We start from the raw sequence: 103242 nt of genomic DNA, 5'->3' as shown, positions 1-103242 counted from the left end.
ACAGTATCACACATAACAGGATTAGATACACAGGTTCAGCAGCACAGTAACACATGACAGGATTAGATACACAGGCTCAGCAGCACAGTATCACACATGACAGGTTTAGATACACAGGCTCGGCAGCACAGTATCACACATGACAGGTTTAGATACACAGGCTCGGCAGCACAGTATCACACATGACAGGTTTAGATACACAGGCTCGGCAGCACAGTATCACACATGACAGGTTTAGATACACAGGCTCGGCAGCACGGTATCACACATGACAGGTTTAGATACACAGGCTCGGCAGCACGGTATCACACATGACAGGTTTAGATACACAGGCTCGGCAGCACGGTATCACACATGACAGGATTAGATACACAGGCTCAGCAGCACAGTATCACACATGACAGGATTAGATACACAGGTTCGATAGCACACTAAAGCACATTTATTACTGATGCTGTGCCAGATTTCTGGTGCAATTTGCACCTTTTTTGGTGCAATCATTGTAGACAAATTCACTATTGATTTGCCCCAAAAAGAACAGATGTTACGCCTATTCCGTTTTCAGAAGTGTCTCAGGAAGGGGGCGAGGTGTGAGCGGAGTGACGTTTTTAGAGACATTTATCATGTGACTTTTTAAAAAGTTGCAAAATCTGTTGCCATCTCCCCCAGTAGCCGGCGGTGTACAAAGTGTCTCCACATGTAGACATGCCGTGTTTAATCATACAACACATTTATCAGCATTGTGCGACATTTGATACATTTGTTGCATCTTTAACTTGAAGAAGGGAAGAAAAGCTGCCAGAAAGCAGGTGTAAAACATCTCCTGATGATAAATACCCGCAGTATTCCTTCAGATTATCACAGTTCACGGCTCCGTACAGTATCATATTGCAGGATATGGTGTAAAACATCTCCTGATGATAAATACCTGCAGTATTCCTGCAGATTATCACAGTTCACAGCTCTGTACAGTATCATATTGTAGGATATGATGTAAAACATCTGATGATAAATACCCGCAGTATTCCTGCAGATTATCACAGTTCACGGCTCCGTACAGTATCATATAGTAGGATATGGTGTAAAACATCTCCTGATGATAAATACCCGCAGTATTCCTGCAGATTATCACAGTTCACGGCTCTGTACAGTATCATATTGCAGGATATGGTGTAAAACATCTCCTGATGATAAATACCCGCAGTATTCCTGCAGATTATCACAGTTCACGGCTCCATACAGTATCATATTGCAGGATATGGTGTAAAACATCTCCTGATGGTAAATACCCGCAGTATTCCTGCAGATTATCACAGTTCACGGCTCTGTACAGTATCATATAGTAGGATATGGTGTAAAACAACTCCTGATGATAAATACCCGCAGTATTCCTGCAGATTATCACAGTTCACGGCTCCGTACAGTATCATATTGCAGGATATGGTGTAAAACATCTGATGATAAATACCCGCAGTATTCCTGCAGATTATCACAGTTCGCGGCTCCGTACAGTATCATATTGTAGGATATGGTGTAAAACATCTCCTGATGATAAATACCCGCAGTATTCCTGCAGATTATCACAGTTCGCGGCTCCGTACAGTATCATATTGTAGGATATGGTGTAAAACATCTCCTGATGATAAATACCCGCAGTATTCCTGCAGATTATCACAGTTCACGGCTCCGTACAGTATCATATTGCAGGATATGGTGTAAAACATCTCCTGATGATAAATACCCGCAGTATTCCTGGAGATTATCACAGTTCACGGCTCCGTACAGTATCATATTGTAGGATATGGTGTAAAACATCTCCTGATGATAAATACCCGCAGTATTCCTGCAGATTATCACAGTTCACGGCTCCGTACAGTATCATATTGCTGGATATCCCAGTGATTGATGGCCGGCTGATGTGTTCTGTGCCCACAGACTGCAGAGCTGCTGGGAATCTGCCACTGACACTCCCATGATCTATGACACGGCAGCCTCCTCCTATATACAAGCTTACGGGAAGTAACAGAAACAAATCCGGAGCTCATTACACAGGAGAGGCAGACGCACTGAGAAGACTGAGGTAATAGTATATGTATACATTGTACAGCGCAAGTACTAGTATAGAGAATAGTACATAGAAGGGTACCCAGAATAATATACAGAGGGACAGTACACACAGTATACAGCACATGTACATGAACATGTAGTATACAGAATACTATATATAATAGGTACAGTATATGCAGTATACAGTAAACATGCACTGTATGGCCGCTTTATTAGAGCCCCCCGCAATCTCATGATTGGAGCTTCTCTGTATGAAAATTCAAGCCGGGACCCCAAAGTGCAACATAAGATCATGTGACAAGTTTCCTGTGGATCAGTTTCAGCGATCTAAGTGACTTCCAACAAGAACTGGTCATCGCTGCTAGACAACAGTGCTGCACAGAGAATATCGAGAATGGTGTGATCGAGGAGAAACATCCAGTGAAAGAAGAAACAACTCATCCACAAAAGGGGTCAGAGGAGAATGTCAACAATGGTTCTGATGAAGAGCCAAGAAAACTGCAGCCGTTTATAACACTGGAGCTCTTCCTGATGTAGTTGAACACACAGTTTGCTGTTTCTTAGCACTGATGGGCTATAACAGCTGATGACCCCTTCCAGCTTGCCCCAGTACATTTTTCGCGCTTCTGTGATATTGCGATCGTCAGGCGCATGCTCCATGCATGTTCCATCTGATTGGGATATGGATGGAACTCGCCTGTGAAAATGACATTGATTTTAATGTGTTTTTTCACATGAATGTTTTTTCTATCACAGCGTTGCTGGGAGATTGAAAAATCACTACATGTCCCTTTTTTCACAAGGAGCCACTCATTAGTTTCTATGGAATTGTTTAAAATAACTCGCACACCATGTGATTTGCATCCAAGTGCAATTCAATTTTTACTATTAAAGCTATTGGAATCCCTTACAATTTTTTTCATGTACGGGAAAATCACAGTTACATAGATGGATTGCCTTTTTAAGCAAAAAATACATCACAGACACATGAAAATCACGTTTGCAAGTGCAATACGGGTCCATGTTTTTCCCACCAATATCACACTCGCCCATGTGAATCCAGCCAAAGGGAAACAGAAAGACGAGACTCCAGGGGGCAAAAGAAAGCAAAAATTGTATCACTTGAGCAGTGGAAAACCATCGCCGGATCAGGTGAATCTAGATTTCTGTTTTACCGTTTGCTGATGGGAGGTCAGCATTTGGTGCAAGCAGCATGAATTGCTGAACTCTTTCTGCCAGGTGTCAGCAGCTCAGGCTGGCGGAGGTGGATGTTTGTCTGTATTGTTATTTTTGAAGGAAGCATTCTGACTTTGAAATACTTGGGGTGTCAGTAATAGTGTGGTTGACTTGGGAGGTGCAGGGCGGCCTGACGGGCTTTATTGTGGGGTGTCATTTATAGGCAGTAAGCCTTCATGATGCAGCACCTCTATCAGCTGGACTGGAACCCTTTATGTGGCTAATTAATAGGTATAACATTAAGCTGTCCCTCTACCCCCAAAATATAGTAGGTTTGTGGATGGGCGTTCATCAGTATATTGCACCTCCATATAGCAGTCTGCCTGTCTGCACGCTGTTGGGAAGTGGCGCTATACCTGCCCTTGTATCTATCTATCTATCTCAATACCAGTAAGTATGGCTGCTGGCAGTGATTTCTGATGGAGGTGGATTAGTGGTGTGGGGAATGTTTTCAGCACACACTTGGTCCTCTGATACCTGTGGATGGATGTCAGGATGAATTGCTGTGGATCTGAAGGTCCAATGTATTGCTAGATAGATTTCCAGTGTCTACAGGGTAGTATACAGCAGTGTTTATCAACTGCAGTCCTCAGGGACCCCCAACAGGTCATGTTTTCAGGGTTTTCTCAGTATTGCACAGGTGATGTAATTATTGTCACTGCCTCAGACATTGCCACAGGTGTTCTTACCATAGGATATCCTGAAAACATGACCTGTTGGGGTCCCTGAGGACTGGAGTTGAGAAACACTGGCATACACAAAGATGTACAGTACATGAAGTATACAATATAGTACAACCCCAATCCCCCTCTCCTCCCCCCCCCCCCAAAAAAATAATGCAATCATGTGTAAATCTCATATAACTGTATTTTATTCACAACTAGCTTACCCGTCGCGCGTTGCTGCGAAGACAGACAGACATACATACATTCGTTTTTATATATCTAGATAACAACCAATCACAGCGCAGCTTTCATGTTACCTCAGTGGTATAATATATAACAACCAATCGCAGCGCAGCTTACATGTTACCTCAGCTTTATAATATATAACACCCAATCACAGCCAGCTTTCATGTTACCTCAACAGTATAAGAAATAGCAACCAATCACAGCACAGCTTTCATTTTACCTCAGCATTCTCAATATCCAGCAATTGTCTTGCGAAACGTTCGGCGGATGCATCAATTTGTAGTTGAACACGCATCCCGTTGCTCGTAATGCCTTTTGCTTTCATGCTTGAGATGGAAATCAAACGATCTTTGTCTGGGGAGCATAACTGTCGACGATGCTCGCACGCGCGCCACCTATCGTAAGATAGATGTACTACGCCAGTAATCTTCCCAGGAGTGTACTCAACAACTTCCCAAAGTTTCATGGCGATTGGATGAATGGTGTAGTAATGCATAACAGACAGACATACATTCATTTGTATATATATAGATGACATCAGGAAGTGAGAGAATTAGATTACTTGCGTAAAATTTGGACGCTAATTCTTTGGCGCTTAGAATTTAATAATCGAGTTGGGACCCTTTAAGTTTTCCTATTTATGACATAATCAATGCTTGTGCCAAATTTCAACTTTCTATGACATTGGGTAGTGAGAGAATTAGATTCCGTTCGTAAAATGTGGACGCTAATTCTTTTGCGCTTAGAATTGAATAATCGAGTTGGGACATATTAACTTTTCCTCTTTATGACATAATAAATGCTCGTGCCAAATTTCAGCTTTCGATGACATTGGGAAGTGAGAGAATTAGATTCCGTACGTAAAATTTGGACGCTAATTCTTTTGCGCTTAGAATTGAATAATCGAGTTGGGACCCATTAACTTTATCTATTTATGACATAATCAATGCTCATGCCAAATTTCATGTTTTTTACGACATCGGGAAGTGAGAGAATTAGTGGCAATAATGGAAATCGACAATCTATGTGGTGGGGGCGTAACTGTCAACGACGCTCCCACGCGCGCCATTTATCATAGCATAGATGTACTATGCCAGTAATCTTCCCAGGAGTGTACTCAACAACTTCCCAAAGTTTCATGGCAATCGGATGAATGGTGTAGTAGCGCATAAAGGACAGACAGACAGACACACATGCATTCAATTTTATATATATAGATAGAACACATTTCAGAAGGTGAAAGTGAGACATTTTTTCATTTAATTTTAGAACTAGATGGCTGCAACATATGTCAAAAATGTTGGGGCGGGGTTAACAAAAGGCTGGAAAAGTAAGTGGAGGGTCAATTTTCTACTAAGTCACATGACTGTGTATAAAGAGCATGTTAGAGAGGTAGAGTCTCTCTGAAGTAAAGATGGTTGGAGAGTTACCAATCTGTGAAAAACTTAATATTGTATGCATTAAAAACAGGTATGATTCTGTAATGCAAATCACTACATGGGCTCAGGAATACTTTCAGAAATCATTGTCTGTGAACACAGTTCACTGCGCAATCCACAAATGTAAGTTAAAGCTATATCATGCAAAGAAGATGCCATATATCAAGAAGTCCCAGCATCTTCTGTGGGCCAAAGCTAATTTAAAATGGACTGAGGCAAAATGGAAGACTGTTCTATGGTCAGATGAATCACAATTTGAAATTATTTCTGGAAAGCACGCTGTGCCCTGTGGAATCAAGAGGAGAGGGACCATTCAGTTTATTATCAGAGCACAGTTCAAAAGCCTGCATCTCTGATGGTATGGGGCTGCATTAGTGCATTATGGCATGGGCATCTTACACATCTTCAAAGGCCCTATCAATGCTAAACAGCATATAGAGGTTTTACAACATATGTTCCTATCCAGAAAACAGGGAAGCCCTTGCATATATCAGCAAGACAATGCTAAACCCCAGACTGCATCCAACACAAACACGTGGCTTCACAGAAGAGTCCGGGGGCTGAACTGGCCTGTCTGCATTCCAGACCTTTCACCAATAGAAAACTTGTGGCATTCTCTATTTTTATTTTTTTATTTACATTTTCCACAGTATCGCAGCTTTTTGGGAATTGGGGTTGTATATATGCATAGGTAAGGCACAGTACATGCAGCAGTATAGTATATACATGGAAGTAAGGTACATGCAGTATGATATATACACAGGAACCATAAATACAATCTATATTCACATTATATACAATAAGTATAGTATAGACATGGAAGTATGGTCCACACATGATATGGTATCCTACATACAGAGAGGTATAGTATACACAGAATAGTATATACATTGCATTCTGAATCCCTCCTATGTCCCCTTTAAGTTCAGTATTACTTTATTTGCTCACATGGGAGTATGTGTGATTCCTCTGACAATTCTGCTGTTAGAAACTGATGGGCGTAGACAGGAAAAACTGTTTGCCTGCGGGTTAATATTGTCAATGACCCATTAAAGAAATGCAGGTGATTTATAACCAGGAGGTGCCGTAACGCACAAGAAACGCCCTTCAGTTACTATCATAGTGCCGCTCACCACTCCTGTATTTCACTTATTTCATACATATGGAAAACCTTGTGTACATTACCTACATAAATATTTGCAAGCTTACTGCCGTGAATAGTGCGGGCTCCGTGTGTGCAGGTGGAGACATTCATGTATTTGGTCATTTAGCCTCACATGACATCCCCATGATAACAGTACATCTTACGGGATGTGATCAGACTCTATTAGTAGTGCAGCCTCAGATCTCACGGTGAGGGTGCATTCACATGGGCGACGGAGTCATGGCTGACATTCTTGGGCGTGACTTGCAACGCAAATCAGTGTGCTATGCAATGATTGGGGAACCGCACATGTAAAAACACCCATTACAAATAATGAGTTCTGTTTTCTTGCATCCCACAACACACAAACCTCGCACGCTTTTCTCACCTGTGTGAATTCCCTTTAAAGGAAAGAGATAAAAAGAAGAGTTTTCAGGAAAATTCTAAAATCTTTTTATAAAAGAGTCTCCTGGAATCATTGGTGGCTGACTAATAGCAGCAGGGACTAGTAGTAGCGTGTGTGCCGCGTGTGTCCAGATCTCATATATAACAGAAGCTGATAGAATAGGCGGCTTACTTGTTATGCCAGCACAAATGTTTATAGAGCTGCTAACTAAATCGGTTTGGGTGACACCCATTTATTTGATGATGAAATCTCGCTTGGGATAGGGACGGAGAAGGGGATAAGGACATCTGAGAACATTAAATGGGTTTTCTGGGCAAAATCTATTGACAACTTATCCTGTGCATAGGGTAGCAACAGTTAATTGCTGTATTGTGAATACAATACTGTTGTGCTATCAGAGACGGAATACACATTGAGTGACTCACAGGTGAAGTCCTCTGGACTCATCCCTTTTCTTCTCCATCTGCTCTAGACCTTCATGACTTCTCCAACTAGTTCTTTTGATGCGAGGTTTGCATTGAAAACAAAGGGAAACAATTGCTAATCTTACTAAGGGTGCATTCACAAGAACGTATATCGGCTCGGTTTTCACGCTGAGCCGATCTATGTCCTCCTCATCTGCAGGGGGGAGCATGGAAGAGCCAGGAGCAGGAACTGAGCTCCCGCCCCCTCTCTGCCTCCTCTCCGCCCCTCTGGACTATTTGCAATGAGAGGAGGTGGGATGGAGGCGGGGCTAAGTGCCGCAAATTAGCCCCGCCCCCATCCCGCCTCTGCCCCCCTTCCATCCTCCCCCCCCTGCACACAATGACAACGTATATCGGCTCGGCGTGAAAACCGATTCGATATACGTTCTTGTGAATGCACCCTTGAGGATCGCTACTTTACTGAAGAGATGGGAGGTGTTTTTGCCCAAAAAACGCCATGCATCAGCATGAAAATGCACATTGTCGAGCACAATATCAGTCCAAGTGTTAGGTGCACTGTTCAGACACAATCTTCTGTGTCTGGCAAACATGGGTGTCCGCGCATTCTATCTGTTCCCTGAGCTTATATTCACTCTCTTCCAGCACTCTTAGGGTTAATAGCTTCAGGCCTCTTGTTCAGCTGATGCACCTTTTCCAATCACCGCCCTATATAGCTGCCCTGGGCCTTTCAGATCTTGCTGCAGTGTTGATGAGAGTTTGTTCCCTTCACTTCATGTCCAGCTGCTGCTTCTGCAGTTACCTTGCAACCTTGCGTTCTGCTTCTGCTCTGTGTTCTTTGTTTGTGTAGTCTGTTGTTCCTGGTGTCCACTTCTCTGTTTATCCTTGTCCGCTTAATCCTTCTTTGTCTCTTTACTCCCCAGTGTTGTTCTATCTTTGTCTTACAGGTGTTCTGGCCCACCAGGGTAAGTCAGCGCCTGAGGAAGACCGTAGGGTCGTCCTTATCGGAACAAGTGCTCCGCTTGTAGGCAGGGGTTTCTCTCTCCCGGTTATCAGTTCAGGGCAAGATACCTCCCATAGTTTCCACCTATATATGGAGCTGGTTATCTGGTATATTACCTCCCACACTGGGGTTGGCTGTCAGCCGTACTAGATCGGATCTTCACCTACCCAGTAGGTTGACACAGTGGTTCCACATCCACAGTCCTTAAACCAAACTTCTTGGCCCAATTTTGCACTCGCCCATGTATAGGTAGCCTAAGTATAAGGCCGCTTTCTGAGATTTTTTTTTTTTTTTAGATATTTGACTCCGTATGTTCATCATGTCAATAAAACGAGTTTAACCCCTTCTTGCTGCAGCCCTTTTTTGAAGAAAAAAAGAACACAATTGCATCATTTTTCGGGGAGTGGTAGAGTTGGTTTTTACTGCATTCCTGCTTCAGTAAGAATGACAGTTATCTTTATTCTGTAAGTCAGTCTGATTACAGCGATACCAAGATTATGTAGTTTATGCACTATTACTTAAAGGGGTTGTCCCGCTCCGAAACGGGTTTTTTTTTTTTTCAACCCCCCCCCCCCCCCCCCCCGTTCGGCGCGAGACAACCCCGATGCAGGGACGTACAGAAAGCTTACCGGAGCGCTTACCTTAATCCCCGCGCTCCGGTGACTTCTATACTTACCTGTGAAGATGGCCGCCGGAATCCTCTTCCTCCGTGGACCGCAGCTCTTCTGTGCGGTCCATTGCCGATTCCAGCCTCCTGATTGGCTGGAATCGGCACGTGACGGGGCGGAGCTACACGGAGCCTGCATTCTGCACGAGCTGCTCCATTGAAGAGAGCAGAAGACCAGGACTGCGCAAGCGCGGCTAATTTGGCCATCGGAGGGCGAAAATTAGTCGGCACCATGGAGACGAGGACGCCAGCAACGGAGCAGGTAAGTAAAAAACTTTTTATAACTTCTGTATGGCTCATAATTAATGCACAATGTATATTACAAAGTGCATTAATATGGCCATACAGAAGTGTATAGACCCACTTGCTGCCGCGGGACAACCTCTTTAAAAGAAAGCACATTTCTAAAAACTTCTGTCACTTTTTTTGAACCCCATAACTTTTTTTTTTTACATTGATGCTGCTGTGTGAGGGCTCGTTTACACTGAACGATTTATTGGCCCGTGTAAAAGGGTCTTCGAGGAAATTACTATATTTCTTAAAGGTGTTTTCCACCCACTTTAACTTATTCTGAAAAGTGTTGCAAGAAATGTATTGTGCATCAGTGGGGTTAGTATTCATTACACAGAGCAATCAGGGCATTCCTGACTGTGACTCATTAAAACTGTAATCCTGTTAACAAAGACTAAAAAAAACACATATCAAGTTTCAAAAGATTCTACAGAACTGCTGGCAGCTGATGACTTTATTGTTGGACATACTATCAGATGAATACTTCATCTGATCATGAGTCACCAGGCATTTCTCGCTTTCTTCAAGCAGTAAAATATAATGTGGAGTTGTTGCTGTATAATATATTAAGAGGTTGTCCAGTTGTGAACTATTGATGACCTACTCTTAGGATAGACAATCAATAGTGGACTGGCGAGAGTCCACTGCCTAGGACCCCTTCTGTTGAGCTGTAAGGTGGGCCTTTGTACTCATGCTCTTAGCGGATTTCTCCAGGAATCAGACAGCTCCATTCTCACTGCAGTGGCCAGGTTTGGTATTACAGGATTTCTGTGGAGCCTGTTACACCACAACAAGCAGAGCGGAGTGCTTCTGCCCATTCATTTTAGCAATCTTCAGGGGTCTCACCCCCATCAATAAAAACTTCCTACATATCAGAAGGTACACTGTATGTCAAAGTTTTTTTTATAGTTTAGTTGAGGCCCTTTTACATGGAACGTTTATTGTTCAAAAAATTGTCCAAACAAGTACAAATGAACGATAGATTTGTTCAGTCCAAAGGCAGCCAATGATCGCACAACGAACGATAAATCATTCGCTTTTTGTTCATCACTCATTTTCTGCAGGCATAAAAATCATCGTTGGCTCGTTCACTAATCGTTCGGTTTAAATTCCGATAGTCCAGTCATTCTCACTTATACAGCAAATGTGAACAACTGAACGATTTCTCGTTTGAACGAGCCAACAATGTATCTGCCTGTATAAACAGGCTGCAGGGGTGAACTCTGACATCGTTCGCTCATTCAAACGAGAAATTAATGATCTGCCAACAGGTTAGGTTGTTAATAATTGATCAGTAGGGGTCCACCACTCAGGACCCCCACCGATCAGCTGTTCTCCAGAGGGTTGTCAGTGTGTACAGAGCAGGAAGCGGAAAACTCAGTAAACCTTGCAGAATCCCCAGCTGCAATATGCCAAGTTTAAAGGATTATAACCATCTGAGGTCATTACTGTATACTGCGTGGTATTGGTATAGTGGCCCAAAGTTAGGCACTACACAAGCTGTGATCAATTTTATTCAATCATGTATATATGTCTTTAAAAAGGTTTAATTTTTGTTTGTAACTTTCATCATCTGCCTGACAACCACTACTGGATCTCATTGGCTGTCAGGTTCCTAATTTTCCATTGGCTGGGGTGCCACCCAGCAACAGGACAATGATTGGCTGGCAGAACAGTGAGGAGAGAGGGCACTCATGATTAGTGGAGCAACGGGTTGGTTAGTAAAGTCCTATCAGAGCAGTTGAAAGTTGGCAGTTGGAGAGAGGGTGGCAAAGAAGAAGGTCAAGAGCAGAGCAGGAGCGAGATAAGGAGGATTGCAGTGCGGTGGGAAGGAGAAGGTGTAGTAACTATGAGGACAGATTGTATGGAAAAGATATGGAAAGACAGTATACAGAAGAAGGAAATGGAAAGAAGCATTGTATTAAGAGAAGAAAGAGATAAAGACAAGGAATATAAATATATATATATAGATATATAGAAGGTTAGAGGCCTGTATGCAGCCTGGCGTCACGAACAACAAACTAACTGTTTACCGCCATACCCTACCCAACTGGCAGATAGTCCTAAAATGCCACACTAAGACTATATATTCTATATTCCATTGGCTGCTGCCATTTGTGAAGGGAGCGGTGAAGCCACCGCTGCCGCCGCCATCATTACCACCAATGCCTCACAACCTGGTGCGCACCACTTAGGGGTTTTTACTGTGTCCCCCTATACAGAGTGTAGAGAAAAAGACTGATCCAGCACAATATCTCAGTACTGGTATCATGTATTGAAATGACAATAGCGTACTTGAATATGGAGGTATGGCTCTGCTACAAGATGGTATGGCACTCCGGGCTCCTGGGGGCTCCAGAACATGATTTCAATTTTGTATTGTGGCTCTTGATAGAGAGTAAAATCCAATTGCAAAGTTGACAATCACAGAAAATGGCCATATACTTACTGACTAAGGCCGGCTGCACACGAGCGTGACGGGCTCCGCCGCGGAATATTCCGCGGCGAAGCCCGTCACGGCGCCCCCAGAGACCCCATACTTACCAACGGATCCGGCATTTTCGCTCCCGCACGACGCTTCCCCGCGTCACATGACACGCCCACCGCGTCACATATCACATCATCATATGACGCGGCGGCGGTAGGCGGGAAAGCGTTTTCACACTATCTTCCGCTGTGTTACAGCGGGAGATAGCGTGAACGGACGGCTTCCATTGACTGCAATGGAAGCCGTCAGCGCGTACACCCGCGGCAAATAGAGCATGCCGTGGGTGAGAACGGGAGATTTCACGGTGCGGAGTTCCGCGGTGGAATTCCGCACTGTGTGCCCTGAGCTATTAGGTTCAATAGCACCTAATAGCTGCGGGCAACGCAGCGGATTTTTGCAGCGAATTACGCGGCGGAAATCCATTCGTGGGAAGGAGGCCTAAGGAGGGCAGATAACTGCATACTCTCAGCATGCAGGCAGCAGACTACCAAATGAGGGAGCTAATTATACCTGTGAGAGACACCGATGAAACAGCCACTCACACAGCCTCTCAATATAGAGGGGAGTGGCTACTTGGTGTATACTCCCACACAGAGTAGATACAAAGTTTCAGACCTTCTGATACATGTAGTGCACCATGCAGACCAGCAACCTATTAATGACGCCATAATAAATGAACCACATTGGTACTGCTACCCTGGGCTCCCCCTGTAGTATATGGACTCACTACAAGCAAGGAACCTTGACGCGGTTAGTGAGCTGATGTATTTTGGCCAAAGTCCAACTAATGCCTTGCATTTATTATCTATTTTTCACATGCAGTGCGGCTTTATAGTCAGTAAGTATAGGGCCATTTTCTGTGATTGTTTTTATGTTTTTATATTTTCCCTTCTGTGACGTATCAATTGCAAAGTTGAAGAGTAGGACCGCTGCTATGACTGAAGTAAGGGATGGGTACTTGAAGTGGGGGGCAGATCAGAAAGTCATCCACTGGATCAGTCTTTTTGATTACACCCTATATAGGGAAAACAAATGTATATCAGCCCAACACATGCCAAAAAGACACTCATATAGTAGGTGTATGGGGCCTATGGATGTTTGGTGCGCGCGCCTGAAGTGTTTATGTTAATATCTCTGGCTTTGCCACACATACAATGACTCACTGAATACAACACTTAAAGTTTCCTCTGCTCATATCATGGAGCTCAGAGATAGTGAACTGATGAACACAGATAGGCACATCCTGATGACTGTGGTTTCATATCTCCTAACAGAACAAGAACTAAGATGCCGTTCCGTCCTCCATGTTTTCCTCCATGTTGTGGTCTCATCGTGGTTGAGACCAAACAGCCGGGTGAGAAACTTTTTCCTATTGTTACTTGCTAGCAAATTGTATAATATGTGACCCCAGAATCCATAAGCTCACTGAGACTTACTATCTCCACCTTCCTCAGACATTACTTGTGGTCACTCAGGACTCACTATTTGCACTGTATTCTGTGTATTTAGGTGACTTATGGAGAGATCAGCTTTATTTAGTCATTCATGTGCCATTTAAACAGACTCCCACCCAGAATTCTTTGTTCACAAGAATGTTGCAGAGCCTAACAATGCTGAAAGAAACTCTAAGAAGCCTGGGAGGAGGAGATGGAGAGAACCCGTACATGTCTTTGCAGTGTATATGGCCTTAGATAACCTGTATCATTCTTTCATTATACAAATGCGAAATACACAGCAGCACTTAGACGTACCTCACAATGCTGAGGGAGGCCTCCGGTGAATGATGCAGGCTCAATAGCATGGGTCTGGATTCATGACCCACATAGACGTGTAAATGTTCTGAAGGAGAAGCCGCATTCAGGTTACCAATGGTGCAATATCTCTCGTAGCCTTTTTCCAGTCACTGATTCCCAAAGACCCCCACACCATTATAAATACACACCTTGATTAAAATCTCAACCAATCAACAAACAAATAAAAAAGGGCCAACCCACTTGGTATGAACCCCACAGCCCACCGTACCTTAGATACAGGTGTTGACTACATGTAATTGTACTGATAGTGTATCCAAGGGGAAAATTTTCAGATCCTCCAGCTTGTACAGTCGCGCTAGTGTTCATTCTGCATCACTGCGCATGCGCGGGATTCAGAGTTTCCCCCTGCAATATCAGACCTCCGCCCCTAGTTAACATGGAGACCGGAGTTCATAGCGCAGCATAACGCATGCGCGACATCAGTGTCGGCCGTCATCTTCCATCGCACAGCGTCATCGAATAAATCGTGACATGGCGCACGTGCAAAGCCTGAGAGATGGAACTATGCAGTTCTATAACTTTCAAACCCGGTATCTGTGGTGGGCCAGATTTTCAATATGCTGATGCGCATGCGTGGGACCTGACAAGCGGACCTCTAGCTCTCATCTATAAAAAAAATTGGCGACCATTGAGCATATACCTTTTCCAACACAAGGTGACCCGGTCAAGAATTATGTGACTCCTCCATAATGGACTTTCATGTTTTTACAAGACTAAAATACTGGTGTGTATTAGATATGGATCAAATCGCTGTCTGAAATATACTTCTTCTTTGTGTCATAGTAACACACCATAAACTTCTTATGTAGATCTTTCACATAGTTATACATTAGTATCTTAAAGAAATAATAAATAACCAGCTGTCATGCTGAATATCTTTTAATTGTACAACACACATATTGTACCTAGGTCACATATAAGGTACACCAGATGTTAGGCAAGTTGGCACGTGGTCAATAATATGCATCATAATGCCAATGCACTACTTGACAAATGATTCACAGTTGAGGCTACATACAATCAGAGTCCGCAAGTCACTGTCCCCCACACGAAAATATCAGCCCAACATCATGCATCTGAGGATCTAGAGGACATAAGGGGGGCACCGAATCTATCACCCTATAGTTGAATTGACTAACTGAATGTCCGGAGGCCACAAAGTGCTTAGGAACTGACAAGTCAACCTTGCGTGTTCTGATGTTACTTTTGTGGTTAGCTATGCGTTTCCGCTCTTCTGTCATTGTCTCTCTGATGTACAGCAAGCTGCCAGGGCATATGATGATATGTCGATGAACATGTGAAATGACCCCTGATATGTAATGTATCACCCGTGCGGGGGTGCGTAAACACATCCCCTCGAAGAAGGTTACCACAAGAGACGCAACCCAACAAGGGAAGCAACCATCCCTAATAGGTGCCAACGTTCGCTAAGCAGTACCGCAGCTGTTGTCCTTAAAATTATGAACCAATTTGTCCTTTAGGTAGTGTTTTGTAGCTGCCCTCTCTGTTGACCTCCCTCCAGCACGACCTCCTGCTCCGAATCTCTATACAGAGTGACCCATCACTTCTCCTTCACTTCCTGTCTTGTTCCTGCACTTTTTTTCTCCCCCTCATCATACTGGCTCACTCTGGAGTTTCCCGCTCTGAACTCTCACCATCCCTCTCTACCAGTGATGGTATGACATACAGCCAATAAGCAGCCAGCTGTTGCCAAGCTTTAGTTTAGCTTGTAGAAAGAAAGGGGGAAACAGGGGTTTTACAATGTACGGCACTTTCTATGTCTCCTAGATGCACATAGCAAAGTGTGACAGGACTATTGATTGTGTGGCTATTCTGGAGGACCCTCTGGGCCACGACATGAGTATGTGTATAATATATTCGCTATGCATCTAAAGCTCATCGCTGAACGGTGTTTATGAAATCCTGAGATTTAGACTTGTAAGCTAGTCTTCATATATAACGACCAAGTATAAATGCCTTCATAGATCCCACACTACAGACACTGAGCAAGAGCCAATATTAATTTGAAAAAATTCCGATAGATCCTCTTCTGCTCTCGCATTACCATCAAGCAGGTTCAACTAAAATGGATTTAATCTCCAAACTCTATGCAAACCAAATTCCCCACCATTCATAATCAACGACAAATAAACTGGGGGGTGATCAGACACCGTCCATGGTAGATATTCCACTCTATGAACATAAGGAAGCATAAATGGAGTACCTATCAGTAGATCTATTCTAGTAAGTGTATTATGTGAACTGGAATAACAAGAGTATTGTCGAACTTCTGGATTTCTCAACCTCCACAGATCACATAAACCCAATTCCATTAATAAATGTGTGAAAGTTGTTTTCACTGATGTATACATTGAAGAGGCTACAGCGTTTGCTTGAGCACTGCAGCCCCTTCAATCAGCTGATTGGTGGGGGTCACCAGTGGCAGACACTCACCTCTCAGATATTGAAGGGTTGGATAGGCTGACAAGCTTTAGAGGTTACATAACCACTGTAAACCCTCTTTAGTACTTTTCAGTTATATATGTATCTGTACTTTACGAGCATGTATTCATGTTATATGGCCAACTTTATGCATATCTACTCTACGTACTTTTCTGGTTAAACAGTCCAAGATTTCACTCTAGCTAACTAGCTACACTACTACATATACAATAGTTTACCTAGACAACTATTCTAGCTTCTACAGCTCTTCCCTGGTAATTATCAGCATTACTAGCCTCTGGCCTGCTGCACACCACAAATATGGCATTTGGCATCCTATCACTAGCTAACACACTATACAATCTATCCAACTAGACCTCATCAAGCATAGCAATTTTTCCAAATTTAGTGGGTTGCCATTACTGAACTCTCTTATAAGAAAGCATGGTGGCTAAGCCCAGGCCCCCTTGACTCCTACAATAAGCAGGCTCCTCTACCTCCTCACATGGTCACACCGCCAAACTCTGATATTTAATGCTTTTCTATCCCATCCCTAACAGCGTTCTGTCACAACACTCAGGGCCACAACATTCACTACCAGATCAGACTCTGCATAATGCTCGGTACGTCCTCCTCATCTAAATTGGCAGCGAGGAAAGTGTGCTCCCTAGTGCCCAGCGATACTGGCAAAACTGCCTCATGCAGCATCCCGCCAGACCTAAACTACATGAGGGATAACAGATGCACAAACATGGAGAACAAAATAACATGGCACATAACATGTCAACAGCAACATTTACAGTAGAGCACCCTCCCCTCGAAAGTAGATTAGAAAGATGAAGAACTTTATACGAGATTTATACAATAATTAAACTTTATTGACACAAAACCAAACACCCCTCTAAACAGATGAAAGATTATTGTAGTGTTATGGAAACTAAAAGGCTAATTAAATCAAAGTGAGTGTCAGAAAAAAAAAACATGCCTCAGTCTAACTCCCACTCCCCAAAAAGGGGTTCTCCCAACAATAGAGCCCAAGTAGCTATGCAAAGACCTCAGCTGGTAATAGAGCGAACATGTACAAAACCAAAAAATATGCAGTAATTATACAATGCACAATGTGTATGAGGGTGAAGAAAGTAGATTGCACAACATAACACAAAACGCTAAACCATTTGTAAGTCAGAAGGAAACCATCCAATCCGAAGACCCCACACATTTCATCAGTGATACACATGGGGTCTTCACAGGGTCAGCCAGGGCTCTTGGACTACAGAGTCATAGTAAGCCCCATGTCTGCTCCACCCGTGGTTTAACAAATTCGGGGACACTTCTTAACACAAACATGTTTATGGGGAATGCAATACACAATATACATATCAACTTGACATTTTTGTATATGTAAAATGTACTCAATCCCATCAAGAACATCATTGACCAGATGTAAACATACAAGGTTGGTTCAGGTGGATGAAGCTCATCTAATTTTTTCATTTTCTCTGGGTCCTTCAGTTCCTCTCAAGGGGATCTCTGTTGACGTCCAGGTGAAAGGCTTTGTGGCTGATGTGTCTGCGACTCTCAAGTACAAGAATGAGGAGGAGAAGGCGCTGGAGGCCATCTTTGTGTTCCCCATGGATGAAGACTCCGCTGTCTACACCTTTGAGGCCACAGTGGAGGGAAAGACCATTGTAGCCGATCTCCAGGAGAAGAAAGAGGTAAATTCTTGGTTTTTATGAACTTATGAAGATTGTAACAATGGCAACTAAAGCTCATGTTTGAACAAGAGCCCTATGGTTCTGAGAAGGCAGTGTCAGGTAAAGGTTGGTGGAGGCTTAAAGCAAACCATAGAAATTGATTTGCAAATGAAATAAATTGTCAAGGACTCTTATATTATCAGGGATCTAGGCTGCAAATAAATTATGAATGGTGGTCAGCAAAGGCATAACTTGAAGCTCCTGGGCCCCAATGCAAAACCTGTAACAGAGCCCCCAACTATAATGTTTTATTCATAATACTGGGCTCCCTATAGGGAGAGGAGAGGCCTTTTTGCCCCCTTAAGGCTCCTGGGCAAAGGGTGAAACTGCATCCCCTGAAGTTACTCCAGTGGTGGTCAGTATTTTAGTTCTGATCATCATTTGTGACTGCTGCTACTGAGGATGTTCTATCCTCCTGCTTCTCTACGATCTTTCCTTCTTTCCGTGCGTCCTTCCTAGAATTTGGTGCTTGAGGAAGAGTGAGAAGAGAACACTGGATTAAGGCAAGAACACATATAAGAGTAGTAGCAATTCACATAAAGACCCGATGGGACATTTAGCTTGGGAGTGGAAGATCCATAAACACTGTGGTCAGTAAGGACTACTTTAAATGCTGTATTTGCCCTATGCGGGGTTTTCTTTTTAATTGCAGAAAAAAACATCCGTGGCATAAATAAGCCTTAGTGTTTATTCACTATTTTAGGCCGGATTCACATGAGTGTATGCGTTTTTGCCGAATATTTGTTGCATTTTTGCATTCATTCTGGCATATTTTACTCTACTTTTAATGTGTGCAAGTGTTTCACAATTGCAAGAAAACACACACCTGTGCTCTCAGTCATTAAAATGGCCAATTAGTTTAATGAGTTCAATATGTGTTCTTTTCCTGCACATTTGTCTGACAGTAAGACTGTCCTTTTTGCCCATAACAACCAATTGTGCTTTCCTGGCCCCCTCCATAATGTCATACATGTCATGTCTTATGTTGGTGCACTGTGCAAATCTGTCTAGTCATTCCATTCTGTGTATTTCACAGCTGCAGCGTGTGATGGGTTAAGTGTTTGCAAAAGCCAGGAGATTGCCTGTGAATGTATCAATTTATGTCCTGTCATATGGTATGAGTGAGGCTATAAATGTGAGTGTTTGAGAGTGGGAAAAGGTCCATTCTCTTCTGGGTTCCTGATCAAGAGTGCCGATTGCATGGGGGTACCTTCAACCCTCATGCAGTGAAGAATGGAAGAGGATGAGAGGTTCCCTGGATTGACTGTGCTAGCATGAAACAAGAGGAGCCCCAAAGAGAGAGAGAGCTCTAGTGAAACATGAGTGTTACTTCAAAGCCCAGTGCAGAGGTACTCTTATTAATTGTTCACACCCGAGCATCCTAAAGTCTAGGACCGCTGGGTGGAGATACTCTTCTTCAGTTGTTCACACCCAAGCATCCTGAAGTCTGGGACTTCTGGGTGGAGCTACGCGTCTTCAGTTGTTCACACACCGGGATCTTGAAGCCTGGGATTGCCATGTGGAGGTACTTTTAATCAAGTCTGTCTAAATGCCTGCACTTGGAATATTGTCTACTTTGCCTTGTGCTGTTGGAGTTATATTGAAGTAATGTTTTGCCAGGCCCTGACTCTTCCCAGGGACCTGAGGTACGTTATATTTGTCTGCGGTTCCATTATTCTTCACCGAAGGTCATAGCGGTGTGTAACGGAATGGTGGCGTCATGCATGACAACTGCTATCCCTGTTCTACTGCTTTTTGGGCATCCCTCTCCTAGGGGTCTCCAGAAGAGGCCCAGCACTCCCCTGGCCGAGGCTACGTGCATCCCTCCTGGAGAGAGTGTGGTAAGTGCCAGCATCTTACCCTACCCACTCCTCAATATATGCCCTACGGGACACTGCAACAGTCTTACTGTTAGACAGTTTTGCTAAATGAGGCCCAAAAAAGTTTTATCCTGCTGTAGTCATCAATAGGGGAATACAAGACAAAATGGTTGCCAACGAAGACAAAAGAGCATTTTATGTCTTTGATTTTAACATCCAGTAGTCTATAAGTAGACAACTTCATTTTCATACAAAGTTTAATGACCATCCACCCAGGGGTGCAAAATTCGCAAGTGGTACTCCAATATTAAGAAAAAAAGGTTGCATATTTAAGAAAAAAATCATCTGTCCCTCCACCAGTAAGTGTGGAAACAGTGGAGCATGTCCATGCAAGTTCACAAAAAGTCCTCAGAAATCTACCATTGGAGCAAGCAAGAAAATTGTACATCACGCAGCCGACTATGTGGAAGATTCTATGCAAATATTTGCAATCCTATCCCTACCGATTGCAGTTGCTACAGGACCTGAAACCAGATGACAAAGATAGGTTGACGTTTCTGCGAGAGTATGCAAACTGTAATGGAAAGCAATGGTTTCAAAGGATCTTTAGTGTTCAGTGATGAAGACACCTTCCACCTTTCAGGCTCAGTTAACAAACATAATGTCAGAATCTGGGGGAAGGAAACCCACATGTCTACGTGGAGCGTATGCGCCCTGCAATTCTCCCAGTTTCTGTTAACTGTGGAAGTCAGGTGACCCTTGCCTGCCAGTCTGAAGCCACAGCATAACCCCCTATTCGTCTGGAATCAGCGCTCACATCCTGGGCGCCATGATGCCAGGAGTTTCTAACATATAGGCTCTATGTCATCTTGCAGCACATTTGCCCACAGATGTTGCAAATGGGCCTCTAGATTCTGCACACTGGTAGGCTGCCAAAGGTGGCATCTCAGCTTGCCCCATAAGTGCTCGATCGATTGACAAATCTGCTGACTGGGCAGGCCAAGGAAGTGTGGCAATCTGGGAGAGGAATTCTTGTGGAACCTTTGCTTTCTATTATCCTGCTGAAAAATGCCTCTTGGAAGCCCTGCCATGAGAGGCAACACCTGGAGCCACAACATGTCCTGAACATATCACTGAGCTGTTAAGCTGTTATTGTCCTTGGACTAGAATGCCTTTCCCCCTCAGATCATCGCACCAGCAGTGAGGGCAGTTTGTCACTCCACAGCAAAGGCAGGATTAATGTTCTCACCACGAGGCCTCCATACTTGGACATTACCGTTTTCCGCTACCAAACAGAACCTGAATTTGTCACTAAAGACAATCTAGTTCCAGTCCATAGAAGTCCAAGTGTCTCGTACATGACACCACTGCAAAGGAAGGCAATGGTGTTGGAGTGTTAATGGCAGGATTTGTAATGGGCACCATGACATCTAAGTTCCTTCTGCTAAGTGCCTGGAAATGGTCCAGGCAGAGACGAGTTCTGTAATGAAGGTACCACCTGCGCCTGGATGATGAACAACAGAACTGTTGGATTTGCTCATGCATGTTGGCTGATCAAATGATCCTCTCTACTGGTGGTCTGTCTGGGCCAGCCGGAGCCTGTTCGCTGTGTGTGCGTGCGTTCCCTCACATAACAGCTGCTCCTACCTCCTAACAGTTTGTTCAGAACAGCCTAGATGGCAGTCAGTTTGTCAAAACAACCATCCTGCTTCTCTAATGCCAATGATGCGCCCTCCATTGTCAGATGCAGCAGTAGACCCCACACCCTACTGTCCAGGGTCTGGACGAGAGGGGAAAGGGGAGAAGATAGTGGCAGTGAAGGACACCTCCACCGTCCCAGTGCTACAGCCAGAGAGGGTAAGAGAAGAGGTGCCGGAGCGCAATGAAACTCCCTGCTTCTCTAACAGACTAGCGAAGGGATCGGGAGAGAGTGAAAAGGCACAAGTTGCAAGGAGAGGTGTTCTGCACTCTAATGATGTAGCTAAGATGCGAATAGCACCTCACCATTATGCAGATCCGACCTCACTGATAGGAGTAATGTAGGGCTAAGCCTGCCCCTCTCCTCCACCCCTAGAAATGAGCAGGAAAGGTTTGAGCGCCCTGATGGCACAATATATAAAGGAAGAGAAAAGGAGGGCAGAAGCAGATACAGTAGGAGCAAAGAAGCAGATGCAGTGGACAAAAAAATGGCATATTGCAGAATTATGGTGAATATGGTCCAGGCAGCAGCACAGTGTTTGGAGCTGCTGGAAAGAGTAGACCTAACATCTTTGGGGGCCAGCCATATCCTTAGGGTGAAGTGCCCCACAGCTTGGGAAGTCGGGCTACTGCTGTGTCTGCTCTCTGGTTCCCTAGAGCCTCCGTAGTTGTTTCTTTGGTATGAGCCTGTACTTTGATTATAGTTATCTGTGCGGAAAGAACTAAAACCTTGCAGAACAAAAACACCACTTCTGCATTTTGGATTGGCTTATTCAAGGACTCTATGAAATTTCCACTGGGCCACAAAAGATGCGAAATCATGTATGATTCCAAGTGTGTACCTTAAGTCAGTGTAGACAGTAACAGTCCTACCTGCAGACACCTCACATGTTTCAGCGAGTGCCATCAACTCTATTTCCCTGAGTAAGTTTCCTAGGAGAGAGAGGTGTTTTTGTACAATTACCTCATTCTTTTGGTTACCACCGAATACCCTGTTTTGCTTGTCCATTTCCATAATATCTAGAGCCATCTACAAAAAACTGAAAATCTACATTAGCAATGGGAGTTTTGACATCATTTTTAAGATGCCTAGTTTCACTTTCTGTTAATCCCCAGACAATCATACAGTCGTGTATGCCACCCCTCCTTTTCCCCTTTCCTAATTCAGTAGAAGAAATGAAACTGTATTTGGAACTATACACCTCTTGATTGCGATATGTGAGGGTACTAGCCGGGCAGTCTCTCATACTTAGTGAGTCTGGTAGCTGAAAGATGTTTAGCTTGTGCTCTATGCCGTATTTTCATGGCTAATTGAGAAAGCATGATGTTAAGGGACCCATGAATTCATTAGCCGCCAGCCTACCACAAAGGCTGGTGCTGCTACCTTTTTTTGTTTTCGTTCTCATGACTAATAGGGAGGGAATCTCTGGGGTACTATAATTTATCTTAGAGTGATAGTATTGTCTATCTCTCCACTATCTTTCTCTGAAAACATATTCTCAAGTAGTCTAGGAGCTTTGAGTTTATCTAGAAGGTCAGTCTACTACTGAGTATAGGTTCCTGATGATGCTACGCTATCTGTAGCGAAAAAGCGTCGAACTGCGCATCTTTTTTTAAACAAACTCTTTTTGGGTATCTTTACGCTTAAACTACTTTTTGGTGAATATGGATTGATGACCCCACTCATGTTTCACTTTCATCAATGTGGGTCATTCTTTCCTGCTCCATGACCATCCAGTCCTCTTGTACTATGCACGACTAAGCCTTTTATAGAAGGACATATACCAATGGCATTGATTGACCTGAGGACTGTTTGGATGTAGTCTAACATATAAATTGAGGTTTATTATCCTTCGAACGATTCAGTACACTTTTTGGTTGACCCCCCTTACGTATCGAGCTCTCCTTGAATACGTTTCTCAGCTGGCGGTTAGAATAAGAACCGTTCTCTTGAGAGAAAAACTTGTTGTAGAGATTCTCACAAAAAGAGGTCTCATTCTCTCTCCTAAATGCGGTCTCTTTCTCCTCCCCCTCAACACGAATAGTGGGGTGACCACTAGGGGAGTGATTTATATTTGTTGTCTTATGTTTGTGTCTCTTTCAAGAATTGTATATCAAGCCTTTTTTTAAAATATATGATTTATTAAAAGTTATGTTTTAGAGTCCTTCCGAACCCCAACAGTGAAAAATTTGATCAGCCATCTGGTGTTCGTCCTGTATCTGTGAAAACCTTTTTAAAATGTAAAACACTTTAAGTAAAATCGTTGTTAATTTGACTAATGTACTTATTGGGCTTGTCAAGTACACAATTATCTCATTTTAGCATAATAATTCAATAGTATTCAAAATAAGTAGAACTCAATATTTTAAAATACACCATAAACTTGGTTTGTGTATGCATCAAGAAAATTATATATATACATATTGTGGTGGCTTGTGATTAGTATCTCATGCAACAGGTCTTAGAAATTAAATTAAATGTCTGTCATTTATATAGCTGCCTAAGACATAACTGCTTATCGAGTTTTGCAGCAAACTGACATATCTATTTGGTTGCATTATTTTTTTTTCCAATGAGTGTGTACAAGTGTGCGTGTGTACAGTATATGTGTATGTATGTATGTATGTATGTGTGTGTATATATATATATATATATATATATATATATATATTAGAGATGAGCGAGCACCAAAATGCTCAGGTGCTCGTTACTCGGGACGAAATTATCGCGATGCTCGAGGGTTCATTTCGAGTAACGAACCCCATTGAAGTCAATGGGCGACTCGAGCATTTTTGTATATCGCCGATGCTCGCTAAGGTTTCCATTTGTGAAAATCGGGGCAGTTCAAGAAAGTGATGGGAACGACACAGCAACGGATAGGGCAGGCGAGGGGCTACATGTTGGGCTGCATCTCAAGTTCCCAGGTCCCACTATTAAGCCACAATAGCAGCAAGAGTGCCCCCCCCCCCCAACAACTTTTACTTCTGAAAAGCCCTCATTAGCAATGCATACCTTAGCTAAGCACCACACTACCTCCAACAAAGCACAATCACTGCCTGCATGACACTCCGCTGCCACTTCTCCTGGGTTACATGCTGCCCCCCCCCCCCCCCCCGCACGACCCAGTGTCCACAGCGCACACCAAACTGTCCCTGCGCAGCCTTCAGCTGCCCTCATGCCACGCCACACTCATGTCTATTTATAAGTGCGTCTGCCATGAGGAGGAACCGCAGGCACACACTGCAGAGGGTTGGCACGGCTAGGCAGCGACCCTCTTTAAAAGGGGTGGGGCGATAGCCCACAATGCTGTACAGAAGCAATGAGAAATCCAATCCTGTGCCACCTCCATCAGGAGCTGCACACGTGGGCATAGCAAGGGGGAACCTATGTGCCACACACTATTCATTCTGTCAAGGTGTCTGCATGCCCCATCAGACCGCGTTTTTTTATAAATAGTCACAGGCAGGTACAACTCCGCAATGGGAATTCCGTGTGCACCCACAGCATAGGTGGCTCCCTGGAACCCACCGGCTGTACATTAATGTATCCCATTGCAGTGCCCATCACAGCTGAGGTAACGTCCGATTAAATGCAGGTGGGTTTCGGCCCACACTGCATGCCCCAGTCAGACTGGGGTTCTTTAGAAGTGGACACATGCAGTTACAACTCCGTGTGGACCCACAGCATGGGTGGGTGCCAGGAAGCCACCGGCGGTACATAAATATATCCCATTGCATTGCCCATCACAGCTGAGGTAATGTCATGTTTAATGCAAGTGGGCTTCGGCGCACACTGCATGCCCCAGTCAGACTGGGGCTCTTTAGAAGTGGACACATGTAGTTACAACTCCGTGTGGACCCACGGCATGGGTGGCTCCCTGGAAACCACCGGCGGTACATAAATATATCCCATTGCAGTGCCCAACACAGCTGATGTAACATCAGCTTTTATGCAGGTGGGCAAAAAATTAATTGGATTACACTGTAGGCGAGGGCCCCAAAAAATTGGTGTACCAACAGTACTAATGTACGTCCGAAAAATTGCCCATGCCCAACCAAGAGGGCAGGTGAAACCCATTAATCGCTTTGGTTAATGTGGCTTAATTTGTAACTAGGCCTGGAGGCAGCCCAGTTAAAATAAAAATTGGTTCAGGTGAAAGTTTCAACGCTTTAATGAGCATTGAAACGTATAAAAATTGTTTACAAAAATTATATGACTGAGCCTTGTGGGCCTAAGAAAAATTGCCCGTTCGGCGTGATTACGTCAGGTTTCAGGAAGAGGAGCAGGAGGAGGAGGATGAATATTATACACAGATTGATGAAGCTAAAAGGTCCACGTTTTTGATGGTGATAGAGAACAATGCTTCCATCCGCAGGTGCAGCCTACGTATTGTTTAGGTATCGCTGCTGTCCGCTGGTGGAGAAGAGAAGTCTGGGGAAATCCAGGCTTTGTTCATCTTGATGAGTGTAAGCCTGTCGGCACTGTCGGTTGACAGGCGGGTACGCTTATCTGTGATGATTCCCCCAGCCGCACTAAACACCCTCTCTGACAAGACGCTAGCCGCAGGACAAGCAAGCACCTCCAGGGCATAGAGTGCGAGTTCAGGCCACGTGTCCAGCTTCGACACCCAGTAATTGTAGGGGGCAGAGGCGTCACGGAGGACGGTCGTGCGATCGGCTACGTACTCCCTCACCATCCTTTTACAGTGCTCCAGCAGACTCAGCCTTGACTGGGGAGCGGTGACACAGTCTTGCTGGGGAGCCAGAAAGCTGTCAAAGGCCTTAGAGAGTGTTCCCCTGCCTGTGCTGTACATGCTGCCTGATCTCCGCGCCTCCCCTGCTACCTGGCCCTCGGAACTGCGCCTTCTGCCACTAGCGCTGTCGAATGGGAATTTTACCATCAGCTTGTCCGCCAGGGTCCTGTGGTATAGCATCACTCTCGAACCCCTTTCCTCTTCGGGTATGAGAGTGGAAAGGTTCTCCTTATACCGTGGGTCGAGCAGTGTGTACACCCAGTAATCCGTAGTGGCCAGAATGCGTGTAACGCGAGGGTCACGAGAAAGGCATCCTAACATGAAGTCAACCATGTGTACCAGGGTACCTATACGCAACACATGGCTGTCCTCACTAGGAAGATCACTTTCAGGATCCTCCTCCTCCTCAGGCCATACACGCTGAAAGGATGACAGGCAAGCAGCATGGGTACCCTCAGCAGTGGGCCAAGCTGTCTCTTCCCCCTCCTCCTCATGCTCCTCCCCCTCCTCCTCCTCAACGCGCTAAGATATAGACAGGAGGGTGCCCTGACTATCCAGCGACATACTGTCTTACCCCGCCTCCGTTTCCGAGCGCAAAGCGTCTGCCTTTATGCTTTGCAGGGAACTTCTCAAGAGGCATAACAGAGGAATGGTGACGCTAATGATTGCAGCATCGCCGCTCACCATCTGGGTAGACTCCTCAAAGTTTCCAAGGACCTGGCAGATGTCTGATGTTGGAGTTGGTATTCCACTATAGCTCTACGCTGCTCATAGAGCCTGGCCAACATGTGGAGCGTAGAGTTCCACCGTGTGGGCACGTCGCACAACAGTCGGTGCACTGGCAGATTAAACCGATGTTGCAGGGTGCGCAGGGTGGCAGCATCCGTGTGGGACTTGCGGAAATGTGCGCAGAGCCGGCGCACCTTTACGAGCAGGTCTGACAAGCGTGGGTAGCTTTTCAGAAAGCGCTGAACCACCAAATTAAAGACGTGGGCCAGGCATGGCACGTGCGTGAGACTGCCGAGCTGCAGAGCCGCCACCAGGTTACGGCCTTGTCACACACGACCATGCCCGGTTGGAGGCTCAGCGGCGCAAGCCAGCGGTCGGTCTGCTCTGTCAGACCCTGCAGCAGTTCGTGGGCCGTGTGCCCTGCCCGCCTGTGCTTGTCCACGTGTCTGTTGTTAAGTGGACCTTGGCAGTAACCGCGTTGGTGAGGGCGCGTACAATGTTGCGGGAGACGTGGTCGTGCAGGGCTGGGACGGCACATCGGGAAAAGTAGTGGCGACTGGGAACTGAGTAGCGCGGGGCCGCCGCCGCCATCATACTTTTGAAAGCCTCCGTTTCCACAACCCTATATGGCAGCATCTCCAGGCTGATAAATTTGGCTATGTGCACGTTTAACGCTTGAGCGTGCGGGTGCGTGGCGGCGTACTTGCGCTAGCGACGGCTGGACGGTGCGCTGAGAGACATTGGTGGATGGGGCCGAGGACAGCGGAGGTGAGGGTGTGGGTGCAGGCCAGGAGACGGTAGTGCCTGTGTCCTGAGAGGGGGGTTGGATCTCAGTGGCAGGTTGGGGCACAGGGGGAGAGGCAGCGGTGCAAACCAGAGGCGGTGAACGGCCTTCGTCCCACCTTGTGGGGTGCTTGGCCATCATATGTCTGCGCATGCTGGTGGTGGTGAGGCTGGTGGTGGTGGCTCCCCGGCTGATCTTGGCGCGACACAGGTTGCACACCACTGTTCGTCGGTCGTCTGCACTCTCAGTGAAAAACTGCCAGACCTTTGAGCACCTCGGCCTCTGCAGGGTGGCATGGCGCGAGGGGGCGCTTTGGGAAACAGTTGGTGGATTATTCGGTCTGGCCATGCCTCTACCCATGGACACCGCACTGCCTCTTGCAACCTGCCCTGCTGCTGCCCTTGCCTCCCCCTCTGAAGACCTGTCCTCAGTAGGCGTAGCAAACCAGGTGGGGTCAGTCACCTCATCGTCCTGCTGCTCTTCCTCCGAATCCTCTGTGCGCTCCTCCCTCGGACTTACTGCCCTTACTACTACCTCACTAATAGACAACTGTGTCTCATCGTCATCGGCCTCCTCACCCACTGAAAGGTCTTGAGACAGTTGCCGGAAGTCCCCAGCCTCATCCCCCGGACCCCGGGAACTTTCCAAAGGTTGGGCATCGGTCACGACAAACTCCTCCAGTGGGAGAGGATTCGGAACCCTTGCTGCCCATTCTGGGCAGGGGCCCGGGAACAGTTCCTGGGAGTCTGCCTGCTCCTCAGAATATGTCATTGTAATGGAGTGAGGAGGCTGGGAGGAAGGAGGAGCAGCAGCCAGAGGATTCAGAGTTGCAGCAGTGGACGGCGCAGAACTCTGGGTGTTCAATAGATTGCTGGATGCACTTTCTGCCATCCACGACAGGACCTGCTCACACTGCTCATTTTCTAATAAAGGTCTACTGCGTGGACCCATTAATTGTGAGATGAATGTGGGGACGCCAGAAACGTGCCTCTCTCCTAATCCCGCAGCAGTCGGCTGTGATACACCTGGATCAGGAGCTCGGCCTGTTCCCACACCGTGACTTGGGTCTCCGCGTCCTCACCCGCGTCCACGTCCTCTAGGCCTACCCCTACCCCTCAGCATGCTGTATTACCAGTAGTGCAGAAACAGAACGCTGTAATTAAATGTGCCGCTTATTGGCCTGTGGTTGGAGGCTGACTTCGCTTACGGAATGCCAGGAAATAATTTTGCGCAAGCCTGCTGTAACACTTAGCTGGCTGCGTATGAATTAGGAGGACAACTACACCCAGCACAGACCCAGTACACTGAGGACAGTCACAGGCAGCCAAAATAGATCTTTTTTTCCCAAATTTTTTTGGAAAGGCCCACTGCCTATATTCAATAAATATATGTCTTCTGTCCCTGCCTCACCACTACTGGCCCTGGAGTATGTAAAATAACTGCAGACTGTTGCACTGTGGACAGGAATACAGCGGTGATGTAACAGCCAACACAGAGCCAGGAAATAATTTTGCGCAAGCCTGCTGTAACACTTAGCTGGCTGCGTATGAATTAGGAGGACAACTACACCCAGCACAGACCCAGTACACTGAGGACAGTCACAGGCAGCCCAAATAGATTTTTTTTCCCAAATGTTTTTGGAAAGGCCCACTGCCTATATTCAATAAATATATGTCTTCTGTCCCTGCCTCACCACCACTACTGGCCCTGGAGTATGTATAATTACTGCAGGGCGCAATGCTCTGCACGGCCGATATACAAAAAAAAAAAAAAAAAGTACAACACTGCAAAAAGCAGCCTCCACACTACTGCACACGGTCAGATGTGGCCCTAAGAAGGACCATTGGGGTTCTTGAAGCCTAAAATACTCCTAACACTCCCCCTATAGCAGCTCCGGCACCAACAGCACTTTCCCTCCTCTATGTCAGAATAAATCAGAGGCGAGCGGTGGGAGGGGCCGATTTTTATACTCGGGTGACACCTGATCTCGCCAGCCACTCACTGCAGGGGGTGGTATAGGGCTTGGACGTCACAGGGGGAAGTTGTAATGCCTTCCCTGTCTTTCTATTGGCCAGAAAAGCGCGCTAACGTCTCAGAGATGAAAGTGAAAGTAACTCGAACATCGCGTGGTACTCGTCACGAGTAACGAGCATCTCGAACACGCTAATACTCGAACGAGTATCAAGCTCGGACGAGTACGTTCGCTCATCTCTAATATGTATATATATATAATGTCTTACTATATTTAAAAAATATAAACATTTTTAGAAACATCTTTGTCACCACATTCTGATCCCCCATAACTTCTTTTATGATTTCTGTCGATCCCCCATAACTTCTTTGTTATGCTTTCTGTCGATTTGGTTGTATGAGGGCTTGTTTTTTGTGGAGGTAGCTTTTATTGGTACCAATATGGGGTACATATGACTTTTTTTGATCATTTTCTATTCAATTTTTTTAGTGGTAGTGTGACAAAAGAACTGCACTTCTGGCACTGTATATGTATTTTTTTTCTTATAACATTCACCATGCTTGAAAAATAATGCAATTATGTTAATTTTTTGTTGCTTTGATTTTCTTACGTTTCTAACAGATTAATTTTTCTTTATTGAACTTATATTTACTAGTTCCCAAAGGAGACGTGAACTTGTAATCGTCTGATCGTTTGTACAACACACTGCAATGATTCAGCTTTGTAGCAAATTATTTTTTACCAGAAGCCTAATAAGTTGCTGGTAATAAAATATACACATCATAGGATAAAATTCACAGCAGTTCTCAGAGCCTTAACAAAGCCCCAGGCTCCTGATCCCGCTTCATACAACGCAGTGCGACCCATAATGGATATATCATCAAAACTCGTTAAGAGATTAAAACAGAATACAATTAAGTCTTGTAATGTAAAACACCACTGGTCACTGCTAGTTCCAGCTAGGCAAACAGAGAAAGATACTGAAGATTACAAAAGACTATTTGATGGCGTTGCTGCTTTGCTGGCCAAAAGAAGCATTTTGCAAGAAATTATACTATTTACATTACTTAGTGAAGAAAGTGAAACAAGGAGTTAAAGGGTATTTCCAACTCTTAAACACCACTATACAGTTCATATATATGTTTACTCTGCTGTACATAAATAGTTGAGTCACTTTGAAAATATGTTGTGTTACTTACCTTGGACTGATTTGGAGTTAAAGGGGTTGTCTCGCGAAATCAAGTGGGGGTATACACTTCTGTATAGCCATATTAATGCACTTTGTAATATACATCGTGCATTAATTATGAGCCATACAGAAGTTATTCACTTACCTGCTCCGTTGCTAGCGTCCTCGTCTCCATGGTTCCATCTAAATTCGCTGGCAGCTTGCTTTTTTAGACGCGCTTGCGCAGTCCGGTCTTCTCCTTTCAGCACGAGCCGCTTCAGTGTGCTCGCCGCTACAGCTCTTCTGCGCATGCGCAGACGAGCTGTCACTGCTCGGGAGCGCGCTGGAGCGGCCATTCTGTACCATCCTCTGTTAGAGGAAGGTGCAGAGCCGCCCAGCCCAGCCGCCCAGCCGAGAAGCCCAGCCGAGAAGCCGCCCAGGTAAGTGATGTGCCGGGGGGGTCTGTCGCTGGGCCGGGGGGGTCTGTCGCTGGGCCTGGGGAACTGTCGCTGGGCCGGGGGAACTGTCGCTGGGCCGGGGGGGGGCTGTCGCTGGGCCAGGGGAACTGTCGCTGGGCCGGGGGGGGGCTGTCGCTGGGCCGGGGGGGGCTGTCGCTGGGCCGGGGGAACTGTCGCTGGGCCGGGGGGGGGGCTGTCGCTGGGCCGGGGGGGGCTGTCGCTGGGCCGGGGGAACTGTCGCTGGGCCGGGGGAACTGTCGCTGGGCCGGGGGGGGGGGCTGTCGCTGGGCCGGGGAAACTGTCGCTGGGCCGGGGGGGGGGCTGTCGCTGGGCCGGGGGAACTGTCGCTGGGCCGGGGGAACTGTCGCTGGGCCGGGGGGGCTGTCGCTGGGCCGGGGGGGGGGCTGTCGCTGGGCCGGGGGGGGGGCTGTCGCTGGGCCGGGGGAACTGTCGCTGGGCCGGGGGGGGGCTGTCGCTGGGCCGGGGGAACTGTCGCTGGGCCGGGGGGGGGGGGCTGCCGCTGTGCCAGGGGGGCTGCGCCGGTTACCTGCTGCCTGGCGGTGGGTGACTGGTCGGCCGCGTTGAATCCAGGGGTCCGGTCGGCGGCTGCATGGCGTCTGGTTGTCAGGGAGACACAGCTGGTAGCGTCTCAGGAGCGCGCACATCGGGCTACAGCAAGTGAAGGGAAAAGAGCCGGCGGCCATCTTGGGAAAATTTTTATAAGTTGCTGAAACGCTGGAACTGTAAGTAGAAACCAGCTAGAAAAGTCATTTACAGGGGGGCTTAGTAATGTTTGCTTAATTAGGGGGACTGGGCAAAAAAAAAAATTCACTGCTTCCTCGAGACAACCCCTTTAAGGTCTGTATTTTACCTCACAGTGAAAGTTACAATTCTGCTGTTTGCTATTGAAAATAAGAAACCCCAAATGGCTCAACTGAGCTTCAATAATGGGGAGTATTACCTACATTAGGTAGCTGGTATAAAGAAACTACTTCCCATAGTACAAACCTCCAAACTATAACTGTGCAGACACTGAAGCAGCAGGGATTACTGGGAGATTACCACTGTTCAATCAGCAATCATTATCTAACATACCCAGGATAACAGATCCTGATGTTTTATCTCATAGCCCTTCTTTCTCTTTCTCTAGGCTCACAAGACCTATGATGAGGCCATCAAACAAGGCCAACAGGCTTTTCTGCTGGAAGAAGACGAGAGCTCAGCTGATGTTTTCAGCTGCAACGTTGGGAACCTACCGCCTGGTCAGGAGGCTGCAGTGACCTTAAAATATGTGCGGGAGCTTCCAGTCGAGGCAGATGGAGCAGTTCGTTTTGTACTTCCTGCTATCCTCAACCCTAGGTACACCCCAAAAGGTAACTCTACCAAATATCAACTAGGGTTTGCAAAAGCTTCATGTTTTCAAAGCCATTTTGCTATTATAGGCATACATGCCAATACCACTAAAGGGTATCATGTGAACCATATGAGTTTGTCCTAAAAAAAAAAATCAGTAAAGATGTGCCATGGATGACGAAAAATGAGGATTATGAATGATGGCGAGACTCAGTGATGGTGAATAATAACAAGAATAATGAAGAATGAGAGCTGAGTGATGATGATGATCGATAACAATGATAGAGAAGAAGGACGACTGATTTCAGCAAAGATGGATGAGTAGGATGATGGTAGTAAATAATGGTGTAAACATGCGTATTGATGATGATTATAAATGATGATGATAGATTAAAAGGGTGATAGAAAATGACAATTAGGAGAAGCAGATGATGATGCACGAGGAGGGTAATTAATTATGGTAATGATGGATCAATTAGACATAATACAGTAGATGATGGTCTAAGAATGTCCACAGATGATGAGGCTGGATGGTAACGTGATGGTCCTGGGTGAAAAGTATGATAGAAATTAGGATGAAGGGTGGATGATAGTGATGGAGTAGGTGATGAGGATGGATGATATGTGGTCTACTGGATGAAGAGGATAATAAAACATGACAATTCTGAACATGAAAGATGAGGCTATAAGGTAACCATGGTTGATTGCATATACATGTAATAGTGAATGATGGGTGATGATGGTGGATGATGATACATAACAATAATCACATTCTATTCTGATCCATCAGACCGATTTACTTTTCCTGCTTTTCTCCTTTTTCATCATTCCCATGCAGAACATGATGTGAGTGTGACTGCCACCCGTCCACAGGTGCCTATTAAAGAGATCCCATACACCCTGAGTCTGAGCGCTCATTTCCAGTCTGCATACGGCATTGCCAAGATAGTATCCAACTGTGATATCAGCCCTGTGGAGTACACTAATGAGGACAAGACCGCGGCCAAGGTGAGTGGATAGTGCAGAGCTGTGCGGACTGGATACATTCTTTGTGAATTTGCGATATAATTCAAAAAGTACAGCTGTATAAATCCATATACAGTGAGCTCATCCTACTGATGGCGGCAGAAGACAGAATTCTGTTAAGTAATGATATGACTGTGAAGGGAAACAGAATTATAGACCTGTTTATCCTAGACAGCATCAAAAGAATAGGAAAACCTTATTAATGAGATTCCAAATTAAAAAATCTTAACATCTTTCGACTTACTAAACTGATATACATTTGTAAATTCTTTTCTCTCTGCTCAAAAAAGTGCAGAGTCTTACAAGTAAGCAAGTACTAACTATTAAGCTGCAGGGTGTCTAGGCAGATACTGAACTCATTCTTTATGTAACCAGGATAGTGATTGCTCTGGGAGAAACAGACCCAGCATGGACCATGGCTGCAGTTATATGGACACTGTGGCAGGATCTTAGTTAAACTTGAGTGGGTTCAAAGGTGAGCAACAAAAGTAATAAATACAATGGGTGGACTATAATATCCAGAGAGGTTATCAAAATTACAGCTATATAGATTAGAAAAAAGACAGCCAAGGGGCGACCGAATAACTATGTATAAATATACTGTATCTGGGATCAATATAGAGATCTCTCCCATCACCATTTATACTCAGGACTGTAGCTATAAGGCTTCATTTAGAATGCATCTTGAAGCCCGTCTATGGCGTTCATCCCAGGGTTCCGTCTGAAATGTTAAAATGGCATTCAGCTACTGGCATTCAACTCGTTCTGCTAGTTCTGGTCTGTGTTTTAGCAGGTTTCTGTTAGTTTCTAGCATTCGGTAGCTACTGTAGTTGGCTTTATCATAGAAACTCTATATCAGGTAATATTATAAGAAAACTGCATATCTCTATTAGTGCATGTGATTTATTTTATGGTGAGTCTTCAAATATTTCCAGGTATCACTGGCTGAGGGACACAAGTTTCAGCGTGACGTTGAGCTCCTTGCTTATTACTCAGAGATGAACAAACCAAGTGTGACTGTGGAGGCCGGGCAGGTATCTTCTGATGCTGCCAAGGAGCCAGAACCATCAGGTGACTTATATGCATTGTATCATGACCCAAACCTGCTCTAAGTGTTACACTCTCAGTAAGGTTGAGGTTTTGTTCCAGGAGTCTGTTGAGCTCCCTGAAAACAGTATTCAGATGGAACCCTGGGACAGAACAAAAGACTTTTATTTGTTGCACAGAGACCAATAAGATCCTCTTTTGACAAGGTTTCCATTTTATTTGAAGGATAGAATAGCATAGTTGATTACATTATTCAACCCTTCAAATATAATGCAAACAAAGGCAAACATTGTGAAATGGAGACCTTATTGGTCTTCGTTTGACAAATGAAAGTCTACGATTTCTTCCTGTATTCATGGATCCAAAAGAAAGCCTGGGACACAACTTCTGGACATGTTAAAGTTAATATTTGTGCAGATATGATACCTTTTGCTGGCTAACAAAAACGAAAAGAATATTGTCAGGGAACCAGGCAACGCAGGAGTCAGGGGTCCCTGCAACATAGCCCACAACCCCTGTCCCTGCCTACTTGCCTCCACTCCTGGCTAACCCCAGGCGGGCAACTGGGCGACGGTCCCTACACTGGCTAGGGGAATGCTGGGGAAAGCCACAATCCCTGGAAACAGAAAACAAATGGACAGACAAACAGACAACCAGAGCGAAGCACAAAGGGAAAAACCGCAAACCAGTCCAGGAGCAAGCCAGGGTCAAGCACAAAAAGTCAGTCCGGAGAAACACAGTACAGAAGGAGGAGACAAAGTCAGGTCAGGGGAAAAGCCAAGGTCACAACACTAATAATCAGGAATACAAGTAAACACTGGCAGTGTCAGGAGGCAACTGAGGGGTTTAAATGCTGTCAGAGCTCCCGCCCCAGCAGCTGATTGGGGCGGAGCACCTGACAGCAGCAGGATAATCAGAAAGTGCTGGGAGAACCTCCTCAGCACTAGCAGACCAGACTAGGTCAGTGGAGATGCAGCAGGCTGCCATGGAAACAGGAACACGGCGCCAGGCAGCAGCCGCCATGCTCCTAGCACCCCTACGCCGTGTAGGAGCCGGGCGGCCAGGAGTGATGACCAGCATAGGAGTCCCCCTGCATCGCGCACTCGCAGCAGGGGCGACAGCGTCCGCCATGCGGGCACGGCGACCCCGATAGCAGCCTATCCTGACAAATATGTTAATATCATCAGCTGGTTTTGATAACTTTCCATCAAGGTAAACAATTTTTGCTCCACTGTCCAAGTGCTGAAACTAGCAGATTGTCATTCACCATGTCTCGAATTCCTAACACAATTACATTAACCAATCAAATCTCCCTTTAGAGCATCCAATGCATTATGTAGGAGTACTAAGTTGCTGAAACAAGTTTGTAGTTCTATTTCCAGGATGAAGGGTGTACTGTACAGCTAGATTGGGATGTGTTATTAGTGCTAGACCCAGTCATCAATTGGGGAATTATATTTATCTTGGATTCCTTTATGGAAAAAAGCTATGTTCTTTGTTGAGCCACAAGTCTACATCATACCTTTAACATCAATCATTGCTCCCTCACAATTTGGCTATGGCACTAGCTCAGTACTACAAAAAGGCCCAACTCTCTTTTGGTGGAAAGGGCCATTGCCTTATATAGTTTCTGCCACAAGGTCCATCTAAATAACTCTACAAACCTATGCCTACGTATTCTTATGCTGCCATGGAGCAATAACCATGTAACTCCTCACCAATAATGGCATCTGAGGCTGCAACACCTCAGCACCATGTTAGTTGAGCATAGTCATTACACTGGAGAACCACAAAGACATTGTAAATGATCAGTAATCAAGCACAGGATGTCAGAACAACAGAACTTTTGTCTTACTCTCTTGAGGACCCGCAGAGAATGGCCATGTGGCCAGAGGTCCTGCTACAGTACAGGTCCTCACAAATATACAATGCATGGAACTGGACTGTTTATCCAAATAGTGAATGCCAATCGCAACTTTTATAATGAAGAACATCCTTGGGAAGAACGCTCTCAAATGAACAATTGGACCATTGGCCGAAGAGTTAGAGGTGTTTCTGTAAAGATGCTCTGAAGCTGGTAATTGTGACTGACATTTGTCCTACAACAACCTACCACTGATGTCCTCAACTTTACAGACTGAGCTTTCCTTCGTAGAAGAAATGACATGTGGTTCCTTAAAGAGGTTGTCCTTTTTTCGAAACTAATTCTCATATTAATTTTCTGGTCAAGAGATGAGGATCCCAAAGAGTGGCTACAAAGAGGATCTCTCACTCTGGAGGGCCTGCCATAATCTGTATTACATGAAAAAACCAATGATGTGAATGTGTACTGTACAATGCTTAATTCCCGTATGGTGGCATTATAGGAAAGTTCAACTCTAATTGTGAGGTTTCTACATAGATTTTAGTTGATTGTTGGAGGTCACAGAAGGAAGAAACTTTGTGATTAGCTTGTTGTAAAAGGACCCATCTAACAAGTAAAGATTGCTCGAAGCAGGCAAGCTTAATTTTCATGGTTTTACTGCCAAGACACGCCCGAAACATGTGACATTCCTCCTATATTTCTGCATTTGTATATGTCCATACATGAAGACTTTGTCTTTTTTCTTTCTATTGTACGTAAATTGTTTCCCTATTCTGTAGGATCTTTGATGGCCGAGTCTGTTGCCATGTTGAACTTCTATCCCAGTTTCCCAGCTGGACAGGAACAGACAAACTGTGGAGAGTTTATCTTTGTGGTGGACCGGTCTGGGAGTATGGAGTGTCCAATGAACTCAGAGCCAAATGCACCACAACGTATTCAAAGTGCTAAGGTCAGTGAGCTGATTCCAGGGGACCACTGGCAGAGTATCTACTTAGTAGCCATTTTGAATGCTTTATTATATAATTCACACACCTTATATACTAGAGGGGACATACAGTGTTCTATTCCTTTAATCTAACAAGTCACACAGTTTTCTTTCTGTTTCTTGTGCAGGAGACCCTGGTCCTTCTTTTGAAGAGTTTGCCTCTTGGTTGTTACTTTAATATCTTTGGATTTGGTTCAGATTTTGAATCTTTCTTCATGTGAGTTTAATATAATTGTTTTTGGTATCACATCTGTGCATGTATACATTTTTGTAAACTTTTTGGAGCAAGGTAAAGGTTAGATTGTACTTTTTATCACTTCTATACAATGACACTCATCATGGTAGCCTTTTATCATGAAAACTCCTCCCAATTGATCCTCCAACCATGGATTCTTGAGCCATAAGACAATATAGTGCTTATTATTTAACTCTGTTATTTAATTATTTAGCATTTTATTACTTTTTTGTGTTCTTCAGGGAGAGTAAGGAGTATACACAACAATCCATGGAAGAAGCTGTTACAAAGGTCAATGAGATGAAAGCCAACTTTGGAGGAACAGAAATCCTCAGACCGTTAAAGAAAATCTATGGTACTGCTGGAATGCCAGACCACCCAAGACAGGTTAGTCACTCAAAGAATCAGAACCTACTTTAGGTTTAATCTGTGAGTGCTGGAACCACTGTATTACACTCTGTCTACTCAATATCCAGGTATCTGTCCATGTTACATTTAATATGTGCTGCTTTACAGGAACCCAACAGGCAAGACGGTCCACTAGTATTTTCAAAAATGTATAACTTTGTGTCCTAGTGTCTATTCTTTATCACTTTAGGGTCTACGAACCATCCCATTCATGTACATTTACATTGTACACCAGTGATGGATGTGTTTGTCTAGATGGGAGATTGTCTTCTCAAAGAGGTGTTCTTTGGAAAGGTTTTACCATGTAGCAAGTGCATAAGAAGACCATAGATGCAGAATGGATTATGCACACTCGCTCAGCTCGCACTCTCATTTTTCTTATGATTTATATAGCACTTGGCTGTAGTAGTTCTACTCATACTCTGTTTGGAAATGTAGATTGATTTTGCCGTTCCGTGATAAGTTGGTACTTTTGTTTAAAATTTATGATCTTTTTAAGGTTTTTCTCTTCACGGATGGAGAGGTTGGAAACACAAAAGAAGTGGTCAATGAAGTCCAGAAAAATTCTAATACCCACCGGTAATATCAACAACCCTCTTATGTCATTGTTTCAATTTCATTGCATTTTCTCCCAACTTTCATTGCAACACTGAAGGGATTTTCCAAGTTGTAACATCTCTTTACAACACCTTCCCCATTGAGTAACCTAACAAATAGTGATATGCTCACCTCTCCCCGCTCCCGCTGTATCCAGCAGTGTTACATGATCCCCCGCTCTGGTCTGTGTTTACAGCTGCTGTCCTGCCCCTTTCACAGGGAGTCACAGGGGCTTCAACTAATAACAGAGCTTAGTGATCAATCGTGACCAAGTGACATGGTGAGTATATTACTAGTCATGTTACTCAATGGGGAAGGAGTTGTACCGAGATGTTATAACTTGGACAACCTCTTTAAGTTACCCGGGAATGTTTTTTTTTTTCTCAACTCTATGGACCCATAGCCTTAATCCCATCTCAAAGAAGCCTTGTAAAGTAGCTTAATAAGATGTTCCATATTTCTCAACCAGCATTATAGTCCCACAAAGATTTTGCTTTGACTGACCCACCATCAAGTATCTTTGTACAAGCAGAAATCCTACATTTTTTAACATAAAGATGACAGCTCCTGTGGATGCTGTCTTCCGACAAACACCTGACCAGGTCTACACTATTATTCATCTTGCTGCTTGCTTCCCTGCTGTAATCACCATATAGTTCCTAGTGTTCAACCCTGGTGGTGGATAGGTTGATTAAATGGTTGATTCTAGAGATGTACATTATAACTATAATGGCCCATGCATCTTTCTCTAGTGAAACAATACATGACAAATCAATGGATAATGTAGTGTATCATCCATAAAGGCCCATTGATTTTATACAGCTTCCATAGTGTTTCATAGTTGCTCTTAATAGCTCTTTATTAATATTTATGGTCCTTCAATGGTGAATGAAGTGAACTATGTCCAGAGGCCAGTTACCTGGCAACTAAAACTACAAGAAATTGGGCCAAATACAGGCTGATAAGCTAACATTGCTCTTGGTTGATCATGGTTTTAAGGTCCGAGTGGAGCACAAACACTAAAATAGCTGAAAAGTGATTGATAAATTCATGATCATCACCATCATACACTTTGCATTGCATTTTACAATAACATACATAAAGTTCGTAGGTAAATTCATTTTTATACGGGTCAATTATATGATTTATTACATTGTGACTTTCATATTCTTGATTTCTTGGTAGATGCTTCACATTTGGCATTGGTGAAGGAGCCTCCACATCCCTCATCAAGGGCATGGCCAGAGCAGGAAGTGGAATATTTGAGTTCATCACTGGCAAAGACAGAATGCAGACCAAGGTGAGTGTTGTTCTTCTCTGTTGGACTCTTTCCTCCTTGACTTTCTGGTCTTGTTGTCATTAGCATGTGCACTGTGTCAGGTCCCAGTGAGGATTGTATCTGATACAAGAGGCATCTATTCAGTATGTGTTCACATATGCCCTTTTACTGATGAACTTCCCAATAATAAGAAATATGGTTGTACAGATTAACCCAACCAATAAAGCGGTAATGACATTTTGGATATGGAAGTCGAATTGTTTTAAGAAATAAATTACAAAACTTTTTTTCTTCTACTAGGTTCTTCGGGCTCTGAAATGTTCCTTACAGCCCATTGTGAAGAATGTCTCACTGACTTGGTCCCTTCCTTCTGGCATGGAAGCTATTCTTCTGTCTAAAGTCCCTACTGCTATCTTCCAGGGTCAAAAGTCTATTATCTATGCCCAACTGAAAGGAAAGGTAGGTAATATCAAGTGCAGACCCCAAACACTCCACTCATAAAACCTCACAGTTACTTATCCTAACTGGTGTCAAATATAAAACTATTGTCCAAATAAAACTATCTCCATATTAAGTGTTGACCCTTATTTTAGACAAAATGCCAGTACAGGAGTGTATCCATGCCCAAAGACCCCTAAGCCTCGTCTTTACTCTTTATATTGTTTGGGCCTATAAATAGTATTCACAGCCTCTTGTCACCATTGGTAAGTCATTAAAGCTTACCTTTCCATTTCCTAGGTGGAGACTGAAGCGGAGGGTGAAGTTTGCCTGCAGTACAATTTTAAGGATGAACTTTTGAAAAACCCCATTTGTTTTCCTCTCAAAGTTGAGAAGATTGAAAGGTAATTCATTTATATGCTACAATTCACAGGAACGGAGAAGAAACCTACAGAGTAATGGGGCAAAACAGCGTGAAAATTAACAACCTGACTTACAAATTTAACATCCCCCCTGTGTTCGGCTAGGGGTGTTAAGGGTGTCGGTAATACCGTATTACAGCTCTCAACTCTTCATGCATTTGATCACACAGTGCCTCCATCCGAACCTTCTGCGAACTTGTGAACATGGTGCGGGTTAGACTCCTTCACTTGTGGTCGATTTGGGAAACTCCTAAAGCCTATCTGAAGTTTTTAGTATAATGATTGTGGCCAATAAAAACAAACCGTAACTCTATGGTTTCACCTCTTCTTGGCAAATGTACTAACAGATGAAAACAGTTTGGCGAGTTATGTAACATTCACCATGTGCATAAGATAAACTGTAAGCTCATATAAAAACGTCTGATAACCTGAACTGTATACAGTGGACCTTATCTGCTTCACACAATCAGTTATAAAGGGTTCTGGAGGATCCCTGGCTTCGTTAAGGTTGGTTTAGTCCATAAATTTCTATAGAATATTTTATGGTTAAATTTAAAGGAGTTTTCTCATTTTTAAGAATTGATTCACAAGCACTCTGTCCTTCCTGGTTGCTGCTGGCCAGGACCTGTGACTGCTGCTATGGCCAATTACTGGCCATAGCAATGACCCATCGCCAGTGATTTCCTGCAGCAGCTACATCTCCTGGTTATCAGCAGCCAGGAAGGACTTAGTGGTTGTGAAGCAATTTTATGTAATGGGAAAACTCCTTTAATCTAGATCTGGCTAAGGCACCAAGGAATAACTAACTTCTATTCTGCTACTCTAGGAAGGTTTTCTTTAGATTGCAATATCTTTCCTTCACAGATATAAGAACCTGTATATAGTGTAATTGTATATAGTTTAACAAGAGTGCATCTAATAACTGACAGTTGAGATCTCCGTTTCTTAGCAGTCTCCTCCGACACACAGGACCCATTCAGACCCTTTACCAAGTCTCGTAACAAATTGTGGTTCAAAGTTAGAATCCTCTCCAGAAGAAGAAGATAACCATGCACAGACAGCTGTTTCAAGGGATTGCCCCTCATAGTGTGCAGAAGGTTTCTAATTTGGCTAGTGAGAGGCCTGTAGAATGTGGGTCAGGAGATGTATTGGCTTTGGCTCACAATTCCCAACCACTATTACAAGGCTTGTTAAAAGGTCTGACATTGACTTGCAGGAATGCTGCCTTTCAATAGGTAGTGCTGTAGAGGTATTGTTCTATCCTCTCATTTGCATATTTCCAAGAGGAGCATGGTCTTATAAATCTTCTCACACCTTCTAGTTGCACTCCCTAGGGAAAAACGATACCCTTCCTGAGCCATGTCATAGGCCTCTCACTAGCCAAGTCAGAAACCTGCCGCACACTGATGAGGGGTAATCACCTCGAAACAGCTGTCTGTGCATGGTTATCTTCTCCATCAGTAGAAAACTCTGGCATTGGCTCACAATTCCCAGTTATTGTTATAAGGCCTGTTAAAAAGTCTGACATTGACTAGTAGTAATGCTACCTTCCAATAGTTGGTGTTTTATAGGTATTATTCCATCTTCTCATTGACAACAAATCAAAGTACAGATCTACCCATTTTCTAACTCCCTTTCTTCTCCCAGACCCACCATCCACAGACTGGCAGCCAAGTGTCTAATCTCTGAGCTGGAAAGTGGAAATGACTCAAAGTCTGAGGAAGTGAAGAAGAAAATCCTGGAGACTAGTCTGCAGTCTACAGTTATCTCCTCGCTCACTGCTTTTGTAGCTGTTAATAAGGACACCAAGACTCCAGTGGAAGGTCCTCCAATCCAAAGAGACATCCCCGCTCCAGGTACTGATCTCTTTACTGTCTGATTTACACCAGGATCTGTAGTAATGATGCCATGTAAAAATATCAATTATAACATACAGTAAATCTTCATATAATATGATGGCATGGTGCTAGCAGAGTATAAGAGCAGTTTTGGTCAAAATTGAGTTAATGGCACTACTGGTCTAGTCTTGAAGACCTCTATGCATATGTGTGAGAAACATTTCATTATGGCTGCCATCAGCAGGACCCCTTCCAGGTACAGTGGGGAAAAAAAATATTTAGTCAGATACCAATTGTACACGTTCTCCCACTTAAAAAGATGAGAGAGGCCTGTAACTGACATCATAGGTAGACCTCGACTATGAGAAACAACATGAGAAAACACATCCAGAAAGTCACATTGTCTGATTTTTAACAAATTTATATACAAATTATGGTGGAAAATAAGTATTTGGTCAATAACAAATGTTCATCTCAATACTTTATTATATATCCTTTACTGGCAATGACAGAGTTCAAACGTTTTCTGTAAGTCCTCACAAGGTTGGCACACACTGTTGCTGGTATGTTGGCCCATTCCTCCATGCAGATCTCCTCAAGAGCAGTGATGTTTTGGGGCTGTCGCTGGGCAACACGGACTTTCAATTCCCTCCAAAGGTTTGCTATAGGGTTGAGATCTGGAGACTGGCTGGGCCACCCCAGGACCTTGAAATGCTTCTTACGAAGCCACTCCTTTGTTGCCCTGGCGGTGTGCTTGGGATCATTGTCATGCTGAAAGACCCAGCCACATGTCATCTTCAGTGCCCTTGCTGATGGAAGGAGGTTTGCACTCAAAATCTCACGATACATGGCCCCATTAATTCTTTCATGTAAACGGATCAGTCGTCCTGGTCCCTTTGCAGAGAAACAGCCCCAAAGCATGATGTTGCCACCCCCATGCTTCACAGTAGGTATGGTGTTCTTTGGATGCAACTCAGCATTCTTTCTCCTCCAAACACAACGAGTTGTGTTTCTACCAAACAGTTCTACTTTGGTTTCATCTGACCATATGACATTCTCCCAATACTCTTCTGGATCATCCAAATGCTCTCTAGCAAACTTCAGTCAGCCCCGGACATGTACTGGCTGAAGCAGGGGGAAACGTCTGGCACTGCAGGATCTGAGGCCCTGGCTGCGTAGTGTGTTACTGATGGTAGCCTTTGTTACGTTGGTCCCAGCTCTCTGCAGGTCATTCCCTAGGTTCCCCCGTGTCGTTCTGGGATTTTTGCTCACCGTTCTTGTGATCATTTTGACCCCGCGGGGTGAGATCTTGCATAGAGCCCCAATCGAGAGAGATTATCAGTGGTCTTGTATCTCTTCCATTTTCTAATTATTGCTCCCACAGTTGATTTCTTCATACTAAGCTGCTTGCCTATTGCAGATTCAGTCTTCCCAGTCTGGTGCAGGGCTACAATTTTGTTTCTGGTGTCCTTCGACAGCTCTTTGGCCTTCACCATAGTGGAGTTTGGAGTGTGACTGCTTGAGGTTGTGGACAGGTGTCTTTTATACTGATAACAAGGTCAAGCAGGGGCCATTACTACAGGTAATGAGTGGATGACAGAGGAGCATCTTAAAGAAGTAGTTACAGGTCTCTGAGAACCAGAAATCTTGCTTGTTTGTAGGTGACCAAATACTTATTTTCCACCATAATTTGCAAATAAATTTGTTAACATTCAGACAATGTGATTTTCTGGATGTGTTTTCTCATGTTGTCTCTCATAGTTGAAGTCTACCTATGATGTCAATTACAGGCCTCTCTCATCTTTTTAAGTGGGAGAACTTGTACAATTGGTATCTGACTAAATACTTTTTTCCCCACTGGTAAGTGCATTCTCCAGTGGTGGCAGGTGGGAAGAACTGGATAAGTGCCACATTCGAAACGAAAATATTTGAAAGTTTCATGGCATTTTTGTGGACTCTTAGTCATTGTTTTAAGCAAGTAATGAACTAAGTAATTAGAACAGCAGAATAAATTTCCAACTTCCTGATTTTGCATGCTCATCTAAACTTTCAAGCTTCATTTTCTCAAAACTGCTTTTAGGCCCAATGTCCACGGGCAGATATGAATTGCGGAATCCATATCTGCCTGTGGACATTGGGCCTAAGTTCAATAGGGAACCATGGGCATCCGCAATTCAATTTACACATGCGGAAAACAAATCGCAGCATGCTCCATTTTAGTGCAGTTCCCACAAGGACAGCTTCCATTGAAGTCAATGGAAGCCGTCTGATGCACAGCTGGTGCTTCCACACACATCTGCAGTACAGAAAAAAGAAGACCCGAGCAGGTAAGCAGGGTCCTTGGCCACGGGCAGGGTTGGATTCTGCTGCGGGCTCCTGAATCCAACCCGCCCGTGGACATGAGGCCTAATTATATTGCTGTGTCAGGCAGCCAGCATATTACCAGTTAGCTCACCAGTTTACATGTCATCTGCGTATAGCTTCAGTATTTTTGGCATATATATTAACCTTTCTCCTGATTATCCAATGCTCTTGCTTTAGGGAAACCCAAGCTTTTCTATTTAGTATCTGAGCCTGTATACTGAGTTTTCTTAATCTGAAATAGCCTAAAAGTGATCTAGAGTTTAGCTATTTCATTTACTTTAGGGCATCTATCTTAAGGCCCATTTGGACTGAACGATTACAACTTCATTAAGAGTTGTTCAAAACCCCGAGCTCCCGTGGGGTTTTGAAGATTAGTCCTCCTGTGAAAATGCATGCAGAGACTGAACGACTGAGCGAGAGTTGTTCAGTTGTTCAGTTTCTGCATGCTGAAAACTGAACAACTAGTCATGCAGTGTAAACAGCAGCCGTTCAGTTCTGAACGGCTTCCTGATAACAATGAACGGAGATGGGCGGGTGGAGAGAACTCTCCAGCCGCCCGCTTCATGCTGGCCGTTCTCTATACCAGCGATACTCACTCCTGTGTAACAGCACAGGAGAAAACATAAGGTCTCCCTCACACAGGAATGCAGCAAACTGTTGCGTTTTAAATAGAGGGGCCTTGCCACGTTTTACTTTCATTTTCGGCTAACTCTGGCACATGGCACTCCTCATTATTGGTGAGGAGTGCTAAACACTTAAAAATAAGACAGGCACCACTTGAAAATCGCAGCGCTTATTCGAGTGGCTGTTTGCGGCTGTGTGAGAGGCTTCACTGAAAACAATGGGAGCCCCTCACAGCATTTAGTGCTGCACTGAAAACGCAGCACTAAGAGCTGTAAAAAGCGGTGCGTGTGAGGGAGGCCTAACTGGGAAGCTCTGTCAGGCATCGTTTGTCCCGTGTAAATGGGGCTTAAGGCTGAATTAGCTTCTCTTTCTTGTTCCTGAGCCCTTATACAGAGTTTTCTTCACCCTCAAGCTGTTATATCATGCTTGTGTGAGATCATCTAGAACCGTGATGGTGAACTTATGACACGCGTGTCAGCACTTACACGCGTAGCCATTTTCGCTGACACGTGGCTGCATACAGAGAAGCATGGGGCTGCATGCCGAGAACCAAGAAGGATGTTTCATCCTCGGCTCCTGCATGACCAGGTCTGTAGGCCAAAACAACAGAACTCCGGCACAGAGCGTCTAGTTCTCGGACTTCCGGTTAGGCCGCTGACCTCACTTTCGGTCGGCGGAGCAGGGAGCTGACACACCAAGCTGAAAGGTTGCCCATCACTGATCTAGATCTAGATAACATGTTCTCTCATGTAGATTGACGGACATGTTTTCTCAACTAGTACTTGGAGGTTCACAGACAGTGTTTCTCCTGCCAATTTAGTCTGCGGTTACGCTTTTTATCAGCACACTAACCATCTTATATTTGGTTGTTTATGGTCCCTTGTGTCTGACTGATGGGTTAATCTGGTTTATGACTAACTGTTCAGGGATCACCAGCTCCATTATCCCTGACATCTTAGTTGTATAGTGTATTTTGTATATTTGTTGTATTTTTTGGTATCAGCCCTTGGTTTTAAACTTCTCTTATTAAAGGTTATTTTTTAGGGGTGTCTCCAGTGAATTTCTACTATGAGACTGCCGCTGAATATTCTGCCATTTTTTTACTTAGCTTTCCTTCTATTTTCCCAGGTTTCATGCAATTCTCTGCAAGAGCTTATCGTTCAGCACCTATGGCCTGTAATGCTGGTAGCCCACGGCCAAAAATGCTCATGGGTGAGTTGTCATTTCTTCAAACTGTTTTCTGGATTGCCTATATCACAGGCATCTACCATGGTGCCCGGACACGGATATTGAGTGATGACTGTTGTTCAGCCTGCTACATTTGTAATTTATTATCAAGAAGCTACACCAAAATGTCTGAAAATGATGAGAAAATAGTGTAGCGGTGGGTTTCACTATTTATATAAGCAGTATTCTCAGCATCGCAGGGCAGGGATGCACCTACCTTTTCTGCTGCCTGAACAGTGACATGGCATTGCACCACTATAAGGTAGTCATAAGGGATGTGGAACATCCACAGATAGCAAAGAAAAAACTGTATAACTTGTATGTTCATATGTTAAGGAAATCTGTATAATACAAGTGTATAGGATAACAATTCACAGAGCGCAGAATAGTCTAGATAAAGTAGAAGCCCTTCACAGGGACACCCTAAGCCATTTCTGATTATTAGGAGGTAACTCTGGGCAGAAAGTTCTTTCCACATTATTAAAAATCACTGTTGATATTCTTTATTAGAAAAAGCCCTAAAAACATACACACTAGGGCTAGAACGACTGGGGTGAAGATCCGTGGAGGACTTTCAAACCCCAGCAACAAACAAGCGTGTACAGAAAACTCAGACGCATGTAGTAGGAAAGACTTAGCTCTCAGCTAAGGTCATCCGGGCAAGGACCTATAACGTGGGTTACATAGATGGACCCCCTATGCACCCAGTATCCCTAATTTAGTGAACGAGTGTGGTTAGGATCCTATCAATTTAATGAATGAGATGTCAACTAAATTATGCAGCCCTTTTAGCTCTATGCGTTTCACTGTCAGTTTGGCGGATCATCAGGAGGTATGGGAGCGTAGGTCAAGGCAGACTAAAGAGAGTTGCAATTGGAACATCAGATCTAAGCAGCCGTATATTATGCAGTTGCAAGCATGGCAAATGAAGGTACAATCACCAACTTCACTATCGGATCTCCAGCCTGTACTCAACAGTGATATACTGTTAGTTCCCCAATAGAAGGAGCTTAGAGTAGATAACCGGGGAAGTAAAGTTTTTCTTTAGGCCTCCTTCCCATGGACGGATTTCCGCCGCGTAATTCACGGCGGAAATCCGCTACGTTGCCCGCAGCTATTAGTTTCTATTGAACTTAATAGCTCAGGGCTCACGGTGCGGAATTCCACCCGTCCTCACCCGCGGCATGCTCTATTTGCCGCGGGTGTACGCGCGGATGGCTTCCATTGCAGTCAATGGAAGCCGTCCGTTCACGCTATCTTCCGCTGTAGCACAGCGGAAGATAGCGTGAAATCGCCTCTCCGCCTACCGCCGCGTCATATGACACGGCCGGCCGCGTCATGTGAAGCTGTGGGCGTGTCATGTGATGTGGCCGGCGTGTCACATGACGCTGCGGCGCGTCACGTCGAAGCGTCATGCGGGAGCGAGGACGCCGGATCCGCAGGTAAGTATGGGGTCTCTGGGGGGCGGCCGGCCTTAGAAGGACTTCATTGCTAAAATTCCACCCTCAGGACAGTAAATAGATGACTATATAAGTGTAAACACTGCCTGTAAGTGTCAACAGTCTGACCCCTTGTTCAGCATAATCCTGGAAAACCCCTCCCCCCCTGAAGAGATCCTATCTAGTGTATAGGATATATACAAATTCTGATCATATGCTGCGTAAAATGTGTAGTACAATATATTACTTACATGTAGATGAATTACCCACCTACACTCACTCCATTAAACTTATCCATTATAGACCTATGTGCACACTCGGCATTAAATGTGTGCAGTCCATTACAGAGTGCACTGAAAGAATCACAGTACATAAATATGGTACCACAACTAAGCTCAGTATATAAATACGGTATGTGAAGCAAGCACAATAAATAAATATTAAACTAGAACCTAAGTTCAGTAAATGCTGTTCCAGACCCAGCATAGTAAATAAATATGGTACAAGAACAAAGCACAGTACATAAATACTGAATTAAATTCAGCTCCAGGAATAAGTCCGGTAAATAAATATTGCACCAGAACCAGGCTGAGCATGTGTATACAACAACAGAAACAAGCTATAGAGCTATATGCAGTGCATGAATATGGTAACAGAACTAAGCTTAATACATACATACAGTAACAGAACACAGCACAATGAATAAATTTGGTACCAAAACCAACCTCAGTACATGTAATGAGAGATCCAAGCTCCGTACATGTATACAGGATCAGAAATAAGGTGAATACATAAATACAATACTAGACCCACGTACAGTACATATATATGGTAGTAGAACCACATCTCCACGGGTCACTGCAGTACATAGCTCTTATTTTTTACAGATTCACCACTTTTACCCTCAGACACTGGCTGTACAGAGATCAGGCACACTTACAATACACTATCTTTCAGAATCTGGGACAAGGCTTGTGTCCAGCTGTCAGTCACTCTTTAATCACAGTCTGTTTAACCTGCACATTGAAGTCACTGTTCTCCTAAGAATTGCTCATTGAAGTGAATGGGAACTTTGTGTATATTTCCAAGCCGGGCCACTACAGTGGGATGAGGCGGACATCAACTACACTCACTAGACCAGTGACCCAGCACACAACAGACTATCAGGGATTCTACTATTGATGGTCTAACCTAAGGATAGGCCATCAAGACAACCTTTTTAAAATCCAATCCTAGAGCAAAGAGTTCAGCTTCTGCTCCTGTGAGGGACGCCCTCAGCCCACTCTGATTATTAGGAGGTAACTCTGGGCAGAAAGTTCTTTCCACATTGTTATGTTTTGGGTTTTTTTAATTGAATCTTTAGCACTTTGGCACGGATACCTTTCTTTGTGAGCTTAGATCATGGCCTTAATGTGTCATTTTAATAATATGGATGCAAGGATGAGCGACGCTCAAAGATGAACACGAGATGACTTTCACTGATGCAATGATTTACACAGAATCAGTAGAGGAGCAGTCATATTTAGAGATGAGTGAGTACCAAAATGCTCGGGTGCTCGTTATTCGAGTCGAGCTTTTCGATATATTCGAAAGCTCTATCCGAGTAACGAACCCCATAGAAGTCAATGGGAGGCTCGAGCATTTTTGTATTGGACCTGCCGGGTGACGGGTTTTTTTCCCCCTCTCTCTCCCCCCCCCCCCCCATTCCCCCACAGCCAGCCACATACTGCTGTGGACATGCGCACGCTGGCACGTCACAGCAGGAAGGGGTAATGCAGGGAGGGGTCGAACACGGTGTGGTACTCGCTCAAGTAACAAGCACCTTCCAGTATTGCTAATACTCGAACGAGCATCAAGCTCAGTCAAGCATGTTCGCTCAACTCTAGTCATATTCTGAGTTTGGCGTCATCGGACTTTGCTCCTCAACGTTCTGCAGAACTGCAGTTCGTGGTTTGCTCTGTGCGGCTTCAAGTGGAACCCCAAGGGCAAGGGGTGCGGTGGTTGTGACTGGACTCAGAAGCCGAGATGGCCCACAGGCTGCCTACCACGTCAACCTGCTTATTTCTGCATCCTCACCTAGCACACAAGACTAGAAAGCGATCATGACCCACTCCGCTGTCTGTACCAAGCAGCCAACTCCTTCCCTTTGTTGGCCGGGCAGTAAGTGACCTAACACATCCAGCCAATAAAAACCTAAGGAGTTCATGTCCTGCCACAGCTGAACTCCATGAGTTCTTGTTCCCAGTAGAGGTCACTTATTACGCAAGATGTCAGAAGGATTCTCCACTCAACAGAAGTATAACATGAGCTACGGAAAAAGATTGATGGGAGAGAGAAACGCCAGGATCACAAGCTGGCAGTAAGCCAACAACCTCTGTGCTGTCTCACGCCATTCCACGGCTCACTTCTGTACAGCTCAATTAAATACTGTCTAGCATGTGATTACTGTTGACGATCATTGGTCTTGGCTGTACCAACACTGAGGCTGAGGATGGGTTGAAACGATTGTGTGACATGATTATGCTACCTGGAAGTGAACGGGAAACTGGGGCAGCACAGACGAGGGTACTGTGGGGAGTAGAAGATCAGAGTGTAGGCTGTTTTTTAATTTTGTGAGGGGACATAAAATTACAGATTTTCTCTGCTGTGCTGGTCCCTCTCCCCTGACACTAAAAAATGAGAGCTGTAAATTCAGTATTCCCAACTCCACTTCAAACAGCTGTAACTCCGGTTCTGTAAGAGATACTACCATACTTTTGGTGTCCGTTTAAAACCAGGAATCTTAGATAAGTAAACGACATTTCAAGTAGAGCCAGCTCTGTTTGTCCTAAAGTGTAGTGTCCTTTTCCTGCAAAGCAAACCGAGCTCGTCCAAAACTGCTGGAGGGTTAATATGCTATGACTACATGGCCTGTCGACTATACAATTAAAGGGTTTCTGTCATTACATGAATAAAATTATATACTTATTCCTCCCCCGTCAGTCTAATTACCAGATCTTCACCTCCTCTATCTTCTCCTGTCTCCTGCAGTCCAGTGGTGTCACTTCACCTCCAGCTGGCTGATTCTACTGCTTCCTGTGAGGTTACGTACATTATCGGCAGTCTTCTTCTTGCCAGCTTATGTACGTTACGCCATAGTTCACAGGCCAGCAGGGGGAGTGCCGATCTACTGCAGAGACTGCTCATGCGAGCTATCTCTGAAATAGATTAGCATTCCTTCCTAGCCAGTGCACAACGTGACCTTCACTAACCGGCCCGGAAGAAAAATGTGACGAATGCAGCCTTCATAACAAGCTGTCCGGTGGTGTTATGAGGTGAGGTGACCCCTGGGGAACTGCAGAAGCTCAGCAAGTTGAAGATCTGGTAAGTAGACTGATGGGAGGAATAGGTAAGTATAGAATGTAATTTTTTTTAATGACAAAACCCCTTCAATGGGACTTTCTAATGTTAAAAACTCATCACAAGTTTGTGTTTTGCAACTTTTGTGCGATGCGTTTTTAACATCAGAAAGTCCCATTGACATTCACGTTAAAAAAAAAGTGTATGGGGGCCCTGAGGGAAATTATTTCTATCTGAACTTGGGTAGGTTTCAATTTTTTCACAGATGTTATCCAGGATCAAATTGATCAGAACATTGAAGACAAATGTAGCAGAGCTGAATGTTGTCACCTAGCTATATTGTTTGTACATTGGCATAATTAATTTGTTTTTATTCTCATTTATATTGCCTAAACTTTCCCTTCTCTTCAATGTTCTTTCTATTGAATTTACTCTGCATTTCCTCCTTGAACTTGTTCATAGAACAGTGGTGCCTTGGGTGGCGAGTGCCTCAGCTTGCAAGCTTCTTGAATTGTAAGCAGGCTCTCTCCAAAATTTTTGCTATGATTCAAGAGCAAAAACTCAGGTTACGAGCCTGCTTTCCCATTGCAGCATTGCTTTCAATGGGGCCGCAGTTGCGGCAGTGGTTTTTGGGGAAGGGCTTTACATATAAGCCCTTCCCTGAAAATCTTCCCTAGCATGTGTAAAAAATATATACTCACCGCTCCACTGCTGCCGGGGCTCAGCCGCGCGTAGATGCTTGTTCTCCCTGCTCTGCAGTTCTTTCATCAGGCATGGATCTTAAATCCCCGCCTGCTGAAACAGCTGTATCTGATTGGCTGAGTGCTCAGTCAATCACAGGCAGCGCTTGACCATTCCTTGAATGGCCAAGCGCTGCCCGTGATTGGTCACAGCGCTCAGCCATTGAATGCAATGAATGGCTGAGGGCTGCCTCTGATTGGCTGAGCCCTGGTAGATGCGGAGAGTGTATTTTTTACACATGCTTATGATTTTAAGGGAAGGGCTTATATTTCAAGCTCGTCCCCGAAAATCACTCCAGGGGTTGCCAGTGGCGGCCCCATTGAAAGCAATGTCAGAACAGATTAATGGAGTGATTTCAATTAATTTCAATGGGGAAACTTGATTTGCCATAAGAGTGTTTTGGGTTAAGAGCTCCGTCACGGAACAAATTAACCCAAGGCACCACCGTATGGGCATTAATGTGTGGTGTTCTCCAACTTATCATCATTTGCGTTTCCATTCACAGCTTGCAGGTCCCCTCCAGGTACAGTATAATTCTCAATATTCTTCTCAGGTAAACCTCTTAAATCCCTTCTTCTTGTTATTTGTATAGCGCCAACTTATTCCACGCTTTCAGGTAATTATTATTTATTACCCCCCCACCAAGCTGGGTTCTCATTTTACCAACCTCAGAGGGATGGAAGGCTGAGTCAACCTTGAGCCGGCTACCTGAATCAAGTGGGGATTGAACTTGCAACCTTCAGGTCGTAGGCGAGAGCTATTACACTCTGAGCCACACGAGGCTCATCTGTGTGAATTCAGCATACTATACATTAATACATGAAGTCGGTACATGACTTCATAACAGATCATAAACTGAACACCCTGCAATATCCTAGTTAACATAGCTATGGCCAGGTGTAGCATAGCCGACTACTGGATGGATAGTATAGCTTCTTAAAGTTTTTGGGATGGGTTACAATGTTATGTCTCTGCTTACTATATAATCTGTAAGTGCAGTAATTGTGCACCCACTGTTGTATGTGCCACCATAGTTGTGTCATGACATCTGTGCATCTACCTGTTGCAGAAACGTTGTCTTGGTCAATTTATATCTATGGATTTGATTACTGTAGAATTCTAAATTTTAGGTGAGTAACTAAAGCTGTAGTGCAGTCAGGGACCAAGTGAGAAAATAGGTGCATCATGATGTGCAGCTCAGAGCAGTCCTATGGATGTGTCCATCACTCAGCTGTTGTCCGGGCCAAAGATAAGAACCCCCATCACATCAGGAATCACCAGATCTTCTGTTTGTATTCTAATAGAAATCCCTTTCCTAGTGATTACAGGAAGGACTACAGGTCTGTTCTCCATTATCATCTATTTTCATGCTGTAAGAAATGAAATCCATTCCTGCTGGTGGCAGTGCCAGTGAGGGTCATCCTCAACTCTTACTCATCACTGGGAGGAAACTATGGGCATAAGTGGGCAAAGTTCACTCTACATGGTTAAGATTTATGGATCCAAGACATTTTGTCCTTAGTTCTTGACATTATCATCTGCTTTTCTTTCAGGGGGGATGCAGATGCCCTGTGGTGCAGGTATGCTCTACCCTAAAGGGAATGTCTCACTGCATTTAATTTTGTTGTTGTTGTTGTTAGCTGTTTAGTCGTTCACGACCCTCGGCGATCCTAAAGGCTCCCTCCATGTTTTTTGGTTTTGCACTGCTTCTTTGAGTTGTGTGCTATCCATGCCAGTATCAGCTCTGACAGTATCAGCCATCGTGTCCTTTGGTACTGGGTCTTCTTTTGCCACTGATCTGTCCAAGCATTATAGATTTTTCTAGCGCCTCTGCTCGCATTACATTTTAGTTTCATGTAATACTAATGTTTTTTATACAACAGTAATATGGCGGTGATACCTTAATTGGCTAACCAGAAGATTTTATATGCAAGCTTTTGAGGTCACTTATGGCTTCTTCATCAGGCCAGATTAAATCTGAGGAAACATTTACAGTATATACACAACAGATCACAGACCTGGTGGGATTCATTTATATTTTAAAATGTCAGGATAACAATTGAAGCATTTATGTAATGATAAACCAGAGTCATAGGACTAAAGGCCCACTGAGACACAACAATTATCGCTCAAAATTCGTTCAAAAACCGTCTTTTGAACAATAATCGTTGTGTGTAACCGCACTTACATCGTGCAGTTTTCGTTATGCCGGCGCTCATCGTTGTCTTTCAGCATGCTGAAAGACAACGATGAGTCTTATCAGGGATTCACAGCGGGATACAGCTGATACTATTGTTTCAGCTGTATCCCGCTCCCTGAACACAGGCTGGGTATGAAGACCACAGCTGTCCAGCAGCGTTCTTCATACCCCGCTTGCAGCGCTCGACTGTATAACAGCCGTGCGCTCTGAGCGGGGAACAGCTAGATGCAGAAGACAAGCGCCCCCTCCTCCCCCACCTCTTGTCTTCTGCATCCTCCTCTCGGCTGTATAACAGCCAGGTGCTCCGAGCGGGGAACAGCTGGATGCAGAAAACAAGTGGGTCGCCCCGCTTGTCTTCTGCATCCTTCGCTTGGAGCGCTCGGCTGTATAACAGCCGGGTGCTCTGAGCGGGGAACAGCTATATGCAGAAGACAAGCGACCCCGCTTGTCTTCTGCATCCCCCGCTCGGAGTGCAAGGGGATCGCTCAACGTTTAAGCAATCACCTTGTGCTTAAGTGGACACAACGATTATCGCTCAAAAGTCGCTCAAAAGACATCTTTTGAGTGATAATCGTTATGTCTAAATGGGCCTTAAGATTTTTCGATAAGGCGAAAAGGGGATAGGTGATAATTATAAAGTCCCTGATAAGGCTGATGTGTGGGAACTTCCCATATATACCTTGGGGCTCGGCTCAGACCATGAGTGTGTGTCCTTTTACTTGGGATGATTGTTGGGAACTTTAACGCCCAATAGTTGTCCTGACAATTGTTCACACAGGAGCGATAATTGTTCAGTGAATGAGGCAGTTTGCTTTCAGCGATAAAATGAATGATAAGCGTTCCAGGTAAAAGGGCTGTTAATGTCTGACGTGTCTTTTTTGCGCGCGCCTATTGCGCAAAAAAAGCACGGCTGATAGAACCATTGTTCCCTATCTAGTGTTCACAGTGTTGAGTGACTAGGGGACTCCCCGAGTGGAAGAAGGAATCCCCTGCCACAGCTCTCACAGCTGTGGCAGAGGATCATGGTCTTCTCCCATTGCTTTTATTGGGGGCGGAGCTGCAAAAAATTATATACATCATCTTCCGCCGCTGTCAGGGCTCTGGCGCGTCTTATCACTTCCATGCCGGGACTGCTCTGAAGCACATTCTGATGGACAGGGATTTAAAAATCTCCGCCTCCAGAAAGTGCTGATCTGATTGGCTGAGCGCTCAGCCAATCACAGGCAGTGCTCAGCCATTCATTGAATGACAGCTGAGCACTGTTTGTGATTGGTCACAGCGCTCAGCTAATCAGAAGCAGCGCTCAACCATTCATTGAATTCCATGGCTGAGCGCTGTGACCAATCACAGGCAGTGCTCAGCTGGTAACAAAAAAACTTACAAAGATTAGAATATAAAACATGATGTATCTATCGCATTGCTGTATGATAAGGTATAATGGGAGGTGTACTCAAATCCAATATAAGCACTGAGTATTCCGTATTAGGGTAAGACCACATGTAGCAGCAAATGTGGACAGAAAGCCATGTAAATGGGCAGTTTAGTCACAAATCAGCAATGCTCGCTAAGTGTAGACTTACCGTTAGGTAACTTTTCTTATAAGAAACGCCAGGTAATAAACACTGGAAAGAGTCTTCCCCATCTTTAATTGGAGACAATGCCAGGGTAAGTTCCACCATCTATGGAAGCGATCAAAAGAAATTATTTGTATCATGCAGAGAATCCTGCAGTGAAAAACTGAGAACGAATGTATCTCCCAGATACTTCTATCAATCATTTCTAGCTCTACTCTTCCATTAAAAATGTTCCTTACGTATCTCATTTTTAAAGGGAACATAGACTTGCAGTGTCACAGCTCTAATTCTCTTTTTTTTTTTTTAACAGCTCCCATGATGACAGCAAAAAAACATAGATGTGAGTATAGTATGTAAAACTTTATTTTCTGCTTTATCTTATTATGGAGATCAGTTGGCTTGTTTTAGAAAAGGGCAAATGTTACCACCATCCTACATCATAATGACTCAACAGAGCCATCCCTAAAAACATCCACATGTAGCACCATCATAAACCACTATCTTTATTATCTGCTGCCATCCATATACAAAGTCATCATGATCATCATCAACTAACACCATAATTGCCAAATACAACCTAAGCCTGCAATGATAAGACCCACTACCATCCTCATCCTACAGCGAGCACCATCCTCACCCAACATCGGGCTCCTACTACAAGTGAGCCCTTCAACAATTTACATCCTTGCATTTTGTGTCAGGCACTAGAGCTCAGATGCTGCCATTCACTTAAAGAGATATTACGGTTAGTGGAGGAAATTACAAGTTTTCACCTATCCACTGGGTGGGTAAAAGCCGATACATTCGGGAAGGTCTAACCTCTGGGACCCCCACGATCCCAAAAACAGATGACCTGTGTACCCCCTCCCATATTTCGCAATGCACAATCCCTTCCTCCTATTTCTTTTGGGAAACCAGATTACTGGTAAAACTAATTTGTCCTTTTGCCAGTGGTTCGAGGAATAAAACTTTTATTCAGGGGTAAAGGTTTAGTGAGCGGGTGTAAATCATGGCCCTACTGCACCCCTGACCAAGACCTAATCCTTTATTTTCTGAGAAAACCGCATATGTGACAATTGGAGAGTAAACATGCTTTCTGATTGATAGAGATGATAACATGAGCCACATTGTGACCCTTTCCCTAGGGCAGGGAGCTATACAGGATAATCACCGATCTTCTCTCCCCCCCCCCCCCCCCCTCCCCCCAATCTCCTCTGTACACACTAAAAAATGACAGCTGTAAATTCAGTAGTCCCGGCTCCACTTCAAAAAGCTGTAGCTCCGGTTCTGTAAGGGCTGCGAACAGGTGTTGGTGACATTTTAAAGCCAGGAATCTTGATTTTAGGACTTCTGCACACAGGCGGATTTGCATTGTGGAATCCGGTGCAGGTGTCCGCCTCCGGATTCTGCAGTAAATACCGCCCATAGCATGCTATAGAAAATTTATTCTTCATGCACACAAGCGGAAACTAGTTGCGGTTTCCACTCGTGGATGAAAAATCTCAGCATGCTCCATTTCTGTGCGGATTCCGACGGACAGTTTCCATTGAAGTCAGTGGAAGCTGTCCGACCCGCCGCCGCCTAGCGACGTCTCGGGAAATTCTGTACTGCGCTAGAGATGAGCGAACGTGTTCGGCTCCGCCCCTTTTCGCCCGAACACCGAACTTTGCGAGCAATTCCGTGCTCGGGGGAAAAAAGTTCGGGGGTCGCCGTGGCAGCGCGGGGGGGATGCGGCGGGGAGTGGGGGGGAGAGGGAGAGAGAGAGGGCTCCCCCCTGTTCCCCGCTGCTGCCGCCCGCGCCGCCGCGCCTCTCCCCGCCCCCCGGCGCCCCCCGAATCTTTACGCGCGGACACTGAGGTCCTCGGTAAAGCCGGTGTCCGGGTGCGTAAGTGTTCGTTAAGAACACGTTCGCTCATCTCTATACTGCGCATGAGCGACAGCTGGACCATCGCAGTACAGAAAAAGAAAAAAGACAGGTACGCGGGGTCACTGGTCACGGTCAGGGCTGGATTCCGCTGCAGGATTCCACTGTTGGAATCTGGACCTGCCACGTGCATTTCCTCCTTGTGATTGTTCATAGTATGGACATTAATGGGTGGAATATTCACTGATGTTCTGCAACTTCTCATCATTTGCTTTTCTGTTCACAGCTGCTATGCCCGCTTCAGGTATAGTACAATTCTCTATATTCTGCTCAGGTTGTCCTCTTAAATCCCTTCTGTGTGAATCCAGCATACTGTGAGATTTCCATTAAAATGTAATCGGTACAGCTCTGACTTCTGGGATCCCCACAGATCATAAAGTGAACACCCTGTAATATCATAGTTAACATAGCTATGCCCAGGTGTAGCATGGCCGGCTACTGGATGGGTAGTATAGCTTCTTTAAGCTTTTGGGATGGGTTACAAAGTTATATCTCTGCTTACTATACAATCTGTAAGTGCAGTAATTGTGCACCCACTGTGTATGGGCCACCATAGTTGTGTCATGACATCTGTGCATCTACCTGTTGCAGAAACGTTGTCTTGGTCAATTTATATCTATGGATGTGATTACTGTAGAATTCTAAATTTTAGCACAGGTGAGTAACTAAAGCTGTAGTGTAGTCAGGGACCAAGTGAGAAAATAGGTGCATCATGGTGTGCAGCTCAGAGCAGTCCAATGGATGTGCCCATCACTCAGCTGTTGTCTGGGCCAAAGATAAGAACCCCCATCACATCAGGAATCACCAGATTTTCTTTTTGTATTTCAAGAGAAAACCCTTTCCTAGTGATTACAGGAAGGACTACAGGTCCCTCTCTGTTATGATCTTTTTTCCATGTTATACCAAATTAATATCCATTCCTGCTGCAGAGCGCCCGTCTCCTGCTGATGGCAGTGCCAGTGAGGGGCATCCTCAGCTCTTATTCATCACTGGGATGAAACTATGGGGATAAGTGGGCAAAGTTCACTCTACATAGTTAAGATTAAAGGATCCAAGACATTTCATCTTTAGATCTCGTCATTATCATCTGCTTTTCCTACAGGGAGGATACAAAGCCAAAGTTCAGGTATGATTTATCCTAGAGGGAATGTCTTGTGAACTTCATTTTAGTTTCATATAATATTAAATACTGTTGTATAAAAAAGCATAACTAATATGGAGGTGATACCTTTATTGGCTAACCAGAAGATTATATATACAAACTTTTGAGGCCACTTATGGCTTATTCGTCAGGCTTTGGCCAGATTATATTTGTGGAAACACTTAAGGGCCATGTATACCAGCCTAAGATCGCTAAAAAAAAAATCGCTTATCAGCGATCATTTTAGCTATAATCGGTGCGTCTAAATGCGCACCCATTGCGCGGTTTTCGGGCACTGCTAGCTGATCGTTAAATTCAGTCCAACGTAAGGGTGCATTCCCACGAACGTATATCGGCTCGGTTTTCACGCCGAGCCGATATACGTCGTCTTCATCTGCAGGGAACGGGAGGATGGAAGACCCAGGAGCAGGAACTGAGCTCCCGCCCCCTCTCTGCCTCCTCTACGCCCCTCTGCACTATTTGCAATGGGGAGAGGCGGGATGGGGGTGGGGCTAATTCTCAGTACTTAGCCTCGCCCCCGCCCCGCCTCCTTTCATTACAAATGGCGTGAAAACCGAGCCGACATACGTTCGTGGGAATGCACCCTAAGGCTTCATTTGCACACTTAATTGGTACTTAAGTAGCTGAGTAGCTACTTAGTAGTTTATGCAAAATGATCGCCCAAAGCTGTCACTCAAACTGTTGCTTGAGTGTTCTTTGTGCGATCATCGCTCCGTGTAAATGGGCCTTTATATACACCACAGACATGGTGTGACTAATATACATTTTTTAAAAGGCAGGATAACAATTGAAGCACTCAGCAAAAAAAGCAGAAGGGAAGAGGGGGTGATTAGGAAGTCACTGATTAGGTTGATGTGTGGGAAGTTCGCATATAATGAGACATGTACTCTGGAGCTAAATTCAGACCAAGTGTTAGGATCCTTTTACTTGGAATGATTGTCGGGCAGAAAACCATATAAATTTGCCTGTCAAGCATAGACTTACCGCTAGGTAACCTTTCTTATAAGAAACACCTCTAATAAGCACTGGAAGGAGTCTGCCCCATCTACAACTGGAGACTATGCCAAGGTAAGTCCACCACCTACCAGCTAAAAATGGAAGCGATCAAAAGAACTTTTCTGGAGAATGCAGAGAATTCTGCAGAGAACAAATTTATATTCTTATATCAGTCATTTCTAGCCCTACTTTTTCATTAACTCCTTAGTGAGGGGAGCCATCATTTTAACATTTTTCCCTCGACACAGCCATAAGAGGGCTTGTTTTCTTTAATGGTATCATTTTGGGGTAAATGCAATGTATTGTATAACTTTTTATTAATTTTTTTTTAGAGGGATTGGGGGGAAAAAACTAAATTCTTCCATTTGTTTATAAGAAGATCCCTTTCTAGTGTCAACATTCCCTGATAGGCCAGTTTTATTGAGTCATCCCATATAGGCATTACATGAGCATATCAGATGTGCTATCTCCTAAATGTATTACATCCATGTGGAACATTTGGAAGGGACCGATGTGAAGAAGAGAAATCACATGCTGTTTTTTTTTCAATTCTTTTTTTTACTTCTGAGAAGCATCCGATGGCGTGCCATATGGTTCTCCAGGTGCGTTAATTGTGCTTTTCTGAACTCCCTTATTATGATCAGATAAACTGTGGAAGAAAAGTGTGCTAGTATGGACAGGTGCTGTTATAGCTTATATTGGTGGAGTTTAGACTGGGTTTATGTGTTATTTTTGCAGTTGTTTTGCCGTGTATTTTGGGAAAATTGAAGGGGAAAATATACTATTCCGCGTCTCCATGGGAAAATAATATAAAATACTGTATGATACAGTTTAAAGGGGTTTCCCAGGACTGAAACACTAATAATGTGCTATAAAGATTTCACCTAAATATCTGTACCTGCCGTATATGAATATTCATTATTCTGTAACTCCCCGACCGCTCAGCAATAGCCCAGACCAAGTTTTTTTTTTGTCCTATTGTAAGAAAAATGCAGCATTACATGTTGACCAGATGAATGGACATCCATCAAATGCATGTCTGGCTAATGGGGGGGGTCCTGAGTGGGGTCTATATACATAGAAGGACAGGTGGATAGGGGTGGTGCTTATGAGATAAGCACTATAATGTGAGATCATACAGTTCTCAAACAATGTGATCTGCTTTTTTTCACAGCCATGGATTGCTCACCTGCTGCAGGTATGATTCCATTTATTCTCATGGGGTTTTCCTTCATTCCAATTATTATACTAGTATACAATCATATTGTACAATTATGATCTGTCATACAGTCATTGTATACAACTATTCAATCAATTATCACCATATTACACCAGTGGTTCTGGAGTCCCCTACATACGAAGTGCCCTAAATTTGGCAAATGGTGTTGAGCCAGACTGAATAGTGAAAGTGACAAATCCTAATGAATTTGGCCTAGAGATATAACTTTGAGATATTATTTTGTTACAAAGTTGAAGTTATGATATGGCCTCCTACAAGTGCACAATACTGGGGGGTGCGGAAGTAGTTATATCATTTAGGCCGCCTGCACATGGGTGGATTTGTATTACAGAATCCGGAGCGGGTACCGCCTCCAGATTTTGCAGCAAATGCTACCCATAGCATGCTATGGCAAAATGCGATTTCCTCTACACAAGTGAAAAATCTATTGCGATTTTCAGCTCGCGGAGAAGAAATCAAAGCATGCTGCAATTCTATGCAGCTTCTGTGCAGACGGCTTTCAATAAAGAGAAAAGGTTGTTGGATCACAACTGCAGAAAGGTTGTGGGATCCGCATCATCACCTAGCGACGGCGCGGCACAATCTGTACTGCTCATGTGCGCCGGTCGGCACATCTGCAGCACAGATTGCAAAATGGTGGACAGGTACGCTGGGGTCGCCGGCTGGGCACAGGGTCGGATTCCGCATGTGGAATCCGACCCAACCATGTGCAGGCAGCCTTTTAATACAATGTGAGTACAAAACCAGAACAATGACCTAAATTGTAACAAATGGAAATGAAAATGAAACATTGAGAAACTACATCTAATGCCTAATTGAAGCTCGTTCTCACTGAGGAATTCAATAACATTCCAGATCATATATGTAGGGGGGCATGTGATCATGTGACATATATGTAGGGGTGCATGTGATCCTGTGACATATATGTAGGGGTGCATGTGATCCTGTGACATATGTGTAGGGGTGCATGTGATCATGTGACATATATGTAGGGGTGCATGTGATCCTGTGACATATGTGTAGGGGTGCATGTGATCATGTGACTTATCGTCTCCAAGCTTGCATCGATCTTCAGGCTATGATGGTGGATCATAACATCAAAAACAGACATTAGATGTTCTTTCTGAATGTTTAATTTTCATTTACATTTGTAACAATTTAGGTCATTGATCTCTTGGAATTGCATTAAACATGATATAACTACTTCTGCTCCACCCTGTAGTTCATATGCTGTACACAGTGCATATAACTCCTCTCTACATCGTAGTAGCTAGGCTCTTAGGGAGATATCTGTCTATATGCTTTCTGACTGTTTCTAATAACAACCAGAATTGTGACTGCAGCTCTGAAGTATAATAAAAGCTAAAACTCGGATTCAGTAGCAGATAAGTAATATGATGTATTTACAAAGTGACACAGTTACCTGTAGATTACCTCTATATATAAAGTGTGAGTGCAGGTTATTGATACTTCTGAAATCTTCCTCACGTAATTCTTGTTACTTTAAGGGTGCCTACCCACTAGCGTTTTTTTTTCTGTGCGAATTTGCAGCGTTTTTTTTTTTTCAATTGTCTATGGGACTTTCTTATGTTAAAAACGCAACGCAACTTGCATTTTTGGTGCGTTGCGTTTTTAACATTAGAAAGTCCCATTGACAATTGGGAAAAAAACGCAGTGAATTCGCAGCAGAAAAAAATGCTAGTGGGTAGGCACCCTAAAGGGGTTTATCATTAGAGCAAAAAAATTCTATTCTTACCTATTCCTCCCCAGGCAGTCTTCTTACCAGATCTTCTCCTCACTAATCTTCTCCTGGCCCCTCCAGTCCCCCGGGTCACGTCACCACAAACTGGACAATTCCTCTTCCTGTGATGTAGTATCCTGTACGCTATGTCAAAAGTCATGTAGCATTTACTGCTTAGCAGAATATGCTGAATCCTCGGCCGCCTGGTTTAGTGCGCAGGCACAGTGTCTCGTCGCGAGTGTTCATATATAGGAAATGAAGCCAACATAACAGGAAGAAGAGGATCTAGCCAGCTTGTGGTGATGCCACTCGGGGGACTGCAGGAGCCGAGAGAAGATCGGCAAGGAGAAGATCTGGTAAGAAGACTGCCTGGGGAGGAATAGGTAAGTATATAATTTTTTTTTCTAATGACAGAACCCCTTTAAGTCTAATGCAATTAACTATATTCTCCTTGATTTACTTGTGGTGAATGTATAGATACAGCTGCCGTTAAGGAAACCCCAACTTTTGTCAAATTGATTTCCCTTCAAAATGCTGACGGTTCCTGGAATCTCAACCCTGAATTCTGCTCTATCCTGGGTATATCTCAGCAGGACATTAATAACAAGAATCCGGATCAGGTATGATTGATCTGTCTGGGTGATCTTAGCTGTTCTTAGCGCAAATTAACGCTATGGTATATTCTTGCTTTCCAGATTCAAAAAGGGTTGAGTTATGAGCTGCTCACAAAATTGTCTGCCACACTTAACGTGTGTAATCAAGACAATTTCTGCTTTATTTTGGGAACAGGCAGTAATATTTATAGGTTTTAGACAAAGACATTACTAAGATACACCTTGTCTGTGAATACGCATAACTTATTACAATTCATTTGTTATCATTGGTCCTTAAACCTCAGTATGTGCAGTGACATCGGTCTGAAGGCAGACCTTCCTCTGGGTCATTGTTTGGTTGGTCTATAAACTCACTAGAGTTAACTCCGCTCCGGCCATACCTGTATGTTACGTACCTATTAAGAGGATCATTAATTAGTTACATTTCCAAGCTTATGCACTGGCATTGTTTAGTAATTATCAATCAGTTAAGCCTACATGATATAAATTTATTGTGTATAAAGTACATTCATGTTAAGGATTTACATGGTTAAATTTATATGTGTATAAAGTATTATACGGGGAGATAAATACACACACATGTATAGACAGAGTACATACATCCATATATATAAATTATACACATGCATATATCTGTTTTGCTGTAAAAGCCAATTATGCAAATGTATCTTTTTCTCAAAACAAAAATCCAACTTTTAATTATTTGTTGTATTTTTCCCAGTTTCCCTTCATTTTTTATTACACGCTTTCTGTTTCATGTTGTATTTTAGAAGCCCTGCCAAAAATGTGATGGTCAAATCCTAGGCCTTTTTATTTTAGCACCTTTGCAATATCTGCTATACATGTATGGGTTTATATGGAGTAAGCTCAGGAGTTGAGCCCGCTCCATACATGCAGAGTGTCGGCTGTCTTTGGCATCTGACTTCCAGCCGCTACAGCTGTGATTGAATTAACTCTGACTGTAGCCATTAAACCTTTAGATGCCTCAGACCGCAGCATTTAAATGGCCTGAAAGTGGGAGATACGCCCTTTGTCTCTCAAGTGGCTCCATCCACAATGAGTTTGCAGGGTGCCTTTCAGGTGTCATGGCAGCTTGGAGCCTTCTGAAGGCCCCAAGAGCTGCCATATATCTGTGGTATATCTTAATAGAATGTGTGCAGAAATACAATAAGCTGCACTACTGATGTACTGCAGTATATTTTATAAGTTGTGAAAAAATTGCTAGTTTAAAAAGTCCCTGTGGGGAATAAAAAGTAAAAATAAGAGAAATACAGTTTTTTAAATTTTATTTTAAAAAACGTTTGTTAAACCATTTTGCTATTTTTAAACTAAAAAATTAATAAAAATTAAACATGTGGCATCGCCACATCCATAAAAGTCTGATCTATTAAAATAATGCATTATGTATCCCGCACTGTGAATCCAATCAGAAAACGAAATTGTGCAATGCCAGACTTGTGTTATTTTGGTCACCCCTCACCAATATAACATTTAATAAAAACAATCAAATGCCTTATGTTCCCCAAAATGGCACCAATAGAAATTAGGGTTCATCCTCCAAAAAACAAGCCCTCACACCATCCTATCAATGGAAAACTAAAAAAGTAATGGTAGTCAGAAGATGGCGACAAAGTAAATTAAATTATATTTTAATTTAATCCTGGTATCTCCTCATTTGCGCTGACCCACAGAATAAAGTTTTCATGTTATTTTTGTGCAACAGAAGAACCCCCACCACCACCACCACCACCACCACCTAAAAAAAAAGGCAAAGCAGTGTTATTTTTCCATTTCAGGCCACTTAAAAAAAATTCTGTACATTATACAGTAAATTTGAAGAATACAACTTGTACTGCAAAAAATAAGACCTCGGTCGGCTATATCAATGGAAAAATAAAAAAGTAATGATTTTTTGAAAGTGGGGAGAAGAAAAACAAAATGAAAAAAAAATGCAATGTGGCCGCATCCTCAAGGGCTTAATTCCTCACCATTTTTACAATCTCCATTTGTTCTCAGTAAATGCAAAATAACAAGATATTTGTCCTACGGTGTTCATTGGGGGATGCAGCTTGAAGACTGACTATAGCTACTGCCACTAGGAGGTGGACACTAAGCAGAAAAAAGGTGGATCCACTACTGGTGAAAGCAATCATTTTTTGATTACTTCCCCTGGAAAGGGATACATAAGTGCTTCACTGAGCCAAAGTGCTTAGGCCTTATCTGGAAAATTACATTCTCTGGTTAACACATTGTCAAAGTCCTCATGAGGAGGAAAAACTTCGGAGAATGCTTAGGGCGTCTGAAGGAAGATGCAGACGTAGTCTGTGTCTGATCCGACACTTGCTGGGTATGTGTGAAAGCGTGCTCACCTTCACCCAACGTGGACGGTATGGATTCCTATGGAGCTCAGGCTTGCACTGCTCAGTCCCAGCTGGTAATCTGCAACTTTTATGTGTTATGGCGGCTATTAAGCTATCCACCATCGTGGAGAGTTATAATATAATAATCCTTATTTGTAAAGCGCTAACTTATTCCGCAGCACTTTTGGATGACGAGTTTGGACGCCTGCTCCTTGTCCAGATCAGAATCAAAGGAAAACTCAGACAGATCACCTACTGAGTGACTATTGTGTCTGGAGTAAAATTCCGAGCGCACTTCTGGAGGAGCTGAATGGGAGGACTAGGTGGGAGACCTGGATGACGATCTTGAGTGAGAGGACCTGAACCTCTTTCGTGGCCTGCCATGGGAGGAACCCTGAAGGATTGAGTCGGCTCTGTCAGATACATTTGTGTAGAGGTGTAGTGGACATATGGTCCAACTTATGCAGAATTGCCATGGAAGACTGAGTAAGGCCTGAAACCTAAAGATGAGCGAACACCAAAATGTTCGGGTTCGCGTTATTCGAAACGAACTTCCCGCGATGTTCGGGTGTTCGTTTCGAATAACGAACCCCATTGAAGTCAATGGGCGACCGGAACATTTTTGTATTTCGCCGATGCTCGCTAAGGTTTTCATGTGTGAAAATCTTGGCAATTCAAGAAAATGATGGGAACGACACAGCAAGTTCTCCTCTGCCACAGCTGTAACAGCTGTGGCAGAGAAGAACGATGTTAGCCCATTGAATTCAATGGAGCCGTCAATACAGCCGACTCCACTGAATGCAATGGGCTGCCGGCGATCGCGGGATGAATTGTCGGAAAGGGGTTAAATATATAAGCCCTTTCCTGCAATTCATCCAGAAATGTGTAAAAATAAAAAATATATATATACTCACCTGGTGCCGGCAGATGGAGTTCAGCGCGGCAGGCTGCAGTTCTCCTGAACTGCTCTGAACAGCTGTGAGTAGTATTCAGCAGCCGGGGATTTAAAATCCCCGCCTGCTGAATAAGATGCCTCTGAATGGTCACAGCCTGACCAATCAGAGGCCAGCCCTCACTCACACCCATTCATGAATTCATGAATGGGTGAGTGAGGGCTGCCTCTGATTGGCTCAGGGGCAGCTCTCCTGCCCCTGAGCCAATCAGAGGCAGCCCTCACTCACCCATTCATGAATTCATGAATGGGTGTGAGTGAGGGCTGGCCTCTGATTGGTCAGGCTGTGACCATTCAGAGGCATCTTATTCAGCAGGCGGGGATTTTAAATCCCCGGCTGCTGAATACTACTAACAGCTGTTCAGAGCAGTTCAGGAGAACTGCAGCCTGCCGCGCTGAACTCCGTCTGTCGGCACCAGGTGAGTATATATATATTTTTTATTTTTACACATTTCTGGATGAATTGCAGGAAAGGGCTTATATATTTAACCCCTTTCCGACAATTCATCCCGCGATCGCCGGCAGCCCATTGCATTCAGTGGAGTCGGCTGTATTGCCGGTTCCATTGAATTCAATGGGCAAACATCGTTCTTCTCTGTCACAGCTGTTACAGCTGTGGCAGAGAAGAAGGATTTGTCTTCTATATGTTCTCAATGGGGTTGGCGCTGCTGCCGCCGGCCCCATTGAGCGCATATAGACGAACATCCGAACATCGTGTGGTGTTCGTTACGAATAACGAACATCCCGAACACCCTAATATTCGCCCGAGCATCAAGCTCGGACGAGTACGTTCGCTCATCTCTACTGAAACCACCAGTGACAAAAAGCGTGCCTATTCTGGCTTGGTGGTCTTAGAAGGCTGCATGGCCGGCTACCATGACTGAATACAGTTAGGACAAAACAGCTCTAATTGTCTGCATGAAAACTTTGGATTACAACGAGAGCATGCATAAAATTTGGCTCTGGCCGACCCCTGTCTCGAGTCTTCTGCTCAGGTGTCAGACATGGTGCAAAAACAACTCCTTGGACTGTTAACCAAACACCGTGGTGCGCCACAACTGCAAGCGGTACTGCAGGAGAGTTAACAAACGTGGGAACTAAACACCAGGTACATATTACCCAAAACGGATTGTTCAGTGCAGTGGAGTTAACTGCAGTCCTGATGCCATAAAGAGTGAGCAGATCACCGTATTTCATGCATTGTTCGGCATCGAATCACAAGTCCCAGCACACCGTGCTATCCTTGGAGCTCCATTAGAAAACATGAAATGAAGGGGAAAGGCTCAGCAGAAGCAGCCAGCCAATAGGGAGCGTCGTTCAAAGTAGCACACACTGGACCCAGATAGGAGGAAGCAAAAGCTCCCCCTCCCCACGTCATCATTGAGTGCTGCCCTGCAGGAGCAGTCTAGCGAGCACGCAGACGAGACATGGAGTAATGGAGCTGCCCAGCCAGGTCACATGGTATGGTTCCTCTCTGTGCCTGTCACATCATTGCAAGGGGTTGGCTGTTTGGCTCACTTTATTAACTAAGGGCCCTTTAACACGGGCTGATAAATTGTTCAGATTCTCACATCCAGCTGGAATCTGAATGATTTTCATTCAGTATAAATGCATGAGAATTTGTTTGCTTCTCATTCATGGTTCAGTTATTGCATGCAGAAAACTGAATGACGGATCATCTGGTTTAAACAGGCAGTCGTTCATTTATATACCGTAGTTATTTCTTGTGTCCTCCAATCTAATGTCCTGAAATGTACCTGAAATAATATATATTTCTATTTTTACTTTCCTCCTCATTAGAATATGGACTCATCAGTGTGGGCGACAGTCCTAGCGCTGATCTGGCTCCATGCGTCTTGTCTAGACCAGAAAGAGGAATGGGAATTACTGGAGTATAAGGCCATGTCCTGGCTTAAGGCCAAAGCAGGTAGGTTCCTGATTAGTGTTAAGCAAACTTTTAAAAAGTTCAGTTCAGCTGGTTGTCAAAATTTAATACTAATACTAAGACTGGTATGTGAAACTGTCTACGAACCATAAAATCCTTCCTCCTCCATCATATTAAATGTGGCTCAGTGGTTATCATTGTTGCATTGGAGCACTGGGGTCCTAGGTTCAAATCTGACCAAAGATAACGTCTCCATGGAACATCTGCATGGAGTTTGTATGTTGTTCCTGCGTTTGTGTGGGTCTCTGCTTAATAATAGTAATCACCTTATATAACACATACATTTACTGAGGAAAAGAAACACAAATACTTGGAGAACATTTAAACATTTATGTATATAATGTCCTTGGTCAGATTTGAACCTATACCTTCAAGGTGCTTTAAGGCAACAGTGCTAACAACTTAGCCACCATGCTTCTTCTTCTTCCTCCTCCTCCTTCCTCTGGAGAGGAAGGAGAAGATCAAATCTGACCAATGACATCATCAGCATGAATGTTTTATGAGTTTCAAATAAACACAAACACTTGGAAAACATACAAACACCATGCAGATGTTGTCCTTGGTCAGATTTGAACCAAGACCCCCAGTGCTGCGAGACAACATTGCTAACCCATGAGAAGAGGAGGAGAGTTTAGTTGGTTCGACCAAGATGAACAGCCCAAAGTTCGGGTTCGCACAGAATCAAACTTTTAGTAAAGTTTGACCCGAAACAGGATTTGATTGTTCCGGTCCTGATGAGGTGTTTGGTAGATCAGTAGTGTTTTCAATGGTTGCAGGTTTGTGGATATTTTGGATGACTTATTTGGACATTTATCGTCATCAACTCCTCACAAAGTATCCTCTGTCCAATATATTTGCTTTACATAGCCCAAATGATTGCCTCACTATGAATCCTCTCTCATAGCAATGGTCTATTCTCAAAATGGCCCCACCTAAGTTACCTGGACTTCCAAAAACTCAGAAGCCATTCTTCTGCACTTCAGCCATCAAGAGTGATCCAGGTCCTTTCTGTTTGTGACCACACAGAGAGGGATTGGGCCTGTACCCCTTTGGAGTTTACTGGGATTAGATTGGACACTCTACCAGCAGATTATTTTGTGGATAGTGCTATGATTGTCACATCTGTAGGTTTTCATAGGAGCCATGTACACAAAAGGGGAAGAGATTTGTAATCAACACTGCTTGCAAAGTTACTACAGATAAGCGAATCTTTGAATATTCTTCTGGGCACAATTTTGCTGAAGGGAGAATTTTATATTGCCAAGCTGTATTTGCTCCATATGGGAACAGGGAGGCCAAAATACTAATCTATACTGCAACACTTCAACTTACATTGACTTATATTTGACAAACACGACTCCATAATACCCTATTCTCCTTGTAGTCACAGCTCATGAGGTCCTTGCTTTGATCAGTCAGTTGTGAGATATCCAATATTATTGGTGGCTCTAACAGGGAACGTCTCCTATTTTTGCAGGTTCCTCTCTGGATCAGTTTGTCAGAGCTGGGAATGAGCTGCTGAAATCATCTGTGGATCCTAAAGTGTTCGGCCTGTGAGAGGAAGACTAAAGATGGCAGAAGGCTTCACCTCCTAAATCCTGGAACATTGCCCCCCCCCCCCTTCCCAGAATGTCGCTGTTTCTCATCTTTGCTCTGAAGTCATTTAGCCCAATAAGATCTCTGTGCCTTATTACTTTTCATATGGGATACAAGCCAAAGATACTCATGCTATGTCTAAAGAGTAATCTTCTATATTCTCATTATACAAGAGCTTCAATATTCATATTTTAATAAAACATAAAGAGCAACTCCAGCTGTAATGTAGTCATATATGGGGACAGTACTTGGGGGTGCCTAAACACACAGGGGTAGTAGTAGTGCAACACAAAACACTCCACAACTGCACCCTAATATACATGTAATTAGATGGGATATTTACCACTGTCTTGCAGTCAAGAAATCAAGAACATATTTTATGATGCATTTTCCTTCATTAAGATCAATGGGGAGGAAATTCACCAGAAAAGGCTATAAATGGGCCATAGCATGGTGGGAAGAGATGCCAGCAAAACCCATATTTTATGAAATTCATCAGAATGTAATATCAGGTATCTGTGGTAAATTACCAGAACTATAACATGTGGTAAATGCCTCTTGTGAATACACCAGGATAAGAAAAACATGGCTGCTTTCTTCTCAACACAGCAACATTGTTACGTTCGTGTGTGCAACTAAGCACTGGGCCCACGCGAATGTGACCCGAAGACACAGGTTAGGGGAAACTGACCCTGTGCTGAAGGGAAGATGACCTGGCCCTACCTACAAGCAGAGCGATTGCCTCTATAAAGGCGGCCCCACGCTGGAACCTCAGCCCTGCTTCCCCTGAAAGGGTTATACTCGCAACAAGGTGGAACTTAAAGCAGATGGTAAAGCTAAATATTAAAGCGAGGGATTAGTTTGTGCATTGGCGAATGAACCTAAGCTACGAGGCCGCGACAAGGCTCCTTGTGTCTTGCAGTCCCTACTCTAGCAAGACACTAAAGAGGCAGCAAACTGCAAGCTGACCAGACACTACTCACACATCAAACTGCAAGCTGACCAGACACTACTCACACAGCAGACAAGAGTGAGGAAATACAGCCTCCTCATTGCAAAGGGGCTGGGGTATATATATCTACACCCAGACCCGGGGGATTGGCTGACCTGAACAACCACACCCAGCCAGCTTAATTAACCCTCACTTGTGCAGGTGTGCACCTGGAACCATGTAGAATAACAAACGTCAGAAACACAACCTAACAAACACACATTATCATAGGTTGTATGTGGTACTGCAGCTCAGCAGCATTCACTTCAGTGAGGCTGGGCTACAATATCAGACACAAGTCTGGAGCTGTTTGCAAAAAAGCAGCAATGTATGATGCAGGAGTCAGCACTAACTGTACTGTAAAAGTGCTGGTGGCCCTGCTGCACACAGGAGCCTGGGAGAAAGGAAGATCGCCCCCCCCCCCCTCCCCTCCCCCAATGGCCGTATGAGACTGAGCATCCCTCTCTTCTCTATTTCTACCAGGCTCCCATGTCCAGCACAGGAACCACCACTGTCAGAGCGCTGATCCCATAAATATCCCTATGACACAGACCATCCTTCTAAATTCCCCCTGATGAAAAAAGTAGCTTTGTAGACAGAGCGGACTCTCTACATCATAGGGCTTCTAACCACATCTGACACTCCATCCAAACCCTATCGAAGCTTAACCAGACATATTCTGCACAAAAACCCAAAAATAAGAACAATCACCCCAACAGCTCACATTACTATCACCAGTGGTCCCCAGTGCTGGTCCTTGTGCTGGACATGGGAGCCTGGCAAACAGAGCAGGTAAGTGGCTCCCTTATTACTGCTGGCATCAATTGCTACCATGATGGTGAGATGTCTGAGGAGCGGGCCCAACCCTAGGAGATGGCGGAGATAAGTCTGGGCCTTGTCACTCTGGCAGTACCATCCCCCACCCGGAGGGTAACCAGGATCACGGTCGAGGGCAGGCTATTAAATTGGGAAAACCCCACAGGGGTTAACATGTAGTCCCTTTGTCACAGGTGACCCAAAATGTAAAGACGTGGCAGCATACAATGGTGCAGCTAGTTATTCAACATAAAAAAATATTTTATTAATCCATGGAGCAAGTATCAGGCAACGTTCCGGCCAGACATTGGCTTCTATCAAGCCTGAAAACAATGATTATTGTCATCGTAACTAAAAATACATAGAGACAAATATACATATAATAAAAGAAAATGTGACCTATAAAAAACAAACGTGGAAAAAAAGAACATACATGTAACAACAATATATTATCAATGAGTATCATACATACCACTTGATCATGCAGGGAGTCCATGCTGAAAATGACCAAAGGAAGTGTCAGTTAGGTTATATAGGCTATTTGGTTACCTCCCCTTGTATTGGTGTCAACCCATAAATTAATCTGGAGTCATGATGAATCCAGTTCACCCATAGGGGGAAAAATGTGTCACTCAATCCCTAATTGTCTGATGAAAAGGGATAGGACGCCGCGCTGTCACGTGACGACATGACGTCATGACATACGTGCGGGGCGGACCCACAATTAAATATATTAACCTCTATATAATGAGATGGGCGGGCCGTGGTGATGCAGTATGTGACGTCTAGTCACATGCCACGGCCCGGATCACGTGATGTCGCGTAGCGTAGTGACACGCGTCACATGACGGTATGACGCCGTGACGTACGCGTGGGGCGGACCCACAGCGCGGCGTCTTATGGAACACATTAACAACACATAAGCACATGGATAATACACCATTCAGAAACATCCAGAAAGTCCTGCTGCTTAGCCCCTCCCTTGCCCCGCCCCTCCCATTGCAAATAGTGGCGAGGGGCGGAGAGAGGGCAGGAGCTCAGTTCCTGCTCCTGGCTCTTCCATCCTCCCCCCTTGCAGACAAAGACACCGTATATCAGCTCGGCGTGAAAACCCATACGGTCGTCTGAATAAGCCCTAAGGCAATAAGTTTCCCCACACAGTGAACGTCGTTAGAAAAAAAAAATACACAAAGCCAGGATTTAGATTTGTTTGGTCACACAGTCAAGAAAAAATATAATAAAAGCGATCAAAAACTCATATGTACTCCAAAACGGTAGCAATAGAAACTACAGGATGTCCCGCAAAAAACGAACCTTCGCACAACTGTGTAGACAGAAAAAGTTATGGCTGTCAAAAGATAGCGGCAGAAAATAATTTTATTTTTTTCCAATGAGGTTTTATTTTTTTTTTAAATAGTACAGCAAAAAAAAAAAGTAAATAAATTTGGTATCGTAGTAATCGTAGTGACCCACAGAATAAAGTTATCATGTCATTTTTGCTGCAGTCTGTAAACATAAGCCCTCAGACAACTACATTTATGGCTACATAGAAGAGTTTTGATTTTTTTAAAGGGAAAAGGAAAAATCTAAAATGAAAAAAGGGGCAGTTCTTAAGGGGTTAAAATATGGATCAACACCGAAGGAGATGGAGCACCATTAAATTTAAATATAGATGTTAAAATTATATAAATTACCCCAAATCAGCATGTACACCCCATTACAAATAATTCATATCATCTAAATAAAGTACATTGTGCCTAGAAGTATCGACCAAAGTACACATTTGTCAAGATAGGGTGGCGTCGGCCTTGATATGTGTTTTGGCTAACATGTCTGTCTGTAGATAGATGATAAATGAGTTTTGTGGAATAACCAACATGTTATAGTTGTAATAGTCAGCTATAGTCTCTAGGGGGCAGCAAATCATTGAACATCTACTTATTATCAGTATACGGACTGGTAAGAAAATCAGCTATTGCCTTATTATAAATGTGTGCCTATATAGTCTGCAGGATATATGCTGCTTTGAGAGCAGAAGCTGGGGAGATAAAACATCCCCGGACTCAGCATGTCAGCTTATGAGCCCATAGCCTTAGCAATAAAGCAGTAGGGTCTGTCGGAAGCTGCTGTTGTCAGCTGTGTCAGCTGTATAAACAGAAGCCACGACATAGGTGTGAACAAAGCTTTATTCATCGATATATAATGATTCCTAACTTTTTTATACTGCACCATGGAAAAGGGCAATAATTAAAAAATGCTGCCCCATAGCAAGCTTTTGAATTGCTCCCTAACCCCTCCACCCCCAAACATGAACATTTACCAGATTTGTGTGAAAAGTAAGACGATTCACTTTTACTTTTTTGTGCCATTTTATTATATGGGTCAGTATTGACAGATAGCTCTGCCAACATTACAGCCACCCGGGGTTGGTATTGCATTGAGTTCAGTGGCAACTGTGCCTGCAGTATCAACCTTGGCCACTGCACTATGGACAGAGCTATCTGCTTCTGGCTCTGTCCACATTGACAGCAGGCCCTGTAAGCAGCTGATTGGTGAGCATCCTCAGCTGCGGACCCCTGCTGGCCCCTATAGTAACAATCCCACCAAATGTGGTCCTTTATAATAATATGGTGGTAACTACTGGATATGAATTCCTGTTACTAACACATCCTAAGATTGCTACGTTTTACTCCCTGCCCAAGGTTCACAAGGGTCTAAACCCAGTAAAAGGGAGGCCAATAGTCTCAGGGATAGACAATCTGACGCAGAATGTCGGGATCTATTTGGACAAAATTTTGCGCCCCTTTGTATTGGCTCTCCAGTCTTTTGTTAGAGACACTACAGACATACTCAACCAGATTGAGGGTATACACGTGGGACCAGAGGTCCTCCTAGCAAATTTGGACATCGAATCTTTGTATAGTTCGATTCCACACGAGAGTAGTCTAAATGCCATCGGTTACTTCCTAAAACAAGGGGGAACTGCGTTTGGAAGGCATAACCAATTTGTTCTGGACCTTCTGTCCTTTGTGTTGACCCAGAATTACTTTGTGTTTGATGGCAAACTCTTCCACCAGCTCAGGGGCACCCTCATGGGGAGTCTGGTGGCCCCATCTTACACAAATTTGATCCTGGGCTGGTTGGAGGAACATCTGGTATTCTCGGAAGGCAATAATGCTTGGACTGACAAGATCCTGATCTGGCCTAGATACATTGATGACGTGTTGTAACTCTGGACCGAAAGAAAGTAGAGTTTCTTTAACTTTATTCAACATCTCAATGTCAATTACATCAATTTACGAGTAACATCAGAAATACAAGAATCGCCCATTGCATTTCTTGACATCAGGATCACTAAACTGACGGTACTCTGACTTCAACCTTGCATAGGAAGCTGACGGCCACAAACAGTTTGTTGTCTTGAGAGAGCTCACATCCTTTCCCATTACGAAGGGGGATCCTGAAGGGTCAGTTTCTTCATCTCAGGAGAAATTGCTCCTTGGAGGATGACATTTTTGCGAGAAAGCCAAAAATGAAAGGATAGGTTTACACAGAGAGGCTATCCAGAGGGGATTATTGAGCAAGCATTCTATTTTGCAAAAGAACAGCATAGATTTGGCCTGTTGGTCCCACGTAAAAAGAAACCAGATGGATCCTTACGAATTATTATTGGCACATATGACAGTGACGTGCCACAGATGCGGGACATTTTGGGGAAGTACTGGCATATCCTTTAAGAGGACGAAGACTTTAAAGATATACTTCCTGAAGTCCCTTTAATAACATTTAGGAGAGGACGTAACATAAAAAACAGGATAGTGAAGAGCCATCTTGGTCCTTCCCCTAGTGCCCGTACCTGGTTGGGGGCCGTGCGTATCTCTGGTACCTTTTTGTGCAATGACTGCCAAGCCTGCAACTTCATAGCGAAAGGAGACAACTTCTCAAGCGCTTATACCAAGAACTCATACAAAATCAGAGAGTTCGTCAACTGTAGATCATCAAATGTGGTCTACATTGCGACATGCCCATGCCCAAAAAACTATGTGGGAAAAACCATACAACAGCTGAGGAGGAGAATTTTGGCGCATGCTGGAAACAGCCAAAGGGGTGATAACTAGAGATGAGCGAACACCAAAATGTTCGGGTGTTCGTTATTCGGAACGAACTTCCTGTGATGTTCGAGGGTTCGTTTCGAACAACGAACCCCATTGAAGTCAATGGGCGACCAGAGCATTTTTGTATTTCGCCGATGCTCGCTAAGGTTTTCATGTGTGAAAATCTGGGCAATTCAAGAAAGTGATGGGAATGACACAGAAACGGATAGGGCAGGCGAGGGGCTACATGTTGGGCTGCATCTCAAGTTCACAGGTCCCACTATTAAGCCACAATACCGGCAAGAGTGGGCCCCCCCCTCCCAACAACTTTTACTTCTGAAAAGCCCTCATTAGCATGGCATACCTTTGCTAAGCACCACACTAGCTACAACAAAGCACAATCACTGCCTGGATGACACTCCGCTGCCACTTCTCCTGGGTTACATGCTGACCAACCGCCCCCCCTCCCCCCCACAGCGCACACCAAAGTGTCCCTGCGCAGCCTTCATTGCCCTCATGCCACGCCACACTCATGTCTATTTAGAAGTGCGTCTGCCATGAGGAGGAACCGCAGGCACACACTGCAGAGGGTTGGCATGGCTAGGCAGCGGCCCTCTTTAAAAGGGGCGGGGCGATAGCCCACAATGCTGTACAGAAGCAATGAGAAATAGAATCCTGTGCCACCGCCATCAGGAGCTGCACACGTAGGCATAGCAATGGGGAACCTATGTGCCACACACTATTCATTCTGTCAAGGTGTCTGCATGCCCCAGTTAGACCGGGCTTTTTAATTCATAGACACAGGCAGGTACAACTCCCTATTGTGAAGTCCCTGTCGACCCACAGCATGGGTGGGTGCCAGGAAGCCACCGGCGGTACATAGAAATATCCCATTGCATTGCCCAACACAGCTGAGGTAGTAATGTCGTGCGTAATACAGGTGGGCTTCGGCCCACACTGCATGCCCCAGTCTGACCGGGGTTCTTTACAAGTGGACACATGTAGGTTACACTCCGTGTGCACCTACAGCATGGGTGGCTCCCTGGAACCCACCGGCGGTACATAAAAATATCCCATTGCATTGCCCAACACAGCTGAGGTAGTAATGTCGTGCTTAATGCAGGTGGGCTTCGGCCCACACTGCATGCCCCAGTCAGACTGGGGTTCTTTAGAAGTGGAAACAGATGCATTTACAACTCCCTGTGGACCCACAGCATGGGTGGGTGCCAGGAAGCCACCGGCGGTACATAAGAATATCCCATTGCATTGCCCAACACAGCTGAGGTAACGTCAGCTGTAATGCAGGTGGGCTAAAAATTCATTTGATTACACTGTAGGCGAGGGCCCACAAAAATTGCTGTATCAACAGTACTAATGTACATCCCAAAAATTGGCCATGGCCAGCCAAGAGGGCAGGTGAAACCCATTAATCGCTTTGGTTAATGTGGCTTAAGTGGTAACTAGGCCTGGAGGCAGCCCAGTGTAACGAAAAATTGGTTCAAGTTAAAGTTCCAACGCTTTTAAGCGCATTGAAACTTATAAAAATTGTTCAGAAAAATTATTTGAGTGAGCCTTGTGGCCCTAAGAAAAATTGCCCGTTCAGCGTGATTACGTGAGGTTTCAGGAGGAGGAGCAGGAGGAGGAGGAGGAATATTAGACACAGATTGATGAAGCAGAAATGTCCCCGTTTTGGATGGTGAGAGAGAACGTAGCTTCCATCCGCGGGTGCAGCCTACGTATTGCTTACGTATCGCTGCTGTCCGCTGGTGGAGAACAGAAGTCTGGCGAAATCCAGCCTTTGTTCATCTTGATGAGTGTTAGCCTGTCGGCACTGTCGGTTGACAAGCGGCTACGCTTATCTGTGATGATTCCCCCAGCCGCACTAAACACCCTCTCCGACAAGACGCTAGCCGCAGGACAAGCAAGCACCTCCAGGGCATACAGCGCTAGTTCAGGCCACGTGTCCAGCTTCGACACCCAGTAGTTGTAGGGGGCAGAGGCATCACCAAGGATGGTCGTGCGATCCGCTACGTACTCCCTCACCATCCTTTTACAGTGCTCCCGCCGACTCAGCCGTGACTGGGGAGCGGTGACACAGTCTTGGTGGGGAGCCATAAAGCTGGCCAGGCCCTTAAAGACTGTTGCACTGCCTGGGATGTACATGCTGCTCGATCTATGCACATCCCCTGCTACCTTGCCCTCGGAACTGCGCCTTCTGCCACTAGCGCTGTCGGCTGGGAATTTTACCATCAGCTTGTCCGCAAGGGTCCTGTGGTATAGCAACACTCTCGAACCCCTTTCCTCTTCGGGAATCAGAGTGGGCAGGTTATCCTTATACCGTGGATCGAGCAGTGTGTACACCCAGTAATCCGTCGTGGCCAGAATGCGTGCAACGCGAGGGTCACGAGAAAGGCATCCTAACATGAAGTCAGCCATGTGTGCCAGGGTACCTGTACGCAACACATGGCTGTCTTCACTAGGAAGATCACTTTCAGGATCCTCCTCCTCCTCCTCCTCCTCAGGCCATACACGCTGAAAGGATGACAGGCAATCAGCCGGTGTACCGTCAGCAGCGGCCCAAGCTGTCTCTTCCCCCTCCTCCTCATCCTCCTCATGCTCCTCCTCCTCCTCCTGTACGCGCTGAGAAATAGACAGGAGGGTGCCCTGACTATCCAGCGGCATACTGTCTTCCCCCGCCCCCGTTTCCGAGCGCAAAGCAGCTGCCTTTATGGTTTGCAGGGAATTTCTCAAGATGCATAGCAGAGGAATGGTGACGCTAATGATTTTAGCATCGCCGCTCACCACCTGGGTAGACTCCTCAAAATTACCAAGGACATGGCAGATGTCTGCCAACCAGGCCCACTCTTCTGAAAGGAATTGAGGAGGCTGACTCCCACTGCGCCGCCCATGTTGGAGTTGGTATTCGACTATAGCTCTACGTTGTTCATAGAGCCTGGCCAACATGTGGAGCGTAGAGTTCCACCGTGTGGGCACGTCACACAGCAGTCGGTGCACTGGCAGCTTAAAGTGATGTTGCAGGGTGCGCAGGGTGGCAGCGTCCGTGTGGGACTTGCGAAAATGTGCGCAGAGCCGGCGCGCCTTTACGAGCAGGTCTGACAAGCGTGGGTAGCTTTTCAGAAAGCGCTGAACCACCAAATTAAAGACGTGGGCCAGGCATGGCACGTGCGTGAGGCTGCCGAGCTGCAGAGCCGCCACCAGGTTACGGCCGTTGTCACACACGACCATGCCCGGTTGGAGGCTCAGCGGCGCAAGCCAGCGGTCGGTCTGCTGTGTCAGACCCTGCAGCAGTTCGTGGGCCGTGTGCCTCTTATCGCCTAAGCTGAGTAGTTTCAGCACGGCCTGCTGACGCTTGCCCACCGCTGTGCTGCCACACCGCGCGACACCGACTGCTGGCGACATGCTGCTGCTAACACATCTTGATTGCGAGACAGAGGAGGAGGAGGAGGGTGCTTTAGTGGAGGAAGCATACACCTCCGCAGATACCACCACCGAGCTGGGGCCCGCAATTCTGGGGGTGGGTAGGACATGAGCGGTCCCAGGCTCTGACTCTGTCCCAGCCTCCACTAAATTCACCCAATGTGCCGTCAGGGAGATGTAGTGGCCCTGCCCGCCTGTGCTTGTCCACGTGTCCATAGTTAAGTGGACCGTGGCAGTAACCGCGTTGGTGAGGGCGCGTACAATGTTGCGGGAGACGTGGTCGTGCAGGGCTGGGACGGCACATCGGGAAAAGTAGTGGCGACTGGGAACTGAGTAGCGCGGGGCCGCCGCCTCCATGATACTTTTGAAGGACTCCGTTTCCACAACCCTATACGGCAGCATCTCAAGGCTGATGAATTTTGCTATGCGGACGGTTAACGTTTGAGCGTGCGGGTGCGTGGCGGCGTACTTGCGCTTGCGCTCCAACAGTTGCGCAAGCGACGGCTGGACGGTGCGCTGAACTACACTGCTGGATGGGGCCGAGGACAGCGGAGCTGAGGGTGTGGGTGCAGGCCAGGAGACGGTAGTGCCTGTGTCCTGAGAGGGGGGTTGCATCTCAGTGGCAGGTTGGGGCACAGGGGGAGAGGCAGGGGTGCAAACCGGAGGCGCTGAACGGCCTTCGTCCCACCTTGCGGGGTGCTTGGCCATCATATGTCTGCGCATGGTGGTGGTGGTGAGGCTGTTGGTGTTGGCTCCCCGGCTGAGCTTTGCGCGACAAAGGTTGCACACCACTGTTCGTCGGTCGTCAGGCGTCTCTGTGAAAAACTGCCAGACCTTAGAGCACCTCGGCCTCTGCAGGGTGGCATGGCGCGAGGGGGCGCTTTGGGAAACACTTGGTGGATTATTCGGTCTGGCCCTGCCTCTACCCCTGGACACCGCACTGCCTCTTGCAACCTGCCCTGCTGATGCCCTTGACTCCCCCTCTGAAGACCTGTCCTCCTGAGTAAGCGTTGCACACCAGGTGGGGTCAGTCACCTCATCGTCCTGCTGCTCTTCCTCCGAATCCTCTGTGCGCTGCTCCCTCGGACTTACTGCCCTTACTACTACCTCACTGCAAGACAACTGTGTCTGATCGTCATCGTCCTCCTCACCCACAGAAAGTTGTTGAGACAGTTGGCGGAAGTCCCCAGCCTCTTCCCCCGGACCCCGGGAACTTTCGAATGGTTGGGCATCAGTGACGATAAACTCCTCTGGTGGGAGAGGAACCGCTGTTGCCCAATCTAAGCAGGTGCCCGAGAACAGTTCCTGGGAGTGTTCCCGCTCCTGAGCAGGTGTCATTGTAGTGGAGTGAGGAGGCTGGGAGGAAGGAGGAGCAGCAGACAGAGGATTCGGATTTGCAGCAGTGGACGGCGCAGAACTGCGGGTAGACGATAGGTTGCTCGAAGCACTTTCTGCCATCCAGGACAGGACCTGCTCACACTGCTCATTTTCTAATAACCGTCTCCCGCGTGGACCCATTAATTGGGCGATGAATGTGGGGACACCAGAAACGTGCCTCTCTCCTAATCGCGCAGCAGTCGGCTGCGACACACCTGGATCAGGAGCTCGGCCTGTGCCCACACCCTGACTTGGCCCTCCGCGTCCTCGGCCGCGTCCACGTCCTCTAAGCCTACCCCTACCCCTCAGCATGCTGTATTACCAGTGATTTGATTTCACAGGCAGCTAATAAATTGGCGCAAGACTGCAGGCCAAATATAATTTTTTCCCTTTTTTGAAAACGAAAGGCCCTACTGCCTCTAGTGAATGTATAATCTAAGTTTAATAACTGTGCTGTTTTCCTGCTAATGTGTCACAGAACGTGAGGGTAGCAGAGTTATTAACTGTGGCAGAGCAGGTATTTTTTTTCCCAATTAAGGAAAGCAAATGGCGAAGCCAGGAGTAAAACATAGCTGGGTGCGTCTGATTTTTACAGGTTGCACACGCAGCCGACACGTGTCCACCGCCCTTAGGACGGACAGAGGCAGGACAAATAAATTTATTTTCCGTTTTTTTGCATCAAAAGGCAGCACTGCGTATATTCTATGAACATGAGAAGTTTAATAACTGTGCTGTTTTCCTGCTAATGTGTCACAGAACGTGAGGGTAGCAGAGTTATTAACTGTGGCAGAGCAGGTATTTTTTTTCCCAATTAAGGAAAGCAAATGGCGAAGCCAGGAGTAAAACGTAGCTGGGTGCGTCTGATTTTTACAGGTTGCACACGCAGCCGACACGTGTCCACCGCCCTTAGGACGGACAGAGGCAGGACAAATAGAATTATTTTCCGTTTTTTTGCACCAAAAGGCAGCACTGCGTATATTCTATGAACATGAGAAGTTTAATAACTGTGCTGTTTTCCTGCTAATGTGTCACAGAACGTGAGGGTAGCAGAGTTATTAACTGTGGCAGAGCAGGTATTTTTTTTCCCAAGTAAGGAAAGCAAATGGCGAAGCCAGGAGTAAAACGTAGCTGGGTGCGTCTGATTTTTACAGGTTGCACACGCAGCCGACACGTGTCCACCGCCCTTAGGACGGACAGAGGCAGGACAAATAGAATTATTTTCCGTTTTTTTGCACCAAAAGGCAGCACTGCGTATATTCTATGAACATGAGAAGTTTAATAACTGTGCTGTTTTCCTGCTAATGTGTCACAGAACGTGAGGGTAGCAGAGTTATTAACTGTGGCAGAGCAGGTATTTTTTTTCCCAATTAAGGAAAGCAAATGGCGAAGCCAGGAGTAAAACGTAGCTGGGTGCGTCTGATTTTTACAGGTTGCACACGCAGCCGACACGTGTCCACCGCCCTTAGGACGGACAGAGGCAGGACAAATAGAATTATTTTCCGTTTTTTTGCACCAAAAGGCAGCACTGCGTATATTCTATGAACATGAGAAGTTTAATAACTGTGCTGTTTTCCTGCTAATGTGTCACAGAACGTGAGGGTAGCAGAGTTATTAACTGTGGCAGAGCAGGTATTTTTTTTCCCAATTAAGGAAAGCAAATGGCGAAGCCAGGAGTAAAACGTAGCTGGGTGCGTCTGATTTTTACAGGTTGCACACGCAGCCGACACGTGTCCACCGCCCTTAGGACGGACAGAGGCAGGACAAATAGAATTATTTTCCGTTTTTTTGCACCAAAAGGCAGCACTGCGTATATTCTATGAACATGAGAAGTTTAATAACTGTGCTGTTTTCCTGCTAATGTGTCACAGAACGTGAGGGTAGCAGAGTTATTAACTGTGGCAGAGCAGGTATTTTTTTTCCCAATTAAGGAAAGCAAATGGCGAAGCCAGGAGTAAAACGTAGCTGGGTGCGTCTGATTTTTACAGGTTGCACACGCAGCCGACACATGTCCACCGCCCTTAGGACGGACAGAGGCAGGACAAATAGAATTATTTTCCGTTTTTTTGCACCAAAAGGCAGCACTGCGTATATTCTATGAACATGAGAAGTTTAATAACTGTGCTGTTTTCCTGCTAATGTGTCACAGAACGTGAGGGTAGCAGAGTTATTAACTGTGGCAGAGCAGGTATTTTTTTTCCCAATTAAGGAAAGCAAATGGCGAAGCCAGGAGTAAAACGTAGCTGGGTGCGTCTGATTTTTACAGGTTGCACACGCAGCCGACACATGTCCACCGCCCTTAGGACGGACAGAGGCAGGACAAATAGAATTATTTTCCGTTTTTTTGCACCAAAAGGCAGCACTGCGTATATTCTATGAACATGAGAAGTTTAATAACTGTGCTGTTTTCCTGCTAATGTGTCACAGAACGTGAGGGTAGCAGAGTTATTAACTGTGGCAGAGCAGGTATTTTTTTTCCCAATTAAGGAAAGCAAATGGCGAAGCCAGGAGTAAAACGTAGCTGGGTGCGTCTGATTTTTACAGGTTGCACACGCAGCCGATACGTGTCCACCGCCCTTAGGACGGACAGAGGCAGGACAAATAGAATTATTTTCACTTGTTTTACAAGCAAAAGGCAGCACTGCGTATATTCAATGAATAATAACTGTGTTGTGGCCCTGCCTATACAATTCTTTCCCTGCAGTATCAATGGAGGGTGCAATGCTCTGCAGAGGCGATTTTGAGAAGCAAAAAAAAATGCAGCACAGCTAACAGCAGCCTGGACAGTACTGCACACGGTTAAATATGGCCCTAGAAAGGACCGTTGAGGTTCTTGAAGGCTACATTCACTCCTAACACTTTCCCTGCCTATGCAGCACTTCTGTCCCTAATGCCAGGTGCAACGCTCTGCAGAGCCGATTTTGAGAGAAAAAAAAATTGCCACTGCTAACAGCAGCCAACACACAGCTATCAGTGGCCCTAATAAGGACCTTTGGGGGGTCTTGAAGCCTACACTAACTACCAATTCTTTCCCTACAGCAGCTCCGGTACAAACAGCACTGTCCCTCATCTAACTCACACGGCATCTGAGGCGAACCGCGGGAGGGGCCGACTTTTATGTTCGGGTGACACCTGATCTTCCCAGCCACTCACAGCAGGGGGGTGGTATAGGGCTTGAACGACGCAGGGGGAAGTTGTAATGCCTTCCCTGTCTTTCAATTGGCCAGAAAAGTGCGCTAACGTCTCAGGGAAGGAAGTGAAAGTAACCAGAACACCGCATGGTGTTCGTTACGAATAACGAACATCCCGAACACCCTAATATTCGCACGAATATCAAGCTCGGAAGAACACGTTCGCTCATCTCTAGTGATAACACAACACTTGCGAACCACATGTGCCAATTTCACGAAGGTGATGCTAGCCAGCTAAAGTTTCAGGAAATTGAGTAAATAAGATCATACGGAAGAAGAGGTGATGTGAATAAAAGATTACTCCAGAAAGAAACAGAATGGATATACTGGGTTGATTGTGTGGATCCAAAGAGTCTGAATGAGTTGCTGTCCTTCAATGCCATCCTATGAACTAGTGCCCTTGTCTACCTTATTTATCCAGATACACTATATCCGAATAAATGTCTCTATAAGTTTTGTTATTGCCCTGGAATAGTGACTCTGTCTTAAGTTGTGCTTTGCCTGTTGTTACGCCATGATTGGTATATTTATTCTATATACTATAGTTACCACCAACCTAAAGATTTAGCACCCCAGGGTTGTGATTTAGTACTCTATGCTTCTAAAACTATCGGGTTTTGAAGTGGTTATCAAGCTAACATGTTACCATGGAATACATACATTACCATTACTTAATATGTCCACCCCGCGGTTATAGTAATAGGAATTTTTTTATGAATCACCTTTGTTGAATCTACCTTCCATGATGTTCTAGTGACGCTTTGGGAGTATGATACTGTTGCGTTCCTATGGGAATGCTGCTTTGGTCGGGCTCTGTTTTAGTCACATGATCACATACACGATTTTACACGCCTTCTCCTGGGTCAAGATGACATGTCCTTGTAGCGTCAGGTATCCGCCAGCGATATGAGTGGAAATATAGTAACAGGAGAATGACGCCGTTGCGTTCCTATGGGTACACTGTTACAGTCCTGTCCTAGTGTAGTGGCCCAGAACATGTTTTCCTGGCCCCCTCTATAATGTCAAACATGTATGTCTTGTGTAGATGCTCTGTGCAAAACTGTATGTTATGTGTATTGCATAGCTGCAGCATGTGATGGGTTAATATCTGCAAAGTAGGAGCTGACTATCTGCAAATGTAACAATTTCTATCCTGTCATGTGGTATGAGAGAGGTGATAAGTGTGAGTGATTGAGAGTGGGAAAGGAGTTTCATGTCTTCCAGAGTCGGAGTCAGGAGGTCCTGCTACTTGGGGGCACCTTCAGCCCTCATGTAGCGAAGCATGGAAAAGGGGGAGAGGTTTCCCGGAGTGCTTGTTTCTGAGATGAAGATGGAGTGAGCCCCGAGAGAGAGAGTGAGCAACATGTGAGTAGGACTTTCTCAAGGCCCCGTGCAGAGGTACTCTTTTTGTACTTCAACTGTTCACACCCAAGCGTCCTAAAGTCTGTGACCGCTCTGTGGAGATACTCGTCCGCAGTTGTCACACGCACATGTGTCCTGAAGTCAGGGACTCATCGTCACGTCTGTCCGTAAATATTCATAACTCTGCCTGCACATGAAATACTGTCTATTTTTGCCTTGCATTGTTTGGAGTTTCAAGTAAAGTTTTTCCAGGCCCTGGCTGTTCCCGGGGAGCTGAGTTACTATAATATCATCTGTGGCTCATTTATTTTCCCCGCTGAGGTTCATGCTGATGGATGCCAGAATGGTGACGTCACCCGTGACAACCCCTACAGCTGTCCTAATGTTTATTGGGCATCCCCATGCCAGCCATGCCCTGGCCCTGGCTGCGTGCGTCCCTTAGGGAGAGAGTGTGGTAAGTGCCGCTGTGACAAGCCAGCATCTTGCCCTCCCAGCTCCTCAACGCATGCCATGTGTCTGGGGTCACCCTACGGGACGCTGCACTAGCTAGTCACATGATCGCATTGTACAAGCTGATACGCCCCCTCCTGCATCATGATGTCATACTGCTTTGGCATCAGGTGTCCGCTAGCTCTATGTGAGGCTATACAGCATCAAGGGCTGCACGGACTGGAGATGATCGACAGCAGTGTGTAACTATCTGGGCATCTATATCAATGACTGTGATTAGAACCTGAGGATTTTTTAAATAAATGGATGCACATTAGCATGTAATATCACAGTGACAGGTGTGATATTTATCCCTGCTCCGTGGGGCGAGGGTATCGTTGAGGGTTGGTAGTCTATGGTCCAATCACTGTGAGGGGTGTATCCTTTTGTTGGCTTCAAAAGGAAGCACTGGATCAGTGAGAAACCATATGTCTCCAGCCTACCATCCAGGCTGGAGGCTTTGCTAGATCCTTGTTTGTTATTTTTCTTCATTCTCTACTAGATGAGGGCTAGGCATTCAATATACTGCAATATTGGTTGCTAAGTTAGAATATGCAGTTAGCCCTTTCCCTATATTAGCATTAGATAGGATCTAGATAAGAGATATTTATCTCTGGAAGAAAGTCTATTTAGACAGTCTCCTATTTAGGCCGCCTGCAGACGAGCGGGTCGGATCCGGCAGCGAGAAATCTCGCCGCGCGATCCGACCCCAGAGCCTGCAGGGATGAGCGCGTACTCACCCGCGCCTGGCGGCCCCGACTCTTTGATGTGCCGGCTGCCGCGCAGCCGGCGCATGCGCAGACCGGAGCCGGCGGCCAGGTGAGTGCGTGCCCCGCAGAAAATTAGAACATGCCGCGGTTTGTTTGCCGCGCGAGATTTCGCACGGCCAAACCGCGGCCGTCTGCATAGGAGTGCGTATTGTAATGCACTCCTATGCAGACTTTCAGCGGCGGAAATCCCACGGGAAATCCCGCGGCGGGATTTCCGCTCGTCTGCAGGCGGCCTTATTAAGATCTTTTATAGACTTATGTAATAGTGTTTACCTTGACACCCAGGTAGACACAGATTACGTTCAGTAAGGCTTGAGTTCCTGATGAGTCACCTAATAGACAAAAATGCGTCAAACCTATTATGAGCCTATTACTACCCAGAAAAAAACTTGTAGAAGCTATAGAACCATTTCCAATATCACAATATTTGTGATTTGGTTTGATAGTGTATGAATTTAAGAATTTACCCTTGTTCATCAGGATATTTGAGCATCTTTTGATCCAACATCTGACAATATCTCTCTGAGGTTGGGCTTTAGGAGTGATATAGCGTTTTTTTAATCTGGATTGGGCTTTAACAGGGAAACATAACTGTGACTGGGTACTTCTAAACAGATACCCATTTCTACATCTGTTACCATGCAGGGCGGCGCTGGGTCCCGTGGCCGGCGCGCGCCGCTCCGATGTCCTGGAGCTCTGCTGTCAGGGCTCTCCCGGCGGCGTGGAGCAGCCAGCGTGCAGCCGCGTGGGTGTGCCCGCCCATAGGGTGCCGCCCGCTCTCCTCCACCTTCCATATGCAACAGTGGGAGAGTCGGCTCCTCCCACTCTCCGCCCCTGGGCGGAGGCTTTAAGTCAAAAGGCTGGCAGTGACCTGAGCTCACTGCCAGTTATTGGTTCTGCTAGCCTCTAGTCAGGTCTGTCTCAGTCTGCTCTAGTTGCTCATCAGTGTCCTGTCAGTTTGCCTGTGAGCTCCATCTCCAGCCTTACTCTGCTTTGTAAGTTCCGTTGGTCTGTTCCACCTGCCTCTTCTGTCGGCACTCTGTCCCCCGTTAGTAGTTCCATCTAGGTAGTTGCCAGGTCCCTAGCCAGCGCAGGGACCGCTGCCCAGTTGTCCGCCTGGGGTTAGCCAGGGCCGAGGCAAGTAGGCAGGGACAGTGGGGTGCGGGAAGATCAGGGCACCCCACCTGGCGCTCGGGGGGCAGAGTGCTGTAACATAATAACTAGCCCTTAAAAACTGTTTGTCATGGAGGCAATCAGTTCCCTCACGAACCAGCTGCAGGCCCTGGTGCCTGTGATCCAGGATTTATCCGCCCGCTTGGTGGCCCAGGAGCAGAGGGGGTGTCGCAGGGGTTGGACGCCTCAACCAGCCCCGAACCCAAGTGCCCTCTTCCCGAGGTGTTTTCTTCGGAGAGGAACAAGTTTTTTGTTTTCCGACAGGCGTGTCGCCTGTTTTTTCGGATGCGTCCCCGTTCTTCCGGATCAGAGGCTCAGAGGGTCGGGCTGATAATGTCCCTGCTGCGGGGCTTTTTCCATCCCCAAGGGTTCCTCCTGCCTGCAGTCTGTGGACTCCTTTTTTCAGGAACTCGGGGGTATCTTCGACGAACCGGACCGAGCGGGGTTGGCGGTTTCGCGGTTGTTGGCGCTGCGGCAGGGGTCGTCTTGTGTGGATTATTGCTCCAACTTCAGACGCTATGCGGGGTATACGACATGGAACGATAGCGCGCTGAAAGACGTTTTTCTGCAGGGCCTCTCGGACACAGTTAAAGACCTGTTAATTTCCCATCCCGTTCCCGGGTCCTTAAGGGAGGCTATGGAGCTAGCGGTGAAGGCAGATAGGAGGCTCAGGTCTAGGAAGCAGGACAGGCAGACCCGTAGAGTCAGGGAGGTCGGTTGCCCTGGTCCCTCTTCCTCCTTACCAGTCTCTGTGCCTGAGCCGATGGAGGTGGATCCGGTGGACCCCTAAGAGCGATGCCGGATCCGTTTGTTGCATCGTCTCTGCCTCTACTGCGGGAAAGCTGGACATCGGGTGATAACCTGCCCACTGAGGTCTCAACGCTGGCAGCCGGAACCGGCGGAAAATTCCGAGTCCTAGGCGATTGCAGGGAGGATCGCCTAGGACTTCAGGTACTTCCTAAACTTTAGGTACCGTGTCATGTTAGATTCCGGGATTTTTCCCGATCAGGGCAGGCGTTTATTGATTTCGGAGCAGTCGCTTACTTGATAAGTCTGTGTTTTGTCCGTTCTCTGATGGCGGAATTTGTGGCGCTGAAGACGCCAATTCATTTTACCAGTATTGATGCTACCCCTCTCTCTACAGGCCTGGTACGATGGAGGACCCCAAGATTACAGTTCACGGTGGGGATCCTCCACTCGGAAGAACTGTCTTTCCTGGTTATGGAAAAAATGTCGGTTGATGTGGTGCTTGGTATGCCCTGGTTGGCACTGCACAATCCCCAATTTGATTGGTCCACCCGGGAATTGACTCATTGGGGATCATCCTGTCATAATCACCTGTCTACCATAGCTGTGTGCTCCGCAGATACGGTGCTCATTCCGGAGTATTTGTCAGACTTTCAGGATGTATTCTCCAAAAAACTATCTAAGGCTCTGCCTCCTCATAGGGAGTGGGACTGTGGTATTGATCTGATTCCCGACAGTCCCATCCCTAAGGGAGCCATTTTCAATTTGTCAGGCCGTGAGCATGAAGCCCTCAAGTCCAATGTCTCGGAGGCTCTGGCCAACCGACATATCCGGCCGTCCAGGTCCCCTGCCGGGGCAGGTCTCTTCTTTGTAGAGAAGAAGGACGGGACACTAAGGCCTTGTGTGGATTATTGGGCATTGAATAAAATCACTGTGAAGAACCAGTGCTCCTTGCCCCTAATTCCTGACTTGTTGAATCAGGTGGTAGGAGCCCACTGGTTATCCAAACTGGACTTGCGGGGGGCTTACAATTTAATTCGCATTAAAGAGGGAGATGAATGGAAGATGGCGTTCAACACCCTGTTAGGACATTTTGAATATCTCGTCATGCCTTTCGGACTTTGTAATGCCCCCGCTGTGTTTCAGGGTTTTATGAACGCGGTCTTCCACGACTTCCTGGGGGTATTTCTGGTCATCTATCTTGACGACATTCTGGTGTACTCGCCTGACTGGGACTCACATGTGCGGCACCTGAGGTTGGTCCTGACCCATTTGCGCGAGTATCAACTTTTTGTCAAGTTAGAGAAATGTACATTTGGTTCTAAACAAGTATCCTTCCTTGGTTATGTAATCTCACCCACGGAGATTTAGATGGAGTCTGATAAAGTAGCAGCAATCTCCCAATGGGTCAGACCAGACAACCTCAAGGCTCTCCAGCGGTTCTTAGGTTTTGCAAATTTTTACCGCAAATTCATTAGGAATTACTCAGTTATTGCTCAACCTCTGACCGACCTGACTAAGAAGGGAGCCGACTTGGGTAAGTGGTCGCCTGCAGCCCTTGAGGCCTTTAGCCGTCTAAAAAAGGCATTCACGACTGCCCCGGTGCTAATACAGCCGGACGCACGACTACCCTTTTTTATTGAGGTAGACGCGTCTGAAGTGGGGACAGGAGCAGTATTGTCGCAGGAAGTCAGTGGGAGGTCTGGGTATAGCCCATGTGCATTCTTTTCGCGGAAGTTCAATTCAGCAGAGCGCAACTACGACGTGGGTAACCATGAATTATTGGCTATCAAATGGGCTCTGGAAGAGTGGCGACACCATCTTGAGGGTGTTAGACACCCAATTACCGTATATACTGATCACAAGAATCTGGTATATCTCGCCAATGCGAAAAGACTCACAGCTCGTCAAGCCAGGTGGGCGTTGTTCTTCGCCAGGTTTAATTTCATCATGACATATATCCCAGGAGAGAAGAACGTGAAGGCGGACGTCCTGTCACGGAGTTTCGGGGTACCGGATAGTGAGACCATGACTCCCGAGAATATCTAAGCCCCCGGCGTGGTGGTGGCAGCTGTAGAGTCTAACTTCGTCCCTCAACTACAGGATGCTCAGCAGGACGCTCCTTCGGGGGTGCCAGAGGGCAGATGGTTTGAGCCAGAGACCCTACGCCCTAGAGTCATGGATGAGTCTCACTCGTCGGTTCTCGCCGGGCATCCAGGGTTCCAGGGGACGCTGTAGCTTTGTTCCAGACACTTCTGGTGGCCAGGCATGTATCAGGAGATCCGCAACTTTGTGAGGGGTTGCTCAGTCTGTGCTCGCAATAAGAGTCGGCGGCGTCCTCCGGAGGGTCCTCTGAGACCGCTACCGATTCCTTCCAGTCCATGGTCGCACTAGATTTCATCACTGACCTACCAGAATCCCAGAAGTGCACCACTATCTTAGTGGTGGTCGACCGGTTCTCAAAGATGGCACATTTTGTGGTGCTAAAAAAAAAGCTACCCTCGGCAAAAGAATTCGCCACGATTTTTGTAAAGGAAATAATTCGCCTACATGGGGTTCCCCAAAATATTGTATCTGATCGTGGGGTTCAGTTTGTGTCGCAGTTTTGGCGTGCCTTCTGCAGAAACCTGGGAACGTCGCTTTCCTTCTCTTCGGCGTTCCACCCACAGACTAATGGTCAGACTGAGCGGAAGAACCAAGATTTAGTGCAATATTTACGGTTGTTTGCTAGCGAAAAGGCTCATCAGTGGGCAGAGTTCCTGCCGTTGGCAGAGTTTGCACTACACAACCGCCTTTGTTCTTCCACTGGGGTGTCTCCTTTTTTTTTGTGTATACGGTCAGCATTCTCGCTTCCTTACAGCAATCCCTACTCCGTCGGTCTGTCCTGCAGCTGATGTCACCACAGATACACTTCGGAGAGTATGGAAGGAGGTACAGAAAAACTTGGAGGCAGCGGGGGCCCGTATGCAGTTGCGTAGTGGGAAGAGTCTGTCGGTGTCTGAACCTTACAGGGTGGGACAGAAGGTATACCTGTCTTCTAAAAATCTCAAATTGCGGGTCCCGTCCTTGAAGCTGGCGCCACGTTACGTGGGGCCGTTTGCCATCACACGTGTGGTAAACACACTCGCCTACGAGCTGGGATTGCCAGCCACATGGAGGGTTCACAGGGTATTCCATAAGTCGCTATTGAAACCTTTTGTCCCTTCGGTGATGCCCACCTCCGGTCGCGCTCGGCCCACCCTGGTCTGGGATGAAGTTGAATACGAGGTCCAGGAGATACTGGATTCTCGTCGGTGTCGAGGAACCCTACAATATTTGGTGGCCTGGAAGGGGTTTCGACCAGAAGATCATTCCTGGGTGGCCGCACGTGATGTTCATGCTCCCATGTTGGTACGGCGGTTCCACCGTCGTTTTCCGGATAAGCCTGGTCGAGTTTCCGGGGGCGGTAATGTTACCATGCAGGGCGGCGCTGGGTACCGTGGCCGGCGCGCGCCGCTCCGATGTCCCGGAGCTCTGCTCTCGGGGCTCTCCCGGCGGCGTGGAACAGCCAGTGGGCAGCGGCGGGGGTGTGCCCGCCCATAGGGTGCCGCCCGCTCTCCTCCACCTTCCATATGCAACAGTGGGAGAGTCGGCTCCTCCCACTCTCCGCCCCTGGGCGGAGGCTTTAAGTCAAAAGGCTGGCAGTAACCTGAGCTCACTGCCAGTTATTGGTTCTGCTAGCCTCTAGTCAGGTCTGTCTCAGTCTGCTCTAGTTGCTCATCAGTGTCCTGTCAGTTTGCCTGTGAGCTCCATCTCCAGCCTAAGGCCTCCTTCCCACGAGCGTGACGGGGTCCGCCGCGTAATATTACGCAGTGAAGCCCGTCACGGCGCCCCCCAGAGCCCCTATACTTACCTGCGGGAGATAGCGTGAAATCGCTTCCCCGCCCACCACCGCCGCGTCACCGCCCGTCACCGCCCACCACCGCCGCGTCACCGAGCGTGTCACGTGACGCGGCCGGCCGTGTCACGTGACGCGGCCGGCCGCGTCATTTGGCGTCAGATGACGCGCGGCGGTGGGCGGGAAAGCGTTTTTTCACGCTATCTCCCGCTGGTTACAGCGGGAGATAGCGTGAACGGACGGCTTCCATTGACTGCAATGGAAGCCGTCAGTGCGTACAGCCCGTCCTCACCCGCAGAAAATAGAGCATGCTGCGGGTGAGGACGGGAGAAATCGCGGTGCGTAATTCCGCGCTGGAATTACGCATCGTGAGCATTGTGCTATTAGGTTCAATAGAACCTAATAGCTGCGGGCAACGCAGCGGATTTTCGCCGCGAATTACGCGGCGGAAATCCGTTCGTGGGAAGGAGGCCTTACTCTGCTTTGTAAGTTCCGTTGGTCTGTTCCACCTGCCTCTTCTGTCGGCACTCTGTCCCCCGTTAGTAGTTCCATCTAGGTAGTTGCCAGGTCCCTAGCCAGCGCAGGGACCGCCGCCCAGTTGTCCGCCTGGGGTTAGCCAGGGCCGAGGCAAGTAGGCAGGGACAGTGGGGTGCGGGAAGATCAGGGCACCCCACCTGGCGCTCGGGGGGCAGAGTGCTGTAACAACATCTATAAGTTACACCAGCCCTGGACATCCCATACAGAATCTATATCCAGACCTGGCGTTTCCTCTGAGGGGTTACTTTATGAACCAGTGCTGATACCACCCGCACATTATGTAATACGGCTTTAACTGGCCCCATCACAGCCCAGCTTGCCGCTAGGCACTGTTACGCTCAATTGGGTCATGATCAGCTATTAAATGTACCACCACACTCTGGAACTGTACTTACTGGGAATCGGGTAGTGCATTTTTACCTATGTTGTACCGTAATAGGATCTCCTGTCCAGCATATTCTGCCAACACAGACTTGGGATGTATTTTAAGAATAGACACTGATCTAGGTGTGCCTGTCTGGTTCTGCCGTCTTACATTATATTTGACTGCATTGACTAGACAGAAGGTGGTGGGGATATACACTAATCTATCCTCTTCTTTCAATTTGTTCATTTTGGAGCCAATTTTAAAAGATTTCAATAAAAGTTATATTTTAGGAATCAATTCACTGAAAATCCTTTATAATAATAGAGCTGCTAAATGGGGCCCCTTATGGTAATAGTACACCCAAATGTGGCCCTTTATAATATTAGGGCCCCCAAATGTGGCCCCTTATGCTAATTGTACCCCCAAATATGGCCCTTTGAAGAGTGCCCCAAAATGTGGCCACTTTAGTAATTGTGCCCCTAATTATGGCCCTTTGGTAACAGTGCCCTCCAAGGATGGCCCCTTACCCTAATGTAGATCCTATGGCCACTCAGCTTTGGAATCACAGCACTTAACCTGGGCAACATCAAAGCCTAACTCCGCACCTGTGTGTGCAGCGTCGTCTGAGCAGTCGGGCTCTGATGCTGCCGGGTTAGATGGCTGAGCAGCGGTGTCAGGAATTCAAACTTTCTCTCACTACTGCTCAGTCACCTACAGGACTGTGTAAAAGTTTTCGGCAAGTAAGAGTAAGAATTAGAGATGAGCGAGCACCAAAATGCTCGGGTGCTCGTTACTCGGGACGAAATTATCGCGATGCTCGAGGGTTCGTTTCGAGTAACGAACCCCATTGAAGTCAATGGGCGACCCGAGCATTTTTGTATTTCGCCGATGCTCGCTAAGGTTTTCATGTGTGAAAATCTGGGCAATTCAAGAAAGTGATGGGAACGACACAGCAACGGATAGGGCAGGCGAGGGGCTACATGTTGGGCTGCATCTTAAGTTCACAGGTCCCACTATTAAGCCACAATAGCGGCAAGAGTGGCCCCCCCCCCACAACTTTTACTTCTGAAAAGCCCTCATTAGCAATGGATACCTTAGCTAAGCACCACACTACCTCCAACAAAGCACAATCACTGCCTGCATGACACTCCGCTGCCACTTCTCCTGTGGTACATGCTGCCCAACCGCCCCCCCCCCCCCACGACCCAGTGTGCACAGCGCACACCAAACTGTCCCTGCCCAGCCTTCAGCTGCCCTCATGCCACGGCACCCTCATGTCTATTTATAAGTGCGTCTGCCATGACAAGGAACCGCAGGCACACACTGCAGAGGGTTGGCACGGCTAGGCAGCGACCCTCTTTAAAAGGGGCGGGGCGATAGCCCACAATGCTGTACAGAAGCAATGAGAAATATAATCCTGTGCCACCGCCATCAGGAGCTGCACACGTGGGCATAGCAATGGGGAACCTATGTGCCACACACTATTCATTCTGTCAAGGTGTCTGCATGCCCCAGTCAGACCGCGGTTTTTAATTCATAGACACAGGCAGGTACAACTCCCTATTGTGAAGTCCCTGTGGACCGACAGCATGGGTGGCTCCCTGGAACCCACCGGCGGTACATAAAAATATCCCATTGCATTGCCCAACACAGCTGAGGTAGTAATGTTGTGCTTAATGCAGGTGGGCTTCGGCCCACACTGCATGCCCCAGTCAGACTGGGGTTCTTTAGAAGTGGAAACAGATGCATTTATAATTCCCTGTGGACCCACAGCATGGGTGGGTGCCAGGAAGCCACCGGCGGTACATAAAAATATCCCATTGCATTGCCCAACACAGCTGAGGTAGTAATGTCGTGCTTAATGCAGGTGGGCTTCGGCCCACACTGTATGCCCCAGTCTGACTGGGGTTCTTTAGATGTGGTTTCAGATGCATTTATAATTCTCTGTGGACCCACAGCATGGGTGGGTGCCAGGAAGCCACCGGCGGTACATAAATATATCCCATTGCATTGCCCAACACAACGGATGTAACGTCAGCTGTAATGCAGGTGGGCTAAAAATTCATTTGATTACACTGTAGGCGAGGACCCACAAAAATTGCTGTATCAACAGTACTAATGTACATCCAAAAAATTGGCCATGGCCAACCAAGAGGGCAGGTAAAACCCATTAATCGCTTTGGTTAATGTGGCTTAAGTGGTAACTAGGCCTGGAGGCAGCCCAGTTTAACGAAAAATTGGTTCAAGTTAAAGTTTCAACGCTTTTAAGAGCATTGAAACGTTTAAAAATTGTTTCGAAAAATTATATGAGTGAGCCTTGTGGCCCTAAGAAAAATTGCCCGTTCGGCGTGATTACGTGAGGTTTCAGGAGGAGGAGCAGGAGGAGGAGGAGGAGGAATATTATACACAGATTGATGAAGTAGAAATGTCCCCGTTTTGGATGGTGAGAGAGAACGATGCTTCCATCCGCGGCTGCAGCCTACGTATTGCTTAGGTATCGCTGCTGTCCGCTGGTGGAGAAGAGAAGTCTGGGGAAATCCAGGCTTTGTTCATCTTGATGAGTGTAAGCCTGTCGGCACTGTCGGTTGACAGGTGGGTACGCTTATCCGTGATGATTCCCCCAGCCACACTAAACACACTCTCTGACAAGACGCTAGCCGCAGGACAAGCAAGCACCTCCAGGGCATACAGCGCGAGTTCAGGCCACGTGTCCAGCTCCGACACCCAGTAGTTTAGGTGGCAGAGGCGTCACGGAGGACGGTCGTGCGATCGGCTACGTACTCCCTCACCATCCTTTTACAGTGCTCCCGCCGACTCAGCCTTGACTGGGGAGCGGTGACATAAAGCTGGCAAAGGCCTTGGAGAATGTTCCCCTGCCTGCGCTGTACATGCTGCCTGATCTCTGCGCCTCCCCTGCTACCTGGCCCTCGGAACTGCGCCTTCTGCCACTAGCGCTGTCGGATGGGAAGTTTACCATCAGTTTGTCCACCAGCGCCCTGTGGTATAGCATCATTCTCGAACCCCTTTCCTCTTCGGGAATGAGAGTGCAAAGGCTCTCCTTATACCGTGGATCGAGCAGTGTGTACACCCAGTAATCCGTAGTGGCCAGAATGCGTGTAACGCGAGGGTCACGAGAAAGGCATCCTAACATGAAGCCAGCCATGTGTGCCAGGGTACCTGTACGCAACACATGGCTGTCTTCACTAGGAAGATCACTTTCAGGATCCTCCTCCTCCTCCTCTTCCTCCTCCTCAGGCCATACACGCTGAAAGGATGACAGGCAAGCAGCATGGGTACCGTCAGCAGTGGGCCAAGCTGTCTCTTCCCCATCCTCCTCATGCTCCTCCTCCTCCTCCTGAATGTGCTGAGATATAGACAGGAGGGGTGGGTAGGACGTGAGCGGTCCCAGGCTCTGACTCTGTCCCAGCCTCCACTAAATTCACCCAATGTGCCGTCAGGGAGATATAGTAGCCCTGCCCGCCTGTGCTTGTCCACGTGTCTGTTGTTAAGTGGACCTTGGCAGTAACCGCGTTGGTGAGGGCGTGTACAATGTTGCGGGAGACGTGGTCGTGCAGGCCTGGGACAGCAGATCGGGAAAAGTAGTGGCGACTGGGAACCGAGTAGCGCGGGGCCGCCGCCGCCATCATGCTTTTGAAAGCCTCCGTTTCCACAAGCCTATACGGCAGCATCTCTAGGCTGATCAATTTTGCAATGTGCACGTTTAACGCTTGAGCGTGCGGGTGCGTGGCGTCGTACTTGCGCTTGCGCTCAAACTGTGGCGCTAGCGACGTCTGGACGCTACGCTGAGAGACATTGCTGGATGGGGCCGAGGACAGCGGAGGTGAGAGTGTGGGTGCAGGCCAGGAGACGGTAGTGCCTGTGTCCTCAGAGGGGGGTTGGATCTCAGTGGCAGGTTGGGGCACAGGGGGAGAGGCAGTGGTGCAAACCGGAGGCGGTGAACGGGCATCGTCCCACCTTGTGGGGTGCTTGGCCATCATATGCCTGCGCATGCTGTTGGTGGTGCCTTCCCAGCTGATCTTGGCGCGACAAAGGTTGCACACCACTGTTCGTCGGTCGTCAGGCGTCTCTGTGAAAAACTGCCACACCGTAGAGCACCTTGACCTGTGCAGGGTGGCATGGCGCGAGGGGGCGCTTTGGGAAACAGTTGGTGGATTATTCGGTCTGGCCCTGCCTCTACCCCTGGCTACCGCACTGGCTCGGCCTGTGCCCACACCCTGACTTGGGCCTCCGCGTCCTCGCCCGCGTCCACGTCCTATAGGCCTACCCCTACCCCTCAGCATGGTGTATTACCAGTGATTTGATTTCCCAGGCAGGAAATAAATTGGCGCAAGCCTGCTGTTAAACATAGCTGGCTGCGTATGATTTGTTTACTATCTCCACCCACCACACACGTACACAGAACGCTGAGGACTGACAGAGGCAGGGCACATAGAATTTTTCCCTTTTTTTAAAAAGAAAAGGCCCACTGACTATATTCAATCAGATAAGAAATCTGTTCCACAGAAATGCAGTTATATGAAGTGCAGCAGAGCGGTGATTTTTCCCAGGAAGGCAGGAAATAAATTGGCGCAAGCCTGCTGTTAAACGTAGCTGGCTGCGTATGATTTGTTTACTATCTCCACCCACCACACACGTACACAGAACGCTGAGGACTGACAGAGGCAGGGCACATAGAATTTTTCCCTTTTTTTAAAAAGAAAAGGCCCACTGACTATATTCAATCAGATAAGAAATCTGTTCCACAGAAATGCAGTTATATGAAGTGCAGCAGAGCGGTGATTTTTCCCAGGAAGGCAGGAAATAAATTGGCGCAAGCCTGCTGTTATACGCAGCCAGCTACGTTTGATTTGTTTACTATCTCCACCCACCACACACGTACACAGAACGCTGAGGACTGTCAGAGGCAGGCCAAATAGAATTTTTCCCTTTTTTTAAAAAGAAAAGGCCCACTGACTATATTCAATCAATAATATATGTCTTCTGGCCCTGCCTACACAATTCTGTCCCTGTAGTATTACTGCAGGGCGCAATGCTCTGCACAGCCGATTTTGAAAAAAAAAAGATGCAACACTGCTAACAGCAGCCTGCACAGTACTGCACACGGTTAAATGTGGCCCTAAGAAGGACCGTTGGGGTTCTTGAAGCCTACACTCACTCCTAACACTCTCCCTGCCTAACCACCACTTCTGTCCCTGGACTATTACTGCAGGGCGCAATGCTCTGCAGACAGACGATTTTGAAAAAAAAAAATTGTGCAACACTGCTAACAGCACCCTCCACAGTACTGCACACGGATAGATGTGGCCCTGAGAAGGACCGTTGGGGTTCTTAAAGCCTACACTCACTCCTAACACTCTCCCTACAGCAGCACCAGCAGCAGCACTTTCCCTCAGCTAACTCAGTCACAAGGCATCTGAGGCGAGCCGCGGGAGGGGCCGACTTTTATACTCGGGTGACATCTGATCTCCCCAGCCACTCACAGCAGGGGGGTGGTACAGGGCTTGAACGTCACAGGGGGAAGTTGTAATGCCTTCCCTGTCTTTCAATTGGCCAGAAAAGCGCGCTAACGTCTCAGAGAGGAAACTGAAAGTAACCGGAACATCGCGTGGTACTGGTTACGAGTAACGAGCATCCCGAACATGCTAATATTCGCCCGAGCATCAAGCTCGGACGAGTACGTTCGCTCATCTCTAGTAAGAATATGTTCAAAAATAGAAGTGTTAATAGTTTTTTGGTCAATTAACAAAATGCAAAGTGACTGAACAAGAGAAGTCTAAATCACATCAATATTTGGTGTGACTACCCTTTACCTTCCAAACAGCAGCAATTCCTCTAGGTACACTTGCACACAGTTTTTGAAGAAACACAGCAGGGAGGTTGATCTTCTGTGTATATAGCTTGCTCAAATCTTTCTGTCTCTTCATGTAATCCCAGACAGACTGGATGATGTTGAGATCAGGGCACTGTGGGAGCCATATCATCACTTCCAGAACTCCTTGTTCTTCTTTACGCTGGAGATAGTTCCTAATGACACAGGCTGGATGTTTGGGGTTGTTGTCCTGCTGCACGATAAATTTGGATGCTTTCTATTTTTGAAAAAAATCTTACTTTGCAGCATCTTTTCCACACCTGCCTAAACTTTTTACACAGTACTGTACCCGGCTGTATCAGAGCCCAACTGCTCCCATGTGTCTACAATGCTCAGATGGCACTGCAAGCACAAATAAGGAATGGGGCTCTGATGCTACCGGGTAGGTGACTGAGGAGTGGGGACATAAAGTTTGCAGGGATAGCAGTGCTTGGTGGCAAGAAGCGCTACAGTATGGGAGGCACACAGCAGACATTGTAATGTGGTGAGGGGGGTCCACGGGCCCCCTAGCTTAGCGGCAGGGTCACAATTGTGACCCCTGTGACCCCTTCAGGTAGGCCACTGCTTTTTCCTTTCTGGTTAAGCCACCTATCCCTCAGTGTCACAAGTAATTACGAAGTTTGTAAAGTAGCAGTGGAGACATGTTTAAACCCGTTTACAGCCACTTGGGAATAATGCTACAAAAATACAACATAGTGTGAAGAGGCCAAGTAAGATGTAAGATACATTTCTCTTTGTGATGCAAACAATCTAGAAGTCCAGAATTGGAGTTACTACCCAGTCAGTAAGTCACCGTTCCGGCCAGTAATTAAGTCTAAAACTCTGTGCCGGTATTTATTTTCTATTGGCCATATTAATTGCCTGTAAAAAATAATAGTCAGCTGCCAGCTGGCCAGGCAGCGCCCCGACACCATCAAGCATTTAGCTCTGTAGCTCCGATTCGGCTGCAGTCCACGTACAGCAAAAGTGAAGAGTGCATTTACACGGGCGAGTAGAATATCGCACAGCAAACCCATGTTTTTTATGCAAGTGTGATGCATTTCGCTAAAAAATCACATTACACATGCGACGCTGCACTTTCAATTTTTTTTTTTTTCTGCTTCTATGGGGAAGAGTTAGCGATTCTTAAACAGAATCACACAAAAATAGAAGACGCTGCCATTATTCTCCCGCATCGCTTATTCTTGCATTGCTGCGATAGAAAAAACGCACATGTAAGTGCGTCCATTAAAAATAATGGATTCTTTTCCCCTGTGCGATTTCTGTGCTTCTCGCAACACACAGAAATCATGCAGGAAAATCGCCCATGTAAGTGCACCATTAGGCTAATTTCACATGGGCGACTGCGATATCAGAGCATGAATCTCTGCCCGTTTTGACGTTCGCCAACGTGCAATGTCCCCGCGAGTGGAGGCGTTTTAGTGTTAAAACTGCCTCGCATCACTTCAGGAAAGTAGCGATCCACTGCAATGGCTTTTCAATGGGAAACCTTGCATTGCACTTGCGTACACCTTGCACGCCGTGCGATGCTATGCCAGTCCCATTGAGAACAATGGGCAATGAGTTCCAAGGGAACGCCCAAGGATAGGATGTATCGCAATTTTTTTCTCGCACTGTGATGCAATGTCGGAAAAATCGCTCAGATGTATGTTTTGTTCATATTCGTGCGAGATTTGTGTGTCTCGCAACACACAAATCTCATGGAATTTTTTTGGCTGTGTGAACACGGCCTTATGGGGAGGGTGGTGCCGGATCTACTATATTAGCAGAGTCTCTAGACCACTCGGTCGTACATTCATGCAGAGCGCAGAAGAGCTTCTTCCTGTTGTCAAGACAACCGGCTGTCTCCAAACATGACCAGCTGCAGCCCCCGCATACTGGTGCCCCCACTACTTCCGTGCCACCTCCGCCTGACGTGTGTGGGCATTACCACTGACTCAACTGTGTAATGTGACTCGGAGGTCTGTGCCACATACATCCCGGATGTTCACTCATGGATGTATTATCTACCACAAGATTATACAGAGCAGCTGGCATGCTGGGAGCTGTAGTTATACAACGTCTGGGAGTTCTGCTAATCCAGCATGTGATAAAAACAATGCTGATCAGTGGCAATTTACGGATAGTCCTGCTCACAAAGCTGATTGGTACACAACAGCTTATAAATGTGAAAAATAGCATTTTTTCCTGCCCCCAGAGCTGTTCCATAGTATAGAAGATGGGTTTGCTACTCTCTATACATACACTCATTATCAAAAAATATCCCGCCCCTAGAAGTGGTGGTTGTTTTGCTGCAAAACTGGGCATGCAGTTACATCTCAGGGTGCCGATTTTTGTGCAATGCATATTTAACATTAGAAAGTCCTGTTGACATTCTTGTAAAAAAAACGCAGCGATATCGCGATCGCAAGTGTGAAGGCACCATCAGGCAGATATCTAAATTATGAGATTAGATGTATATTGTGACTAGTTGAACGGTCTTGGCACCTGAGACCCTAAAAGTGGTTACACCCTTGGATTATAAGAGGCTCTCGGAGGCTCCTTGTGTGCAGTGACCTCTTCTTCCGCTTGTTGGCCACTAGATGCCTCTACGACGCAGAGAAGAGATTTCACCCCGTTACCACATTATTGGAATGTGAGAAGCTGGATGGTCGTATCGATGAATTGTGCCCACCAGCCGTTCTGACAAGAGACAGGTGGCATCATCGTTACGGGCCCCTGTGTTTGTCAAAACCATTTCCAGGTGCTTGGCTCAAGGATATTTGGTCTCTCAGTGCCTATTACATGTACTGCTTTTGACACCCACCGTCGTCATGAATGACTAAACTGAACTGCTACGGAGTGGAACCGGGTTGTCTTCAGTGATAAATCCAGGTATAGTCTGGGCGCTGACAGTCGTGTTCGTGTCTGGAGACCTCGGGGTGAGCACCTCAATCCTGCCTGTGCTGTGTAGTGGCACACTGCTCCCTGCTGGTGGGATGGTCTGGGGGTCCATCGCCTACAACAGTAGGTCCCCCCTAGTAGTGGTACGAGGGACAATGACAGCTCAGTCATATGTTCAGGACATCCTGCAGCCACATGTGTTCCACTCATGTCGGCTTCCAAGAGGCATCCAGCAGGATAATGCTC

General features: G+C 45.9%; 1 protein-coding gene across 5 annotated transcripts; it reads left to right on the top strand.

The window, feature by feature from the left end:
* The first annotated feature begins 1961 nt into the window (after nt 1-1961).
* Nucleotides 1962-71214, top strand: LOC136627521 (von Willebrand factor A domain-containing protein 5A-like). 5 transcript variants are annotated; one of them, XM_066602701.1, is made up of 25 exons: nt 1962-2080; nt 13349-13428; nt 17843-18045; nt 32618-32840; nt 33659-33828; nt 34782-34917; nt 37537-37706; nt 37871-37959; nt 38220-38364; nt 38885-38964; nt 40168-40282; nt 40562-40720; nt 41000-41103; nt 42769-42977; nt 47076-47159; nt 53199-53216; nt 54247-54273; nt 56778-56807; nt 58618-58635; nt 59494-59517; nt 61122-61151; nt 61724-61747; nt 64014-64150; nt 69257-69383; nt 70879-71214. In XM_066602701.1, the coding sequence occupies exons 1-25, from the start codon at nt 1980-1982 to the stop codon at nt 70956-70958; spliced, it is 2583 nt and encodes an 860-aa protein (XP_066458798.1). In that variant the 5' UTR covers nt 1962-1979; the 3' UTR covers nt 70959-71214. The 5 variants fall into 5 exon arrangements, with proteins under 5 accessions (XP_066458798.1, XP_066458797.1, XP_066458799.1 ...); XM_066602700.1 differs by having other exon boundaries at nt 64008-64150; XM_066602702.1 differs by lacking the exon at nt 53199-53216 and having other exon boundaries at nt 64008-64150.
* Nucleotides 71215-103242: the final 32028 nt, after the last annotated feature.

The sequence above is a fragment of the Eleutherodactylus coqui genome, chromosome 5 (genome assembly GCF_035609145.1).
Source record: "Eleutherodactylus coqui strain aEleCoq1 chromosome 5, aEleCoq1.hap1, whole genome shotgun sequence".
NCBI classification, from domain to species: Eukaryota; Metazoa; Chordata; class Amphibia; order Anura; family Eleutherodactylidae; genus Eleutherodactylus; species Eleutherodactylus coqui.
This window is presented reverse-complemented; position numbering and strand designations above follow the sequence as displayed.

Excerpts from the sequence above, each read along its gene's own strand:
- LOC136627521 (XM_066602700.1), top strand. The coding sequence starts at position 1,980 with ATGACACGGCAGCCTCCTCCTATATACAAGCTTACGGGAAGTAACAGA. Across the intron at positions 37,707-37,870 it reads AACGTATTCAAAGTGCTAAG|GAGACCCTGGTCCTTCTTTT; the intron begins GTCAGTGAGCTG and ends TTTCTTGTGCAG. Across the intron at positions 42,978-47,075 it reads AAGAGACATCCCCGCTCCAG|GTTTCATGCAATTCTCTGCA; the intron begins GTACTGATCTCT and ends CTATTTTCCCAG.